Source organism: Schistocerca cancellata, chromosome 2 (genome assembly GCF_023864275.1).
Source record: "Schistocerca cancellata isolate TAMUIC-IGC-003103 chromosome 2, iqSchCanc2.1, whole genome shotgun sequence".
In the NCBI taxonomy this organism is placed as follows: Eukaryota; Metazoa; Arthropoda; class Insecta; order Orthoptera; family Acrididae; genus Schistocerca; species Schistocerca cancellata.
Genome location: NC_064627.1, coordinates 677678085 through 677822263, shown reverse-complemented (window position 1 = coordinate 677822263; position 144179 = coordinate 677678085). Strand labels below are relative to the sequence as shown.

Below are 144179 nucleotides of genomic sequence, written 5' to 3'. Positions count from 1 at the left end.
TCAAAGTCCGTCAACTGCACATACGGTTCACGTCCACGCTGTCACGGCATGCTACCAGTGTTAAAGACTGTGATGGAGCTCCGTATGCCACGGCAAACTGGCTGACACTGACGCCGGCGGTGCACAAATGCTGCACAGCTAGCGCCATTCGACGGCCAACACCGCGGTTCCTGGTGTGTCCGCTGTGCCGTGCGTGTGATCATTGCTTGTACAGCCCTCTCACAGTGTCCGGAGCAAGTATGGTGGGTCTGACACACCGGTGTCAATGTGTTCTTTTTTCCATTTCCAGGAGTGTATATTTGCATTAATTTCAATTGTTTTTGTCACCCTTTAACTTTTGTATTCTTGGAGTGAGAGATTCTGTTCTCAATTTTGCAAGTTCAGTGGGCTTTTTCTGTATCACATTTAATGAGCAGCTGACATGGTTACCACATCTGAAGAATATTAAGGCCAAGGTTTAAAGGCATTGAGTACTTTAAAATATACACAGTTTGCAAAATGCTGGTTCAATCTCTAAGGAAAAAGTCACTGACTGGATGTAAGCTGAGTGACAAAAGCTACATGTTTTCTCTGTGTGTAACACAATGTTCCAGGATATCTGATGATGGCAATGTCTGAAGCATGTAATACTGTGGTAATAAGTGCAGCTTGCATCCAGTCAATGACTTTTTCCTCTGTGACCTGTTTGCTATTTTGCGCACTGCATATATTTTTTAATATAGTCACATATCTCCTTCATGACTTTATGTTACAGCTATAATACTTTAAAATGCCTCAGCCACAGGTCATGGGGGAGCAGATCAAACATGTCTGTTCCAGTTTCACAAGGCATCTGTGTGATCCTGCCTTGACTATGGATGCATGGTTTATAGCTCAGCTAGATCTTAAGATCATCAATGCTGTTTACCATGAGACGGATTCAGTTGGCAGCAGGAGCACATATGGTAAGTCCGATTCCCAACATCTGTGTTGATGCTGGTGCACTCTTGCTTGTCATCCAGTGACATACCTGCATCATGTAGCGTGTATCCAGCCTATTCTCCATCCCACAGTCCTCAGCATTCTATACCATTTGTTGCCCTCCAGTGAAGCCATTCAGGATTTGATTGTGGCAGGACTTAGTAGCTCTTAATGCAGACCATAATTCTGTGTTTCATAATGGTTGGAGCAATTCACTGTCCTGGTTAATGAGGAGACCAAGAATTATTTTATATTTATCCATGTACAAAAAGAATTTTACTACAGCCTGTTTTCAAATTGATGTCCCCAGAATTTTATCTGAGCAATGTGACTATATGATTGTTTCCTGATGGGGCAATGCAAGGTAAATCTATCAATTGCCCTGTGTTATGAATATGATCTCAAGATTTGCTTACCTGGTACATTTTCAATAAATGATGCTGAATTATATGTGATCTTGGGCGTGCTGGAGTGGATGTGGTGTCTTGCTGTTGCCAAATCCCTCATCTGCATCAATTCCCTTCAAGCCATCCATAATATGTATACAGCAGAAAAGTATCTTCAGCTGATCCACAACACTCTGTTCCATTTACAGGAGTAGGGCAAGGAGGTGTCATTCTGCTGGGGCATTCAGGGTAATGAAGCAGCAGATGAAGGAGCTATGAATGCCTGCTTAAAAAATGTATTTTCTGAGTGTGCAGCCCCAGTACATGCATTTACCATGCTGTTAAGGCACAGGGTCAAGCATCTACGGGAGGAGGAGTGGTTAGGCTTGAGAAACAATAAACTGCGGTAGATGAAGCCAATTACATAGCTGTGGCGTCCCTCCTCTTGGCTGCTACATTGAGAGGAAGTACTTTTAATGTACCTTTATGCCTTTAGATAGGACACTGCCCTCTGGTGCACAGATTCCTTCTCCCATAGGAGGAACCACAAATATGCAGTACTTGTGGTGTACAGGTATCTGTGCACCACATTTTAGTAGAATATGTTTTGTACCATGCCATTTGGGCTGCTTCCATCTCACCAGCTGACATGCCTTCTGTTTTAGGAGGCGATGAACTGAATGTGGTCCATGCTGATCTTCTCAGCAGTATCTTAGGCAAAAGATTTTAATGTATTTCCAGGGTGATTGCTTCCTCTATTATTTTCCCATTTATCAATAATTCAGAGTTCCCTGGTCCACAATTTTAGATGTGTGTGTGTGTGTGTGTGTGTGTGTGTGAGAGAGAGAGAGAGAGAGAGAGAGAGAGAGAGAGAGAGAGAGAGACCCAGGTTGACTGAGGATTACATTTTATACAGGGTGACACAGAATAACAGGAATATTTTAAATGAGTAGAGCAGCCATAGGCAGGTGGCAGCACTGTGGGTTTGTGACAGTTAGCGAGTAAACAGTTCGCCACTTCAGTAATCATGGATCAGTGGAACGGAAAACAGCGTGCATTAGCCATACAAATGTTTTATAAAAACAATGATAGTTTGGTAGTGGCGCAGAGGGAGTTTTGAAGTTTTTATAATTTAGGACGTCATGATGCCATTCTGTTGAAACACGCAATAATATGTTGGATTAATAACTTTGAAGAGATTGGATGTGCCCTCAAGAAGAAACCAACAGGATGACCAGGAAGTGTGCATTCTCCAGCAAACATTGATGTTGTGCTCATACCTGAGTACAACATTGAACAATTCATGGACATAGTTGACTCCATGGATCTGTTAATTGAGGATATGAAAAGTGAAAATAAGTCAAATCATGCAGGTTTTAACCAGCAGAAATCTGCTTATAGATGCAGTAATAATAACCCAATACCAAACAGTAATGGGAACAGACAAGAATATAGACAACCAAATCGGGGGCCAAACAATAAACACTAATCAAAACAGAAAAAAGGCATCATGACAGGTGCATGAGTAATGGTTACAATGGTAATGGTAATCTGCAGTGGCGGAATAACCGGAACCAGTGGCACGGATATAACAAACCACCAGCACAGTGGCAACAAAATGCAGCGCCATAGTGGAATTCAAATTCAGGTCCACAACAAAACAAGGCTGGAGGCTATAACTGCCCACCACATAATCAGAACAATGCGACAAATCAAACTGCACCATCAGGAGGAAGGACAGCCAATCCAAACATAGTACCAACAACCAAAATCATAGTGTGAGGATAGTGGAGGTGACAGATAACTGTCAACCCAGTGTCTGTCACCCGCCAGACTAAAGACAGCTGCAATCCGTTCTCCATTGTTGGCTGTGAGATGGTGTAGTGAGGGCACATTCTATAATGACAATAACAATCTCTATATGCTGAGGTATAATGACGGGGTGAAAATAGAGGAGGAATTAGTAAGTGTACCTCAATGTGAAATAATTTTGGTCAAGGTCACAGTTAAAGCAGGCTCAGACATGGTAATTGGATGTCTCTATAGGCCCCCTGGCTCAGCAGCTGTTGTGGCTGAGCACTTGAAGGATAATTTGGAAAATATTTCAAGTAGATTTCCCGACCATGTTATAGTTCTGGGTGGAGATTTTAATTTGCCAGATATAGACTGGGAGACTCAAACATTCATAACGGGTGGCAGGGACAAAGAATCCAGTGAAATTTTTTTTAAGTGCTTTATCTGAAAACTACCTTGAGCAGTTAAACAGAGAACCGACTCGTGGCGATAACATATTAGACCTTGTGGTGACAAACTGATCCAAACTATTTGAAACAGTTAACGCAGAACAGAGAATCAGTGATCATAAAGCAGTTACTGCATTGATGATTTCAGCCATAAGTAGAAATATTAAAAAAGGTAGGAAGATTTTTCTGTTTAGCAAAAGTGACAAAAAGCAGATTACAGTGTACCTGATGGCTCAACACAAAAGTTTTGTCTCAAGTACAGATAGTGTTGAGGATCAGTGGACAAAGTTCAAAACCATCATACAGTATGCGTTAAATGAGTATGTGCCAAGCAAGATCGTAAGAGATGGAAAAGAGCCAGCGTGGTACAACAACTGAGTTAGAAAACTGCTGCAGAAGCAAAGGGAACTTCACAGCAAACGTAAACATAGCCAAAGCCTTGCAGACAAACAAAAATTACGCGAAGTGAAATGTAGTGTGAGGAGGGTTATGCGAGAGGCGTTCAATGAATTCGAAAGTAAAGTTCTGTGTACTGACTTAACAGAAAATCCTAGGAAGTTCTGGTCTTACGTTAAATCAGTAAGTGGCTCGAAACAGCATATCCAGACACTCCGGGATGATGAAGGCATTGAAACAAAGGATGACACGTGTAAAGCTGAAATACTAAACACCTTTTTCCAAAGCTGTTTCACAGAGGAAGACCACACTGCAGTTCCTTCTCTAAATCCTCACACAAACGAAAAAATGGCTGACATCAAAATAAATGTCAAAGGAATAGAAAAGCAACTGGAATCACTCAACAGAGGAAAGTCCACCGGACCTGACGGGATACCAATTCGATTCTACACAGAGTACGCGAAAGAACTTGCCCCCCTTCTAACAGCCATGTACCGCAAGTCTCTAGAGGAACAGAAGGTTCCAAATGATTGGAAAAGAGCACAGGTAGTCCCGGTCTTCAAGAAGGGTCGTCGAGCAGATGCGCAAAACTATAGACCTATATCTCTGACGTCGATCTGTTGTAGAATTTTAGAACATGTTTTTTGCTCGAGTATCATGTCGTTTTTGGAAACCCAGAATCTACTATGTAGGAATCAACATGGATTCCGGAAACAGCGATCGTGTGAGACCCAGCTCGCTTTATTTGTTCATGAGACCCAGAAAATATTAGATACAGGCTCCCAGGTAGATGCTCTGTGACCAAAATGGTACTGAAACAGAGGATGACAGACTAAAGGCCGAAATACTAAATGTATTTTTCCAAAGCTGTTTCACAGAGGAAGACAACACTGTAGTTCCTTCTCTAGATTGTCGCACAGATGACAGAATGGTAGATATAGAAATAGACGACAGAGGGATAGAGAAACAATTAAAATCGCTCAAAAGAGGAAAGGCCGCTGGACCTGATGGGATACCAGTTCAATTTTACACAGAGTACACGAAGGAACTTGCCCCCCTTCTTGCAACAGTGTACCGTAGGTCTCCAGAAGAGTGTAGCATTCCAAAGGATTGGAAAAGCGCACAGGTCATCCCCATTTTCAAGAAGGGACGTCGAACAGATGTGCACAACTATAGATCTATCTCTCTAATGTCGATCAGTTGTAGAATTTTGGAACACGTATTATGTTAGAGTATAATGACTTTTCTGGAGACTAGAAATCTACTCTGTAGGAATCAGCATGGGTTTCGAAAAAGATGGTCATGTGAAACCCAGCTCACGCTATTCGTCTACGAGACTCAGAGGGCCATAGACACAGGTTCACAGGTAGATGTCGTGTTTCTTGACTTCCGCAAGGCGTTCGATACAGTTCCCCACAGTCGTTTAATGAACAAAGTAAGAGCATATGGACTATCAGACCAATTGTGTGATTGGACTGAAGAGTTCCTAGATAACAGAACGCAACATGTCATTCTCAATGGAGTGAAGTCTTCCGAAGTAAGAGTGATTTCAGGTGTGCAGCGGGGGAGTGTCAGAGGACCATTGCTATTCACAATATACATAAATGACCTTGTGGATGACATCGGAAGTTCACTGAGGCTTTTTGCAGATGATGCTGTGGTGTATCGAGAGGTTGTAACAATGGAAAATTGTACTGAAATGCAGGAGGATCTGCAGCGAATTGACGCATGGTGCAGGGAATGGCAATTGAATCTCAATGTAGACAAGTGTAATGTGCTGCAAATACATAGAAAGATAGATCCCTTATCATTTAGCTACAGGTCAGCAACTGGAAGCAGTTAATTCCACAAATTATCTGGGAGTACGCATTAGGAGTGATTTAAAATGGACTGATCATATAAAGTTGATCATCGGTAAAGCAGATGCCAGACTGAGATTCATTGGAAGAATCCTAAGGAAATGCAATCTGAAAACAAACGAAGTAGGTTACAGTACACTTGTTCGCCCACTGCTTGAATACTGCTCAGCGGTGTGGGATCCGTACTGGATAGGGTTGATAGAAGAGATAGAGAAGATCCAACGGAGAGCAGCGCGCTTCGTTACAGGATCATTTAGTAATCGCGAAAGCATTACGGAGATGATAGATAAACTCCAGTGGAAGACTCTGCAGGAGAGATGCTCAGTAGCTCGGTACAGGCTTGTGTTAAAGTTTTGAGAACATACCTTCACCGAAGAGTCAAGCAGTATATTGCTCTCTCCTACGTATATCTCGCGAAGAAACCATGAGGATAAAATCAGGGAGATTAGAGCCCACACAGAAGCATACCGACAATCCTTCTTTCCACGAACAATACGAGACTGGAATAGAAGGGAGAACCGATAGAGGTACTCAGGGTACACTCCGCCACACACCGTCAGGTGGCTTGCGGAGTATGGATGTAGATCTAGATGAAGATGTAAGGTGTGTATAACACCAAGGATACCTCATATGTTGCGGGCAAAGAATGACTTGTAATTAGTAAACGTGAGTAATGCTAGGCCCTGCTAAGGTGTAATTTTCCTGTGAAGGCAGAGATAGTTTCACGAGTTTATCGAGTAATTTCAATTCCGCAAAATAAATAAATAATAATTTAGGCACAGTTTTAGTAAAGTTGAGCCTGGCTCTGTAAGGCAAGTAGGCACTCTATAAGCAGACATGACATGGGACTTACCTCAGATCAGACGCAAGTACAATGTATGTAATTGATTTTCTAATTTATTTTGACTATTCCTAGTTATTACTTTCATTATAGGGGAAAATTAGTAATTGTTTCATAAATTTGGGAGCATTATTTAAGTATTTATTTGGCTCTATTCAAAAACATGTTAGCAAAGCTGGCTCTTAATTAAATCCAAAGTAATTGACAGTTTTGCCCAAAGTATTGGTTGTGTGCTTATATTTGTTAATATCATGGTTTAAACAAATGATTCGGCTTAACCATTGTAATGGAAGAAGCTGTGAAGAAGAACCAATTTTTCGATGTATTCAGTTAATTTAATGAGTTAAGTTTCAATTGTAATTTCTGTAAATTAAACTTCGAACAATGTGTAGTTTCAGCACCTATTATTGTGAAGATATGTAAGGACCCAATTTTTGGTCACAAGACAGTCAGTCCACAGCTGAATTTCAGGCAAGAAACCTGTGTTGGTTAGAACAGTAGCAATGCTTCAATTTAACTGTGAAATAAGAGTTACACAATTAGGCCGTGTGTTACAATAATGACAGTGTCTGCTCCATACATACCTTTCTATTCTTAAAGAACAATGAAATTTGTGATTAGGTTTTTACTGCCAGTAGATGTTCAACAGTAAACTATTGTAGCAATATGTGGAGGTTTGCCTGCAAACAATGAATGAGGCTTTTGGAAAGTTTAAACAATATTGAACTAGCCATATACATATAACTGTGTATTATTGGGGGGTTAAGGAGACTGAAAGTAAAAGACTGTGAAATGCAACTGTGCATTTGTCGACTAAATCAATTACAGTAGACTGTAGCTGCACTTCCACCCCCTATTTTTTCAGCTAGTACATTGACACCGAGGACAATCATCAAAGAAATAAAAGAAAGCAGGGAAAGCCATCACAATTTCCATCAGGATACAAAGTTTCAACAATGCATGTTTTATGTGTGATCTGAAGGGGTAAAATATGGTCAAGTAAAGCCTGCAGATCAATCTTCACACATATTAATTGCTTTTTTTCCAATTTTAAGTTGATGTTTTGTACTTTAAAAAGAACCTTAATTGTACCCACTATTTGTAGAGTTTGTGAGGTATTAAAAGAGGAGTACTCAACTAGCAGGCAAAAAAAAAAAAAAACTTTACCATGCCCTAGCACTTTTTCCTGACAATGTTCATGAGAAAACTAGAAGAGGAGTATTTTGAGGAAGCAGCATGCAGGACCCATTTGACAGATGTGAAGGATGCGCTGAAAGGCACTGAAAAATTGAAGCTTAAGGAAAGCTTAGCCAAAAAACACCATGCGGAACAAGCAGCAACAATCAAGAGATATGGTTTTGAAACAAAATATGCAGCTCTTGTGTTCACTGACACAGAACATTCCATTTCTGTTTGCAAATATTTACAGAATGATCACAGGTACAGCTCCATCTATATGGAAATGCTTAATGTTGTTTGTTTCAACAGTTTTATGACTGAGTGACTGTAGAACAGTGGACTTTGAATGGTGAATAAAAACTATTCTGACATTGATACACTTTTATATTTTTTGCAAAACTTAACTTTCATTAAAAATATAAGGTAAAAAAACTAAATATTCGAAGAAGCTGAAAATATGTAATCCAGATGTTACAGGCTCTCATTAAAAGTTAGTACCATAGTTAAATCTTGGGTAGTGTTCTTAAAAATTTTTGAAACGCTGTAAAAATAGGCAGCATTTAAAAAAATGGCAAGGTTTACATGGCCAGAAGCCAGAGTGTTTAAATGTCACACCATTTTTATCACATTTTACACCTAATAATCCTAGGTCTAATAATAACAAAGAATCATGGAGGAAATAAATAAAAAATCCTGAAATTGTTTTCAAGAAGGAAAATCGAACTCCATGAAAATTAAATGTAATGTTTACAATGTCTGAATAATCTGAACATTTCATCTGTGCCTGTCATAATGAAGATAATTAACATATTCTTCAACAATATTATGAAAGCTTGTATGTGTGCTTTCTACTTCGAAAGAAGGCCCTTTGGATGAGAGCTAAAATATATAGCAGTCTTTCTGTAGTGTCTGTCTGTGACTCAACATCTCCCCTATATGGTGAGTAGCAATCTAACCTTACAATAATATTGTTGTTATTTCATCCTGGGCTTTCTACTGTTTAACATATTCTTCAAATTAACAGCTGTGACATGGAGCTACTCATTTAAAACCAAAATCAGGTGTATCCTCATAACTACTCAGTGGTTAATTCTTGCAAGGTGCTGACTTTTGTTGTTGGTTATGACCAATTTATTTCTTCTTCTTAGTCATGACTAGAAATGATCCCAGAGGTGTATCTGTAGAAAAAGTAAATGACCAGACTTTAATAATTGGTAAGTTACTGGTAAACTGCAGTTTGCCAACAAGAGAGACTGCTTACATAACACCCATATTACCCACAGTGGAATATTGAACAAGTGGATAGGAACCATATGAGGTTGGATTAGATTACATGTTTAGCATATCTGAAGTAGGATTGACACAAATGGTTCAAGGCTTGTTTTTTTAATGTAATTTACTATACTGACATTTTATATGCACACAATACTGCTAGCGCCATATTGCATTAACAGTACATCTGATCATTACAGATTTTAACAACACATCATGGTAATGGGATACTGTTTTTTTAATTTGTTTAGTCTCTTTCGTAAAGTTAGTTGCTCACCAAAAAATGAACATGTGAGTTAAATCACCTGGTGTTGAATGACATATACAATTTGGGGAGTCTTTGCTGCACATCTTGTGGAGTTGATTGGTTCTTTCTGTAATGAAAATGCATCATTGTCATCATGTGAGATATCATCTGTGTCATATATGGTCTATAAACCGATATCTTCTGTGAAGGTGGAGGTTGCACATTATAGTTCTACCAGCCTTTCTGTTATAGCATTTGTTCTCACTCTGTGTTTCCCTGCATGTTATTCTCTTGCTTTAAGTTCAGGAGTGTGGCTGACTTAATTGAAATCAGTGATAAGTAAATGCTCATTATGTATTTGCTGCTCTGTGAGTGCATCCAAGCACTTGTTTTAGTGGAACCTATGTATGATGGAATTCCGAGAAATTTACTAACATTCCATACTGCTGCAGCTCATCCACCTTCCCAAAGTGTTGAGATTTTTATAAGTAAACTTAATGAATTTGTAGTTAATTTCTCAAAGTTAATGATTTGTTTCCACATATTACACTAATACTTTCATGTATAGGTATTTCAGATGCCATAATAGAAAAGCATTGAATAATAAACTAAGTTGAAAATCAAAGAATATCACAACACATATAATTGTACATGTTACAGAATATTTATGCACATTGTTACTGTGCTTGTCGACATGGTGTGATGCTCTACATGACACCTCCTCCCTCCTCCCTCCTCCACCCCTCCCCCAGTGTCAGTGGTATCAGTGGTACCCGCTTTTCATGGGGGAAATTACACTCGATGTCACTTTGTTCGTTAGAGCACCCGCTGGTTGTATCTTGTCAGCACCGTGTTGGACATGTGTCATTCCAGGTACCGCATCTTTATCTTTGATGGTCACAGGGCCGGCCATCTGTGTTGCATGTTGCATGTTGTAGAAGTTAGGTTTGAATTTTTCAAATGCATACCTGTGATGTCTGTCTTAAAAGTGTTGTTGCTTCTATGAAGCACTTTATATTACCCTTCATATGGCAGCTGCAATGGCTTGCACACCATGTCATTCCGTATGAACACATGGTTGCATGGTGAAAATTACGAACTATCAGTTTAATAAGTCACAGACGCAAAATACTAATGCAAATTCTTTACAGACGAATGGAAAAACTGGTAGAAGCTGACCTCGGGGAAGATCAGTTTGGATTCCGTAGAAATATTGGAACATGTGAGGCAATATTGACACTAAGACTTATCTTAGAAGATAGATTAAGGAAAGGCAAACCTACATTTCTAGCATTTGTAGAATTAGATAAAGCATTTGACAATGTTGACTCGAATACGCTCTTTCAAATTCTGAAGGTGTCAGGGGTAAAATACAGGGAGCGAAAGGCTATTTACAATTTGCACAGAAACCAGATGGCAGTTATAAGGGTCGAGGGGCGTGAAAGGGAAGCAGTGGATGCGAAGGGAGTGAGACAGGGTTGTAGCCTATCCCCGATGTTATTCAATTTGTATATTGAGCAAGCACTAAAGGAAACAGAAGAAAAATTTGGAGTAGGTATTAAAATCCACGGAGGAAAAATAAAAACTTTAAGGTTCGCCGATGACATTGTAATTCTGTCAGAGACAGCAAAGGACCTGGAAGAGCAGTTGAATGGAATGGACAGTGTCTTGAAAGGAGGATATAAGATGAACATCAACAAAAGCAAAATGAGGATAATGGAATGTAGTCGAATTAAGTCAGGTGATGCTGAGGGAATTAGATTAGGAAATCAGACACTGTTGTTGTTGTTGTTTTGCTATTTGGGAAGCAAAATAACTGATAATGGTTGAAGTAGAGAGGATATAAAATGTAGACTGGCAATGGCAAGGAAAGCAATTCTGAAGAAGAGAAATTTGTTAACATCGACTATAGATTTAAGTGTCAGGAAATCATTTCTGACAGTATTTGTATGGAGTGTAGCCATGTATGGAAGTGAAACATGGACGATAAATAGTTTGGACAAGAAGAGAATAGAAGCTTTCGAAATGTGGTGCTACAGAAGAATGCTGAAGATTAGATCACATAACTAATGAGGAGGTATTGAATAGAATTGGGGAGAAGAGAAATTTGTGGCACAACTTGACTAGAAGATGGGATCGGTTGGTAGGACATGTTCTGAGGCATCAAGGGATCACCAATTTAGTATTGGAGGGCAGTGTGGAGGGTAAAAATTGTAGAGGGAGACCAAGAGATAAATACACTAAGCAGATTCAGAAGGATGTAAGGTGCAGTAGGTATTGGGAGATGAAGAAGCTTGCACAGGATAGAGTAGCATGGAGAGCTCCATAAAACTGGTCTCAGGACTGAAGACCACAACAACAACAACAACAACAACATGGTTGCAGCTGGAGAGGTCTTTGGATATGAGTAGGTGTCATCCACTTTGCTCTCTAGGTGTCAATGGCCAAAGTTGTTGGATGTGTGATTGCAATTTGCTGACAAACTCTGATGTGTCAACCGCATCATTCTTCACATTATACATTATGCATGAACTCCCCTGGTAGGTGCAGTATTTGTCTGTACACTAATTCAGCTGCTGTAGTCTTCAGGGTGCTCTTAAATGATGAATGGAGACCAAGAAGCACAGTGGGTAGTGTCTTCATCCAATTTTGTGTTGCATGACAATGAAGAGCTGATTTGGGTTGGTGATGCAGATGTTCTACTATTCCCTTCACTTCCAGATGATAACAGTAGTATGACTACTCTCATTGTCCAACTAACTGGCCAATGTTTTGAATAGGTAAGCCTCAAATTTGTGTCCTTGAGCTGTTGTAATGCATAGTTGTATGCCAAACCAGGCAATCCATCCACGGAAAAACATTTGTGCTACCGTCTTGACTGTAATGTCTTTCATAAAGAAAGCTTCAGGTCCTGTTGAAAGTTGATCCATGATCATGAGACAGTAGCTGTAGCCTTCTGATACTGGAAGGGGGCCCGCAATGTCTGTATGAATATGTTAAAAGCATTGACTTGGCGGAAGAAATGTGCCTAATGGTGCCTTGACATGGCGAATGATCTTATTTTTCTGGCACTCCATCTCTTACAATTTACATCCATTTCTGGCCAGACAAAACTCTGACTACTTCACAGTGTCCCACGCACTGGGATGAGGCAGGGTGTGCATTGATGCAGCTGCTTGTGATCAAAACTGGTGTGTTAAGAATGGTTGTATTTCTATGCCAGACACATCACAGTACAACATGACATTTGTTTCTGCTACAGTCATGCGTTGTAACATTAACCCCACTGGGTTATCCAATAACTTTTATAGCTCATCATCATGCTGCTGCGGTTGAGCTAGGACCTTGTAATCAACTGCAATGATTATAGCTTCAACACCTGAGAGAACATATGCTGGCATTTTGACTTTCCTTGCACATAGAATAAGCGAGTCATAAACTGGCTAATACAGTCCAAATGTTGAAGTCGTTTTAATGATGCTTTCTCTAGGTTCATACTGAAAGCGTATGTCAGTGGCTTATGATCCATGTATAGGGTAAAGTGTCAGCCTTCTAACAAGTGCTGGAACTTCCTAACTGTGGCATATAGTTCTTGATCATAAGTTGCTCAGCACTGCTATGTCAGTGACAATTTGCAACTGAAGAATACAAGTGGCTGCCAATTATATTCCACTTGTTGCTGAAGTATGATGCCAATAGCGGTAGCTGATTGCATCAACCCTGAGTGCAAGTGGGGCTTGTGATTACTGGGTGAGCTAATTGTGTAGCCTCTGCTATTGCTGTTTTTACAGCTCAGAAAGTAGTATGTGTTTTGTTTGTCCATTGCACTCTATGATTTGGCTTCGGTGCACACTTCAGAAGCTCATTCAAGGGGCTGTTATTAGTGCATAATTTCACATATATATGTATGTCTATGATAGAAATTACTGATGCCAAAAAAATGATGTAACTGCTTAACTGTAACAGGACAGAAGTACTTGAGTGTGGCGTCCAGCTTATTTTTAGGAGGTTGGATGCCGTGGATGTTGATTGTATATCCCAGAAACTGAACCTCTGTTGCCCTAAGGGTACATTTTGTAGGGTCAATAACGAGACCTTGCATGCATAAATGATCAAATATCTTCTTTAAATGTACTAGATGTTCCATTTTTGACACATCCATCAATAAAGTGTCATCTATGTAGACATAACAGAAATCCTGATGTCTTTTGATTTTGTCCACAAAGCCTTGAAATGTCTGCACCACATTACCGAATCCAAAAAGCATTCTCAAAAACTCAAAAAAGACCAAAGGACATTGCTACAGCCATCTTGTGTATGTCTTCTGGTACAACAGGAATTTGATAGTACACTCACACTAAGTCAGTAGTCAAGAATATTGTCTTACCATGTATGTTGAAAATGAAATATTGTATGTGCAGCACTGGATACCAGTCAGGAGTGGTCCTTGCATTGAGTTGGCAGTAATCGACATGCGGACACACTCCATAATTCTTCCTTGAGACCACGTGTAATGGGGCTGCCCAACTGCTACTGGAAGCTCGACAGATGCCTTGTGTCAGGATGCTACAGAATTCCTGCTTCATGGCTTTCAAGTTTTCTGATATTAGACACCAAGGATGTGCATTGCCAGGCGGTTCTGATGTGATTAGGATATGATGTTCTGTGGTGCCAGGGTGTGCAATCATTTTGTGATCTTGGGGAACTTCCATAACAGGTTTATGTATGGGGCATCCCCTGAAATCGTGAGTACTGTTGTCTGAGTGACACAGCATACCTTTTCTCAGCTATCCCATTTAGAAGTAGACTCTATCAGTCGCTGCTGATGTCATGGGTTAGCAACAAGGCCATAAAATGAGAAGAAAGCAGCTCCTAGAATAGTCTGTGACACCTCCGCATCTTTAAACTGCCATTCGAATCTGTGATATAATCCAAGATTGAGTACCAGTATCATGCACCCATATGTCCTGATCTTGGAGTTGTTGGCAGCGAATAGGCAGTAATCATTGCAGTTGCAGCATGGTGGTCAGGATACTAGATGGTAGTTTTGTGACTCACTTCTACCTTGTAGCAGCTTTTTCCCACAACTGATCCTTGACATATCTGAACAAACTTTGCTTTTCATATTTCTGTTTGTTTTCCACCTCTTTCTCTAACATATGACTAGCGTGTCTTAAAACGACCACATGGGGCCAAATCAGTAATACATTCTGATCACTTTCATATCAGTCTCCTAGTTCCTCTCCAGATGGTTAGGGCAAGCAAATACAACTGTAATAAAACTGATTGGGAACATTATTCTACAAGGGTTAAAGAGGAGCTGATTAACTTCTGTTCTCACCTTCCTGGCATATGGCTCATTAATGGACAGTTTGGAGAGAGCAAATTTCATAACCTTTCCATGGAAAACTGTTCCCAACTCCTGCATAAAGCAGCCCACAATACAGTGGAAATCATCTGAGTCAAAAAGCTAATCCTCCTGCATATCAACACTGATTGGCAGGAAATATCAAAATGTTAATCATGAACTTTCGAGAATTGAGTCAGGCATGGGTTTCCAGGAGTTACTGAACAGGACGCTAATGCCAAGCAATGAGTACTGAATGGTTTTTCAAGAGTCTTGTGGTTACGAAGGGCTGCTAGCTGTTTCCAGAGGGTTGGTGGACTTGATAGTCAAGCGAATAGAGGTATTGTGGGATCAGGCAAATGGAAAAAAGTGGCCAAGGAATTGAGAAAATACTATTTTTTGTATGACAGAAGTGGTATTGAGAACAAGACTGTCTGCATGTATACATCATAGATATTTGAAACTTAAAAATGTCTTGGGAACCATATAGTTTCATTTGATTCTTAAAAAGACTGAAGAACGTTAGGGGATATATCCACTGAACAGAACTGTGATGATGCCTTAACACCTACAATATGTTCCATAATGTATAGCACTGAATTAATGTTTCCTACAATTAAAATTATCCAGAAATATATGCCAAATTATGACATAATACCTACTTTAGTTACAGTCAGTGGTATTCTCTTCTCTCTTCGTATTAATGTCATGCACCCAAAACCACCTTTCTTCATGCTGTTTTACAGTGCTAGTCTGAGAAAGAGTTCTTTCCCACCTCATTTCTCTGAAAAATGTGCATCATCTGCCACAGTGATATTCACCCAACACTCGCAGATTAAATATGTGTTTGGTGTTCAGCAACTTTGACCATCTAGTGGCTCAGATGGCAATCACTAAGGCCAAATAAATAGGAAGTGCAGGGAAGCTAATACGAATGGCTGCAGGAAAAATGTGAAGACATCGAAAAAGATATGATTGTCGGAAGGACAGACTCAGCATACAGGAAAGTCAAAACAACCTTTGGTGACATTAAAAGCAACGGTGGTAACATTAAGAGTGCAACGGGAATTCCACTCTTAAATGCAGAGGAGAGAGCATATAGGTGGAAAGAATACATTGAAAGCCTCTATGAGGGTGAAGATTTGTCTGATGTGATAGAAGAAGAAACAGGAGTCGATTTAGAAGAGATAGGGGATCCAGTATTAGAATCAGAATTTAAAAGAGCTTTGGAGGACTTACGGTCAAATAAGGCAGAAGGGATAGATAACATTCCATCAGGATTCCTAAAATCATTGGGGGAAGTGGCAACAAAACGACTATTCATGTTGGTGTGTAGAATATATGAGTCTGGCGACATACCATCTGACTTTCAGAATAGCATCATCCACACAATTCTGAAGATGGCAAGAGCTGACAAGTGCGAGAATTATTGCCCAATCAGCTTAACAGCTCATGCATCGAATCTGCTTACAAGAATAATATACAGAAGAATGGAAAAGAAAATTGAGAATGCGCTAGGTGATGATCAGTTTGGCTTTAGGAAAAGTAAAGGGATGAGAGAGGCAATTCTGACATTACGGCTAATAATGGAAGCAAGGCTAAAGAAAAATCAAGACACGTTCATAGGGTTTGTCGACCTGGAAAAAGCATTCAACAATATAACATGGAGCAAGCTGTTCGAGATTCTGAAAAAAGTAGGGGTAAGCTATAGGGAGAGATGCGTCATATACAATATGTACAACAACCAAGAGGGAATAATAAGAGTGGACGATCAAGAACGAAGTGCTCGTATTAAGAAGGGTGTAAGACAAGGCTGTAGCCTTTTGCCCCTACTCTTCAGTCTGTACATCGAGGAAGCAATGATGGAAATAAAAGAAAGGTTCAGGACTGGAATTAAAATACATGGTGAAAGGATACCAATGATACGATTCGCTGATGATATTGCTATTCTGAGTGAAAGTGAAGAAGAATTAAATGATCTGCTGAACGGAATGAACAGTCTAATGAGTACACAGTATGGTTTGAGAGTAAATCGGAGAAAGACGAAGGTAATGGGAAGTAGTAGAAATGAGAACAGTGAGAAACTTAACATCAGGATTGATGGTCATGAAGTCAATGAAGTTAAGGAATTGTGCTACCTAGGCAGTAAAATAACCAATGATGGACGGAGCAAGGAGGACATCAAAAGCAGACTCGCTATGGCAAAAAAGGCATTTCTGGCCAAGAGAAGTCTACTAATATTAAATACCGGCCTTAATTTGAGGAAGAAATTTCTGAGGATGTACGTCTGGAGTACAACATTGTATGGTAGTGAAACATGGACTGTGGGAAAACCAGAACAGAAGAGAATAGAAGCATTTGAGATGTGGTGCTATAGACAAATGTTGAAAATTAGGTGGACTGATAAGGTAAGGAATGAGGAGGTTCTACGCAGAATCGGAGAGGAAAGGAATATGTGGAAAACACTGATAAGGAGAAGGGACAGGATGATAGGACATCTGCTAAGACATGAGGGAATGACTTCCATGGTACTAGAGGGAGCTGTAGAGGGTAAAAACTGTAGAGAAGACAGAGATTGGAATACGTCAAGCAAATAATTGAGGACGCAGGTTGCAAGTGCTACTCTGAGATGAAGAGGTTAGCACAGGAAACAGGAAAGGAATTCGTGGCGGGGGCCGCATCAAACCAGTCAGTAGACAGTAGACTGATGTGAAAAAAAAAAAAAAAGGCCAACCACTTTCAGTGTCATTGTCCACATTGTCCACATGACCGAACATTGCAACTACCCACCATGAACTGTGCTGCAGTGACAGGTCATGTTTTGTCTGGCCAAGCCTTTAGAAAGCAAACGTGTCAACAACAGAGTGAAAGTATTTTTGGAAGTTTTTTTGTGTATCAATGCTCCCTGCCGCCGTTGGATAAGCAGCTGCAGCAGCAAGTCGTATACTCCTAGCTCACTCATTTGTTACATAGTTTAATTCTTAATTTCTTTGCGTGTTTTTGGTACTTGCATTGTTTAATTCATAAATTTCGGGCGTATTATAGTATTTGAGAGTTGTAGCATCGCGTTTTAGTACCTGAATAGTGTAAATTCGCGTAGTCGTCTGTCATCTGTTTTTGTTTTGAACGGCCAGTGTCGGTTGGTCACAGTCAGTGTGCTCCCTGCCGCCGTTGGATAAGCAGCTGCAGCAGCAAGTCGTATACTCCTAGCTCACTCATTTGTTACATAGTTTAATTCTTAATTTCTTTGCGTGTTTTTGGTACTTGCATTGTTTAATTCATAAATTTCGGGCGTATTATAGTATTTGAGAGTTGTAGCATCACGTTTTAGTACTCGAATAGTGTTAAATCGCGTAGTCTTCTTCCGCCGCTGAGCAGTGTGTCAGCAGTGCACAAGTGGCAGCATTACTGCATTTACTAGGCAATCTTGTATTTTAATAACCGCTTCAATTTTGTGTCGTTTTGTTTGCGCTCTCTGTAGATTAGTTCAGACGTTCTTTGCACAAGTTTTTAGCATGGATAGGGACTGCAACTGCTGTGTTCGGATGCAGGCTGAGTTGGCATCCCTTCGCTCCCAGCTTCAGGCAGTGTTGGCTTCGGTCACACAGCTTGAGGCTGTTGCCAATGGGCATCACTGTGGGGGTCCGGATGGGGGTTTGTCGGGGACAGCCAGCTCGTCCCACGCATCCTCCGATCGGACTACGACTGTGGTTGCCCGGGATACTGCCCGCATTGAGGCTGCTCCCTCACCTGTGGTAGAGTGGGAGGTCGTCTCAAGGTGTGGCAGGGGGCGAAAGACATTCCGGAGGGCTAAACGGAAGGCCTCTCCAGTTTGTCTGACGAACCGGTTTCGGGCTCTGTCTCAGGCTGATACTGATCTTCAGCCTGACATGGCTGCTTGTCCTGTTCCAGAGGTTGCCCCTCAGTCTGCAAGATCCGGGCAGTCGCAGAGGGTGGGCTTACTGGTAGTTGGGAGCTCCAATGTCAGGCGCGTAATGGGGCCCCTTAGGGATATGGCAGCAAGGGAGGGGAAGAAAACCAAAGTGCACTCCGTGTGCATACCGGGGGGGTCATTCCAGATGTGGAAAGGGTCCTTCCGGATGCCATGAAGGGTACAGGGTGCACCCATCTGCAGGTGGTCGCTCATGTCGGCACCAATGATGTGTGTCGCTATGGATCGGAGGAAATCCTCTCTGGCTTCCGGCGGCTATCTGATTTGGTGAAGACAGCCAGTCTCGCTAGCGGGATGAAAGCAGAGCTCACCATCTGCAGCATCGTCGACAGGACTGACTGCGGACCTTTGGTACAGAGCCGAGTGGAGGGTCTGAATCAAAGGTTGAGACGGTTCTGCGACCATGTGGGCTGCAGATTCCTCGACTTGCGCCATAGGGTGGTGGGGTTTCGGGTTCCGCTGGATAGGTCAGGAGTCCACTACACGCAACAAGCGGCTACACGGGTAGCAGGGGTTGTGTGGCATGGGCTGGGCGGTTTTTTAGGTTAGATGGCCTCGGGCAAGTGCAGAAAGGGCAACAGCCTCAACGGGTGCGGGGCAAAGTCAGGACATGCCGGGACCAAGCAGCAATCGGTATTGTAATTGTAAACTGTCGAAGCTGCGTTGGTAAAGTACCGGAACTACAAGCGCTGATAGAAAGCACCGAAGGTGTAATCGTTATAGGTACAAAAAGCTGGCTGAAGCCAGAGATAAATTCTGCCGAAATTTTTACAAAGGCACAGACGGTGTTTAGAAAGGATAGATTGCATGCAACCGGTGGTGGAGTGTTCGTCGCTGTTAGTAGTAGTTTATCCTGTAGTGAAGTAGAAGTGGATAGTTCCTGTGAATTATTATGGGTGGAGGTTACACTCAACAACCGAGCTAGGTTAATAATTGGCTCCTTTTACCGACCCCCCGACTCAGCAGCATTAGTGGCAGAACAACTGAGAGAAAATTTGGAATACATTTCACATAAATTTTCTCAGCATGTTATGGTCTTAGGTGGAGATTTCAATTTACCAGATATAGACTGGGACACTCAGATGTTTAGGACGGGTGGTAGGGACAGAGCATCGAGTGACATTATACTGAGTGCACTATCCGAAAATTACCTCGAGGAATTAAACAGAGAACCGACTCGTGGAGATAACATCTTGGACCTACTGATAACAAACAGACCCGAACTTTTCGACTCTGTAAGTGCAGAACAGGGAATCAGTGATCATAAGGCCGTTGCAGCATCCCTGAATATGGAAGTTAATAGGAATATAAAAAAAGGGAGGAAGGTTTATCTGTTTAGCAAGAGTAATAGAAGGCAGATTTCAGACTACCTAACAGATCAAAACGAAAATTTCTGTTCTGACACTGACAATGTTGAGTGTTTATGGAAAAAGTTCAAGGCAATCGTAAAATGCGTTTTAGACAGGTACGTGCCGAGCAAAACTGTGAGGGACGGGAAAAACCCACCGTGGTACAACAACAAAGTTAGGAAACTACTGCGAAAGCAAAGAGAGCTTCACTCCAAGTTTAAACGCAGCCAAAACCTCTCAGACAAACAGAAGCTAAACGATGTCAAAGTTAGCGTAAGGAGGGCTATGCGTGAAGCGTTCAGTGAATTCGAAAGTAAAATACTAGGTACCGACTTGACAGAAAATCCTAGGAAGTTCTGGTCTTACGTTAAATCAGTAAGTGGCTCGAAACATCATGTCCAGACACTCCGGGATGATGATGGCATTGAAACAGAGGATGACAAGCGTAAAACTGAAATACTAAACACCTTTTTCCAAAGCTGTTTCACAGAGGAAGACCGCACTGCAGTTCCTTCTCTAAATCCTCGCACCAACGAAAAAATGGCTGACATTGAAATAAGTGTCCAAGGAATAGAAAAGCAACTGGAATCACTCAACAGAGGAAAGTCCACTGGACCTGACGGGATACCAATTCGATTCTACACAGAGTACGCGAAAGAACTTGCCCCCCTTCTAACAGCCGTGTACCGTAAGTCTCTAGAGGAACAGAAGGTTCCAAATGATTGGAAAAGAGCACAGGTAGTCCCAGTCTTCAAGAAGGGTCGTCGAGCAGATGCGCAAAACTATAGACCTATATCTCTGACGTCGATCTGTTGTAGAATTTTAGAACATGTCTTTTGCCCGAGTATCATGTCGTTTTTGGAAACTCAGAATCTACTATGTAGGAATCAACATGGATTCCGGAAACAGCGATCGTGTGAAACCCAACTCGCTTTATTTGTTCATGAGACCCAGAAAATATTAGATACAGGCTCCCAGGTAGATGCCATTTTCCTTGACTTCTGGAAGGCGTTCGATACAGTTCCGCACTGTCGCCTGATAAACAAAGTAAGAGCCTACGGAATATCAGACCAGCTGTGTGGCTGGATTGAAGAGTTTTTAGCAAACAGAACACAGCATGTTGTTCTCAATGGAGAGACATCTACAGACGTTAAAGTAACCTCTGGCGTGCCACAGGGGAGTGTTATGGGACCATTGCTTTTCACAATTTATATAAATGACCTAGTAGATAGTGTTGGAAGTTCCATGCGGCTTTTCGCGGATGATGCTGTAGTATACAGAGAAGTTGCAGCATTAGAAAATTGTAGCGAAATGCAGGAAGATCTGCAGCGGATAGGCACTTGGTGCAGGGAGTGGCAACTGACCCTTAACATAGACAAATGTAATGTATTGCAAATACATAGAAAGAAGGATCCTTTATTGTATGATTATATGATAGCGGAACAAACACTGGTAGCAGTTACTTCTGTAAAATATCTGGGAGTATGCGTGCGGAACGATTTGAAGTGGAATGATCATATAAAATTAATTGTTGGTAAGGCGGGTACCAGGTTGAGATTCATTGGCAGAGTCCTTAGAAAATGTAGTCCATCAACAAAGCAGGTGGCTTACAAAACTCTCGTTCGACCTATACTTGAGTATTGCTCATCAGTGTGGGATCCGTACCAGATCGGGTTGACGGAGGAGATAGAGAAGATCCAAAGAAGAGCGGCGCGTTTCGTCACAGGGTTATTTGGTAACCGTGATAGCGTTACGGAGATGTTTAACAAACTCAAGTGGCAGACCCTGCAAGAGAGGCGCTCTGCATCGCGGTGTAGCTTGCTCGCCAGGTCTCGAGAGGGTGCGTTTCTGGATGAGGTATCGAATATATTGCTTCCCCCTACTTATACCTCCCGAGGAGATCACGAATGTAAAATTAGAGAGATTAGAGCGCGCACAGAGGCTTTCAGACAGTCGTTCTTCCCGCGAACCATACGCGACTGGAACAGGAAAGGGAGATAATGACAGTGGCACGTAAAGTGCCCTCCGCCACACACCGTTGGGTGGCTTGCGGAGTATAAATGTAGATGTAGATGTAGATGGTGCTAATGTTACTAACATTTGGTGAAAAGTCAAGAGGTTTAAGACAGAAAATATGCTCACAACATCAGACATTTAGTCACAGGATGGACAGAAGATTTTGTTGACTCAGCCACATGCTGTCTGCTAATCCTCAAGCAGTTTCATTTGAACTCACACTTTTGGATCATGTCCTATCCATCAACATTACTTTGAAGGAACAGCTGCTAATCAAGCCAACTTTTAAAATAAGTGACAATATTTGTTATCTGATTCTTACACATTTATCACCAGTGACATTACAATTTCTGTTTTGTATCGTCCGTGAAATATCATCTAACAGATCTCTCTCACTGGTGAGGGTCACACAAATCATTGAGCACATACTGAAGAAGGGAAAATAAACTGCTCACAACGCCCTTACAGGCCAGTTTTCACCATCAAAACTCTGGAATTGGTTGTTAAAACACAACTAGAATGGTGTCTGGAGCATGATTACTTACTGCCTAACACTAAAAATTACTTAATAAAGAAAAAGAGGCTTATGATTATTATGTAATAGAAACAACTAGCATCTGGATTGCATTTGTCCAGCACAGCTTCCTCATCACAATCCTCTTTGATATCTCATCTATGTATGTTAATCCACAGATTCCTGTACTGATACATGAAATTCATGCTCCTAAGATTTCAGATACCTTCATCATAGGCATCAATGGCTGCTTTATCCTTGATGCATATTCCATACAGAACACTAAAAGCTCTTTGTCAAGGAATGGTCTTCAGTCCAGTATTGTGTACTATATACAGGGTGGCCAGAAACAGTCTGAAAAGCTTGTAAGGGTGTTGCAGGATAATTTGTGATGAGACATAATTGTCAAGAAAAAAATTGCGGATTGCCCCATTTCAAAGTTCACTAGCATTGAAGTTAATCAACCAAGCCTTTGTGCATGTGCAAATTGAAGCAGCCCGACAGATACAATAAGTGTTAGTTGTTCTCATAGTGTAGATGATAGTGCACAAGACTGCTCAACCTTTGGCTCAGGTTTGATCTTACTACTGTCCCATGTCTAATTTTTGTACTGCTCTAATCAAACAATGGAAAATCCAGAATGGTAACAATATTATGAAAAGGAAAGTTGCTAAAAGTTGCTACTCAATATATAGCAGAGGTGCTCAGTTGCAGATAGGCGCAACAAAAAGTCTGAGCTTTCAGGCATTAAGGCGTTTTTCAACAATAGACGACAGAGACAGACAGACAGACTCTCTCTCTCTCTCTCTCTCTCTCTCTCTCTCTCTCTCTCTCTCTCTCTCTCTCTCACACACACACACACACACACACACACACACACACACCCTTTCACGCGAAAGCAACTCACACACATGATTGCAGTCTCAGACAAGACAACTGAAACCACACATCACTGTGAGGTTTCAGTTGCCTGAGACTGCAGTCAAGTATGTGAGTTGCGTTTGTATGAGTGTGTGTGAGTTTTTTGTTGTGCCTATCCGTGACTTTTGTATTGCTCTCTTTTTCAGTTCCAGGAAAAAATGAAGAACACATTTGGTGACACTGTCTCTGGCAGGCAGCTTGAATTTGCATGTGCAACAGCCAGATTGGCTAATTTCAATAATAATTACCTCAGAAATGCCACATGTATCAATTTTTTCTTAACAATTATTTCTCAGTCCAACCTACTCCACAACACCATTACAAGCTTTTCAGACTATTTTTGATCACCCCATATATGGTAGATATTGAAACTTCCATACCATCACCTGTTAAACTACAGGATGCTTCAGAAAGAATGACCTGACTTTAAAACTCCATGTTTATTGATAAAAACATACTACTGACATGGGATGAATTACGAAATACAAAATCTTAAAGTTTTAGCTATGCTATTACAAATGCTCTTTGTGTCCATCAGCAGCAGCACAAACAATGTCTACATGATACCTAAATTCCTCATAAACTTTACACATAAAGGGCAGATGAACACATTATCCTTCACATATCCCAACAAGAAAAAAATCACATGCGATCATGTTTGGTGATCAAGAAGGCCAAGAATGCAGGGCAATGTTTTGGGGTCCTGTGCACCCTATCCAGCATTGTAGCATTGTGTCTTTGAGAAAATCATGTATATTGTTGTGCCAGTGTGGTGGAGCTCCATCCTGTTGGAAAGTGAAGTCATCAGAGTCCTCCTGAAGTCGTAGAAAAAGCCAATTCTGGAGAATTTGAAGGTAGCTCATACCAGTCACTGTGTTTTCTCAAAAAGAATTGCAACTGAACTGAAACCACTGACTTACTCTTTGCAAACTGCAACACGCAAGACACCTTCTCTTGAGTGGATGGTATCATACTTTTGACCACCTGCAAACTGAAAAGACGTGTTGACTGACATGAAATGGTGATTTTATGAAACTCTAGGCCATGCCCATTCGAATAACACACATTTCCTTGCCAGCACGTCCCATGTTTCCTAATTATTACTGTCCATAACAGGTTATTCCTTTTGAAACACCTTGCACCATGTTATGTATGCAATATACACCTCTTCTCAGTAGCCATTTGTCTCCAAAACACATGACAAACTAAATGTTTATATCTACGGCACCTTGCTCTGTGGACTGAGTTGGGAGACAATACAATGTTATCTGGGGGGTGAGTGCACAACCTATTGGCTCATCTCCACAGGGATTTTCTTGTACACCATTGCTTTGAGCCCTTTACTAATTCAATAAATAATATGCCAGCCTATGAACAGTCAATTAATAATATAAATCATGTTTGACTACAAAAACATCAAGTAATCTGGGAATGGTCCATTTGGAAAGCAATGTATCTGGACTCAGATTCAGATTCAAGTTCCGTTATATTTCAGTCAAAACAGGTTCCTTTCTTTCAGTTGGTGGGCATAAAAAGATTAATGTTCACATTTAATGAATGATATTTTTGGAAAACAGTGCAAGCAAACAATTTCTACACATGTAGTGTTTCACTTTTACAAAGGCATGCTAATGTCAATTAATTCTCACAATTATAATCTCCACAGTTATCGGTTTCAACAGTCTAATGTGAAAGTCAGTAACATTTGTTCAGGCTAACTCAATGAGTAAACACATCTTTACAATTGCAAACTGTAGCACAAAGATTGCGAAGAACCTGCACTGCTTTCTCCATCCACAGCTTGGTCACACGACCACTACTTGAGTCATATTAGCATTCAGCTCCTAGACCATCAATTGAAATTATTTACAATTTTCAGAAGTATTTTACATTAAACACAAATGGTAGATTTCTATGCTATGGCACTTCTGTATTTCTTTATTAAACAGATTACTTCTACATCCAGTTAAACTGTCTTTTGCATGCAGTTCTACCTTTCACACTATGAACTGAAAGAGCGAGTAACTAGTCAAATTCGCATTTTAATTGTTTATTCTCATAACTTACTCCTTTCGTTAAATAACTATTGCACAACATAATTTTACTATAATCTCTTTCTAATAATAAAAACAATAAAGAGAAGTTAGCAACATAACTAATATCTGTATTACATGGTTGGTGGAAACTTTATTGGACTTTTTATTCATTTTTTTTTTTACTTACTACATAATTTAACTGCAGACACACTCAGAATCTTACCATGTTAGCATGCCAACTGCTAATGCTTAGCCATCAGTGTATTTAATGATGTGGGATTTCCTGCCAGCAGTTCACAGTCAGCAGTGGCTCAGTCATAATCAATATGATCACCAGCTACACATCACCCAACCTAGCCTTCACATTTCATGATTGATGTATGCATATGAACCCACAGCCTGTAGCATTACACACATAATGTCAATAACATCAACTGCACTATTCCTGGGACTAATATACAACTCATGAGTGCTGTGGTTCCCGTATCAGACACCTTCTTATGAGGCTAAAATAAAATGGTCTCCTTGCACTGACCCATACTTGGTAAGTTGCACAGCTTGCCACAATGCTCACCCAGTAGCTTTAGCTGGTGCAACCTCAGTTACATTAGAAAGTGACCTTTTACCACAATTGCTGCATGTCAAATTAGGCAAAATACAGTACTGCTACATTAAAATCTGGATCAGAATGATGTCTTCAACAATGGACATTGCAACCACTCTTGGGACCAGTGGAAGTGCTGCTCCATATCTGAATGCCTGTACATGGCAGATAAATTTATGTTGCCGAGAAACCTACCTCTAGAGCTCCAAATTGTTCAGAAGCTAGCTAATACACATGAAGTTTGCTGGAAAAGCTATTGTTTCTCTATGAGAACACAGAGCTACTAACTGAATAGAAATTACTACCCATTAGGAACACGTCCTGGACAAACCAGCATTTCAAAATATTTTTTCTAAGTTACTTTTGTTTTACAAAATTCATCTGCTCACCAAACATGCAACAACAAATATCAACAAGTAATGCATGACAGCTCCATAAATGCAGTGGGTAAGTATGATTAAAATATTTGTCAACTGTTCAACCATATGAGAGTACCGTTTTCTCTTGTTCTGGTCTCCAAGCAGAATGATCATACTCCTTCCCTCAAAACACATCAGTGTTTATAACAGAGGGTGTGGCTGCGAACCTCCAATCTTGTAGGCCATTTGTATTAGCAAACACCACCCCCGGTAGCTGAGTGCTCAGAACGACAGAATGTCAATCCTAAGGGCCTGGTTTGATTCCTGGCTGGGTCGGAGATTTTCTCCGCTCAGGGACTTGGTGTTGTGCTGTGCTAATCATCATCATTTCATCCCCAATGATGCACAAGTCACCAAAGTGACGTCAAATCGAAGACTTGCACCTGCCAAATGGTTTACCCAACGGGAGTTCCTAGTCACATTAGCAAACAGCTGTTGACACCTGGTCCCAGTTGCAGGGGGTCTAGTTAACGACTTAAAAAAAAATTGGTTTCACTATTTCATATAATGACTGAACAAATTTAAAAATTTCATATGCTGTCATAATCTACTCATGAAGAGGCATAATCTTACGTTAAAAGTTTAACACAATAAGTCAAGTATTAGAGTTATAACTGTGTATATGTCTTGAGGCAGTATAGCTTGTGGCATTTGAATTACCCAGATAAATCAAGGTATTTCAAAGATGGGAGTCCGATTCTTTAAAGAATCAGAGGGGGGGGGGGGGGGGGGGGGGGGCTGTTACTGGTAGATCACAAACACAGTATGTGATCCTAATCATATTGAACTCATTAAGTGCACTGTGGGGTTTCAAAATTCCAGCAATATAGAGTGACAACAATATTTATTTTATTAACATAGTGCAGTTGGTAGTTGAACTACAGTGGTAAGCAACTGTAATGAACTTTCTCTGGATACCAGCACACAAAGGCACCCAACAAAATAAGTTCATGGATCTTCTTGTAAAAATGCAAAGCACCATGCGCACTTGCTTAACCTGAATTTAAATGCATATGACCATATCTTTGAATATAAACTAAAAGTTTATGATATCTAGAAAGAAGATTGAAAAAAAATTCTATAGCCTGCAAGCTATACCTTCAGAAGATCATTAGTTATGAATTGGATGTGCAGCAGACAACATCTAATATTCATCATAAGTGTGGATTTCAATCACTGCAAATGCTGTGGTCATCTCCACAAGTGGGCACTGGAGATTCCTCAATTTGTTCATTTTAGTCAACTTCAAAAGATTATTTACCTCACTTATTATTTTTGTGTGTCCACTACTGTGACCAGAAAGTCACTTCTGTGCAGGAAACTAAGTGAGTCGAAACAAAAGTTTCTCACAAGTATCACTACTATGCTCGCATCAGAAAATATATCTTCTTACAGTATCATCATGGAATTTTTAAGGGACATACACTGAAGCACCAAAGAAACTGGTATAGGCATGTGTATTCAAATACAGAGATATGTAAACAGGCAGAATATGGTGCTACATTTGGCAACGCCTATATAAGACAACAAGTGACTGGCACAGTTGTTAGACTGGTTACTGCTGCTACAATGGCAGGTTATCAAAATTTAAGTGATTTTGGAGATGGTGTTACAGTCGGTGCATGAATGATGGGACACAGCATCTACAAGGTAGCAATGAAGTGAGAATTTCCCGTACAACCATTTCACGAGTGTACTGTGAATATCAGGAATCCGGCAAACATCAAATCTCTGACACTGCTGTGACCATAAAAAGATCCCGCAAGAATGGGAGCAATGATGACTGAAGAGAGCCATTCAACATGACAGAAGTGCAATCCTAGTGCTATTTTTTTACCTTTTTTGCCCCTCAATAATCTAAAAGAATTGTATTTACAATTTTCATGGCATATTACTATGATCTGTTATCATCTATCATATGCTGTGGAAGTACTTAAAAATATGTCTGATGTATTACCTGTGTAGTTAGATGTTGACTGTACATATTTTTAATAAAACTAGGAGTACTAGCACCTGTGAGTGATTTTTGTATCTTACGATATACTCTTAAGAGTCATAAAAATGCAGACAATATACCATATGGCTTCTGACCAATCCTGTAATTCCTAGTTTTTTTCCAAAAAATTATCTCTACTTTTGACAACAAGTTTCCATTACCATTATTTGATATTCATTAGCTTTTCTCACCATCAGATAACTGATTTTTAATTGACAAGATAATAAATTCTGTGTTAGCAAATACTTGCAATCAGATGTGAAGATCAGTGAAAGCAACAAAAAGCGACTTTTACAGAAATTAGGAATTTGTTACATTTACATATAAAAAACATGTACAGGAAAGTTGGTTAACTAATGAGAAATCAGAAAACAATTGTAGGAATGAGAAACCTATATGCTCTAATATGATTCTTCTCTGATATGAGACAATAACAGGTTCTCAATTATTAACTGGTGCATTAACGTTTGGCAACAGAAGGTCTCCGAATCAGCTTCCTGAGAACACTGATTTGTTGATAATTGGAATGTTTCCTGTTGTTTTACTAGACACCAATTCCAATATTCAGCACCCAATGACACTGAAGTTTCATAATATAATTAATAATTTTTCATAAGGAACTGTCAGAGAACTACAGTTACCTACCAAAATGGGTAATTTTCAATTTTTACCACTGCTTTCAAGTAAATAGTTGCTGATTAAACCTGCCTGGCTGATGCAGGCCAAGTCTTACTGATTAAATCTGATGATGAAAGTAGTTGTATGGGTTATTTTATGAAACATATAACCAAATAAATAACACCACTCTTGGTTGTTGTAAATGTCAAGAAATCAGTTTATTTTTTTACTGAGAGGGTTAGTCATTTTACCCAAAATCAGTGTTACATGAGTCTCCTTATCAAGTACAAAATATAAAAATGGATGTGTTGCATAAAATCTCTCGATTGGTCCATAAGCAGTTAGCTCACCTGTGAAAACAAGCAAATCATTTTTATATTTTCATGCTTAGACTGTATTGCAAAATAAACATTCCTATAGTATGAAATTTTTGTAAAGAGAGAAATGTTCAATTTATTTAAAAAAGGCCTCCAGAGAACAGTTATTATGTTACTGTATTTACTTTAATGAAGTTTCAAAATTGAGAAAGAAGTGTTCCTTTCTTTTTGATATTTTGAAACATGCAGAAATCAAGGTTTATTGTAAATTTTATTGTCAGATTATTATTAACAGAGGAATTGTAATGTACATCTTCCAAAATCTCATAATACACGAAATTCTTACTGCACAAGAGTAACTACAATGAAAACCCTCTGAATTGTCCAGATGGGCAATACAATAATATTATTTTTTCGAAAGTGTTTAAATTATGTATGACTTACATAGTCTGTGGTTGCTGGGAATTGTTAAATGACTGTGTAAGTGTGACAGGCAGCCACAAAAACTGGTTGATGACAGTGCAGTGGAAATGACCATAGTAAACATGTAAGGATGAAAAACCAATAGCTCTGGGAAACATGAGTTGAGTAATTTGATTTAAACAAACAGTGAAAAAGTGTGTTAGACTTGAGCAAGTAAATGATTTGCATTGATTGTTAACAGATGCATGATTAATGATTATATTTTGAAGCTGAAAAATTATAGAAAAATTGTAAGATAAAATTTACATAGGTTCATATAATCTGGGCATTAGGACATTGATTTAGCATTTATTGTGTTTTGAACAACATTCATCGGTATTCCAATCATAAAAAGAAAAAAAGATTCATGGAATATTTCTTGTAGCAAATTATTTTAAAGTCATCTCTTCCATTGTGTGTCCAATTAGCAATTACTGTACCAACATCACCACTACTGTTGTTCACAAGCATGGAGTAGTAACAATTAAGAGAAAATTACTTCCTCATGGTGAGAGATCCACCAATTTATTGGTAGAAATATTTAATAACTATGAGATATCAGTAATGAAACATGGACAGAACTGCAAAAGTCACTCAGAAAAAATATAACTTGTCAAACTGGGCTGAATAATCCAGCTAATTATTGAATTGCCAACAGTTAAGATGGGTGTTGATCTTTCAACTTTAGTATTATATCTGTTGATGTTGTTTGCAACTAAGTACATGTCAAGTAAAGGTCAATCATAAAAAGTAATATTTATTTATGAATCAAAAACTAATATTATTACATTCTCTTCCAAGTCCAGATAAATAATTTGGGCCTACATGGTTTTGAGTTGAGCTGTTGTCCATAGAGCTGTTAGTAGGTTTTTGAGATGAAGTATTATTAAGAATTCCTAACGTTTTTGTGACAACATCAGCTAGCTTTTGCAAAGAACAATGACCTTTTCCAGTCTTCAGGTTACTTAGAAGTAACAATTATTTTCAGTTGAGTGTTAGTTATATAACAATACAGACAGAGTATTCTCTTGTGGCGTCGATAGGTCACATTGACCACATAAAGCATGATCTTTGAACTCTAACTGCTCTGACGAGCTGCCATGTTAATAGTCCAGTAAGCCATTGTACCTTGTACAGTGTACACATGTATTTTTCTTTGTGCTGAAATAAACGTATGTATAGACATTTATGGGAACAGTTTGTTGCATATACAGTTATCCGTATTCCCGTTTCCCATATTGGTGACCCCGAAGTTTCTACGTCTTCCGCGACTTCCACACTGGTTGTGTGGAATCAACAGGTTTTACGTTTGACGCCATGGCTGCCTCACCCAACATTTTATACGAGGATTTGGAGGCTCAGCTACTACTACCAGGCCACATCAATCCCCTGCCAACGGTTGTTCCACCACTAACAGACAGGGATTCATGATCTCCAACAAAGTTAACTTCAGACTTTGCAGCTCTACAATGGCCGAGTTTTATGCCATTACCTCAAACTATGGACTCAGGTTTCATGTCACCGGACTGTGCACGCCAACATGTGAAAGGTGAAGTGGACGATTTCCTGAATCGTGTAACGATCAATCGCTTGTGTAGTGTTCAAAAGGACACAAATTCGCACATGCGCTTTGATCCTCTATGTGCTGCAACATCAGTTACAGTAGTTCCATGTGCAATGCCGTCATTCATGCAAAACACACATGTGGTCAACTGCTACCAAACAATGCCAATTTTGCCTTACTCACAATTTAATAACGGACATTTTTATACATCAAGTTCGCCAGCCTCAACCACCAAATCTGTTGCCCAGTTTCTTGACCACATGAGTTCGATGGTGTTCTGTCATCCAGAAATGTTGTTCCATGACAATGTGACTGCCAGCAGGTTTCACCAGTGATTTATGGTCCTACCACACCGGGTGCATTTCTGATGTGTACAGAAAACTCTCGCTGTTGCCACTCCAAGAAGCAAAACACCCCCTCACCAGCTCCCCCTCACTCGCAGGGAGCCCCAATTCTGATCAGACCATACAGCCACTTGCTCCTTCTGCAGTACCATCTGCGCCTACTGTGCCTGCCTTCCACATCATTTCTGAGGTGGACAATTTAAGTACTGTGCCTTTAACCTCCAGTCCAGTTTATGGGCCTACCTCACGCACCTCTCATCCTTTCGTTCCCATGGTACCGACCGTGCCTGCTGCGTCATGCTTCTATGACTCACCAGGGACATTGCAACCAGCCGTTGTTCAGGACGTGTTTGCCAGTAGCACACCCACGCCAGTAATGCCGGGTTACAGGGCAGCCTATCCTACCACAGGACAGCAGGCCTTCCAAGATATGCCGAAGCCACCCTCACGGTCCCCCCCCTCGGCCGACTGCCAAAGCTATCACCTTTATACGAGGACAACCCCATTTCATGGTTCGTGCTTGTGGAGCACCTTCTTGAGTCACATCACGTGACTGACAACAGCTCTAAATTTCTATGTCTCATCACGCACCTCCATGACCACTCAGATTTAATTTGTGACCTCCTCCTTTTGCCACTGCCGCCGCCAAAATACGAGTTTGCCAAGAAAACAATGTTGGACAGACTCGCCTGCTTGCCACAGGAATTAATAATCAAGATCCTATACGAGGTTAATTCAAAAACATTCATTGCGTGTGACGATTCGCGTTCAGTGATCTCGACACCTGCCACACGCCAGCTACGTGCAGTGCCATGTGTTTCAAACAGTGCTTCTAATGACAGTCACGCGTACGATGCGAACACCCCCACCCTGTGGGCAGCCACCCCGCGTATTGGTAAACATTCCCCCTCTCTCATGCACCAACCACGTGATTCGGCGGCATCACCATTCCCCGTGGGACGCCACCGCCTCTCTCGTCCACACGGGTTACTCGAGGCAAAGCTAACAACAGACAGTTGCTGTGTGCCCCGATCCACTCCATGCTGTGCGCACAGTCAACCTCTCCAAACAAGTGCATGCCGCTCTCACATAATAGGCATGTGACTTTTGTGCTGCCTTTTCCCACTCGTGCTAATGGCGACACCTCACCGCGCCCCACTCATCTCAAAACTTCATGTCAGGATGTTATTCAGCCTCGTGTGCAGTTCTCAGTCTCTTCCATCACTGACGAAATGACACACAAGATAATTACCACTGCCGGCCCTCCTATTAGGCACAAGGTTACACGCCTCAACCACAATACCTTGCACGTGGCCCAGCAGCAAATTAACGAACTTCTGGAGGCAGGTATTCTACAGCCATCCGACAGCAATAGGTCTTCACCTATTCACCTCGTCACCAAACACGATGGTTCTTTCCAAATGTGTGGTGATTACAGACACTTAAATGCTCGTACCTTCATGGACAATTACTCAGTGCCAAACATAAATGATTTCATCCATATGTTGTCGGGCACCACAATGTTCACTGTGATTGACTGTAAACGTGCCTATCACCAGATTCCAGTAGTGCCGGAAGACATTCCAAAGACTTATTATCATGCTGCTAGGTTTGTTCCAATACAACTTCATGCCATTTGGATTAAAGAATGCAGCACAAACGTGGCAATGTTTCATTGACTCAATCTTATGACAGTTCGAGTTCTGCTTTGCATACATGGATGACATCCTCATTTTCAGAAAGTTGACTGAGGACCACTAAGATCATTTATCCCAGGTCTTCCAGACCTGGAACTCCAACAGTGTCGAGGTCAACAAAGATAAATTCCAAATGCGCCAGTCTTCTGTAACATTTTTGGGTTACACCGTCTCCACAGATGGAATACAGCCTCCCAAATCCCGCATGCAGGCTATCACGTCATTGCCATCCCCAGCTATGTACAAAGAACTCCGACGTTTCCTGGGTACTATAAATTGCTACTGCCAACATCTACCTTCTGCCGCCGCCATGCAGGCCCCACTGATGGACTCACTGCCCGGCAAACAGATTTCGGGCCTAAAGTCAGTCCGTTGGACTGAACCCATGCTAGAGGCCCTCAGGGCTCTAAAGACAGCATTAGCTCTTGCCATCATACTTGCCCACCCTGATCCATCTGCTGAGTTGTTCATCACTACGGACGCCAGTGACATCGTGGTCCGGGCAGTATTACAGCAATGCAAAGGCGACACTGTTTTGCCCCTTCATTTCTTCTCTGAAACTCTGTCTACAGCACAGAAGAAATATTCTGCTTTTAATAGAGAACTTCTGTCAGTCTATGAAGCTGTCGAACATTTTTGCCCTGACATTGAAGGCTGTTCTTTCTTCATCCTTAGTAACCACAAACCACTGGCGGACGCCTTCTGCAACCCTCCTGAGGACCCAACACCTCAGCATTTCCGCCACTTCAACCTGGTCCTTACTATGGACATACACTACATCAAAGGCATGGAAAACATCCCTGCTGATTCTTTCCATGGATAAATACTGTCTCATGCATCATCAATTTATCTGATCTCGCCGCTCTCCAGGCCTCGGACGAGGAATCTCAAGCTCGCCTCATGGATCCTCAGACATCGCTTGTGTTTACCAAAGCCAAGTTCCTTGGTGTTTTGGAAGAAATGTGGTGCGACTCTGTTACTGGCACTCTGCGGCTGTTGGTCCCTCCCATGTTGTACCGACAAGCCTTCGACGCCTTGCATAACCTCGCCCACCCTGGTGTCCGTGCCACCACATGCCTCGTCACCGAGCGTTTTGTTTGGAAAAATGTTAAGCAGGACTGTGAAACCTGGGCACGCAGCTGCATTTCCTGCCAATGCAACAAAATCGGATGCCACGTCTGACATTCCACAAGGACGTTTTCGTCATGTACTTATCGACCTTATCAGCCCTCTGCCACTGTCAGAGGGCCACAGATATATCCTTTCCCCAATCGACTGCGTGTCTCCTGTTCCTTTATCCAGCATAACAGCAGAAAACGTGGCCAAGGGATTCATCTTATCATGGATCGCTAGGTTCGGTTGTCCATCCACGATCACAACTGACCAGGGTCGACAGTTCGAGCCTGCACTTTTCACAATTTTATGTAACCTTTGCGGTATCAAAAAAATTCATAAAACAGCCTACCACCCACAAAGCTGCGGTTTAGTGGAACTACGGCACCGCACCCTTAAAACAGCACTCAGGTGCCATGACTGCCTCTGTTCTGTGGCATTTTCTTGGGTGTTACTCAGTCTCCATTTGACCTTTAAACCTAACTTACAGGTAACCATCTCCGAATTCGTTTTTGGTGAGAACCTGGTTCTACCTGGGAACTTATTCTGCCTCAAGCACCCGAGGATCTCCCCACCTCCCCAGACTTTATTAGTAGAATGTGCACCCACTTTAGACACGTATGGCTACACCTGCCTGTCAGTCATTCTCCGCCGGACACTTATGTGCCAACCACACTCAACACATGCACCCACATTATGCTCAGGGATGATGCTGTTAGACAACCCCTGCAACTCCCATACCTCGGCCTCTTTGAAGTACTCCGGAGGGGCGAGACGACGTTTGACATTATTGTTAAAAATTGCCCACAGAACGTTTCGCTACACAGGCTCAAGCCCGCTTTCATGGACTCCGATGCCCCTCTGCCATCCAAGTCAGACCATCCAGATGAATTTTCCATTGCTGAGCCTGATAATGAGTTAGCTCATCCCATGGTATGGTCTTCTCCTTCCGATGATTCATCACCGCAGTTGGCGGGTTTCCCAAGCATGTTGTCATCAACACCATGGGAAGATTTTGATGACGTTTCATCTACTTGAGAGATTTGCTCCCCGACTTTCAACTTGCGCTGCAATGTTCCACCTAACCACGTCGATGATGTGTCAATTGTCACTTTTGATGACCATGTGCTCATGCTCCTTACAGACACTGCGGACTTGACACTCAACGAGGAACTAGATGTCAAGTTAGTGCATAGCCTGCCCCTCCCCCAAGAGTGCAATCCATCAGAGTTCATGCGTTCATCTCCTCGGATGGCTCAATCTGCAATAGGGGCAGGCACGTTCGCACGCTGCACTGCTCCCCACACCTGTACTCCCAGGTCAGCCGATGCATTGCCCATCCCCGCTGGCTGTTGATTACGATGTGGACCGGCAGCCCGTCACCGCACTTTCGCACGCTGCCCTGACTGAGATGGAGCTTCCAGTCATGAGCCTGCTGTCTCACACTACTCACTTTGATGCCAACGCCTACACCACCTCCCCTAAGGCCTCACAGCAGGGAGGGGGGGGGGGGGGGAGGGGATATGGCGTCGATCGTCGATAGATCACTTTGACCACATAAAGCATGATCTTTGAACTCTAACTACTCTGATGAGCCGCCATGTTAATAGTCCAGTCCGCCTTTGTACCTTGTACAGTGTACGCGTGTATCTTTCTTTGTGCTGAAATATATGTACGTATAGACATTTATGGGAACAGTTTGTTGCATATACAGTTATCCATATTCCCTTTTCCCATACTATAAAAAAAGGAAAAGAACCTTAGGGTCAAACTAAATATAAGTCTACATGAGAAGTTGTCCTCAGTTGTGGGCATATTTTATGTACTCCTTGACACATTCTTATTTTACAAAAGGAGGTCTACTGGAATGAGATGGAAGTCTAGAAGAACTAGAGGATGGAGAGTGGTTAAAATAATAATGGTTTCTTGATGTCTCACATTTACAGGAACATAAGACTGCACTGCAAAAGTTACTAGAAGTAATGCTAAGAGCAGAAATAATGGCAGATGTGATACCAGAATCAACAGCAAAGTGGACAGTTTACAAAATAAATAAATAAATAAATAAAGTGTTTCTCAAAAATCATCTACACAAAGACAAGATAACTATAAACAGTTGAGATGCTAAACAGAAGAAGAAGACTTTCAAAGTTCAGGCAAAAGAGATGTCAAGGTACAGTAAGCCTAAAAGTTGGTCATGCAAATAAGAAAGCCTATTGAAATTCATATTCTGACTCCTAGAAAACCAATTACGTATGAAATTGCTGGAACAGTCAGAGTACATATATAAATTAAACTGTAAACACAAGAACTGCTCAGAATAGTAAAACATAATACTTACCATTTTGTGGATCCATATAATTTCTGATGTTGACTTTGATGGTTTGTTCGATGTTTCGTACATAAAGTTCTGGATCATCACTCATACCAGTTAGATTTGCTCTTTTGGGATCAAAAATGTCCCAGATGCCTAACTGAAATAGTTAATTGAAACAATGTTTATATATTGTGATGTATCATGCACAATAAACATTTTTATAACCCAACCAAATGAAAAGGCAATTGGTGCATTTCGTTACTGTCAGAAGAACAGACACCACATATATATAATTGGCAATGATGGCCAATGATAGCTTCAGCGCAGATGCACTCCAAGCCCAAACTCTTATAGGGATTGGCAAAACGCCATGAGTAATGAGGGTAATGGACAAAGGGCACTATATTAGTAGTGTGTGGATAGATTGGGAATTTGAGTCTGACAGGGGGTGTGCTAGTATAGTCCATGCAGGTGGGATGCCCCCTGTGTCCTGATGGATCAGTGGATCAGTGGTCAGCACATCTGCCTAGTAAGCACAAGACCTGGGTTCGAATCCCTGTCTGGCACAAATTTTCAACCTCCTAATTGATTTAAATCAATACCCACTCACACAATGTCTGTAACTCCTTTGTGGCTTAATTCATAGTGGCCACAGGATCAAGATGACGTTTGTTCTTTCAGACATGTCCAAAAGAACAGACACAACACAACACACACACACACACACACACACACACACACACACACACACACACACACACACACACACACAGATGTAGCTTACCAAACGAAAGCGTTGGTATGTTGATAGAGACACTAACAAACACAAACACACACCCAAATTTCAAGCTTTTGCAACCCAAGGTTGCTTCATCAGGAAAGAGGGAGGGAGAGGGAAAGATGAAAGGATGTGGGTTTTATGGGAGAGGGTAAGGAGTCATTCCAATCCCAGCTAGGGATTAAACAACCATTTCGGCTAGTTCTAACAACTTTCGCTTTATTTTCATTTCTGTTTTTCCCACAACACTGATCATTTTTAGCCGCTTCCCACAGGTTTTAACGTCATTATTTCTTTGTCAGACAATTGTTAGCCTCATTTTCATAATCTGCCACCACAAATCCGCTCCTTTTAATACATTTACATGCAGTTTTTTCGAAATTTTCCCAAATTTCTCCCCCCTTTAACGTGTTTTGGTGGCAACACAACTACCTAACATTTGTGCACATCGTTGTTTACCAACCCAAGTTCACCACAGGATCAACATAGCTCAGCTTCAACCAACACTTTTTCGATTTTTTTCACACCAAATCTCCAGTTGCTTTCTAGTTCACCTTTATCCCTTCCCCTATTTTTTTTTTTTTAATATTTTCATTTTCATTTCAGCCTCATGTTACACTTTCCACCTTCTAATACCATGTCACCCTCACAACATCCCCACAACGACCCCATTAAGTTTTATTTACATTCCCTCTGCAAACATGCCTTCACCCTAGCCAGATTGTATCAAAGGCAGAGCCACGTGTGAAAGCACCCACGTGATTTACCAACTGACCTGCCTACACTGAGAAGCTTTCTATGTGGGAATGACCAGCAACAAACAGTCCATTCGCATGAATGGACACAGGCAGACAGGGGTTGTTGGTAATGAGGATCACCCGGTGGCTAAACATGCCTTGGTGCATGGCCAGCACATCTTGGCACAGTGTTACACCGTCTGGGTTATCTGGATACTTCCCACTAACACCAACCTGTCAGAACTCTGGAGATGGGAACTTGCCCTTCAGTATATCCTCTCTTCCTGTTACCCACTAGGCCTCAAACTCCGCTAATTTCTAGTTGCCGCCACTCATACCTCACCTGTCACTCAACAACATCTTTGCCTCTGTACTTCCGCCTCGACTGACATCTCTGCTCAAACTCTTTGCCTTTACAAATGTCTGCTTGTGTCTGTATATGTGCGGATGGATATGTGTGTGCGTGCGAGTGTATACCTGTCCTCCCCCCCCCCCCCCCTTCCCCACACACACACACCTCGCCCTAAGGTAAGTCTTTCTGCTCCCGGGATCGGAATGACTCCTTACCCCCTGCCTTAAAACCCACATCCTTTCGTCTTTCCCTCTCCTTCCCTCTTTCCTGATGAAGCAACCGTTGATTGTGAAAGCTTGAATTTTGTGTGTGTGTTTGTTTGTGTGTCTATCAACATGCCAATGCTTTCGTTTGGTAAGTTACATCTGCTTTCTCATGCAGAAGAGAGGTAGGTTGGGGGCAGGTCACTTAGACCACAGGATGAGACAACCCACCTTTTATGAGAACAAAGGGGAAATACAGATGACACTGTCATCTTTAAAAACTACATATGTTGATATACTACTTTAAACAACATGTGCAATGTCATATGCAACAGTGACAGGAAAAGTTTTAAACATGACAATCTGTAGGGAATGTTACATTTAACCCTTGGACACAAAAAAGGTTGCACATCTAAAATGTACACTGCCAGAGTATATCACATCCAGATATCCAATCAAATCAAATCAATATAATGTAGAGTGCACAAAAAGTATAATTTTGTAACTAAACAGTGTAAAGTCACGTACAATTCATCTAACAATTAAGATCACCAATAATCTATGTTTTGAGCATTTTTCTAATTGGGAATCAGGATAAGGAACAGTGCCTTAAAATTGAGATACCTACCAGGAGGGGATGAATGATTGGATACACAAACACAAGAATTTTTTATGGAGGCATTCACACATTTTAACAAGGGATACTGTATTGAATAAAACATACACTGTGCACAATAAACCCTATTTAAATAAAACAAAGATCATTTAAATTTATTCATAATGGGGGAACTTAATTATTGTCAGCTATTTGTTCTTAATGCTGATACATTAATATACCTTTTTTAGGGATGTTGACAGAGAAATATCACCATCTGCCATAAATGTTGGTATGACAGCATTCACTCTTGTGAGAACCAAAGCTTCATACACCAGCCGCAACGGATATAAACTTAGAGAGTATATGAGACCTTTTAATCCACATTTGTCCACTGGCAAAATTAAGAGAAGCTTATACTTATCATTCTGAAATACAGAGTACAAGACAAATTTTCATTAAAATAAAGTGTAATTTTTGTAAACTCATTCAATCCTAAAAGTAAAATTCAGAAGTAACATTACACACTATTACACAAAAGATGGAAACACCTGCACACTACTGAACAATACAAGAACAGGGTCCTCAAAACCATAAAATAATTGAGGAAACTTTTGAATTTTGCATGTCATTACAAAAACTGATATGTTTAACTTCCTGTTGGATCTGTTACAACTGCTACTGTGTTTGTTATAAAAGGAGTTATACAATATAGAAACTTCATTGTAGCCAATGCACAGCTCTCTGTCTGCACACAATACAAACAAACTGTTTTCTTTTATGTACAACCAATGATATACTGTGATAATGGATAAGTTTGATCAGTTATCTGCTGAGCAAAATGCACTCAACTTCAAATAGTGCTTCACATTCCATGCCTCCTGTTAATTTCCTGTCTCACAAACCTTCCTGAGTTTTTCTCTCATTTCACATTATTTTCTTAACTGTCACCCTGTGTCTTACCCTCTTGCTTGCTTGCCTCTAAAGAACCCACTCAGTCTTTGTATTCTTATCCTCCTCCATTGCCATCTTTTCATCATCCTAAGTCTATCTCCAACCATGCAATGTTTGGAAAGTATGCTCTTAAGTTTTCCCAGTGAATCAATTGTCTGTTTTGATGTCAGTTTTCCAAAGGGGTGCAGTCATTTATGTAACATGACATTTAAACAGCATAACTTGCCATCATCTTCAGATGGCACCTGTAGAATAAGTACCTTTGTTATATCACATTATCACATCTCCTTTACTATCACCCTCCTCATATTCCATCACTACCTGGTCACATGCCTCTCAGTTGGGTTGGTGTGGATGGGAGTGGGAGAGTGGGAGGGGGGGGGGGGGGGGGAGGGAGCCACAGTCACCAAATTCTGGGTGCAAACTCTGATCTCTCAGTGCTTCTACTGCCCCTGTCAACCACAGAAGTCTCTCTTTGGTGATGCTGTGACTTTAGCTGGCTGAGGATTGGGTCCCACACCTTCCTGAGAGTGAAGCCACTGGGTTTATTGGCCAGGCTGTTGGCCTCTCATACTTCAATGGCCTCTTTAGAACAAAGTCACAAAATAATGAAATCTATTGTAGCACTTCCATTTGTTCATATTTCATTGAGTTCACTATAGCTATGTAATGTTCCAAAAACACAGATTTTGTTGGTTGCTTGAGTTTGGTATGTGTCCTGTGCTTCTGGCAACTTTCCTTGACTGTCAACATAGTCTGCCCAATGTAGGCCTTACCAAATTGAAGTTGAGAAGGAAGAAAAAGAATGTTAAAAAACAAATGACAAAAGGTGGAATGTAACTGTGAAAGATGGACAATAGGAGAATTGATAATTATAACATGAAATAGTTGATTTGAGGCAAAACAAATTGAAGTTAGTAATGAAGCAGTTGCTGTCTAGCATCCTTGACTTACATTGGGTGTAGAATCTTAGAATATATTCTGATCTCAAACATAATGAGGTAGGTTGAACAGAGCAACCTCCTCCTTGACAACCAGCATGGACTTTGAAAAGACAGATCACGTGGAACTCATCTCACACTTTCCTCTTAAGATACCATAGATCAAAGCAGTCATGTATATGCAGAATTTCTCAATTCCCAAAGAGCATTTGATTCTGCATCACACCTATACTTATTATCCAAAGTACAATCATTTTGGGTAACAGGCAAAATATGTTACCAGATTGAGGATTTCTTAGCAGGGAGTACACAGCATGTTATTTTTGATGAAGAGTCATTGGTAGCGTAGAAGTAACTTCAGGTGTACCCCAGGAAAGTTTATTACGACCCCTGCTGTTCATACTGTATATTAATTATCTCGCAGACACATCCTGGAATATTGCTCAGGTGTATGGAACCTGTACTAGATAGAACAAGCAGTGGATACTGGCAGATTCTTGAAGGTAGACAAAAATTATTCCAAGAAAGTCTACTGACGTAGTTCCAAGTACTGCCTTTAAATGATGACTCTAGGAATACACTACAACTCCATACACATCACTTCCTTAAGGACTGTGAGGATAAGGTTAGATTAATTACAGCACACACAAAGGCAGGTAAATAATCATATTTCCTGCACTCCATGTATGAATGGAATGTAGAAACACCCTAATAACTGGTACACTGTGATTTATACTCCCGCATAACCTTCACAATGGTTTGCAGAGTATAGCTCTAGATTTAGATAAAGCAATGGTGAATTAAAAGCTATATGCTGCAAGTGAGGTGTTGAATATAAATAAAGAGGAGCATGCATATATTATGAGGCAAGAAAGATACCCAGAGATGAGACTGTGTCATGAATAGAACTGAAACAAAATAGCAGCAACAGTTAGTGGGATTTCACATCTTTGCCATTGAATCTATAACAAAACTGATAACATATGTGATTGCAGGCTTTCTCTGTATATTCCATGATGAAGTCTTCTCAGGTGACCAGCAGAGTAATGACACCATCTTGTTGCAATGTTTCAATGAGTTTTGTTCCCCATCATCTTCAAGCAAAATATTGCGACAAGATAATATCATAATTTGGTTGCTCACCCAAAAAAATTTCATAAAAACTGATAATGTTTCTACTTTTGTTTTGTCTGTTTAGAGGCCTATATTTCAAGGATACCATACTTTGTACATACAGCATAATGATATGAGATTAGGATGTACTTGGCATCCAGACTCGTGGCACATACCTAGTTTAAGCTCAGATTACAATTAACTGCCTAATTACCATTTCAGTTTTACATGCCATTTTTTATCAACTTGCCAGTTCTCATTACATCAGTATTTGCAATGAGGGCTATATTCTGTAAATTTTCTTGTGGAACACCTACCTTTTTAGCACACGTCTATTTGTTCTTTCTCTCTGTATCTTTAATTATCTCAGTTTTCCAGTTTTTCAACAGGATCAGTTCAATGAGTGTGACATAATGAGTAATAAACCATCTACAGATCACAGCCATCTTCCTGCTGGAAGGAATTTCTTTAATAGGCTGCCTAACTATGAACAGCAACCCCATGGAAACTTTTTAAGGACAATGTAAACAGTTACATTAAATTAAAGATTTCTGAGCTCCAGTATATATGTGTATATACACTGGCTATTTGTTGAACATCCTCTCAGTCCAAGAGCTCCTGCAGCTGTGCTGTTTGATGTGGTGGCTCATTGTCATCCAGAAATAGGAAGTCAGGGCTGAATGGGATCCTGAAAAGACACACACGGGGAAGGAGTACAGTTTCATAATAATGTTGACTGGTGAGTGTACTGTGTTCATCGGTACCCCATGCAACATTATGCCAACCTACACCATAACACCTGGACAATCAAAACAATCCATCCAAACAATGTTTATGGGTATGTTAAGTCCCTCATATGAACCAAGGAACATTGCCAGGTACAAGTATGATCATTTTGGTGGTCCAGGTGTTACTGTGTGGGGAGCCATCATGTTGCACGGGAGTACTGACCTCCAAATCTTTGAACATGGTATACTCACCAGTCAACATTATTGTGATACTATACTCCTTCCTCACTTGAATCTTTTATGGGGTGCATTCAGGACTGACTTCATTTTTGTGGAAGACAGTGAGTGATGGCACCGAAATGCTCAGGTGGAGGAGGTCTTAGAACGAGAGAATATTCAGTGAATGCACTGGACTGTCATTCCTCTGACTCAAAATTCCACCATGTACATGTGGAATGTATTGGGAAAATGTATTGCTGCACATCCAAATACACCAATGGCCAGCAATTGTCAACTGTGCTGGTGAAGGAATTGAATGCCGCACCACAAGACCTCCTTACCAACCTCGTGGCCAGCTTGTGAGTATGTTGCAAAGGCATGTATTGCCATCCATGGTAATCACACACCCTATTAAGAAGCATGTCCTGCCTGTTGTAATGTCTAGAGAACCATCATAAATTTCAGTGACTTCAGTGTCATTATTGTCTTTCTGTATGTCTCACTGTGCATTTCTTTCATTTACCTTTGGTACTATACTGTAGCAGTTTTTTTTTATGTATGGTCCAAGTTTCATCAAGCTATCTTACTTAAACCCAGGATGGAATGTAACAATATTATGAAAAGGAAAGTTGTCTGTCATCTATTTTTGATGAAGGCCTTACTGGCCAAAAGCTTTATTTGTTACAGTCTTTTTGTTGTGCCTACCTGCAACTCAGCATCTCTGCAATATGGTGGGTTGTGGTTAATATTCATTTAAAAATACTGATAGTAATCTATAGTATCTAATGTGTTAGTTTCTAAGTTTCTATATATCCATTTTATTTTATGTAAGGTTGTTAAAGTAAATGTATAAAAATTACAAATCAAGGTGTTATGGGCAAAAAAGATAATAATAATAATTATTATTATTAATAATAATATTATGTAGTATTATTCACAGGAATCAGCATTCAGCACTATCTGGTCAAAAGTATCCAGACACTTTATGTAATGCCAAAGTGACCACTAAAGATCAAGATAGGTGGACCTGGCAGTATAAAAGTCAAGCATTGCAGAGGTTGGTTGCAAAAAAATATGTGAAATCAACAGAAGGGATTACTCATGAGTTCCAAAATGCTACCAGAAGTCCTGCTAGCACAATGATTGTGCACAGGGAATTAAAAATAATGGGGTACAGTGGTTGAGCAGCTCCTCTTAAGCCACACATTTCTTTAGTCAGTGATAAGTGATACTTGAGGTCGTGAAAAGACAATGGACAATGGATGGCTGAAAATGAGTGATTTGGAATGATAAATCATGCTGGACCCTGTGGCAATCTGGTGGAAGGGTTAGTGTTTTTGCAAATGCCTGGCGAACATAACCTGCCATCACCTGCAGTGCCTACAGTGAAGTACAGAGGAGGTGGAGCTAGGGTACAAGGGTGTTTTAGTGGTTAGGATGTGGTCTCCTAATTGTTCTTAACAAAGTGCAACATGTTGATGGGTATGAAAGCATTTTACAGCACCATGTGCTGTGTGTAGCAGAAGAACAATTTGGAGACAATAATTATTTTATCAATAATTATGGAAAGAATAGACAGCTACCCACCATAAAGATGATATGTTGAGTTGCAGACAGGCACAAGGAAAAGACTGTACACAGAACTTTTGGCCAAAGCCTTCATCAGAAAAAAATACACACAAGCAAGCACACCTTACATACACCTGAACACTATCTCTGGCTGCTCAGTCATGTGCATGTGTGGTGTGCTTGGTAGTGTGAAAGCATGTGTGTTTTTCTTTTCTGATGAAGGCTTTGGCCAAAAGCTTAATGTGTAACAGTCTTTTCACTGTAGTCATCTGCAACTCTTTGTGTCATCTTTACAGTGAGTAGCAGTCTATTCTTTCCATGATTACTTTGTTTATCTGCATCAATAAGACAATGCACCCTGTCAAAATGCAGCATCTGTGAGACCATGGTCTATGATGAATAAAATCTCTGAAATGGCCTGATCTGTCCATAGTCACAACCTGAACCTCATGGTACACCTTTGTAGTGAATTAGAATGTCAGTTTGGCTCTAGACTCCAAGGTCCTGTGCCTTTCTGGTTTTGGCTTTTGATGAAAAATGGGCTGCCAATCTTCCACAGGCATTCACGCATCTCATTGAAAGGATTCCCAGCAGAATTCAAGCTATCATAAAGGCAGATGGTGGACTCATCCTATATTAATATCCACTAATAGGTGTCCACATCCAGATACTTTTGATCAGATAGTGTATATACTATGCTCCTGTATGAATATCTCAGAGAACAAACAGTGGATGTCTCACCTTGGAGAATTACAGGAGCTCATTTTGTTTACATTCAATGATAACATTTTTATTTGTAATTTATAACAAATAAGAACTCTTTAATTTCTTTATCCACTACCTATAAAAATTATAATTTCCTTGGCCCCCTACAAAATTCTGCAGCTAGATCTATAAGAGAAACAGTATTTTTGTGTAAAGAGAGCTGTTCCATTTTCCTTATAGCACTTTTCAAACAAATAACTGTTAGATCTCAATTTAAGTGGAGATGACATTTTTTGCTGTAGTAAAATTAATATACATTGACTTAACAGTACAGAATTTGTAAATTAGGAGCACTGTATTCCTGCTATTGACACAAATCTGTGCTGATATTCATTATGTTCCCTTCCACTTATTGCTGAAGTAGTATTTTGACCTTTTATGAACTGAATGAACTGCTTCCATTCCATTTCCCAAAACTATCTATGTTGCTGATTTTTATTTCACTAAGTTCAAATAACATAGCCATGTACATAATGAAGTTATTAATGAACAATATTGAACTCCATGTCAAATGTCACTCACTGTAGTCAGACTTTTCATGACAGGGAGATCTGTTGTGATACAAATTTTAATGAAGTGCAGTATCATCTCAACAGGGACTTCATATTTGATTTTCTTAAATGCCACAACAGTCACTGATCACAAATATTTGTTTATTCAACTTAATAAACAAATATTTGCAATCAGTGAAAGATGCCATATTTACAAAAATTTCATACTGTGTCATCCCACATTTTATACCTTTGTTACACCAAGACAGATGTCACAGAAAAAAAAGGAAGCTAAACAGTGATTCTGGTAAAAAATCTTGTTACTGACTACTGGTAACTGCATGCAGTTTACATATTACTTGAACAAGTTAGCATTACTCACATCAAGTGGGAATTCCAAAGCAGTAGCATGGAGTTTTCTGAGATAAGCAAATCGAAATGTAGCAGTAAGAGACATGACAGGAACATATTCCTCTTGTATCCCATCAATCAAAAATGGATAACAAGGATTCATGTGACATGTCTGTCTTCTTGCAATATTTCCTATTTTCACCAAAGTGCTCTGCCAAGCTGATCTATACCCTGTAAAAAGTGATTAATTTTTATGTGTTAAAAATTGTTTAATTGACTAAGAATGAATATATTAAGGTATTTGATAATTATTTACTATTAAATCTGACTGAACCAAGTTTTATGTTTCTATTCTGTATATGCGACTGTAGGAAAATGATATCATTATATCATCACAATACATAAAATTACTTGTAGGGATAGCCGCATGGGTTAACATGGCACTTTCAGGATTTGGGCAGGTGCGTTGGTCCTAGTGGATTAACAATGAGGGTTGGTCCACTTGCCAGTTTGGATATGGTTTTTAGATAGCTTCTCACATTCGACTAGGTGAATATTGGGCTGGTAGCCAAGTCCCGCCTCAATTACATAATTAACACACATTTAGAAAATGTCTGTGCTCTCTCACATGGGTAACACTACATGCAGACAGTTGGAAAACTCTTACCTTCTGAGAGGTAATGGGGTGGTGGCAGGAAGGGCATCCAGATACTCCTTAAAATTAACCATGCCAAATCCAATAGTAATCATGCCGACTATGCATAGGTATGGGGCAAAGGCATAAGAAAAATAAGAAGCCCACAATATGTAACATAATACGCCTACACAAATCAAGAATTTGTTACTACTTTAATGAGTATACTGTCTCCATATTGTTGATTTCCTGCATGATAATGAAGAAGGAGAAAGCAAGTACAATTAGAGTAAGGACAGAGATTTATGGCATCCATGACACACACCGGCATATATTTGTTTGTCCAGTGGACCACTCCATCTTCTGACATTTGAGTGTTGCCTCAACCCTTTCTAAGATTTTTGTCATATCAATGAAAAAATCGATTTTTGAAAAAATAATGTAATTGGATAGATAAAAAAATCTACTCACCAAGCGGCAGCAGGGGAATACACATACATTGACATTTGTAAGCTTTCAAAGCCTGTGGCTCCTTCTTCTGGCAGAAGGGTTGAAGGGGGAAGGAAGAGGACTAAAGGAAAAGGACTGGTGAGGTGTAGGAAATGGGGAGAGTTCAAAAAAGTTGCCCATAACACTGGGTCAGGAGAGACTTACTGGATGGGCTGACAAGAAAAGACTGATTGTTGGAGAATGCACCAGACAAGATTTGAAAACCTGAAAGCTTAAAGGTGGAAAATTGGGTAGTATGCAAGACAGAGATTACTGACAAAATACTGTTGTTGTGGTCTTCAGTCCAAAGACTGGTTTGATGCAGCTCTCCATGCTACTCTATCCTATGCAAGCTTCTTCATCTCCCAATACCTACTGCAACCTACATCCTTCTGAATCTGTTTAGTGTATTCATCTCTTGGTATCCCTCTATGATTTTTACCCTCCAAACTGCCCTCCAATATTAAATTGGTGATCCCTTGATGCCTCAGAACATGTCCTACCAACCGATCCCTTCTTCTAGTCAAGTTGTGCCACAAATTTCTCTTCTCTCCAATTCTATTCAATGCCTCCTCATTAGTTATGTGATCTACCCATCTAATCTTCAGCATTCTTCTGTACCACCACATTTCGAAAGCATCTATTCTCTTCTTGTCCAGACTATTTACTGTCCACGCTTCACTTCCATACATGGCTACACTCCATACAAATACTTTCAGAAACGACTTCCTAACACATAAATCTATACTCGATGTTAACAAATTCCTCTTCTTCAGAAAGGCTTTCCTTGCCATTGCCAGTCTACATTTTATATCTTCTCTACTTCAACCATTATCAGTTATTTTGCTCCCCAAATAGCAGAACTCATTTACTACTTTAAGCCTTTCATTTCCTAATCTAATTCCCTCAGCATCACCCGATTTAATTCGACCACATTCCATTATCATCATTTTGCTTCTGTTGATGTTCATCTTATATCATCCTTTCAAGACACTTTCCATTTCGTTCAGCTGCTCTTCCAGGTCCTTTGCTGTCTCTGACAGAATTACAATGTCATCAGTGAACCTCAAAGTTTTTATTTCTTCTCCATGGATTTTAATTCCTACTCCAAATCTTTCTTTTGTTTCCTTTATTGCTTTCTCAATATACAGATTGAATAACTTTGGGGAGATGCTACAAACTGACAAAATATCATGCATGAATCAATAAGAGCAGAAAGCTAAGTACATTATATGTGATAGAGGTGGGGGGGATTAAGGGTGAGGTTGGGAGGAAATAGATGGATCAGGAAATAAAAGAAAAAGCAACTTCACTCCTTCGCTTTCTTCATTCCTTTTTAGCTTTCTATATCTTTTATTTTCTGACCTGACTATTTTTCCCCAGCCCCCACCTCTGCTATATATAGTGCATTTAGCTTTCTGCTCTTATTAACTCATGCACAATGTTTTGTTAGTCATCTCTGCCTTGCGTGTTACGCTATCTTCCATCTTTAAGCTCTCCTATTTTCAAATCTTCTCCAGTGTAGTCATCAACAATCAGTCTTTTCTTATCCCATCCAGTAAGTCTCCCCTGACCCAGGGTTCTTGGTGACTTTTGTGAACTCTCCCCATTTCTCATGCCCCACCAGTCCTTTTCCTTCACCTCTTGGATTCACATTCGGGAGGATGACGGTTCAATCCCGCATCCGGCCATCCTGATTTAGGTTTTCCGTGATTTCCCTAAATCGCTCCAGGCAAATGTCGGGATGGTTCCTTTGAAAGGGCATGGCCAACTTCATTCCCCGTCCTTCCCTAATCCAATGAGATCGATGACCTCACAGTTTGGTCTCTTCCCCCAAAGAACCCCTTCACCTCTCTTCCTTCCCGTTCAACCCTTCTGCCAGAAGAAGGAGCCACTGGCTCCAAAAGCTTGGAAATTTCAATATCCTTAGATGTGTTCTCCTGCCACCACTTGGTGAGTAGATTTTATATCTATTCACTTACATTATAAGATTTTTGTTAGCATGATGATTTCTGAAAGGTGGTACAGCAAGTGAACACTGCCATGCATTCTGGAATACCTGGTTCTAATCCTTATGTGGAGATTCTGATTTAGCTTGTACAATTAAGAGTTTCATGTCCTTCCATCATTGAGGCTACTAGAGATGAAGCACAAGCTAGGTTTGAACCACAGTGTGAATAGAACTTAGTGGTATCTGCATTTAAAAAATCATCTCAGCAATCGCCCAGAGTGATTGTAGGAAATCACAGAAAGCCCAAATCTGCATTACAGCCAGGGACTTTAACCATGGTCATCTGAAATATGAGCTCAATGTCTTATCTATCTTGCTCATTTTCTTCTGGTCTACATTTCCATAAGTTAGGTATGGGATGTTTTCTTCAAAAAGATTTTGTTCAATGTTTCCTCAGCCTTGTTTTCAAACTATATTGAATTCAGCCCTTAATGACATTGCAAAAAGCAGACAATAAAGCATAGTAATCAGAAAAGGACAGTTCTTGAACCATAATACTAGAAGTAAAAATAATTTCCATAGAGACTATGCTCAACAACAACAACAACAACTCTAATGTTCAACAAATAAATGTTGAAATTTCCAGTATACAGAGTTTTTCAGGAGGAATGGTCAATATTCAGAGATGTGACAACAATGTTCATTTGAAGCCAAAACGTCTAGTAAACATTGGCTCTAAAATTGGAACCTAAAGAGCTATTAGCAATTTTTCATCTTTGACACTGTGGAATAAATCTCTTCTACTGTAAGCTCTTTGTTTTCCATTTTGAGATGTGATAGCATGGATCAAAACAAGAAAAAAAGTCCAGTAAATATGGGTTCTAAAGTGCATATGCTAAGAGCTACAAGCACTTATTTATCCTTGCCACTGTGAAACACAGCTCTTCTACTAAACCCGTGCTCACAGCTTTAAATGTATGCATTTCAAAACCCATGTTTATTACACAATTTTTCTTGTTTTGTTCAATACTACTTCTTCCCAGAATACAGTACAAGAGATTTTTTTCACAGTATCAAACATGAAGAAGTGCTCATAGCTCTTATGGTATCCATTTAAAGGCCATGCTAACATGACTTTTTTTGCTTTGAACGATCATTATTATCACATTCCTTAGCATTGACCATTCCTTCTATGACATACTATACAGTCATCTCCAAGAGCATGGTTGTTACATGTGGTTTTATATCTGAGCAAATTAATATATACAGCTTTTTATTTTACATGTTTTCTTTAATTATTCCCCTTTCTGGGAATCTGGCCCTACTAATGATTTAATTGTGGTAGATTGAAATCAAAACTGGATCTCCTGCTTATTGTGAGCAACCATCATACAATGGTTTAGATAACTGTGGTGATGAAGTAATAAGAAGTCAACATCAATGTTACTGAAAATTTTAGTTGAGCCTGGAGGTATCCTCAGATGGCCTATAAGATTAACACAACCATTTGTGAAAAGCATAACATCCAAGTTCAAATCTAAATCATTGATCATGAAATATTCTTCTATAAGCTACATTTGCATTTGTTTTATAGTATGCTTTCTTATTGCATCAGCTCTCTCACTCTTTACATAGTCTATGTCATTATGTGTCTGCCTTTATTTTTCTCCCTATTGATACACTTCCTCTCTTTCTTTTTTTCACAGATTTTACTTTTTCGCTGCTGAGTACATATATACAACCAGTTCTACCACCTTAATGAACATTTGACTCTCCATTCTTAAAAAAATGTCGTCACTGATTCACGTTCACCACATTTGATCCTTACATTATACAGCATGCATTTCATGTTGAATATCAACGACTTTGAGACTTTTTGCCACTTAAAATTATATTACAGAACAGATTTCACATTAGATGGTAGTTTCAGTTGTAATGCACATTTTGAATTGCTACCACAGGTAGTAAACTCACCCACTGTGTGAGTCAGATTAGTAATTGTTAGCTCTCTCCACTATTTTCCATGCTACACAAAAATAGAGATTTTATTTGGTTTACTTAATGGAAGATACCAGACAAGTTTCTACAGAGAAACCAAAGCATTACAATTTCACTGTTGTTCCTTTGACAGGAATCTCACAGCATATAGAAACACTCACTTTAAAATTTACAATGGAAGGTGCAGTAATTCTTAAATCATAGTATGAATATTACCGACATTAATAGGATCTATTAGTTTAAACACAAATAACAAAAAGTGTAAATTATATGAAATACAAACAAAAAACAAAATTACCTTCAACTTCCCTTCTTTCTCTGTCAGTATTCTCAGCTTTGGTGGTTGTTTCTGTAGCTGTTTCTCCAGTAAAATGCAAATCATCATTCATTTCTAAACTTGTAAATATTGTGGAAGTTATCTCAGTATTACCAATAGAATCATCGTTGTTCATTTTTGCTTCTGTTACTTCATTAGTTGCATAAGCAGTAACTGTTGTGCTTGGTATTTCAGATAGCATTTCTGTAGTAGCTAGTCCAAGTTCAGTTGTGATTGCCTCAGTAGTGGTTGTATCTCCTTCAGAAGTTAATGGTTCTTTGAATGTATAGTCAGTTGACTCAGTATTTGCAAGTGTCATAGTGGAAACACTGCTATAGGTGCTCTGAATTTCAGGGGAAACTGATTCTTCTCTTGGAGGTACCATTTCTGTACTACTTCCTGGTTTTGGATTTGATGTTGTCAGTGTTTCTGTCACCTGTGGGAAACGTGTGGACCCAACCTCATTTGTTGTTGTTGCTTCTACTGAGATACCATTACCCTGTGTAACTGAGGTTTGTGTGGTTATAGGTGTGGGATTAGTGACCATTTCAGTTTCTTCCTTGTTCACAAATATTGTTGGTGTCTCTGTTACCACACCAGACTGTTGTGTTATAGTTGTCTGAAATTCTTCAGGGGCTATTGTAGTAATATTGTTTGCAATTTTGTCAGAACTGACATCAGTAGATTCATAAAATTTTGTCGGTGTTATAGTTTGCAAATTTGGGCTGGTGGTCACTGAAGGAGGCACAACATTTACAGAAGTAGTCAAATCAGACAGGTCTGTTGTTCCTTTAGTATCTATAGTTTGTTCTTCTGTTGTGATAGTAACTGTTGCAGGAGATGATGTATTTAATGTAACTTCTGCACTTGTTTGTGACTGAGTGGTCATTTCTGATTCAAGGCTATAACCATAAAACCTAAGTACATCTTGAAATTCTGGCAGCAGATGAACATTCTCCTTGCTCATTGACACTCCACTCAAATAGCCTTCATGTAAAAAGTAGCTCTGTAACAGATAAATAATCTTTCATAATTTCAGGTTTTGAGGATAAAATGATTATAAAACTGACTCAAGTATTTATATTTGTATATAGAATGACTTCTTAACCATTGCTGGCAATCATTATGAGTTGAAAAAGCAGTTAATATAACATTTAATAATCTGAATGTGCCACCAATTAACCCTCTGAAATTAAGAACTGTATAACCTCTCTTACAAGTAAAAGCACCCAGTTTATGCATGACAACTTTAGAAATGCACAGCTGTTTCTGGGATAATCAATGAAGAGGAAAATTGCAATTGGACATGCTGTTTAGAGTGAATAGTTTATTTACTTGAAACTGGGTTTGGGATTAGACTGATCATCAAATGGCAGCATGGCTTTCATGAAAAAATTTTAAATTTTTACCTTAAGGACAAATTTCTCTTTCGTTATTACAGCGTAAGGTATTGTTTCATTGATGTGTGAGGTGCTGAACTACATTCTGGCTCATGGTTTAGCATGATATGGATCAATGACACAGATCTTTATTTTGTAATACATAAATCAGAACTGTTCCTAATTTTTTAAAAAAGATTAAATTTGTATGAAGAAACCTTCCTGTCATCTGATGATTGGGGAAGACCTAAAACTAGTTCCAGAGAAATAAATTATTCATTCAAAAATGGTGTGGCTAGTTGCAATTTACTTCCTCACTGATCTTTTCTATGAAATTTATGGTATCAGTGATATAAACACTGAACTGTATCATTCATATAATGTGCTGTTATTTCTGAAATCAAGATATATTCACAGAGATACCATAGTTAAACAACGTATATGAGAGCCAGTAGGAAATATTCCAATAGTTACTGTCCACTTTCATTGCTGATATCAATTAGTAATATTTTTGAGATGACTGTAGAGTAGTGTCCAACTTCTTTGATTATAATATTCTTAATAAATCACAGTTTACTTTTTAGAATGGTTCCTTGAACAAAACCTGTGGTTTATATATGAGGTGCATCACAAAAGTAAGTTACCCGATGTTGTTTCCTTTAAAGTAGGCATACTTAGATGGGAAAACCATGCATGCACAATAGATCTATGATGTGACAATCAAACGCCAGCCAGACAGCTCCTGCTTGGTGGCAGTACCATGGCAGCAGTGCCCTAAAATGGTGTCTCTTATCTCTTCTCCTGCTGCCTATGAGGTTCGGTCAGTGATAAAGTTCCTTCATGCACAAAACATAGCACCCACCAAAATATCGTGAGCTCTTTCAGGTCTATGGGCACAAGATCGAGAGCAAACAGATGATATGTCGCTGGTGTAGGTCTTTTTCCGAAGGTCATCAAAGTGTCCATGATGAAGAGCACAGTGGGCGACCATCCCTCATCAATGATCACCTGGGTGAGCTGGTGAGCAGCACATCTTGAAGAATTGCTGCTTCACAATTACAGTGCTCAGCAGCCATTTTCCAAAGATATTGCAATCCTTGTTACATGAAATGGTCACTAAGCACCTGCTATTAAAGAAATTGCATGCCAGGTGGGTTCCAAAAAGCCTGACACCCAAGCACAAAATGGAATGCTGCAGAGATGTCATGATAACAGTGATGAGTTCCTTAACAAAATTGACATGGGTGACAAGACTTGGATTTCTCACTTGACCCCAGTAAACAAGCAGTAGTCAATGCATTGGCACCACAGTGGATCTCTGGTCAAGACATAACTCAAACATACTGTGTCAGTGCAGAATGTGATGTGCAAAGTACTCTGGGACAGGATGGGGGGTATTCTGTTCATTGATTTTCTGCCCGGATGTGAAACAGTGAATGCTGACCAATACTGTAAAACAGTGTGGACACTGTGACATACTATTCAGAACAAGAGGCATGGAATGCTTAATGCACATGTTGTGCTGCTGCATGACAATGCTCGTTCCCAGACAGCTTGGTGCACAGTAAATGTTTTGCAGATGTTCAGCTTGGAGCTGTTTGATCATTCAGCATGCAATATTGGTCTTTCTCCCAGCAATTTCCATCTGTTCTTGCACCTCAAGAAATTCCTGTTCTCCAGCCAGCATTTGACAACGATGAAGAATTGAAGTGACTGTCACACACTGATTCCATTCACAGATGGCAGGCTTCTACGACACAGAAACACAAAAGTTGATCCCACGATATGACAAGTGTCTCAATTCTTTTGATCACTGCATTGAAAAATAGCTCAATGTTGCTGTACCTGTTGCCTATAAAGTTTTTCATGCAACTATGTTGTCTCTGTTTAAAAAAATAGGGAAACTTACTTTCTGGATATGCCTCTTATTTATTCATCGAGTTAAATAAGCAGTAAATAATAAAACTGTAAACTGCAACAACGGAAAATCTGGGATGGAATAATATGTGGTCACAGCATCTGGAGATGATAGCAGCCATGGACTTTCTCTGATACCTAGATAATATCCAACAGCTGACTTTTAAATGTGCTGATCTGCCACTCAACAGCTCCTCTATTGCTGTTAGTAAATATGTTACGTGTTCAAGCCATTCAAGCCACATGATTGTGTCTATTGCAACATTTAGATTAGAAAAAGTAGGGTTTTGTGCAGTTAATAATGTAGCTGAAAGAAGTCTCATGTCACACCAAACAAAAATGATGTAGATTATTGTACATAAATTCAAACATACAGACAAGGATATTTTTATGATTGGAGGGAAATAATTGATGGAGTTCCACATGGTTCTACTTTAGGCTAATTATGGTTTTCCTTACATGTAACTAATGCTCTACTGAACTGAGAAGCAGATTTACTTCTTTCAGCATATTATTATCAACCTTAGCTGATTTAAATCAACCAAAGAAACTGTAAATTGTCTTACAAACAATCATTCACAAAATTTGTACAAATGTACATTCTCTCTCTTAACTGAAAATAAGTTATAAATTAAGTCAAAATAAAACACCATATTCAGTTCTGCAAATCAAATGGTACAACACTGATTACAGTTTCATATTATGGACTAAAAATAATAACAGAGAATTGGAATTTAAGTTGAACATCCTGCAGTATGTTAGACAATAGGATTCTGTTTCTTTTGCTGTTTATCTCATTGAAAAACTCTGAGAGAACTATTTAACTGTTTCAGTAGCTAATGTATTTGTTATTAGTATCACATATATTCTCTCATAGTATTTACTGTTAATAATCCATTATAGTTCAGAAGATGTGATGCTCCCCTTGTACTTTGATAAAATAATCTTGTTAGATTAGATTAGATTAGATTAGATTAATACTAGTTCCATGGATCATGAATACGATATGTCGTAATGATGTGGAACGAGTCAAATTTTCCAATACATGACATAATTAAGTTAATTTAACAACATACTTAAGTTAATACAACAACTTTTTCATTTTTTTGTGTTTCTTATTTTTATTTTTTTAATATATTTTTTAAATTATATCTAAAAATTCCTCTATGGAGTAGAAGGAGTTGTCATTCAGAAATTCTTTTAATTTCTTCTTAAATACTTGTTGGTTATCTGTCAGACTATTTGGTAAGTGACCAAAGACTTTAGTGCCAGTATAATTCACCCCTTTCTGTGCCAAAGTTAGATTTAATCTTGAATAGTGAAGATCATCCTTTCTCCTAGTATTGTAGTTATGCACACTGCTATTACTTTTGAATTGGGTTTGGTTGTTAATAACAAATTTCATAAGAGAGTATATATACTGAGAAGCTACTGTGAATATCCCTAGATCCTTAAATAAATGACTGCAGGATGATCTTGGATGGACTCCAGCTATTATTCTGATTACACGCTTTTGTGCAATAAATACTTTATTCCTCAGTGATGAATTACCCCAAAATATGATGCCATATGAAAGCAACGAGTGAAAATAGGCATAGTAAGCTAATTTACTAAGATGTTTATCACCAAAATTTGCAATGACCCTTATTGCATAAGTAGCTGAACTCAAACGTTTCAGCAGATCATCAATGTGTTTCTTCCAATTTAATCTCTCATCAATGGACACACCTAAAAATTTGGAATATTCTACCTTAGCTATATGCTCCTGATTAAGGTCTATATTTATTAATGGCATCATACCATTCACTGTACGGAACTGTATGTACTGTGTCTTATCAAAATTCAGTGAGAGTCCGTTTACAAGGAACCACTTAGTAATTTTCTGAAAGACAGTATTGACAATTTCATCAGTTAATTCTTGTTTGTCAGGTGTGATTACTATACTTGTATCATCAGCAAAGAGAACTAACTTTGCCTCTTCATGAATATAGAATGGCAAGTCATTAATATATATTAAGAACAACAAAGGACCCAAGACTGACCCTTGTGGAACCACATTCTTGATAGTTCTTCAGTTTGAGGAATGTGCTCATCTTTGCATATTATGAGAACTACTTATTTCAACTTTCTGCACTCTTCCAGTTGGGTACGAATTAAACCATGTGTGCACTGTCCCACTCATGCCACAATACTTGAGCTTGTCTAGCAGAATTTCATGATTTACACAATCAAAAGCCTTTGGGAGATCACAAAAAATCCCAATGGGTGGTGTTCGGTTATTCAGATCATTCAAAATTTGATTGGTGAAAGCATATATGGCCTTTTTCTGTTGAAAAACCTTTTTGGAAACCAAACTGACATTTTGTTAGTACTTCACTGTTACAGATATGTGAAGCTACTCTTGAATACATTACTTTCTCAAAAATTTTGGATAAAGCTGTTAGAAGGGAGATTGGACGATAATTGTTGACATCAGATCTATCCCCCTTTTTATGCAAAGGTATAACAATAGCATATTTCAGACTATCAGGGAAAATGCCCTGTTCCAGAGAGCTATTACACAGGTGGCTGAGAATCTTACTTATCTGTTGAGAACAAGCTTTTAGTATTTTGCTGGAAATGCCATCAATTCCATGTGAGTTTTTGCTTTTAAGCAAGTTTATTATTTTCCTAATTTCAGAGGGAGAAGTGGGTGAGATTTCAATTGTATCAAATTGCATAGGTATGGCCTCTTCCATTAACAGCCTAGCATCTTCTAATGAACACCTGGATCCTACTATATCCACAACATTTAGAAAATGATTATTAAAAATATTTTCAACTTCTGACTTTTTGTTCGTAAAGTTTTCATTCAATTTCAGTGACTTGAATGTTAGGTCTTATGACAACCAAGTCATATTTCTTTCTTTGTCAGCCTATACTTACTGTAGTACCCATTTTGCACTTACATGCAAAGCCTTGCTGAGTGTGGCTGACAACACTTATGTCTATGAAAGCAATCTTTCAGCACAGCAATGGTGCCACCTGACATCATTATGGAAAGCGAATAGCTGGCGCAATGTAACTGTTGACCACGGTGGCACCATTACCCAGATGGCACTTGTCACCAGAATGGCTCCTGTATACAAGCTGGCTCAGAACTAGTCTGAATCATATGCAATTTGAACAGTGGAAATGTGTGCTGATCGATCTATTAGTTTGGTTCTCACTATGGACTTTTTTACAGGTGTTTACCATACAAATTCTGTTAGTTACTAGCAGAACTCTGAACTGTGGACTGGACTTTGATTGGAATGCCTACTTAAAATAGCTTGCCATGCTCCAATAATTGTACTGTAACATATCTCAGTGTGATGAAAAAATTAGGGCAAGTCTCAGTTAGCTTTGAATGTAAATCATCTTTACAAAAATGGTGACAGGGGGACCTGTGACGTGCACAAATCAGACTTTGAATATTTTTTTATTAGGCAAGAGTGTGGGTTTTCAGTCATGGAGCAACTACAACAACAACTAATGCAAATTATGCAGGGTTATCAAGAGCTAATGGCAGCAATGTTACAGACAGTGCAAGCATTAGTAAATGCAACAGGTGCACCTTCTACAGCACCCATGCTTACAGCTTTCCCACCCTTTAACAAACAAGGTGATGAGTGGGATGCTTACTCCCATAGATTTGTAGTTACATTTTATGACTTGCCAAATTTCTGACATGAAAAGACCAAAGGTCATGTTCTTGTTACGAAAACCTGAACTGTATCACCTACGACAGAAACTAGAGCTACTAAAACATCTAGTGCAACTTGAATTGTGCAGAATATTTTTTTACGAGAACATTTTTTGACAACGAAACATATTATTGTATCCAGGTTAGAATTCTGGCAATGAAAAAAAGGGCTACAGTCAATCTTATGCAGACTGGACCATCAACCTAGAGGGATACAATTAATTGAGGATGACATTTATATTGAAAATTTTGTGGTAAAATTTTTTTCTGTTTGTTTCACATGAAGATAAAGACCAATGTTTGTTAAATTTAGTTGCGTAATGTGGAAAGATGGAATAAACAACAGTGATCAGCAGTAGTGAAATTTTGTTTTGATAGCAATTACACAGTTATTGTTGCTTAAAGAAAGTTTTGTGCTACATTTGGTGGTAGTGTATGTCCTTCTCAAAACAGTTCAGTGACATGTTGAATCCCACAAAACTGGTGGCAGTACAGTTGATGCTAAATGTATGACTAAGCATAGATCTGTATACAGTCAAGAAACCATTTAAAGGGTGAGAGCTACAATCAGAAACAGCCCAGAGAATTCTGTAAGAAGGCTATCAAAAGAAATTGGTGTCAACATACAAAAGTGTGCAAAGATCCAGATAAGCTACTCTAGTTTGAAACAGGGAAATTATTGCAACAGACATTTACCAATTATACAGTATTACATCTTCTGTTATTATAAGTGCTTTGTCAGACCACCATGCAGTAGAACTAAGTGTGCACATAAAGAAGGTCCCTACACATAGTTGCTATAGATATATTAGGATGAATACAGATCAAAATATAACTCATTTGAATAATATGTGGATTGGAACAGTATTCTAATGACACATTATAGTTATGGCAAATTCTCAAGTGAACTATATTACATTCTCAACCAAGCCTGCCCATTAAATAGAATTCAGTCACATGATGTAACCCATAACTGGATATCAAGTTCAGTCACTGAGGCTAGAGAAAAACTAAGATGGTATGGGTATGCTATGTTAAATGACTTGAGCAATAAAAAATTAAAAGAAGAGTTCAAAAAGTATCAGAAATACTATGTAGATCTCCTAATTTCCTAAAAACAGAAACATTTTGAAAGTGTCATTCAAAACTCAAATAATATTTCCAAAACATCATGGTCACTAGTAAATAGAGAAATAGGTAAATTTGGGAAGCATACAACTGAAAATCACTTGCTAATAAACGGCACAATAGAAACTGATCAGAATAAGATAGCAGATCTATTTAACAATTACTTTGCTTCTGTTGGCTCCAGCATAAACAATCAGCTTAAAAATTGTAAATACAAATTCAAAGGAACACCAGTGTCAGGAAGTATACTTTTGATGCCAACAAGTAAAGAAGAAATAACTGAAATAGTGACTAGCTTAAAGAATTCCCATGTAAGAGGATATGATGGTCTTAGTCTGTATACATAAAACTGCATCACCTCTATCAACAGTTATCAACTTTGATATGGAAGATGGTTTATTCCAGATGAGTTGAAAATTGCTCAAGTTGTGTCTAGTTTTAAAAAATGAAACAGAAATCTAGAAGAAAACTTTTGACCCATTTCTGTTCTTCCAATACTATCCAAAATCTTTGAGAAAGTAATATACATAAGAATCTGGAACTTCCTGCAATGCAAAAAAATGATTTCTAAGGGGCAGTGTGAGTTCGTCAAGGGGTCATCCACCATTACAACAGCATCCAACTTAATAGAAGGTGTCACTCAAGCAATAGATAATAAAGAACATGTATGTGGCATCTTTCTAGATTTACAAAAAGCATTTGACTGTGTGGCTATGACCATATTGCTGGACAAACTGAGGAACTATGGCATTCAAGGCAAAGCCCATAACCTGATGAGGTCCTACTTGACAAATAGGAAGCAGTTTGTGTCTATTAGCACTACAGAGGTAGCATACAAATCAAACACTAGTGACATAATTTTTGGTATTCCACAGGGATCACTATTAGGACCACTTCTTTTTATTATTTATGTTAATGATATTTATTCCATAACAAACCATGCAGATGATACCATGTTAATATGCCGCAATCCAAGCTATTTGCAGCACGAAGTGGAATTAAATACTATAGCAGGCTTAATTCTGCAGTATTTTAATGAAAACAAATTGAAATAAACACAAATAAATCTGTCTATATTTAATCTGATCTTGGGAGGCAAAAAACGCATGAAAACCAAATTTTAATGGGTAACAAATACATTAAAAAAGAATACTTGACCAAATTTCTTGGCCTGACACTTGATGCAGAGTTAAACTGGTCTGATCATGTAAATGATATTTGCAAAAAGCTATGTACTACCATATATGTCCTAAGAAAACTGACAACTTTTTGTAACATCACCACTCTGAGACACATATATTTTGCGCTATTTGCATCTCATCTAAGCTATGGGATAGAGGTATGGGGATCCAGCAGTAAAGGTAATATGAAAAGTGTACTGGTCTTACAAAAGAAGGCACTTAGAATTATGGGAAAGAAATATGCCAGGGAGTCCTGCAGAAATTTGTTTAATGAATTTAAAATACTAACTATTAATAACCTGTATGTACTGAAGATAATCATTATGGCAGTAAACAGTAACAAAACACTTAATAAAGAAATACACGACACAACACTAGAGGTATAGATAAAGTATCAAACTACTTACTGCTTCAGTTTTATAACTGTAAGTTTAACATAACAAAAACAACACTAAATATACATATGGTCATTAATTGTCACCCTGTACATGGATTAAGTAGGAATTGCAATTATGAATATCTGTGGGGACAGAACTACACTGACATTCTAATCATGGATATTACAGTGAATCATCACCCAATTCAAAAGTGAGGAACCATGAATTGAGAAAATCAGATCTTACTCTGGTGGAAGTAATTCAAACGGGTGAAGCTTCCTCCAGCCTATGAAGCTGCCTGCATAGTCTAGAGTTTCTTTGCAATGGAAGGAGATGTGGCAGACAGTTCTCCAGCAGTGGACATGAGTGATGTCTGACAGGTCTCTGCCGGCCAGTGTGGCCGTGCGGTTAAAGGCGCTTCAGTCTGGAACCGCGTGACCGCTACGGTCGCAGGTTCGAATCCTGCCGCGGGCATGGATGTGTGTGATGTCCTTAGGTTAGTTAGGTTTAAGTAGTTCTAAGTTCTAGGGGTCTGTTGACCACAGATGTTAAGTCCCATAGTGCTCAGAGCCATTTGAACCATTTGACAGGTCTCTCACTGTGCCCACGTCCTAGATGACCCCGTCAGCTCAAGGCTCAGCAGCGCTGTTGCCCAACTGTAAATATTACTTCCTTCACCAAACATGTAGCATGTACCCCCAGCGGCATACAACATGCTGCTAAGTCTATGACAAAAAAGGATGCTTGCAAAAAGTATGTACCAGCAGCTCTGCCACAAATGTGCCCCAACCTGTAGAAGTAAACCAAGTGAATGATAAATCTATGAATGCACCAACTTCTCAGTGTGCAGCCCAGAAAATGTAGATGTGTTCCTAAGCAAACACTCAGTAAAGATACTCCTTGAGACAGATTCTTTGGTGTCCTTGCTAAACCAACCCACTTACTTAAGTTTCGTGTCACAGCCCTTGCAGGTAGCTGATAGAAACATCTGGGCCTATGGACACCACCATGTGCCTTTGCTAGGAACACTTTCAGTTTTTCTCACATGCTACCAAGTCACTCATCCAGTAAATTATCTTGTGGTAGTTGACACCAAAATGGACAATGTTTTCAGGATAGACATCTTGTTTACAGGTGCAACTCATGAGAACCACCTTCACAACTCAAACTCTTGTTCCAGAGGCTAGGTGCAGAAGTACTCAGATGCAACCATCCTTGAAATATGTGGGGTTCAAACTCTTGGTCAATGTACTAAAACCAAAGAAAAATTATATCGTGGGCATCAGTAAAATGCAGTCACCCATGCATGAAAAAGACCTATGAGTGTTTCTGTGTAAGATCAATCATCATGATTATTTAATTACAAACCTAACTGAACTCTCTTACACATCAAACCAGATACATCACCAGGGCACACATTTCAAACTGTCGCCTTGCTGTCTAGAATTTGGAAGATTGCCTTAAGTGGGAGCTGTATTCACAATATATACCCCTTGTCTGTTGCTGGTAGTAGTGATTAATGAATCCCCCCATGGCATAGGTGTAATACTGTCCCCAGAGCACCCTACTGCATATGCTCCTTAGACCTTATCCATATCCCAGCAATGCTTCTCTCAAACAGAATGGGAGGCCCTCAGTATCATCTACCCAGCCCTGAAATTTAAATTGTTATTTTATTGACAGAAATCTACATCAAGATGAACTTTCATGGTCCATCAACCATTGCTCACTATCTTTGGACCTAAGCATTGCTTTCCAGACTGGGTCACCCATCGCCTCCAGCACTAGGCACTGTTATTGTTGAATTTTCACTATTCTAGCCACTATCAGGAAGAGACATTGCATGATAACATGGATGTGCTGTTGCAATTCGCCATGAGACTCTATCCAGCTTTTGACCAACATGAATAATTATTGTATTTTCAACTTGATTCAGATCTTGATTTGGCTATTTTGGCTTTTTCCTTAACAGCACACAATGCCACAATTGCTACATGCAAGGAACCAACGTTACGCTGCCTTTTTCACTTTGTGCCACATGAAGGGTTGGACTTACCTCATTGGCTCCGAATGTTGTCCCTATTGGCCATGGTGAAATTAACTACAACTGGGTCTTATATAAGGACTACTGCCACATCTGGATTCTTCACTTTCAGTTGTGGGTGCTGTGCATGCTGCACAATGCCCATCTGGACATGTCCCGGATGAAAAGTTTGGTGTGGTAATGCATTCTAGCACAATATAGACTCTGACATTATAATTTTGTCTGATAGTGTTCTGAGTGTCAGGCCCATCAAGTTGCACATCTCCAACAGTTCTCCCTCCAGTGTGACACAGTGGAACCATCGGAGAATATCCACCTATATTTTACTGGCCAGTTTTGTGGCTGCAGTTTAGTTGGTTGTGATTTATTCTTTTTCTCACTTCCCTTTAGTGATCCATTTGTCCCAGATCACTTATACTGCTACAGTCATGTCTTTGGAAAAATCTTTGCCATTGAAGGCATCTAATGCTCTTTGGGTTTAGATAATAGGATGGTGTTCACCTCTCATGACTTTGAACTGTTTAGTGCTTATAATAGAATTCAGCACCTTCGTACCATGCCCTTTCATTCAGCTTCCAACAATCACATGGAACACTTCATCCACATATTCAAGACCCACCTCCACAAGAAATGTCCAGCACTGCAGCTTACACCATTTGCAATATTCTGGCAACTTATAGGGCCACCCTGATTGAAAGCTGCAATCTGGCAGAGCTGATTTATGGTTGCCCTCACCACACTCTTGGTCTTGCTGTGGCTGGCCCTGGCACATGTCATCAATGAGGCCTTCCCCTTCAGGGTGTACACTTCAGTGTGGCCCATGAACCTGGATGCCACCCAAACTGGATCTGTGGACAGCTTCCCTCCAATGTAGGTCCATGATGTGTATTGTTGTCTCTGCTCACAAGCTGCTGTGGTGCCATCAAATTTAATTTCATCTCCACCATCTCGTTCAGCAGCTCCTGGCTTCACCAGCCCCAGTGAATCCTCCAGTCCAAAGGTGGCTCATGCACCTTCCATTGAGCCTCATCCTACCACAGACTTCTGCAGTGGTGCTCCTGAGGGAGGGCTTGTAGTAGTCCCGTTGGAGCATTCTCTGATGGATTCTGCATATAAGACAGCACATGGCCAATTGTAATTTGATCAGTGAAACTGCACACCATTCAGTCTGTTGGTTTGGTTCTTTCTATGGACTTTGTTTACATGTGTCTATTCTTCAGATTCTGTTAGTTACTGATGGAGCTCTGACACTGCACAAACTGGACTTTCATTAGGTTCTACATGACTGTGATCCCCCATGAAGGAAAGGTCATTTCATTATATTGTTTACTTAAAACAGCTTGCACTGCACCAAGGAGGATTCTGCAATGTGGCTCAATTTGTTAAATAAACTGGGGCAAGTCACTGTTACTTTTTAGTGTAAATAATATTTACAAAAATCACAAAGTTGTTATATTCAAGCTATAATTACAACAAACAAGAAGAATGATATTCATCATACTTTGTTAAATTGATTTTAGGATAGAAAAAGATGAACAATGCTGCTTCCAAAATATTTTTTTACTTACCTAATGATATAAAACATCTGACAGTCAACTACACTAAATTTGAAAGCAAACTATGAAGTTATTTCTCAGCAATTACATAATTTACACAGAAGAGTGTGTATTTAGAAAAATGTTTACTTAGATGCTTGTAGTACACACTTATTTTCATCAAAACTTACCAGTACACAGTTTTAATCTGTCAGGAAGTTTTACTGTCTTGACACTGCAGCACAACTGAGAGGGGGGCCTGTGTTGTTTGGCATTGAAAGGAATGTGACTCAGGATAGGAGGGATAAGGAGATAGAGAATAGGGTAAGAATGTGGCACTGGAGTGCTTGCCCTGGTGCAGGCATAGCAAGTTGTGTGTGCCACACAAGGTATTTGTATGCTATATGCAACTCCCTGTACCTGTACTAATGTGAGCTCACCAGCGGCACATACCTACCCTGTTCTCATGTAACCTCTCCCTCTCAGTCCTGAGCCACCCTCCTCTCCACCCTTCTCTTTCCCTCCAGTCTTCCTTCCTCCTTCTCACCCACTCCACCCAATACAGCCCCTGACCCTAGTACAGCTGCACTGACTGGATGGACAGATGGGACATTGTAGCTGAACAACACTCGCAGTATTGTCTATATTCTTACTGACTGCACAGTACCTCAGTTACATACTGAGTATTTATTTTTACTTCGTGCTTTATCTGTATCCCTTTCAAGACTTTCCATTATCATATTTATTATATGTCTTATTGTTTTATTTCTGTGCTGCTGAGTGCCATATGTTTTGTATTACTTGTAGAACACTATACAATTATGCTTCTACACAACTATGCTGCAACACCACATCAGTCCTGATTCTTTCACTCACACTTTTTATATTACTATGAAAGTTTGTTTCAAAAGTGAAAAATTTCGAATGTGCAGCACTGATGACAACAATTTCTTCTATAAAGCTGGTGAAAGTGAAATGACTTGTTCATACACTATGTTCTTTGTAACAGGAATCATAAATATTTTGATATCTGATATTAGGTAACTACCTCCAATGGCTATGTTTTCATCTAGTACCTGTCAATCTCACAGGAATCCATCTTTTTGGCTTACCAGTCTTCAAGAAATATCTGATTTTCCTGTATCTCTCACTGTCTGAAAACTCTCTTTCATTAAATCTTCACTGTTGTACCGTTCTTGGGCCAATTTTTACATGCTGTCTCCTCTAAACTTCTCCACAAATTGTCAATTTTGGCTTTATGCTTACAGATATATTCAATTTATTTCCTAATTTTGTACACCTGTCTTCCATTAGGTCATTTATTGTTATGAAGAATGCAAAGATGTATTTTATTAATTTATCTTCTGACAGTGTATCTGAACATTTCATCATTTCATCTGTATTTCAATTTGATAATGGCCAGACTCACATTCTCAACCTCTTCTCTAATTTATTCATTCATTTGCAACCCATTATTATGCCATCTGTGCCTTCTCACTGCATCTGAAATGCTGTTTTCTGTTCGGCATACCAGATACCTATTTTCGGATGTGACCTACAGTTTTGAAATCAATTCAAATCCAGTGGCACTCTACTGTTTATTACTTTCACTGTCTATTTGAATTTCATTTTCAATTGTTCTAAACATACAAATTTTCATTACCTTATCCAATAAAATCACTGATAACCTAAACTGTCTTCCTTTCAGTGGACTGGTTATACAACATTTTCATCTTGCTGTAAATAATATTTACCTCTACTCTCATGCTTCCTTTATTGAGCTCATCAAATTTTTGCTAACACATTTCATTTCTCCCAATCTTTTCATGTAGTCAAAGTGCAGTTGTAGCCTCATTACAGATATTAACTGAGAAACTGATAATGTAGACTTGATTTCTCAAGGCAGTCAGCACAGTTTTTATTACAATGAAGTAAAATTTTCATATAAATTAATAAATCCTAGACAAAGTGGTAACCCATAGTCATTGCTTTTCTTGTTTAGTTGTATTTGAAACTTGAAAATTTTCATCATACAGCACTCAGTTCTAAAATCAGGATTTTCCTTCCTAACTAAATTCTAATGTTTCTTTTTATCTTCTAAACAATTAATGAGAATTTTGGTAAAAGTCTTGCATACCACTAACTAAAGACAATCAAACTATGGCCTTCTTCTCTGTTCCCTTTCTTGTGAGTTGAAACTACTGTTCCTAATATTGATTACTGCATTTTTATCAAGATACTTGCTGAACAATTCAAGAACTAGCAGACAGGCACAATTAAAAGACACTCACATAAGGCTTTTGGCCATAGACTTCATCAGTAAAACACACATATATATATATATATATATATATATAATAGAGGGAAACGTTCCACGTGGGAAAAATATATTTAAAAAGAAAGATGATGAGACTTACCAAACAAAAGCGCTGGCAGGTCGATAGACACACAGACAAACACAAACATACACACAAAATCTAGCTTTCGCAACCAATGGTTGCCTCGTCAGGAAAGAGGGAAGGAGAGGGAAAGACAAAAGGATTTGGGTTTTAAGGGAGAGGGTAAGGAGTCATTCCAATCCCGGGAGCGGAAAGACTTACCTTAGGGGGAAAAAAGGACAGGTATACACTCGCACACACACATATATCCATCCTCATATACACAGACACAAGCAGACATTTGTAAAGGCAAAGAGTTTGGGCAGAGATGTCAGTCGGGGCGGATGTACAAAGGCAAAGATGATGTTGAAAGACAGGTGAGGTACGAGCGGCGGCAAATTGAAATTAGAAATTAGCGGAGATTGAGGCCTGGCGGATAGCGGGAAGAGAGGATATGCTGAAGGGCAAGTTCCCATCTCCGGAGTTCTGACAGGTTGGTGTTAGTGGGAAGTATCCAGATAACCCGGACGGTGTAACACTGTGCCAAGATGTGCTGGCCGTGCACCAAGGCATGTTTAGCCACAGGGTGATCCTCATTACCAACAAACACTGTCTGCCTGTGTCCATTCATGCGAATGGACAGTTTGTTGCTGGTCATTCCCACATAGAACGCTTCACAGTGTAGGCAGGTCAGTTGGTAAATCACGTGGGTGCTTTCACACGTGGCTCTGCCTTTGATCGTGTACACCTTCCGGGTTACAGGACTGGAGTAGGTGGTGGTGGGAGGGTGCATGGGACAGGTTTTACACCGGGGGCGGTTACAGGGGTAGGAGCCAGAGGGTAGGGAAGGTGGTCTGGGGATTTCATAGGGATGAACTAAAAGGTTGCGAAGGTTAGGTGGACGGCGGAAAGACACTCTTGGTGGAGTGGGGAGGATTTCATGAAGGATGGATCTCATTTCAGGGCAGGATTTGAGGAAGTCGTATCCCTGCTGGAGAGCCACATTCAGAATCTGATCCAGTCCCGGAAAGTATCCTGTCACAAGTGGGGCACTTTTGGGGTTCTTCTGTGGAAGGTTCCGGGTTTGAGGAGATGAGGAAGTGGCTCTGGTTATTTGCTTGTGTACCAGGTCGGGAGGGTAGTTACGGGATGCAAAAGCTGTTTTCAGGTTGTTGGTGTAGTGGTTCAAGGATTCCGGACTGGAGCAGATTCGTTTGCCACGAAGACCTAGGCTGTAGGGAAGGGACCGTTTGATGTGGAACGGGTGGCAGCTGTCATAATGGAGGTACTGTTGCTTGTTGGTGGGTTTGATGTGGACGGACGTGTGAAGCTGGCCATTGGACAGGTGGAGGTCAACGTCAAGGAAAGTGGCATGGGATTTGGAGTGGGACCAGGTGAATCTGATGGAACCAAAGGAGTTGAGGTTGGAGAGGAAATTCTGGAGTTCTTCTTCACTGTGAGCTAGATTTTGTGTGTATGTTTGTGTTTGTCTGTGTGTCTATCGACCTGCCAGCGCTTTTGTTTGGTAAGTCTCATCATCTTTCTTTTTAAATATATATATATATATATATACAATAGAGGGAAACATTCCACGTGGGAAAAATATATCTAAAAACAAAGATGATGTAACTTACCAAACGAAAGTGTTGGCATGTTGATAGACACACAAACAAACACAAACACACACACACAAAATTCCAGCTTTTGCAACCAGCAGTTGCTTCATCAGGAAAGAGGGCAGGAGAGGGAAAGACGAAAGGATGTGGGTTTTAAGGGAGAGGGTAAGGAGTCATTCCAGTCCCAGGAGCGGAAAGACTTACCTTAGGGGGAAAAAGGGACAGGTATACACTCACACACACACACACACATATCCATCCGCACATATACAGACACAAGCAGACATATGCAAAGGCAAAGAGTTTGGGCGGAGAGTTCTGATAGGTTGACACCGTCTGGATTATCTGGATACTTCCCACTGACAACAACCTATCAGAACTCCGGAGGTGGGAACTTGCCCTTCAATATATCCTCTCTTCCCATTATCCACCAGGCCTCAACCTCCGCTAATTTCAAATTGCCGCTGCTCATACCTCACCTGTCATTCAACAACATCTTTGCCTCTGTACTTCCGCCTCGACTGGCATCTCTGCCCAAACTTTTTGCCTTTACATATGTCTGCTTGTGTCTGTATATGTGCGGATGGATATGTGTGTGTGTGCGAGTGTATACCTGTCCCTTTTTCTCCCTAAGGTAAGTCTTTCCGCTCCCGGGACTGGAATGACTCCTTACCCTCTCCCTTAAAACCCACATCCTTTTGTCTTTCCCTCTCCTTCCCTCTTTCCTGATGAAGCAACCATGGGTTGCAAAAGCTTGAAATTTGTGTGTATGTTTGTGTTTGTTATTGTCTCTATCAACATACCAACACTTTCATTTGGTAATCAGTAAAACACACACACAAACACACACACACACACACACACACACACACACACACACACACACAAGCACACCTCACACATACACAACCACCAGCTCCAGAATCTTGGGCCAGAATGCAACATCACGTGAGATGCAAGCAGTAATCCGGAGGGGCTGGGGATTGCAAGCAGCAATGGGAAGCAAGCAGCAATCTGGAGATTGTGTGTGGATGAGATTTGCTTGCTTGCTTGTGTGTGTGTGTGTGTGTGTGTGTGTGTGTGTGTGTGTGTGTGTGTGTGTGTGCGTGTGTGCGTGTGTGTGTCTTTTACTGATGAAGCCTATGGCCAAAAACTATATATGAGTGTCTTTTAATTGTGCCTGCCTGTAACTTGTCATGCCTTCTTTTACTGTAAGTGTCAATCTGTCTTTTCCTACATTGCTGTATTGAAGAGGTAGTGCAACAGCCACTGACAATTTTTTTAGACCCAATGACCTGCTGTTATTTAGTTGTGAAACTAACAGGCAATGGTTTATCTGACTATAGAGATAAAATGTTAACATATTATGATAAAATATATTGATAAGTTAAGTACAAGGAAAAGTACTGCACAACAGAATCATAAACTATGACTCTATTATGATGTTCAGTGAGGTATTACTGGTTCACCTTTATAACCTCAACAATTTGTGATTTTCAGTGATATAATGAATTCTGTTAATTCTTTAATAGTTGAGCCACTAAAAGGTCTCCATTGTGGATCATATAGTGCCTACTTAAAAAAACACACCTGTTTCTGAGAGTTTATTTTAGTTACTGTGCTTTCTGTTGCTGTTAAGAATAATTTAGTAAATATCATGACAAAAGAGTTGAATCAATAGTCAAGTGCTACAGCTAGTCCTAAGGAGTCACAGAAATAATAAATCTGTTTGTGTCATGTGCTACTCTTTTCCTGTTAGCTTAACTACCGGTATTGTGGATTTTAGTACATAACGTATATGATGATTGACATAGCCTCTGATTTGTTTGCAGGGCAGTTCTTGTCTATGACTAATCTATGAAATTAAATTAAATTTTCACTGTTTTCAATAAAGACATTTTCAGCAGAAGTAAAAATCTAAATAAAGAAGAGTCAATAAAATATATATTAGTTTATACAGTAGCTCACCCTTAAGTGGCGATGGATGTCTCTGAAACCAATCCTTGTAATTACACAGTCCCATGGCAGCTGTAAAGCGTGTTGTATTTGGCTGGCTGTTTTGCCCCTGGAACCTTCATAGAGTACGACCAGCACAGATGCAGCTCCATAAGGGGAGAATGCAAAATTCCCCCTTGTGTATGCATAGTCCTGTAGCCATTACCACAGGTTTCTTAAACCGAAGACTTAGAGGAAATTCACGATCCATATTTGATACTGAAATATTATAACATCACATTTGCTAAGCATATGTGACATTAACCATATATCTATATTAAAATTTAATACACAAAGCAGAAAGTGGTTATGCTTATAGCACATAATGAAATTAAATATTGCATAATTACCTGCACATAGAGTCATGATGTTAACACACAGAAGACATACAAGAAACAGTAGAATTAATACTGGGAGTTTTTATGATGAAATAACAGATATGCTTGCGCATTTTGTGCTTTGACACAGTGATGACATAATATTCACACTAAAGTCTGGCATTCTGGATACCTTTTGTTGTCTACTTCAGCATAATTATAAGTTGGTCCTGGTTCTGAAAGCTTGAGATTCAATGGTGTTTTTGTGTATAGCAGTTAGTCTGGTGCCAGTGTCACATCAGTTTTTGGAAACGTTACTTTGGACAAACCTGTCCTCTGACAAATTCATGTCAGAGAGGTGGTAGAGTTTGATGTTTTGTTGACGTCAAAGTTAATTAGAGCTGGGGAATATTCATATAAATGCAAGAAACCCTAATCAGAGGACAGAATCCTAAGAAATCACCACTTGGCAATTATGAAAAACAACTAATTGTTCATAAAATTTGTATAATTTTTTTAAAAATATCGGATGCAATGAGATGCAAGGTCACTTAATCAAGTGGGCCAATGATGAATAGTTGCCTTTATTGATGTGTGTTGCTAAGACATAACATTGTGGCTGAACCACACCTGGGATACAACAATAACAGTATACATTCTAAGAGGTATTGATGTGCTGTAATTAGATCAACAGAAGACAGTACAGGAGCTTTTCTACATTTATTGAAGGTGAGTGATGCCATTAACCATTTAGTTAAAACTGGAGTTTATTGTCCTCTGAGGGGATGCAGCAGATTAATGATCATTCCTTTCAGCAGTGATAAAACTTATATACTGATAAACATCACATGCACCAGAACCAGAAATAACTGTTGATAGAATGAAATTTCCCAGCACTGCTTGTAATGGATTCCCATTCGTACTAAAGCGATTGCTGCTAGAGTGCAGCAGTAGTCTATGACTGACCAGGACACGACTCTAGATTGTTGTCAGAATTCTTTTGTTTCAATATAGATGCTGATTGTCTTAATAAGAATACAAAGTGTGGTTCTCTAAGAGATCTGTAGTGTGAGTATATTTTATTAAAATTGCTTGTAAATGAAGGAAGGATGGCAGAAGTGGTCATGCTAAAACTCTTTTCAATGTTAAGGTCATTGGATGTGGAGTGCAAGCTATGACTGGACAGGTACAGGTTCAGAAAGTGAGTCATGACCTCGACTGAGGAACCACTGTGGCATTTTCCTAAAGTGATTTACAGAAGGAGTGGGAATCCTAAATCTCAACAGTCAGATGGTATCATGAACCCTGCTGATCCTGAGTACTAGTCCACTCTCTTGATCTCTGTGCTACAAGTTCAGATTGAATCAATGATATAAAGTTTAATGACACAGTAACAATGTTCAGATACAGTAGTATTCACCAACTTGGAGCTCTCTCTTTCTCTCTCTCTCATTCACCCACTCTCTCTGCAGATTAGTCTATCTGTTTTCTTGAATATTTTACTAGTCCTCTGTTGTAGAGTACATCATCAGTGTATGTTCATGTTCTAGTGAACAGGTTAAAATACTTGAATCACAAATATTGAAAAGGTTTCTTACATGCAGAACTTTCTTTTAGTCTGAGATCGTAGTTATAGATTTATCTGAAACAGCTGTGCTCTTTGAAACACACTGCACAATTTTTATTGAAGACAGTTTCAGTGAGATCTTTACCCAGTAATATGACAACAAGCAGGTAGCCTTTAAGGACCTCACTGTTGACGGAGTGATAAACCCTAAGCTTCCTTCCTTAAGTGGGTAGTTGTGTAGTTTCTGTTTCACAAGTATATGTCAGAAATACTGCATGTTCACACATGAAAAACAAAGGCTTATGTTCACTAACTGGTTTCTTAAAAGATAATTCTCCCACTTGTTATAATAACCCTTTTTACATCATGAAAAATAAATTTATATTTTTTACACACAGTCAAAGTAGACTACAGAATCAGTATCATATTTCTTAATTAAGATAAAAAACATTATAGCTAATAAATCCTATCTTACAAGACAGAATAAGATAGCTCAGAACTTCCAAAAAGTAAATAAATTTGCTAGAACAATGTTAAATTATGTGTGGATGTCCTTGATGGGCATTCAGTAGCACTGTGCTACATGATTTTTAACTCTAAATGATTGAAACAAGTGGCAAATGACAGTGTTTGTGCATAATACATACCTGAATATACCTCTCAATCTAATTAGTATCTACCAAATAGATAATAGGTGCACATTTAAGATATAATAGGTAAGTGATACCTAAATATTACAATTATTTTTCTTTGCTTTTTTTCCATCCTGTATGTTTAAAGATCTCTCTTACACCACTAGGAATTTTGTTTTATAGTTGTAATGATTTTACAGGGTGTTTAGATCACCTATCATTGTGTATGGCATATTGATTTGTTAGAGCCTTACATGCATATGATGTGACCAGCACAATCTGTAATTTACCTAGTTCTAGAACCAGTTAATATTTCATAATTCTATTTTCACTCAGATTACTTATAAGAAAGTCCTCATTAAATAGCATACAGTCTCATGTCATAGCTATGTTAATTACAGATAAATTCATATCACTATAGCTTGTCCAAATGGAGCTATAGTAACTTCTGCTGCTAGTACCATAGATACTAGATAGAGAGGTTGACTGCAGAATGAATCTACTTCCACCAATGTACATTTCACATAAGAACCATGGGGGATAAGACAAATTAGAGCTCTTATGGAGGCATATAAACAGTTATTCTTTCCTCACTCTATTTGTGAGTCAAACAGGAAAGGAAATGACTAGTAGTGGTAAAATGTTACTTCTGCCTTGCACCATAAATGGCATGTGGAGTATGTATATAGATGTAGATGAGATCTCAAAGAAATTAATTCAACCAAATTTCATTCTTCAAAATCATGAAAACAGTTTGGGAGAGCACTTGCCCATGAAAGGCAAAGGTCCCAAGTTCAAGTCTCGGTCCAACACACAGTTTTAATCTGCCAGGAAGTTTCGGTTCGGGAGAAATTTAAAACAAAATTAGAATTTAAGATTTATCTGTTTCGAAAGCCAAACTAATTGCTGTCTTATTGGAACATTTGTGATTACATACCTAAATACAGGGATTAAGTTAAAATTGCAATTTTAAATGTTTTTTGGGCATAACTATGTGGACACTCTAATGGAAGACATTACTGTGTGGCTTATGCCTGATTCAGAAGTGAGAAACCTCATGTTAAACAAACTGGATCCTCCTGTGATAGAAGTAATGCGAATAGCTGAAGTATGTTTTTAGTGGAAGAAGACAGCACTCTTTGGCACTGGTCATGCAGGATGTCATGCCTCCTCTGGTGGGACCTTCACCTTCCCTGTGACCAGGGCAGCACCATAAACAACTATACCACCAGCAATGAGCCATACCAGTGTTGGCACCATTGCCTGGCTGTGAATATCGTTTACTTCACCATCCAACTCTGTGTATGCCCCCGATGGTACGAAAGTTGCCACGGGTGCAACAAAAAGGGACACTTGTAAGAAGTATGTATTAGCAGTAATGTTGCTAAACTGTCCCAGCCTACAGCAGTGAATCAGGTGAGTTAGCAATCTAGAGGAGTACCAAAATCAATACACCCCAAAAACTGTAATTTTATGTGCCATTGGTGAAGACCCTGTGAGATTACTTTTGGGAGTCAGTGCTTCTGTGTTTTTGTCAAAACAAATCTTTGAGCCTATGGACATCAACACATGCCTTTGTTAAAAAAAAAATTCCATTTTACTTATTTATAACCAACTCATATATAAAGTAAATTTTTTCATGGTAGCTGAACCCAGGGTGGGCATTGTTTTTAGAATTGACTCTTTGCATGCTTTTGGATTTCCAAATTTTTGCACCTGGTCATGGGAAGATAAACAGCTTTGAAGATCACACTACTCTTCAAATGACAGCAATCCCACATTTCTTCAAATGCCATCTGGTGCCCTTTGCTCTTAAGAATGACCTCAAAACAGAGCTGGATAGGTTCACTCATGGTGATGTGTTAACACCTACTCCTCATAGTCAGTGAGCCACTGCTCTGATAACAGTATCCAAATCCAATGGTACGTAGGGACTTCATGGTGATTTAAAAGTAATGGTTAATACACAAGCTGAAGTGGAAATTTATTCTCTAATGACTCACAGAATCTTATTTTCAAATCCCCTTGGGTGCTGAATCAAAAACTTACAAGGGCTAAACATGTCATATAGCCTTGCTATGAAAATCAGTTACCTTTCAGGATCTGTTCAGACATTGCCATATTTCAGCATTTTATGAACCAACTACTGCAGGGCATCCCAACTGTGCTGCATATGATGATAATAATTTGGTCACATGTGCAACTCCTCAAGATCACCTTCACCACCTTGAGCTTTTGTTCCAGAGGCTAACAGTGAGATGACTTTAATGCAACATGTACAAGTGTTCTTTCTTGCAATCTCCCTTGTCATATTTAAGGTTTAAACTCACAGCAAACAGATTGGAACCACTGAGAGATTATGTATCAATAAAATGTAGACCCCACCTCTTCCGAGAACATCAAAGAATTTCAAGTCTTTCTGGGAAACGTCAAATATTATGGCTGAAACTGCAAACCTGGCAGAACTCTATCACCTACTGAAATAGCTACAATGCAAAGACACACATGTTCAGTGGTCACATACTTGTCAACAGGCTTAAAAGATTGCCTTAAGTGAACACTGTGGTTAACAATGTATACTCCTGGTCTGCCTCTGGTAGTAGCAACTGATGCATCCCTGATGCGTCAGTGCAGTCTTATTCCATAAATACCCTGACAGCACCGAGTGCCAAGTAGTTTATGCTTCAAAAACCTTTTCAAATTCTCAGCAATGCTGCTCTCAAACAGAGTGAGAGGCTCTCGCCATTACTTATGCTGTTCAAAAATTTAAATTATTCCTTTATTTAAAGAAACTTCAGTGCTCACCACCTTTGATCCCAAGCATCTCTTACCAAACTGGACTGCCCATTGCTTGTAATTCTGAGCACTATGCTTGTCTAATTTTCATTGTTCTATCCACTACTGACCAGTGGCATTACACACCAACTTGATGTGCTCCTCTGATTCCTAATGGGAACTGACCTAGCCTTTGACTTAAATGAAATGGTGTGTTTCCAACTCAATTCAAATTTGGATTTGCCAGTTTCATCCTTTCCCTTAACATCACAAGATGTCACAGCCACCATCCACAAGAAGCCTATGTTACATCATCTCACTCAGTTTGTGCAACATCAGTGGCCAGACATACTTGCCATATTTCATCCCTATCACCCTTAGTGGCATCAACTACACCTTAACCAAACAGTTCAATAGTGGGTTTCAGACAAGGACCACTGCCTTGTCTTGATTCCAACTCCTCTGCCACAAGTGTTGTGCCTCCTCCACACTACCCACTGGAGCATGACCTGGATGAAAAGTTCGATGGGATAACATGTATTCTGGCCACATATTGATTCCACCATCATGGACCTGATCTACCAACATTCTGCCTGTCAGTCACATCAAGCTGCACCTTCCAAGTGTTACTCTTCCTCGGCAGTGCAGCTTAATCATGCAGGTGTAGCCATTTACATTTTGCTATCCCATTTTCGGCTCATGATTGTTCTTCTCATTCCCCTTTTTCATTATGTATGTCTCAGATCACTACTGCCACTACAACTGCATCCTTGGAAAGATGCAGAATACTTTATCTGCTCCTTTAAAATCAATCCCACAAGGCAGTTATGTCAAACACAATATCTAATGCTCTCAGTAGCTTTGTATCAGCTTACAGGGCCACCTTAACTGAGGGCTGCAGCTGCCCTATCTCTGCCTTCTGCAGCAATGTCCACTCTGGAACACACAACAGCAGCATGTCATCTCCTCTGGTGGTTACTGCTTGGAGGGTGGGGAATGGTGGGTGTAATGGCACCATCTGATGTTACCATGGACAATGAGTAGTTAGGGAAACTTCACTATTGACCCTAATCAGATGTGCTGATCCTCAGGTGTGCCCTATGAAAAGATCACACCAGACTCTAGCATACAAGCCAGCGCAAGGCTGGCCTAAGCCAGTGTTGGTGCAAGCAGTGGACTGTGGATGATGAGTGTCAGTGTACTGGCTGTGGAATTATTCTGGTGGACTCCAATTGTAATAGATGGAACTTTGATAGGGCCTGGGCTGTTCTTTATGTAGGCACACAGTGTACACTGAGAAGATAGCATATCCACATTGAAAGACTACCAATTAAGACTACATTGCCCAAAGTATATTGGACATTTAACAATTTTTATTGCCAAATATGCACTTGTTTATGGTTCACTGAGGGACCAAGAACTTAAGCAGAAGTTGAATCTTAAGAATTATTTTTTGTGCGTGTATTTTACTTATGGATTAAATTACAACATTATCCTAATTTTGATTATAGAGGCTTAGTCTGCTTAATACTGACCTGAATAATTGCTATTCCAAATCCATTAGTTACATCTACCATAGCATCTCGTGGTCTCCAGTGTCTGATAAGGGTTTCCCATTGTCTCTGACAGTTAGTTATTTGAGCCAGCAAAACACATAATATTATATCTGAAAAGTATGACAAGATATTTTGTTATGAAAAACCATAAACGCATTATGTTTACTGCAAACAGCAAATATAAAACTGCAACACACAAAGGCAATGAAGAACCTGAACTTTAAAAAAAGAAAAATATTGATTGAACATAAGGAATGTATCTTGGGAAGATAACACGCACAATAAACACTGGGAGTAGTGAAAACTATGAGGTGTAGTCATAAAGGTCTAATTATCATTTCAAAAAAATAAAGTTATATGATTAATTTTTTGTGTGTCTGTAGGTACTCATCTGCAGTCTTGCTACAAATTGAAATCCCACTGCCACAGTACCTCAAAATGACGCTATGGGCACAAAAACACAGTGGCAGCTGACTGACAAAGTGGAGTGTCATACGGCTGTTCATTTTGTGCATTTGAAGTGGAAAAATGCTCTAAAATCTATGCTGAGTTGATGGGCGTGTATGGAAACAATGCCACATCCTATGATGCAGTGGTTGAGTGGCACAGACACTTCCATTGTGGTCAGACATGGTGAATGATGAAGAACAAAGTGGCAGACCATCTCCCTGAGAAGAATTGGGAAGCATAACAGAGGTCACTGCCCACTGTGTTCACGACCACTCACACCCATTCCAAAAGCTCATTGATCTGAAGCAGCAGCAAAAAAGTTGACACTATATCAGACCAATCTAGATGACTTTCTTAGCCACCTAATCATCATGGACAAGTGCTGGGTGTATCATTATGACCCCAACACAGAAGAGTAAAGTGAACAGTGGAAGCACATTGCTTCATTGAAAAAGGCAAAGACCCAGTCATCATCAGGCTAGGTGATGCTGAGTGGTTAAAGGACTGACATGGTATGGTGCTGACAGATTATGCCCATAAGGGGCAGCAGTTACAGAAACTTACTACCAAAATCTCTTGATCAGATTACAGGAGGATGTCAAGATGACTTGTTGCAGGAAGCGGTACAAGGGGCTGTTTCTGCTCCTAAACAATGCCCCTGCTCATTCTGAACAGGACACAGTTACACAGGCTGCTTCTTTGGGCAGTCAAATTTTGTCTTGCCCCTGTAATCTCCTGACATGGTATGCAATGATTTCTTTCCGCTTCCTAGGGTGACAAAACAATTTTGTGATGCATTTTCAAAATGGCAATGAGCTGATATCTGCAGTGTATTGTTTCCTGAACACCTGAAATGCAGACCTCCACAACCAAGTTTTCCACCAAGTCATTGTCAAAAATGTGTCACACTGAAATAGAAATGTGGAGAGGAGTAACACCATCACCAAGTTTCGTGGTCAAAGCTTGATTTTTCTTGACCACTAAACCAATATTATTCACCAAAATAATGTCCGCCCCCAGTAGCTGAGTGGTAAGCACGACAGAATGTCAATCCTAAGGGACTGGGTGTTGTGTTGTCCTAATCATCATCATTTCATCCCCATCGACGCGCAAGTCGCTGAAGTGGTGTCAACTCAAAAGACTTGCACCTGGCGAACGATCTACCCGACGAGAGGCCCTAATCACACAATATTTTTTTTTACACTAAAATAAACAACAGTATGCAACAGACTGTAAATGTGTTACAAATAACTGTAAAAGGAGCCCAACAGTCAACACTTTCTTTGCAGTGACCTGTGTTGTGGATAATCTGTGTACTAATGCTAGAATGGTGAATTATCATTCCATTTGAGGAAGAAACACTGACGAGTGATTTCTTCTATAGACATTTAATAACTGCAGCCAACTCTAATCCTATGCACTAGACCAGATGGTGCAATATGAATGTTGCCACACGATGCTGTTGTAGACTAAATAACAATATAAGGAAAAGACAGACTGCTACTCAACATAAAGGTGACACATTTAGTTGTAGACAGTCACAGTGAAAAGACATATACACATTAGCTCTCAGCCAAAGCCCTTGTCAGGAAAGGAAACACACACACACACATATTCATTCACACAAACAAGCAAGCACACATCACACACACATAACTGCCATTTCTGGTAGCTCGGATCGGAATGCCAATCTCTTTTCATTGTGCCTATCTGCAACTCAGAGTATCATCTTTATGATGAGTAGCAGTCTATCTTTTCCTTGCATTGTTGATATTCAAACCTGGAATTTCCATCATTTGCTATAGGCTAAAATACTTGTGTTCTTAAGAAACTTTCCATGGTACAATGAGTTATTTTTTCATAATTTACATCTAGAGCTTACGTAAGACAGGAGTATGAACTAAGCACTCACACAGTAACCATCACACCTACATTGACTCTCCATGAAGGCTTCACAGGTCTTTATTATGGTAGATGTCATTACGCAGTAATCTTCAGACAAGGGGATCCGTGTAAAACTTTTGAGCTTTTATATCTCTAAATAATGACAGTATTTGGAATGAGCGATGCCAATGGAAAAAGCATAATTGTAGAAATGATGATAAAACATCTTTAATAATAAACTGAACAACTTGAAATGATAATTCTTAATTTATGATAAGTCCTTGTATAAACATTTCCATGATCATAATTCTGAACAAAATTCTTTATAGAGCATTACAGTGCTTCATAGTAAATGATATCTGATGTTAGAACGTAATCCTCATGTACTTTTTGTTTTTCATTTTCTTTAAGGAATACAAAAATGTTAGTTGATTTAGTTACCCTTGAAAAGGCTACATACAACTGTCCATGTGTAAAGATGGGATTTGGTAAACACAATCATATTCTATAAAGTTTTTGTTCCTGTGATTTGTAGACAGTGATCAAAAATATACTTTTAATATGCAACTGTCTTCTTGTCAATTGAAACAGCACGCTTGGATCATATGATGTTAATTTTATCCGTTGTATTACAACAGTTTTCCTGGTGTCAGTCAGCTGAGCATTACTTGTAAGCAGAGGACGCTTGTGTAACTTTCACACTTTTAAGGTTATAAATAAATGTAGTAATTGGGAAAGGGTTGTTGTGAGAACGACCTATGAAACATCCCTTGTATATAATAATTTTGAACAAAATTCAGTTACAGTAAGCATGTTAGGCTATAGTGGCAATAGGTAAATCATAATTCAAGGTGACAATCACAAATATGTTAGTCATTTTGGAAAGTATATTCGTTTAGAAAAGCCAATTTGTATGATGAGCAGAGATAATCAGTGGTCACTGTTATCATGTATGACAATGCTGTCTATAAATTATAACCTTAATAATTACTTTAAAATAAATAAAATGGTTTTTGTAATAAGACTATATGAAATGGGAATCCCTTATTCATGATTAATAAAGCAGCTTCATAAAATATGAGTATGAAGCTGGGCATCCATGATGCCCTTTTGCCTATGATAATTAAAAGTCTCTTTCATGTTAAAATTTTCCACAATTAATAAAGTCTAATGCAAAATTGGTATGCTGTGTCAAAAGCCAGTTAAGAAACCTTTCTAACAGTACCTCATTCTTCCCTGTAAATGGAAGAAAAATGATTGTTGACTCATGGAATAATATATATGTTGGACCACATAAGACACATTTGAAGTCATGTTTTCTTTTCCAGCATACTAAGTAGCATGATACAGAATACATACAAGTACATCTTTTTGTGAGATACCTGCTGTTTTTCTGGGTTATGCAGATTTGTAGTGGTACCTACAGTTGTTGGAAAGTAAACTTAGATAACTTATTTGTTTATTTCTTTCAATATTCTTCATAGTTTCAGTGGACATGTCTCTTTTCTACATTTCTAATTTTATTTAAGCAGCAACCTCAAAGGCTGCCTGCTGATTAGTGCAATTTTTCTGTTATATCCTGTATAGTGAATACATGTCATAATTTAAAAAAATTTAGCTTTCAAACTCAGTCTTCTCCTAACTTAATACACTATATTATATAAAATAACAACTAAAACAATTCTCAAGATACCTTGTTGCTATAATTATATGAAAGTAATCTGCTGTGTTGAGGCCTTGAACCTACTCATCTAGCAGTCATTAACACAGGGAGCCTATACAGGCAATGGACCTCTTTGGAGATGTCAGACATGACAGGGCCATGCTCCATCCTGTCACCACGCAGTTATCCAAGTGCTGCCAGAGGTCACTGGCCCTGTGAACCTTTTCTCTTCCGCAGGCTGTGTGACTGAAAATAATACCAGCTGCATCCTAGTGTACAGGCAATACTTAGACCAACACTTGAGCCAAAATGTGTGAGTTCACTAACAGCCAGTTTCCTGGGCCAGGTATCAATTGCAAAAGCATTCCCACAATCAGAATGTCACTCTGGAGCTACTACCATGGTGCTGTTGCCATCCACATGAACCTTGCCATCCAGAAGCTGCCACCTTGGCCTCTACACCAAAGAGACTTGGCCACCTGCAGCATAATAGTTCTCTAATCATTAATTAGCACTACTCCGGACTTCAACTTTTGTGTGCTCCTTCAGGACATAAACATTTGTTCATCACCTCAAGACTTTAACTTGTGCATGTCTAATACACTCTGATAATCATGCACTTAGTGATGCAAAAGTTCCACCATCCAATTTACTGTGACAGTTTCAGCCTGCAGCTATTATTTTTGTTTTCTCTATTCTTCAGAAGTGATTTGTGTTCAATTATTGTGTGACTTCAACTTAGGCTAGAGCCATTTACTCACCTTCAGCCTTCTGTTATTTATCTTGTTCATTAAATATTCTACAAACAACTTGTTTTAAATTAATATGTTCAATTTTAACTCCCCTCAGAGAAGATCATTTAGTTGTGTGTAATAGAGTTTGCAATATTTACCGTCTGGGTGGTTTTCCTTGGGTCCACATCAGCGGACATATCAGAATCCAATAAAATTAATTCCTACACAAATGATGATTCCCAACATCTCTCTTCTCTGCTTCTTACTCGAAAGATACAGGGTCTCCCTCTTTACTATTTCACTCTTTCAGTGTACTGAAGATATGGGAGACTCTATTTCGACCTTGAAAAAGAGCTGCAAAAGACATAGGCCAATGAAATACTGACAAGTTTTCAGAACGAGATTTTCACTCAGGAGCGTAGTGTGCACTGATGTGAAACTTCCTGGCAGATTAAAACTGTGTACCGGACTGAGACTCGAACTCGGGACCTTTGCCTTTCATGGGCAAGTGCTCTACCATCTGAGCTACCCAAGCATGACTCATGCCCCATCCTCACAACTTTACTTCTGCCAGTGTCTCGTCTCCTACCTTCCAAACTTCACAGAAGCTGTCCTGTGAACCTTACAGAACTAGCACTCCTGGAAGAAAGGATATTGTGGAGACATGGCTTAGCCACAGCCTGGGGGATGTTTCCAGAATGAGACTTTCACTCTGCAGTGTAGTGTGTGCTGATATGAAACTTCCGGGCAGATTAAAACTGTGTACCGGACTGAGACATGTCTCCACAATATCCTTTCTTCCAGGAGTGCTAGTTCTGTAAGGTTCGCAGGAGAGCTTCTGTGAAGTTTGGAAGGTAGGAGACGAGATACTGGCAGAAGTAAAGCTGTGAGGACAGGACGTGAGTCATGCTTGGATAGCTCAGATGGTAGAGCACTTGCCCGCGAAAGGCAAAGGTCCCAAGTTTGAGTCTCGGTAAGGTACACAGTTTTAATCTGCTAGGAAGTTTCTTAGTGACAAGTTGTTTTTGTAACTTTGTTAATCAACAGAATAGACATCAACTTTTTCTCAGATGGATATATCATTTTTCTGTTTACATTATATTAATTATTGATGGGTGAAATGCAGTAATTGCTATTTTGTAGGTCTGAGAAAAAATCACATTGTAAAAATATGTTTATGATTGAGGTAATTAAATGACTTTCTACCCAGAGGCTTAAAAGAGCGAGGTAAGAAGTTCCTGGTTTGATAATGAAGGATTCTTTGCTAACGTTGTTTCTGTGAGAATATTTCACCAGTTTTGTGGCACAAATTTCTTTAGATGCAGGACTAGGAACACACTAGAGGGCATAAATCTGGTGAATAGTGTGAATATTCCAACAATATATAAGTACTTTAAGTTTCCCAGTGTTCCTATTACCAAAGAACATTTACTAGCAGGTGTATTGCCCTGACAAAAAATTATTTCGTTCTTTGACAATCTTGGCAAGTCCCCTTGCATTTTCATACCTAGACTGCTTAAAAAAGTTTTGAGCTACTTGCAGATCTACAAACATATGCGGGCTTAGATCAAAGAGAACAGGGAATGGAAGAATAAGCCTCAGGAGAAAAAAATATAACTTTACCGTAAAATAAAGAGAAACCAAAAATTAAAAATGAGACAGTCTGTTTGAAAGTGCACATCTTTGCACATCACTGGAAGCAAAATCTGCTGGGATCATCCTTGGCATGCTGTAATCAAGATGCAAAAAAAAAAAAAAAAAAAAATGTTACTGTCTTCCATGGCAGCCCTCCAAAGTTAAAGAGTGAGTGAGGAGTGTTCCAGCAATGACTCACTTCAAGTTTCAACTAGGCCTAAGGATGCTCAGTTGGAGTCATGTCAGCAGGTACCACAGGCCATTTCAATCGGCTGGTCCCTGTGTGCTACAAGAAGGTACTCATGAGATGGGTGCACTGTGTTCTTGCAATATTGTCTTGCAAGATGAGTGTAGTGCCAAAATGTTGATTTTAGAGGTGGACAATAGGTTGCAGGAGCCTGCTGTAATACTGCAAAGCCATCAAATTACCTTTAAATGTGACAAAAAATGTCTGACATTAGTACACAATATGGGCCCAAAACATCACTGACCTACTATCCTACTGAGCCCATGAGACTGTATGCCTGAGATGTGCACTATTATGTGGTTGCCTCCACACTCTTCCTTGATGGTGACTGTGCGTCAGACAAATCCTGTACTAGTTGATGAAGAAAATTTCATACCACTGATGCTGGTTCCATTCCAGTTGTTCCCCTTCCCCACTATGATGCTGGGGCTTGACTGTTGTTTGCAATAGAGGCCCAGATGCCACATTGATTGGGTAGAGATAGATGTATAATATGTTGGTGGACATAAGTCTTCCCAGATGTTATGAGAAAGGCAGTATGTACACTGAGATATGGATGTCGTGTGACAGTGATATGCATACATACATGTGGTGGCAGGATCATGTACACAAGGCATAAACAGGCAGTGCATTGATGGATCTGTCATTTGTACTCAGGTCACTCACGTGAAAAGGTTTCCGTCATGATTATGGCTGCATGGCAGGAATTAGCGGACTCTGAATGTGGAATGGCAGTTGGAGATAGATGCTTGGGACATCCCATTTCGGAAATCATTAGGTAATTCAATATTATGAGATCCACAGTGTCAAGAGTGTGTCAAGAATACCAAAGTTCAGGCATTACCTTTCATCACAGAAAACACATTGGCCAATGGCCTTCACTTAAAAGACTGAGAGCAGCAGCATTTACATAGAGTTGTCAGTGTTAATACACAAGCAACACTGCATGAAATAACTGCAGAAATCAGAGTGAGACATACAATGAAGGTATCCATTAGGACAGTGTGATGAAGTTTGGAATTAATGGGCTATGGTAGCAGACAACTGATGTGAATGCCTTTGATGTCATCATGAAAATGCCTGCAGTGCCTCTCCTGGGCTCTTGACCATATCATTTGGACCGTAGGTGACTGGAAAACTGTGGCCTGTTCAGAAGAGTCCCAATTTCAGTTGGTAAGAACTGATGGTAGGATTCAAATGATGAAGCCAGGGATGCAAGTTGTCAAGAAGGCACTGTGCAAGCTGGAAGTGGCTCAATAATGGTGTGGGCCATGGAATAGACTGTGTTTATATAGCATGGGCTGGGTCCTCTGACTGGAAATGGTTATGTTCAGCTTCTCGGAGACCATTTGTAGTCATTGATGGACTTCATATTCCCAAAGAATGATGTCATGTCACCGGGCCACAATAATTCATGGTTTGTTGAAGAACATTCTGGACCATTTGAATGACTGATTTGGCCACCCAGATCCCCTGACGTGAATCCCGTTGAACATCAATGGAACATAATCGAGAGGTCAGTTCATGCACAACATTCTGCATTGGCAATACTTTGGCAAATATTGATGGCTAAATAGGCAGCAAAAGCATGTAGTTCACTGGCCGGATTGGCTGAGCAGTTCTACGCGCTTCAGTCTGGAACCACGGGACCGCTACGGTCACAGGCCCTGCCTTGGGCAAGGATGTGTGTGATGTCCTTAGGTTAGTTAGGTTTAAGTACTTCTAAGTTCTAGGGGACTGATGACCTCAGATGTTAAGTCCCATAGCGCTCAGAACCCATAGTTCTCCATGGGAATTCAAACAGCTTATTGAGTCTATGCCACATCGAGCTGCTGCACAATGCCAGGCAAAAGGAACTCTGACACAATATTAAGAGGTATCCCATGACTTTTGCCACCTTAGAGCAGTTTTGTTGCTTTCTCCTAGGAGCAACAATCAATACTTTGTAGATAGTTGTGATTAACTGGTGTTGTTGACTGCAGGAGATCATTAGGAGGTAGAACTTCACTCTTTTGTTCCCCTTGATAGTGAGTGAATGTTCAAATGGACTTCACTGTGGAGTATGTCAGTTCAGACAACAATTTCCTGTACTGACAAATCGTCTTGACTAAGGTTGAAATGCCTCAGCTAGAAATACTGCTAGGCTCAAGAGTGTATGCAAGCATACTGTCCCATACATTCACTGTGGAAGCAGGTCACACATATAGATGTATATAGCCATTTCCCATGCTCAAAAGTGTTTGGATAAAGAGCAGACCAACAAAAACCAAGCAAGTCAGTTTTTTAGTAGTTTAATTGGCATAGAAGACTAATGTGGTACTTTTCAGGTATTTACCATTAGCAAAGCAATTAATAAGAAGAAAGCTGTAACCTTTCCAGTAGTTGAAATAGCCTTGGTTTTTTTGGTGCTGGTGCACTGGCTCCCACTAACTATTGTAACTCACAGGGTGATCACAATGTTCTCCAAAGAAACATATCGCTGAACAAAATCAGTTGGATTCTATTTAAAACAATCCTCACACAGCTGACACAATGGTTTTCGCATTTCTTTTTGGTCAGCATACAACAGATGTGCCACATATTTCATACTGGCTACGGATACATTGTGATAAAGTTATTAAATACAAGTAATTGAACCCAACGTAAGTGTTGAACACCTGGTAACACAACAATGACACAATCTCTTTGTGCATCACCAGCTGGTGGGTGCATTTTAATTTCTGATGTAAAAAAGTGTAATGACATAAACTTCTATAGTAATCATGTTAACAAATTTTTTAGATGTTGGGAAGAGCATACACTGGAAGTGTGCAATTCCAACAAAACTACAAATGTAAATAAAAAATGTGCCCAATTCCACAGAATAATGTAAACAACTAAGAACACTACAACATGGCTTCTGGCCAAATTTTACGAGCACATAATGTTTTGTATTGTTATAATTGTTGTGGTAGTGAAAAGTGCTTCTAATTTGTCCCAGTTACCTATAAGAGTCGCAGGAAACAGACAAATTATTATTTGAAATTTTCAAAGGCTGTATGTGTGTCATTTCTTTAAAAATTTATGGTTAGGGAGACCAGAAGTACTTTTCTACTGCCGATGTATTGCCGGTACATGATTTTTGCTGAGATGAGTATTAGGGCCTGTGGTACTGATAAACATTAACAGAGACCAGTGGCAAAACAGCTGATGAAACTTTATTTCATTTTTGTTTTAAACTTTCACTGCTGCTAAACATACAGTGCGAGTCCGTAATCATTTTCCATGAATAAGATACCATAAATGCTCAATAGAAAGGTTTGGTGCCACTCATGTACAAATTCTCAAGGGACTGTGGCGAGCAGAGAAAACAAGCTCTGTCCACTGACTCCTAGCACATTGTCAGATGAGGGGGGGGGGGGGGGGGGTGGCAGGGGGGGAGGGAGGCTGGGTCGGGAGAATAAGACACGCTTTCGTCTCACAGTGCTGGCGCCATAAATATGCTTACTGGTTTGGCATAGCACTGCATGACAATGAGTTCATAACAGCCACAGTACACATGAGTACTGTATAATTAAATCATCAATGTTTGCAGTGGCTGGGAACAAAACATGAGCATGGCAGACTTCTGCCGATCCAGAAATATGGCGCCCTGATTCAACACATTCTGAACAAATAACGTGGCAATAAATATTCAATTAATTTCCTAAGAGAGAAATAAGTGTTTTGCATAGCCCATAATAATGAAGTTATTCTCTTACAGGCACTAAACAATAAGCCTAAATACTTTGTCTCTCTGTATTTGTGCCTCTTGCTTAAATATCAAAATTAATGAATATTTTATAGTTTGCTTAAATATCCTGCCTTCAAGAAATCTACAGATATTAACTAAAAGTTTGCTTCAAAACAATACAATACCGTACATTAAATATACCACTACTTGATTTAACAGTGACCCATCTTACTTTTGTACCATACAGTGAAATTGTGAAATTAATTTTTTCCAGCTTGAATAATTTTGTTACCAGAATCAGCGAAGTCACAAAAACTGAGAACAGGTTTGGTTCTGTAAGCAGTTTCTTGGTTAAATGGTAAAAGCGTTTGGTATTCGACCACCAGAGGGTAAGGTAAAAGCTGCCATTGTTCATGAATCAGAGTATTACGTTTTGGGGCATCTCGTGGTGGCACCTGCTTAAAAAGCAATGTACAGCATTGTTAGAGTCATAGGGCAAGTGTACTCAATGGTTAGAGCCTGTATAAATGTGTAGCACCATCTCCCTTTATTGTACCTCCATGAAAAAATAAGAACAATTCAGACCATTTAAAAATAAAGATAAAATAATATTCGTACCCTGACCTTGTTCCTTTGTTACCTTACCTACAAAAACAAATAAATTAAATTTTCGTTGCAAGGTTGGTACCTATCACTTGTAACAAAATCTTCTATGTACCTTACAGCAGTCTTTAACATCTTACTGCCCAATGTGCTGTGTTTGGCACGTAACCAGTGTATATAGGTATTTAATGTTAAATTTTAAATCAACAATTTACTGGCACATTGTGCCATATCTGGAACCATTTTCAACCATCTACCGTATTGTGCTGTTGCCTGGTGGCAGTTTAGTGAACTACAGTCAGTGAGCATTATCTGAGATAAACATGTGCTGCTCATAACCTCAGTTTTTATGGCTGTACAAACAAAAATTAAGGTAAGTACCTTTTTGTAAAATATGGTCTTGTTTATGCAGTCTAAATTTAAAGTTTCAATTTGCAAAACATGCTTAGTTTTTGGGTTTGTGCCAAATTTGTCACAGTGGACATATACTGTAAAACTTTGTGTTGTTATGGTCTTCAGTCCTGAGACTGGTTTGATGCAGCTCTCCATGCTACTCTATCCTGTGCAAGCTTCTTCATCTCCCAGTACCTACTGCAACCTACATCCTTCTGAATCTGCTTAGTGTATTCATCTCTTGGTCTCCCCCTACGATTTTTACCCTCCACGCTGCCCTCCAATACTAAATTGGTGATCCCTTGATGCCTCAGAACATGTCCTACCAACCGATCCCTTCTTCTGGTCAAGTTGTGCCACAAACTCCTCTTCTCCCCAATCCTATTCAATACTTCCTCATTAGTTATGTGATCTACCCATCTAATCTTCAGCATTCTTCTGTAGCACCACATTTCGAAAGCTTCTATTCTCTTCTTGTCCAAACTAGTTATCGTCCATGTCTCACTTCGATACATGGCTACACTCCATACAAATACTTTCAGAAATGACTTCCTGACACTTAAATCTATACTCGATGTTAACAAATTTCTCTTCTTCAGAAACGCTTTCCTTGCCATTGCCAGTCTACATTTTATATCCTCTCTACTTTGACCATCATCAGTTATTTTGCTCCCCAAATAGCAAAACTCCTTTACTACTTTAAGTGTCTCATTTCCTAATCTAATACCCTCAACATCACCTGACTTAATTCGACTACATTCCATTATCCTCGTTTTGCTTTTGTTGATGTTCATCTTATATCCTCCCTTCAAGACACCATCCATTCCATTCAACTGCTCTTCCAAGTCCTTTGCTGTCTCTGACAGAATTACAATGTCATCGGCGAACCTCAACGTTTTTATTTCTTCTCCATGGATTTTAATACCTACTCCGAATTTTTCTTTTGTTTCCTTTACTGCTTGCTCAATATATAGATTGAATAACATCGGGGAGAGGCTACAACCCTGTCTTACTCCCTTCTTAACCACTGCTTCCCTTTCATGTCCCTCAACTCTTATAACTGCCATCTGGTTTCTGTACAAATTGTAAATAGCCTTTCGCTCCCTGTATTTTACCCCTGCCACCTTTAGAATTTGAAAGAGAGTATTCCAGTCAACATTGTCAAAAGCTTTCTCTAAGTCTACAAATGCTAGAAACGTAGGTTTGCCTTTCCTTAATCTTTCTTCTAAGATAAGTCGTAAGGTCAGTATTGCCTCATGTGTTCCAACATTTCTACGGAATCCAAACTGATCTTCCCCGAGGTCGGCTTCTACCAGTTTTTCCATTCGTCTGTAAAGAATTCATGTTAGTATTTTGCAGCTGTGGCTTATTAAACTGATTGTTCGGTAATTTTCACATCTGTCAACACCTGCTTTCTTTGGGATTTGAATTATTATATTCTTCTTGAAGTCTGAGGGTATTTCGCCTGTTATATACATCTTGCTCACCAGATGGTAGAGTTTTGTCAGGACTGGCTCTCCCAAGGCCGTCATTAGTTCCAATGGAATGTTGTCTACTCCGGGGGCCTTGTTTCGACTCAGGTCTTTCAGTGCTCTGTCAAACTCTTCACGCAGTATCGTATCTCCCATTTTGTCATCTACATCCTCTTCCATTTCCATAATATTGTCCTCAACTTCATCGCCCTTGTATAGACCCTCTATATACTCCTTCCACCTTTCTGCTTTCCCTTCTTTGCTTAGAACCGGGTTTCCATCTGAGCTCTTGATGTTCATACAAGTGGTTCTCTTATCTCCAAAGGTCTCTTTAATTTTCCTGTAGGCAGTATCTATCTTACCCCTAGTGAGATACGCCTCTACATCCTTACATTTGTCCTCTAGCCATCCCTGCTTAGCCATTTTGCACTTCCTGTCGATCTCATTTTTGAGACGTTTGTATTCCTTTTTGCCTGCTTCACTTACTGCATTTTTATATTTTCTCCTTTCATCAATTAAATTCAATATTTCTTCTGTTACCCAAGGATTTCTACTAGCCCTCGTCTTTTTACCTACTTGATCCTCTGCTGCCTTCACTACTTCATCCCTCAAAGCTACCCATTCTTCTTCTACTGTATTTCTTTCCCCCATTCCTGTCAATTGTTCCCTTATGCTCTCCCTGAAACTCTGTACAACCTCTGGTTCTTTCAGTTTATCCAGGTCCCATCTCCTTAAATTCCCACCTTTTTGCAGTTTCTTCAGTTTTAATCTACAGGTCATAACCAATAGATTGTGGTCAGAGTCCACATCTGCCCCTGGAAATGTCTTACAATTTAAAATCTGGTTCCTAAATCTCTGTCTTACCATTATATAATCTATCTGATACCTTTTAGTATCTCCAGGGTTCTTCCATGTATACAACCTTCTATCATGATTCTTAAACCAAGTGTTAGCTATGATTAAGTTGTGCTCTGTGCAAAATTCTACCAGGCGGCTCCCTCTTTCATTTCTTAGCCCCAATCCATATTCACCTACTACGTTTCCTTCTCTCCCTTTTCCTACACTCGAATTCCAGTCACCCATGACTATTAAATTTTCGTCTCCCTTCACTATCTGAATAATTTCTTTTATTTCATCATACATTTCTTCAATTTCTTCGTCATCTGCAGAGCTAGTTGGCATATAAACTTGTACTACTGTAGTAGGTGTGGGCTTCGTATCTATCTTGGCCACAATAATGCGTTCACTATGCTGTTTGTAGTAGCTTACCCGCACTCCTATTTTCCTATTTATTATTAAACCTACTGTAAAACTACTGCTTTTTAATCTGTGCCAAAACTGGCACATTTGGCATTGAAGAATTAGTTCATGGAATTTGGACAATGAAGTTTACTCTTTTCAGATCTCACTTTGTTGACTAAGAAGACATCACAATGCAACACCATTTGTACCTCCTGATGAGAGTGGAGGTAGTTTGGTGGATAACTTGGATGGGGACCCAGGTTACACCACTTACCATGACAGAAGGAACAAGATATCCTCATTTGGTCATAACTGAATTCTGCTTTTTATTTCTACAATGTAACTTAACTAAATTAAACTATAATAGTTGGACATTTACAATAAAGTTACAATAATTTGTTATGTAATATCATCAAAGATGAAATGACTAGGGCTATATCTTATATAACAGTCATTATAAATCTGTGATGTTTGAATAAAACAAGGCAGCAGTGAGTTTATTTTGTTTTGGGAAACAATGAAGCATGCTCCAATGATGGCACAGATGATGGTGAAGAGAGTGGCCCTACAGCTTCTACAGCTCTAGCCACATAAAAAATCACTGAAGTAAAACATCTGTTTGGCTTGAAGGGGGTCCAGTAACAGTGAGAAACCGGCCTCATAACTTTAATTGTCACTCAGTCATACTTGTACAGTGACTAATAAAATCTGAAGAAGTCTCTGAATATCTCAGAGAAGGAAACAGAGCAGTTTATTGGCATATGTATCTATATGAGCAATTATGGTCTACCTGGCAGTAGGAAGTACTAGAGTGGAAACATCCAAGTTGAAAAGGGAGCAAAGGTTATGGCATATAACAGATGGGAGGAATTGAAGTCGAATTTACACTTCTGTAACAACGATCACATGCCTCCACAGAATGACCCCAAAAGAGGTAGGCTTTATAAGATCCACACAATACTTATTGCTCGTCAAAGTGAGTTTAAATAAATTCCCGTTGAGGAATCAATGCTCTGTGTTGATGAACATATTGTGCTTTTCAAAGTTCGTCTTCTCTAAACCAGAACAATCCAATGAAACCCCATCATTGGGGATATAAATTATTTTCCTTTGTGACACCATGGGCCTACTTCACAATTTTGAGATCTATACAGGTTGCGTACTACCTGCACCAATCCTTCCTAACACTAGAGCTACCTCTTATTTTGTTTTATCTCACAATGAAAACAAAATCTAAATTTACTTTGACAATTGGTACATATCACCAGCTTTGTTAATGACTCTGTCAAATACTGATTTTCAATCCCTAGGAACCATTCAACTACAATGATTCCCAAGCTTACAGTCTTCATCTGATGAAGAGATGAAAAATTAAGGGTGTGGTTCTTAAGAGGAAGAAGAAACAGCAGGCATAGTCCATATCAATTCAGGCAGGCTAGGAAAAAATTTTACCTTCATAGCCTCAGACATTATTGAATTTAGCATATGTTAAAATAAAGGACTAAATAAGTAACACGTATTTTTTTTGTTTTCTCCAAAAAATTTCTGCTCCAAGATGCAGCCCTCTAAAGATACATACCATTTTGGAGATACGAATTTTGGAAAAAATTTTAAAATAGAAATAACAGTTCTAGATATTTTGCTGTTTTTTATTTTTTTATTTTTTTGAAAGATAATTTCTTTATGACTTCAAAGAAATCCCCCATTTGGACTTACCTGTCTAAGTTCTTTACTAGAGTGTTCTGAACTTTTTTTTAATCTATGGAAAAAATTTTTTTTCAAAAATACCATTCGATAAAATTTTGATTTTTTTTTCTGTTGATTAGTACCATATAGTTCTACATTCCCTGAAAAGGAGAGCTTCCACTTTTAGGTTGAACAACTGAAATTTTTGCCATAGGCCTACATAAAACCTGTTTTATTACCACATTATCACATAACAGGCTAATAAAAATGAAAACCTAGCCTTATTTAACATAATTTTAGTTTTGAAAGATAAGTAAGAGACTCATTTTTCACGCATTTTAAATGGTTCCAAAGTGTATGTGAAAGATCCAAATACTTACATGTTTCAATTTATATAACTTCTATGCACTCTGTTTTGTACTGAAATTAGCCAGTCAATGAACTAAAAATGTGTTCCACTACTTCAGTGTCTTCCTTTGAAGAGTGATGCTTTCCCATTGAACCAATAGGAACTGGAGCACTTACAATCTTCCAAACATTGTGAACAGTAAGTGAACACTGATGGCATTGTTGCAGTCCTTCAGCTGGAAACCTGTATCCAGCAGCTGGTCCATGTGGTAGCATAAAGTTCACTACAATTTTGTTTAACTCATAAATGGTGTCTATAATCTCTGCAGTCCACCAGTCACAGTCATACACAGATGCCACAAACATCCCCCTTCTCAGGTTGTGAATCTGAATATTATCCTGCTGTCTCTGAAGTGTTGACTGAATGAACAACTTTTCTTCTTTCTTGCTCTTTAAAGTTTGTGCAGTATGAGTTTGCCCATCACTTTGAGTCCAAAAATATCTTCTAAATTCCTTTCATAGTAGTAGTTTGTTTGGACAATTCTTCTTTTATCTGTTCATGGAATTCTTCGATTTCCTCTTTGGGCAAAAGAATGAGGGCTGTGGATGTGTAAGATTTCAAAACTCTCATAAAATCCTCAGCATTCTGAATCACAGCTGTATTTGGTCTGGAAAGATTAAGTGTTGTAGCATGGGGCTTCAGCAGGCCTCCTACACCATCACAAGGCCCCTTCCCGTGACCAATAGTGCTGTATACCCAGTCAGTTGGCACAACCAACTTACTCAATTCAAACAGCTGGTAATGATTTTTAAAATTACTAGGAGCACCATCAGAAATAATTATGATCTTCTCTGCCCCTGTTTGTAGTTGAAGAATTTTGTGCATTGCTAGCAAAGCATGTGCTGAGTCATGTCCTGTGTCATCACTTACAACTGCAACACTTGTGGTCTTGTTTTGAAAATATGTCACTCCTGTAAAAAATTGAAACCTGGTCATTACTCTAATGATACCCTTGTACTTCTTGTGGGGGAATTGCAGACCAGGTCTCAGCAAAATCAGAGTGAAGCACTAAACATAGTTCTTCAGCCTGTACAAACCCTTTCACTCCTGCGAAGTGTTGTTGTTGCAGGCAACAATTTTCTTAATTAGTTTACTTTCCTCCCATGTTGCACATGTAATTTCTGCAGGGTTACCTACCTAATATGTCTTCCAGGCCAAGTGTCTGTAAAGACAGTGAGCAAACTTTACTCTCCTGTGGCCTCAGTCAGAAGACATTTCAAACAGTCATTTCACAAAACACACTGCAGCCTAGTTAACTGGCAAATTCCTCACGAAAACACAGAACTCACTGGATGGTCTCAGATTTCTGAGAAGCCTCTTCAGTAAGCAAATTAGCACTGAACAACTATAATACAGAAATCTGCAATGAAAAACCACAACAAAGAAATTGACAAGAAACTACAACAAAGTGTAAGAAATATCTGCAACAATGAAAGTGAAAAGAAATAACTGCAACAAAGAAATTAATAAGAAATAACAGCAACAAAGACAATAGAAATAAACATTGTATCAAGGAAATTAGTAAGAAACAACTTCAGTGAAGACATACATTACCCTTGAAAGTTAAAAAAAAATTATTTTTTAAAATGAAACCTGTCTGACTTAAAAGTGGGAGCTCTCCTTTTGAGGGAATATAGTACTACATTGCATTAATCAACAGAAAAGAAATCTAACTTTCCTGGATTGGCATTTTTGAAAAAAAAAGATCTGTAAATTATAAAAAGAATCCAAAAGGCGACAGTACAAGAACTTTGACGGATATGTCCAAACAAAGGATACCATTGTAATCATAAAGCAATTATCTTTCAAATAAAAACCTTTAACAAAATATCTAGAACTGTTACAGAGATATAGCATTTTTTTAAAAAATTCTGAAATTTGCATCTACAAAATGGTGTTAGCAGTGTCATCTTTGGACGCCTGTGTCCTGGGGCTAGAATTTTTTTGGAGAAAACAAAAAATACAATTTCTCGCTTACTACTGAATTTTAACATATGCTAAATTCAATAACATCCGTGACTATGAAGGTAACCCCCCTGCCTGAAGTGATACGGATTATGCCAGCAGTTGATGGGGTAAATATTAGGGCTGTAAAATGGTTGGATAACAGAGGAGTATTTCTTGCGTGAACTTTTTAATCTGCTCTCCTTCTCACCATTGTACGATGTTTTGACCAAAAAGATCAGCAGGAGACTGATGTCACTTGCCCTAGAACTCATTAAAAAAATCATGGAGTGAGTAGACCTTCTAGATGGTCTCATCAGCTAAGGCCTAGGAAATTTTATTTGAGATTTTTCTTTCACTTCATCGATATAACTATTGTCAATGGTTGGCTTCTCTTCCAACAAGACTGCAAAAGTAATGACATTCCTATGCATTCCTATCGGAATCTAGTACTCAAAGGAATAGATAGGCCTATACGGCGCTTAATTTATACTGGTGGCTTGCTCATACGTTAGTGTTCACACATGGTAAAAATAACTCCACTAAACTGCAGATTTAGCGTTGTTGATCACGAAGGGAAATGCTGCATCTTTAGAAACTACGAGTTATCTCGGTTTTTCTTAGTTGTCTCACTGTCCGCAGGACATTATGCCAGTTCCTTGGCGCGGCTGCGTTTTCAGCGCTGATCTGCAGTTAAGATGGATACGAGCTTTTATACATCCTGTGCCGAAACAATATCTTCTGTCTTTCTCTGCCTCTGCCTTTATCACGTTGCAGAAAAGCCGATAAAAAGCCCCTGGGGCACAGATTCCATAGCCGATTCCTAACACAACAAACATAACTACACATGGTGCCAGTCATTCGTTTCTAATTAGCGTTAGGACGCCCTCGCCCTTTTACGCATGGAATCACAACAGGTCACCATCAGTTTACCATTTCTCTGTGGAAAAAGAGAATCCATGGCTTGCTGATTCTGCATTAGGTTTTACACTCCGAAGAACACAGCCATGCTATATTGTAGGTGAGTAGGCCTACATCTACTTAAACCCAAACACATCAATCGAAAAAGAAAATTCGACTTTTCCGCTAGACGAGAGGGAAAAAATATCCAGAACTGAGATTGCTCTATGTCTATGGGTGCAAATCAACACTACATGTAGACACAGAGCTGCGAATTTGCATTCCAGTTGGTATGCCTGTACAATAATATGACAAACTGGAGAGAGAAGGTTTAGCTTGGCGCAGTCGTAGCCTACTAAAAGTTGATTTTGCCGGCCAATCAGAGAATGATTTTTTGAGCTTTCTCACTTTCATATAGGCATATATTGGCCCTGAGCCACACTAACTAACTACAAAAAATGTAGATTTCAAAATACATTTTATTCAATTTCAATTGTACCAGCCGACACTAAAGACATATAGATCTTGAAATTAATGCAAAAAAATCCATTAATGTGAACAGGTGTGAAGTTTTATAAGTAAACACTTGGCATCAGAGTTGAATAAACCTTTTTAAAGTTTGTGTACTATTTCTCCACTTCTAGAAATAATAATGCAGTATTCTATTTGACTTCCAGCAGGATATCATTCTGACTTTTTTCCTATTTCAGTTCGCGCGGGGTAGCAGGGCGGTCAGGAGCGCCTTGTCATGGCCAGCGCAGCGCGGCGCCGCCCCCCCCCCCCCCCCCCCCAACCCCTCGGAGGTTCGAGTCCTCCCTCGGGGCCGGCCTGGGTGGCCGAGCGGTTCTAGGCGCTACAGTCTGGAGCCGCGCGACCGCTGCGGTCGCAGGTTCGAATCCTGCAACGGGCATGGATGTATGTGATGTCCTTAGGTTAGTTAGGTTTAAGTAGTTCTAAGTTCTAGAGGACTGATGACCTCAGAAGTTAAGTCCAATAGTTCTCAGAGCCATTTGAACCTCCCTCGGGTACGGGTGTGTGTGTTGTCTTCAGCGTTAAGTTAGATTAAGTATTGCGTAAGCTTAGGGACCGATGACCTCATCAGTTTGGTCCCATAAGACCTTACCACAAATTTCCAGAAAATTTTTTTACTGTTTCAGTTTTTAATTTTCAGTTTCAACCTAAAATTATGGGAACATCCATAAATAATATTTTGTGAATCTTTTTCTAGTTTTATTTCATAGCTCGCTGGATATCCTGAATTTAATCATATGAGGATATAAGTTCAGATAGGCGAATCAAACAAGCGACATCCAAATTCATGTTAATAATAGAAAAAGATGAACTTTGCATATGCCATTGAAAAATGCTTAACATTTAGGTACCAAAGTAACCTACTTTAATAATTATAAACAGATAACCATCTCTCTTTTGACATACCGTATGTTTTCTGTACTTCCTGTAAAATTTAGTTCTTGGTGCACGAGGCGTACCGGTATTCAGATTCATTGAATCAGTTACATCAAGACTAGCAAGTTTTGAATCTTGCCCCTCCTGGAAACATTTCTGCGGAGACCCGTGTCTATGATATGAGTGATTTCCCACTATTTTACTGGCCGCTCATCCAATACAATATTACAGAGTATGTTAATTAGCCCTTTGTGAGTGCCAACGTTGCGGAAATCTCCTGTGCACAGAATTACGGACGAATCTTTTTAGCGCCTATCTCGAAATAATAACTGACAAAATTTCCGTCCGTAAATGGCCGGCAACTTTTTTATATAGCGGGAGATATTTCGAAACTTATTTGTGTTGCAGCTACTGAATCTTCAACAGATTTAGTGAATATAGATTGGTGACAGGTTACTACTCGTTTCAACGTCGGAATTTTATGTGTATGTAGTGATGGCAATTCTGAAAATGGAGACTTTCGTAGTGTCTCTTTGTGGGACGGCTGCAACAGTTTTGCAAATAAGGCGAACGATATTATTCAGCGACTGTGCAAAAAAAGAAAGATTTTCCTTCCAGCTATCCTGAAACTGCCGCGCTTGCAGTGCTTATAATGCACCTCTGACTCCACGACGCATTCTACTTGGAAGTATTTTGTGTTCTGCCACGAGCGTAGCCCTACAACTGCCTATGAACACGCCCTGTATTTTAAATTATGATTGGACGAGTGTAGTAGTGATTTTAAAATCCTGTGAGGTTACACGACCATTCCTTCAGATATTAGAGGATACATTTTAACTTTCATAAGGGTGACTGATTCTTTCCCAAGCATTTTCACCAAAAGGTTTCATTTCATCACTTCATTTTTTAATATCTTATGTTTTGGGTGACACAAAATCTTTAAACATTGAGGTTGCGTGTTTGAGTGAGTACTGTTTGTAAGCGTAACTCTTTATGTGCATGTGTAATGAGCCATACATGCATCCACAGATTTTAAAATTTGTCAGAGGAGCTGGTTCCTTCTCTTTTTCAGTAACTAGTTAGCACAATTTTTTAGGTTTTATCTAATAACTGCGTCTTTCGTTCAAAATTATTTCATAGTGAGTGTCATAGTTTTGTTGCAGTGAATGTGTAAGAAAGATATTCTTAGGATTTTTTTTAAGCTCACGCGTCCAAATAAAATACTTGATGGTGTTTATGACCTAGATGTTGATCGCTCCAAACCACACCAACAATTAGAACAACGTTGTGTTTCCTACTTTGTGTGCCTTTATCCATTCTAGAATTAATTTTAGTTCTTCTTCAAGTACGGAGAATGAATCTTAGCACAACAATGTCTAAGAAGAGGATAACATGATCGACGAAAAAATTGACTATAAAATTTTCTTACGTTAATTTGATCAATAATTGTAAGGTTCACAGAAATACATGAAGAAATTTTCACTTATCTTGGTCACAAAAAGCTGAACGAACTATTTAGGAAGTCGATGGAAATTCCACTGACGATTAAATTATGTCGTTTACCTGCAGACCGGTGTGCCGCTCTTGTCGCTGCGACTGCGTTGTTGCACGACTATACAAGTTTAAAAGCATCGTACAGTGAGACTTGTTACAAGAATCAACGCCGAGGCAGCCAGCTGATAATTGTTGGGCTGCATGTGGCCTGAAACAACCGGCTTTGGGTTACATTGGTGTTCTTCCTTGCCAGTTTAACCCGAAACCGCTGAAAATAGCCAGTTTCTAAAATAACCGATTTTCGCTTTTTTATTCCTATTATTTCCTGTGATGAACCTCGAAATCGAACAAAAAACGAAAAATTTTGACTCTCTCAGTTTCATGATACATAGAATAAAAATATTAAATAGACAAATAAAAGAAACCATAGTCCGTCCCCCGTTCGCTGCGCATTTCGAAAAGCGATAAGTAGTTGAATACTACAAAAACCACCAATATTCTCCTACTGATTCTAAATTTTTGAAACACTGCTCAAAAATCAGTTAGTAACTGGGGATCATACCATTGTTTGGACATTATGAATAGTCAGTGTTAAAGTGTGAAAACTAAGGCTGAAGAACTCTTTTCTTCGTGTTAATCTGCCCGTTTTCAAGGACTACAAGCCCATAAAGGCGTATTACGTAGACACGGCAGCAGTTCAGCCACTTTCTATTCTTATTGTGTACTATGAATGAAATTCTGGGTTTTTAATTTATTACTGTTGTCACAATTTTGCAATACTACAGATGTCGGCGCGACGAAAGCGAGAAACTGCTGTATAGACCAGGTGCACTGCATGTACACGTGTGCCTAAAACCACGATACGCGGCAACAGGGACATTGTTTCAACAATGCACTACCAATTTTTATTATATGTGTTTGTTTGTCGTAATATTTCCGGTGTTTTATCGGTTATCAGTAAAGAAATGAATAAAACACCTGTTAGAGTCGAGACGAAATGTGTACCGAAAAATACCCGTTACTGAGAGCTAAAATACCAGTGTCGGCTTTAACCGATTGGTCATTACCATTCGTAATCTGCGTGCCCTTGCTCCAATGTAAGTGTGACATCAGAGAAGCAGCGGCTAGTAGATACCATCGAGTCTAGATCTCGTATTATCTTCTTCTATAATTTCAGTTTTTATGCAAGACATCTGAAGTATACTAAATGATAGGAAGGCAAAACCCTTTGAATTTCGTTCCCCCATCCAGTATTACAAGATGGATTGTGTGAGTGATTTTGCGTAATTCCATTTTTTCATTCGATGCTGGGGGGGGGGGGGGGGGTTGTTTTAAGGGTTTTCCTGAACTTTTCTCCGATCTTTTAATCAGTGTCTCGACGAGCATTTGTTCAGTGGTTGGCAGAGAGTTCATCGACAGAATGTTCTAAAACGTCCACCTTAGTTAACTGCCGCCTAATTTCTCTTTTTATATCTTTAACCCATTACTTTATATGAAACAGTATACTATGTAATTTCCGAATGCTTCGTGATGATGGTTTCCTAATGTCTTGTAATGAATCTTCCGCGGTAGGAATGCCGTTCCTCGTCCACTCTTGAATGTAAATTTATTGACTATCTGCACGGTACTGTTGTATTGATTAAACAAACCGCTTACAGATAGGGCTGTTATCGTCGATATTACTGGATGAACCACAACAAAGCAGTAGTCAGAAAGCGATGTGAATAGTTCTCTGAATTCAGTGTGTTCCGTTAAGTTATAGTTTTCTAAAGCTCTAATGTGCGTTTCTCGTTAGACGTATTAACTTCTAAGTCATGTTGCCTTTCGGAGTTCACAGTTTTGTGGAGAGATCTTGTTTTTTTTCGCCGTTTAGTTAGTCACAACGGCATTTTCTTAATGACAGCGTTTAATCAGTCCTTCTGCTGTAACTAGTATATTAAGTGTATCATGCCATCTGCATTTCTGTTTGTAGGGAATACAACTGGAATAATTTGCTGCAATTCTGCCTGTCGCGAAGCTCTCAGTCCAGTCGCAAGCCTGATTAACCATCCTACACAAAAGTATTTTCTTCAACAGGTGTGGAGTTGATAGTAAATCAAAAGCTTGTCCGAAGTCTACAGACGCCAATTGTTTCAGACTAAAAATCCACGGTACCTAGAATATCATGTATGACGAGCGCGAGTTATGTTCGCAAGGTCGATGTTTCGGAATCATGTTCGTTGCTTCACAGAATGTCACTGTTTTAGTTAGGCCTTATGTTTGAATTCAGAACTTGTTCTAGAACTCTACTACAAATAGAGGTGAGTGATTTAGGACGGTAACTTTGTGTAAATTTATGCTGCGTTTTTCCGCTAATGGGGGTAATCTGTGTTTTCTTTTTCAGTCAATGGAGCATTTCCCCGTTGCAGGGATCTGCGGGAAATTGTGATAAAGTGTGCACATAACTCACTTGCAAACACTGTATATAACTTGAGTAATATTCCGTTGAAGCCTGGGACATAGTTGTTTAACGGCTACTTTATTTTCTTTTGAACATTCCTAACTACATTCTATTAACCACCAATGTTTGCTGTGGTGCGGCAATTGAATACTGGCAACATTTCTTAATTTTTATTTGTGAAGGAACATTTCAAAACAGAATTCAGCACTTCGGGTTTCAATTTGTTATTGTCTGTTTCAGTCTCTGTCTTGTCAGCAAGTGTCTGACCTTCTTTTGCCACGCTGTGCCTTAACATACGACCAGTACTTCTTAGAGAGTTTTGAGAGAGATCATGTGACACTGTTTTGTCACAGCAGGCTTCATGCACTGTCCTGATAGCCAAGCGTACTTTGATTGACATCTGCCTATCTGCACATTTATGTTTTGCTTCGAGAATGCACGTCGGAGTGGAATCTCTTTTCTCAAGAGTATCAGAGCCACCGGCAAACACGAGGATGAGGCTGAAGGTGTTTAGAGCGCTTTGACTCTTTGTTTACATTCGACAGCTACTTCTTAATGTTTTGCGAGTTGATTGCCTTGTAGTTTTTTCGAGATATTCTAATAGTATGATAATGATCATTATTTAAAGATCTTTATGTGCACCGAAAAACATCTTCAGGTTATCGTTTTTTACTGTTCTAAATCGTCATTAACGCCAAGCAATGTCAAGGTTGACTTGGAAATGCATTTTGTGAAGAAGCTCCTTCTCAAGCAACAATTTATATTTGATACCGCGAATTCAAAAGAGCATGGGTTTATCTTAATGATGAATTTTGTGAAGGGCACACAGGAACTGAAGTTGCTGATCAAATATTGCCGCTGTTCAGGCAATGCCCAAAAGAGATCGACAGATATCAAAGGAATTTATTCGGTAGAAACTTGACTTTGATAAGAGTCAAATTCAAAATATTTTACATCAACACGACAGCTAGATATGAGGAAATTTTGTTGTCGATGGATTCCACATAAACTGGTCCCGTTGAGAAACAACAACGCACTGACTGGTGCAGAGGAACTGGAAACTTCTGATGTAGCTTAAAACCGACGACGAATCTTGTATTCATTGTTATAATCCTGATAAGAAAAGTCAATCGGCTCAGTGGGTCAGAATCTAAGCAGAAGTTCGACTAATTCGGAGTGACGGTAAGGAGACTGCTGTTAATTTCTTTAAGCGGGCCATGTTGTCGGGAAAAAAATGATAGTCAAACGTCTGTTTATCGCAAATTTTTGAAAAAGTTAATGGAAAACAAATTTCATGACACCGTATCATTGCACACAGCAAAACCTAACAACTGGTTATCTGGATGCCCTAAAGTTCAGCACCATGGTCTCTCCACCATACAGCACTGACCAAGCACTTTTTTGTTTTCAAAAATTAAAGCTAAAATGCATAGTATAACTTTTATGAGACGAAATAGTGGAACATTACAAAAATGTGGTTTCTGAAGTAGCCTACTTCAGGAAGAGAGCCATCATTGCTTTCGGGATTGGTTTCACCGAATGCAAAAACGTTCTGATGTTAAAGGGAAATATTTTTTAAAAACAATAAAATCTTTCGAATTTTTTAAAAACTAATCCTTGTTAGATTTTGTAAAAATCTTCAGTGTTGCCCTCATATTCGGTTCTCATAGATGTCTGTCCATTCGCTTTACCGTATTCTAGTGGTCTGTGAGTCCTACATCTATACTGTTCAAACTGCTGTGGAATGTGTAGCGGAGGGTACATCCTACAACTCTAGCTGTATGACCCGAGCCTCGAGGAGGACCGTCGCATATAATTATCTTTGTCACTGGAGACAATGTCGCTCCAATTTATAAACTGATGTCGAAGACCGGTGTGTATGCTATTACTGGACACATAAATCCATATGGCAGTCTCTACCTAAAGTTTACACGATTCCGGGAACTACATTACACAGAAGGACTGGTATTCTTTGTGAGAAGAAGCAGTCAGTGGGAAGTAATAGAAAGAAGTTTTTGATTCTGCAATCCAGAGTCGAAACCGAACAGTTCGCCCTTTCATCATAAGAATCAAGGACATCAATAAAAAAAAATTGTTTTCACAGAGTTCGTGAGCACTCTTACTCTAGGCATCATCTTGCTGTGTCAAACACAGCTGCACTTCTGTACGTGAAATCTTGACTCAAACGGAAGCGATTTTGTATATAACTGTGTGGAACCAAGAATATGCACATGTGCTGATTTACCCATATTTGTTGTCTACATATACCTGAGGGGCTCTTACAATTGACGTCTTTCTGCCATGCCCATTTCCTTCACCAGACGTCAAGGTAAGAAATACCTACTGAAAAGAAAGTGATTCCATGTTCTAGTAACTTGGAAGAGAGCATGGTGTTGAAACTTGGATAACATTAAAAGCATCAGTCGACGGAATTAAATGTTTCTCGACTCTCAGAAAGTGATAGATTCGCCACACACTGCCTTAAAGGGAAAATGACATAAAAAGGAATCCAAAGTTTTGTACCTCATTAAATAGAACCCTAATGCAAGCATTTTATTCCATCACTCAACACAAATCAGATTCAGTGCAAATAATGCATTGGAAGGTACGAGCCTGTCTGAGCTACTGGGAGTCTTTAAAGTACAAGAATGTTTACAAAACGATTGTGAGAATCTACTTATAGTATTATTTAAGCTTTTGGCATTTACAGTTAAGTTTAAATGCAATCAACCTAACAGAGATGATAACACTAGATTGTTCTGGCGAAGTAATGTTGATCTTATAATCTGAAAATCTGTGAAAATTTACTAACAAAAAGTCATGGACAAGCAACCAAAACGCTACTCAGAACATTTCTCGCTTCGTATGAGGTATTGTTTACAGGTTTACAAGTTTTGGTTTAAATTTCCTCGACTGTATGTAACGTCAAACTGATTTTCAAATGGGGGATAGAAAATGTCATGCGGAGCCAAGACCGTTGAACATCGTCGTTGGAGCGCAAGTGTCATCCTATTTTCAGCCAAGCTAATCGGCACATTGGCAACCGCATTCGAGTATGGTTTGTCGTAGGAAAGTTTTGAGACACTTTCTCCACATATTCTCGCTCAGACACGTTGGCATATCGTGACAGAACTTTTTATTAACTTTTTGACCAGGAGGGACTGGCTCCTTACGATAAAAGCCGTCAAGGCTAAAGAAGCAGGTAAACATTAACTTAATATGGATCTTCAATGGACGAGATAGTTTTTCTGTCGGTTGAAGACAGAGTAAGATGGTATAAGTTTTTGGGTATGGTGCCGCTTCATTTTGTAAAATAAATGTCAGTAAAGTCGATGTTTCAGCCATGGCTGCAGTGGCCTTCCTCTGGATCTTCTGTTATACTGTGCTGTCGAGGGTTCAGACACTACATTACAATTAAAAAATAAAGCTGTGGAGACGTTTGATATCCCATGCTGGAAGGAAGGATAACGTTAGTGACCGAATTGGCAAACATCTTCGCCAGGTTAGTGTCCATTCCATCTTCGAGGGCGTCAGTCAGGTGTAGGATCTGTTGGGCTTCAGCAAGGACAAGACAGACGCTGTACACATTGCAGGTGTGTACAGGATGGAGTGCGACTGTGGAGAAGACTGCATCGGAAGAGGAAGGTAGGGAGATTCGGGTTTAGCGTCCCACGGGCATCAAGGTCATTAGAGACGGAGCTCCAACTCATTTTTTTCAAGGACGGGAAGGAACTTGTCCGTGCCCTTTCAAAGGAACCATCCCGGCATTTGCCGGGAGCGAATTAGGAAAATCATGGAAAATCTACATGTGGATGTCCGGACGCGGGTTGGAGCCGTAATACTCTCTAATGTGAGTCCGGTGTGGTAGCGACTGCACCTCCTCCCTCGGTTACCTCGCCACTACAACAAATCGGCAATGGCCGAATACCACATAGATTACGCCAAGACAATAAAATTCAGCGAGAACTGCATGCAGCCAGGGGTCGTGAAGCACAGGGCCAGCGAGGCCACTGAAATACAGGGCTATTACAAATGATTGAAGCGATTTCATAAATTCACTGTAGCTCCATTCATTGACATATGGTCACGACACACTACAGATACGTAGAAAAACTCATAAAGTTTTGTTCGGCTGAAGCCGCACTTCACGTTTCTGCCGTCAGACCGCTCGAGAGCGCAGTGAGACAAAATGGCGACAGGAGCCGAGAAAGCGTTTGCATGCTTGAAATGCACTCACATCAGTCAGTCATAACAGTGCAACGACACTTCAGGACGAAGTTCAACAAAGATCCACCAACTGCTAACTCCATTCGGCGATGGTATGCGCAGTTTAAAGCTTCTGGATGCCTCTGTAAGGGGAAATCAACGGGTCGGCCTGCAGTGAGCGAAGAAACGGTTGAACGCGTGCGGGCAAGTTTCACGCGTAGCCCGAGGAAAATTGGCTCATGCCACAACTGGAGACCGACAGCGCCGACTTCATCTTTCAACAGGATGGTGCTCCACCGCACTTCCATCATGATGTTCGGCATTTCTTAAACAGGAGATTGGAAAACCGATGGATCGGTCGTGGTGGAGATCGTGATCAGCAATTCATGTCATGGCCTCCACGCTCTCCCGACTTAACCACATACGATTTCTTTCTGTGGGGTTATGTGAAAGATTCAGTGTTTAAACCTCCTCTACCAAGAAACGTGCCAGAACTGCGAGCTCGCATCAACGATGCTTTCGAACTCATTGATGGGGACATGCTGCGCCGAGTGTGGGAGGAACTTGATTATCGGCTTAATGTCTGCCGAATCACTAAAGGGGCACATATCGAACATTTGTGAATGCCTAAAAAAACTTTTTGAGTTTTGTATGTGTGTGCAAAGCATTTTGAAAATATCTCAAATTAGAAAGTTATTGTAGAGCTGTGAAATCGCTTCAATCATTTGTAATAACCCTGTACATTGCTGGCCACTAAAACTGCAATACCAATAAGGACAGAAAATAATGAAATTTTACTTGTACAATAAGTATACAGTACAGTGAGATAGATTACTTGATTGCCGGCAGGTGTGGCCTAGCGGTTCTAGGCGCTTCAGTGTGGAACCGCGCGACCACTACGGTCGCAGGTTCGAATCCTGCTTCGGGCATGGATGTGTGTGATGTCATTAGGTTCGTTAGGTTTAAGTAGATCTAAGTTCTAGGGGACTGATGACGTCAGATGTTAAGTCCCATAGTGCTCAGAGCCATTTGAACCATTTTTTAGATTACTTGATTAAGTTTGTATACGTCATTTCATACCGCTCCAATACTGTATCAGAGTTCGTCGGTCGTATTATCTGGTGACCAGTGGCGTGCCCGTCTCTCGACAACCAACGGCTAGACATTTTCAATGGGTGACAGATCTGGAGAATGTCTTGGACAGGACACCAATTGAACGCTCTCTATATGGAGGTATGTCAGGGAGCGCAGAAAACATGTGATCTCGCATTATCTCGTTGAAAGATACGGCCACCGAGATTTCTAAGCTTAGGCGCCAGCCACTGGCCTAAATACGTCAGAAAAGTAGCCATTGCTGTTCAAATTACCCGCCGTGTGGTCGGTTTGTACACCAAATGACAGGCTATGCCATCACTCCAGGTGATGGGCCCGTATGACGATGACGAATGCCATATGGCAACGTTCGTTCCTCATGGAGCCTCTACGTACTATTATTTTCATCGTGTTGCTGTACAGAGAACGGGAAGTCGTCCGAGAAGACGACTTTTGCCATTCCTGTATCCGGTGGTGGGCACACCACTAACGGCGTGCTTTTCTCACCAGCTGTGTAAAGGGAAACCATAGCAGTGGTCTCCGTGCTGACAGTCCGTGGTACCTGAGCTGTCAGACGTCGTCGGTCTGTCCGTGTGGATATCTGACGTGACGGTACGAGCTTGCACAGGTGAGCGAACAATATGCCCGTCGTGAAACTTCCTGGCAGATTAAAACTGTGTGCCGGACCGAGACTCGAACTCGGGACCTTTGCTTTTCGCGGGCAAGTACTCTACCCACTGAGCTACCCAAGCACGACTCACGCCCCGTCCTCATAGCTTTACTTCTGCCAGTGCCTCGTCTCCTACCTTCCAAACTTAACAGAAGCTCTCCTGCGAACCTTTCAGAACTAGCACTCCTGTTTCATAACGGTGCACACTCCGCTGCAGAGTGAAAATCTCATTCTGGAAACATCCCCCAGGCTGTGGCTAAGCCATGTCTCCGCAATATCCTTTCTCTCAGGAGTGTTAGTTCTGCAAGGTTCGCAGGAGAGCTTCTGTTAAGTTTGGAAGGTAGGAGACGAGGTATTGGCAGAAGTAAAGCTGTGAGGAGGGGTCGTGAGTCGTGCTTGGGTAGCTCAGTGGGTATAGCACTTTCCCGCGAAAGGCAAAGGTCCCAAGTTCGAGTCTCGGTCCGGCACACAGTTTTAATCTCAGGAAGTTTCATATCAGCGCACACTCCGCTGCAGAGTGAAAATCTCATTCTGGAATATGCCCGTCATCTCAGGCGCTAGTCGTATCGTTGAGATCCCTCTTCAGCCTATCGATGTCATATTCGCTTGACAGCAGCGGGGTCGCAACCGAAGCAAAAAGAAATTGGCGAAAAGATAAACCGCTGGCTCGATACGCTAAAGTCCTGCTGCTCACGAATTCCGACGACTGCTGATAGACGTGTTTCGTTCTTACACAGAACGTAACACGATATTCTCACAAACAAACAACATTCAAATGCAATTTCGAAAGAGAAACCCGCGGCGTAATTTTTCTTCATTTAAAAAATGTACGATGACTTGCTGAAAAGTAATGCCTCCGAATTTTTTGCTCTATTCTCAATATCAGGTGGGGTACTACGTGTCATGCATAGTACTCGGTCGACTTTTCCGCTTCGCTGACAGCGAAGTTGCAACCCTCTGACGCTTGAGGGCTCCCAGTCATAGCGTGTAACGTCGTCGTGTCTAACGTGGCTATATCGGTGCGTAAGAAACAGTGCGCTGTAACCGAGTTTCTGATATCAGAAGACGTGCCACCAACTGAAACGCATAGAAGAATGAAAGCTATGTATGGTGATGACTGTATCCATGTCAGTGATGTGCGATGTCGGGTTGTTCGAACTCATAATGCTGGAACAGACACAGCTCTCAGGTAAGTGTGGGATATCACGAGAGCGTCATTGCAGAACTACGGTACAAGAGACTGTGTACGGCGGGTGTCTCGAATGTTAACTTCTGACATGAAACAGAGGAAGTTGGACGTTTTTCAACGATTTCTGCCGGCCGAAGTGGCCGTGCGGTTAGAGGCGCTGCAGTCTGGAACCGCAAGACCGCTACGGTCGCAGGTTCGAATCCTGCCTCGGGCATGGATGTTTGTGATGTCCTTAGGTTAGTTAGGTTTATCTAGTTCTAAGTTCTAGGGGACTAATGACCTCAGCAGTTGAGTCCCATAGTGCTCAGAGCCATTTGAACCATTCAACGATTTCTTCTGCGTTTTGAGCGTGAGTGTGATTGGTTCCTTAACAACATTGAGACAGGTGATAAAAGCTAGGTTCACAATTTTGACCCTGAAAACAAGAGAGCATCAGTAGAGTTCCGCCACAATGGATCATCGACGCAAAAAACGTTCAAGACCATGGCATTAGCAAGCAAAGTCATGCTCACAGTATTCTGGGATATTCCAGGTGTTGATCATTTGGAATTCGTGCCTAAAAGCCTCACTATAAATTCTGCAAGGTACTGCGAGACCCTGAGAAAACTGAAGTCGTGAATTCGAAGGGTATGTCCACACGTGGGGCACCCTCTCCTTCAGTATGACCATGCCAGGGCACACACGAGCGTTGCATCTGTAACAATGTGACGCCTTGGGATCACTGTCATCGACTATACAGCCCCCATTTGGCCCCATCGGATTTTCATCTGTTTCAGAAACTTAAAACACATCTTCGGGGGCTTCACTTTGATAATGATGAAGCAGTGCAAGCATGCGTGAGATTGTGACTCCCTCAACAAATCTGATACGCTATAGAGATGGTATCAACAAACTGATCTCTCCTTGGGAGAAATGTGTGCGTCGCCAGGGTGACTATGTTGTGAAACAAATGTGCAGATATGAAGAAAAAAGATGTAGAATGTTAACAGAGTTTTCTTTATTTACACTAAAACTTACACTTTATTTACATTAAATTGCTACACCACGAAGACGTGCTACAGACGCGAAATTTAACCGACAGGAAGGAGATGCTATGATATGCAATTGATTAGCTTTTCAGAGCATTTACACATGATTGGCGCAGGTGGCGACACCTACAACGTGATGACATGAGGAAAGTTTCCAACCGATTTCTCATACACAAACAGCAGTTGACCGGCGTTGCCTGGTGAAACATTGTTGTGATGCCTCGTGTAAGGAGGAGAAATGCGTACCATCACGTTTCCGACTTTGATAAAGGTCGGATTGTAGCCTATCGCGATTGCGGTTATCGTATCGCGGCATTGCTGCTCGCGTTGGTCGACATCCAATGACTGTTAGCAGAATATGGAATCGGTGGGTTCAGGAGGGAATACGGAACGCCGTGCTGGATTCCAACGGCCTCATATCACTAGCAGTCGAGATGACAGGCATCTTATTCGCATGGCTGTAACGGATCGTGTAGCCACGTCTCGATCCCTGAGTCAATAGATGGGGACGTTTGCAAGACAACAACCATCTGCACGAACAGTTCGACGACGTTTGCAGAAGCATGGACTATCAGCTCGGAGACCATGGCTGCGGTTACCCTTGACGCTGCATCACAGACAGTAGCGCCTGCGATGGTGTACTCAACGACGAACATGGATGCACGAATGGCAAAACGTCATTTTTTCGGATGAATCCAGGTTCTGTTTACAGCATCATGATGGTCGCATCCGTGTTTGGCGACATCGCGGTGAACGCACATTGGAAGCTTGTATTCGCCATCGTCGTACTGGTGTATGACCTGGCGTGATGGTATGGGGTGCCATTGGTAACACGTCTCGGTCACCTCTTGTTCGCATTGACGGTACTTTGAACAGTGCACGTTAAATTTCAGATGTGTTATGACCCGTGGCTCTACCCTTCATTAGACCCCTACGAAACCCTACATTTCAGCAGGATAATGCACGACCGCATGTTGCAGGTCCTGTACGGGCCTTTCTGGATACAGAGAATGTTCGACTGCTGCCCTGGGCAGCACATTCTCCAGATCTCTCACCAACTGAAAACGTCTGGTCAATGGTGGCCGAGCAACTGGCTCGTCACAATACGCCAGTCTTTACTCTTGGTGAACTGTGGTATCGTGTTGAAGCTGCATGGGCAGCTGTACCTGTACACGCCATCCGAGCTCTGTTTGACTCAATGCCCAGGCGTATCAAGGCCGTTATTACTGTCAGAGGTGGTTGTCCTAGGTACTGATTTCTCAGGATCTATGCACCCAAATTGCGTGAAAATGTAATCACATGTCAGTTCTAGTATAACATATTTGTCCAATGAATACCCGTTTATCATCTGCATTTCTTCTTGGTGTAGCAATTTTAATGGCCAGTAGTGTAATAAGCTTTAACAGTTTAACAGAAAAATTCGAACGCATTACTTTTAAGCACGCCCTCGTAGATAACATTACCCCAAGTTACCTTGTTCGGTTGCGCAAAAATGCTTATCATTTGCTTATCGAAATATGTAGTACACTTCATGTCAGTCTGACTTTGTAACATGCCATTTCATGGTGTTGTAATTTTAAAGGCCACCTGTGAGCTAAAACAAGCTAATAATAGGAACAGAGAAGACTGCTATAGAATTGTGCAGTGTTAGATACCAGCCAGCAGAGATTAACCGGTCTCAGCTTCAAATGTTTTCGTTACCAATAAGAAACTATCGCAGAGCTTCCTGTGTTCCGCACGAGGCAAACAAGAATCTGGACGTCATTCGACGATGACTGCCAGGCATGGCTCATACTATACAGGACAAGATACAAAAACAGATCCCACACTCCTTGCACCATAGGAAGCGAATCTAATAAAACTTCTTGGCAGATTAAAACTGTGTGCCAGGACGACTCGAACTCGAGACCTTTGCCTTTCGCGGGCAAGTGCTCTACCATCTGAGCTACCCAAGCACGACTCACGACCCCTCCTCACAGCTTTACTTCTGCAGTACCTCGTCTCCTACCTTCCAAACTTTACAGAAGCTCTCCTGCGAGCCTGCAGAACTAGCACTCCTGAGAGAAAGGATATTGCGGAGACATGGCTTAGCTACAGCCTGGGGGATGTTTCCAGAATGAGATTTTCACTCTGCAGCGGAGTGTACACCGATATGAAACAGGAGTGCTAGTTCTGCAGGGTTCGCAGGAGAGCTTCTGCAAAGTTTGGAAGGTAGGAGACGAGGTACTGGCAGAAGTAAAGCAGTGAGGACGGGTCGTGAGTCGTGCTTGGGTAACTCAGATGGTAGAGCACTTGCCCGCGAAAGGCAAAGGTCCCGATTTCGAGTGTCGGTCCGGCAAACAGTTTTAATCTGCCAGGAAGTTTCATATCAGCGCACATTCCGCTGCAGAGTAAAATCTCATTCTGGAATCTAATAAAGTTTCACACTGCTTCCACCGTAGGAGATCAACCGTATCAATAGTATATTTTTTAATTGTGATACTGTACAATACTGTAAGTGGACTCTCTATGAAACAGTGAACCTGTAAACCCTGACGAGAGTCATTACAACCGTGGTCGAAACTTTGGTTTTATTCAGTGACAGTTACACTCCTGGAAATTGAAATAAGAACACCGTGAATTCATTGTCCCAGGAAGGGGAAACTTTATTGACACATTCCTGGGGTCAGATACATCACATGATCACGCTGACAGAACCACAGGCAGATAGACACAGGCAACAGAGCATGCACAATGTCGGCACTAGAACAGTGTATATCCACCTTTCGCAGCAATGCAGGCTGCTATTCTCCCATGGAGACGATCGTAGAGATGCTGGATGTAGTCCTGTGGAACGGCTTGCCATGCCATTTCCACCTGGCGCCTCAGTTGGACCAGCGTTCGTGCTGGACGTGCAGACCGCGTGAGACGACGCTTCATCCAGTCCCAAACATGCTCAATGGGGGACAGATCCGGAGATCTTGCTGGCCAGGGTAGTTGACTTACACCTTCTAGAGCACGTTGGGTGGCACGGGATACATGCGGACGTGCATTGTCCTGTTGGAACAGCAAGTTCCCTTGCCGGTCTAGGAATGGTAGAACGATGGGTTCAATGACGGTTTGGATGTACCGTGCACTATTCAGTGTCCCCTCGACGATCACCAGTGGTGTACGGCCAGTGTAGGAGATCGCTCCCCACACCATGATGCCGGGTGTTGGCCCTGTGTGCCTCGGTCGTATGCAGTCCTGATTGTGGCGCTCACCTGCACGACGCCAAACACGCATACGACCATCATTGGCACCAAGGCAGAAGCGACTCTCATCGCTGAAGACGACACGTCTCCATTCGTCCCTCCATTTACGCCTGTCGCGACACCACTGGAGGCGGGCTGCACGATGTTGGGGCGTGAGCGGAAGACGGCCTAACGGTGTGCGGGACCGTAGCCCAGCTTCATGGAGACGGTTGCGAATGGTCCTCGCCGATACCCCAGGAGCAACAGTGTCCCTAATTTGCTGGGAAGTGGCGGTGCGGTCCCCTACGGCACTGCGTAGGATCCTACGGTCTTGGCGTGCATTCGTGCGTCGCTGCGGTCCGGTCCCAGGTCGACGGGCACGTGCACCTTCCGCCGACCACTGGCGACAACATCGATGTACTGTGGAGACCTCACGCCCCACGTGTTGAGCAATTCGGCGGTACGTCCACCCGGCCTCCCGCATGCCCACTGTACGCCCTCGCTTAAAGTCCGTCAACTGCACATACGGTTCACGTCCACGCTGTCGCGGCATGCTATCAGTGTTAAAGACTGCGATGGAGCTCCGTATGCCACGGCAAACTGGCTGACACTGACGGCGGCGGTGCACAAATTCTGCGCAGCTAGCGCCATTCGACGGCCACCACCGCGGTTCCTGGTGTGTCCGCTGTGCCGTGCGTGTGATCATTGCTTGTACAGCCCTCTCGCAGTGTCCGGAGCAAGTATGGTGGGTCTGACACACCGGTGTCAATGTGTTCTTTTTTCCATTTCCAGGAGTGTATTTTAAAATATAGGCGGCACCATACCCAGAAAATTTGTCATTGCAGTTGAGTAAGAGTGAAATATAGACCGAGTTGCAGGACGAAGAATACCTGTTATTTCCCCTTACTCTTGAAAAACAGCGTGAAGACTATCATGCCCATTAATCTTGCGCCCTCCACATCTAGGGGAGAGAACCCAAAACGCAGCAGCGATGCCAGATTACAATTCTTGCCTTTCTGTGTTACTGTTTTATGAGTTTCATATATACACATGATATTTCTAGTGTTAGTGATCAGCAGAGCAATCCAAAGATGTAGTATTCGATAACCAGCGGATCTTGATTTTTAATTAAGGTAGTGTGATTTTCGCCTATGCTAGAACTTTCTGTACAGGCAGAATCATAAGTTGCACCGATGTTAGATATCCAGTTGAGTCCAAGGAAAGTTCAAGTATCTAAACATTATTGTCTACATTTACAGTTAGACTCTACAGAACAGCGTACATAAAATGAACATTAAAATCTCCAAAAAATTATGAATAAGAAAGTGTCGATGGGAATATATGCTTCTTTGCTACAAGTGAAACAAAGTAACATCAAATACTTAAGTCTTTCGTATCTATTGGGTTAATTTCTTGGTGAATCAAAGTTTAGCACTAGTGACAGAAATATTCAGTAGGTCAAAATATTATGATGTGGCTGGAGAACTGTGGCGTAAGATTACCCACTATGAAGCAGAAAGTACGCCATCTGACAAAGTACAGTAATATGAGCCGAGTCCGGACGGCTGCATTGGAGCCAAACGTGACTTCACACACACCCAAGGCTCTGAGCACTATGGGACTTAACTCCTACTTAAACCTAACTAACCTAAGAACATCACACACATCCATGCCCGAGGCAGGATTCGAACCTGCGACCGTAGCGGTCGCGCGGTTCCCAACTGTAGTACCTAGAACCGCTCGGTCACTGCGGCCGAGACGCTACAGTCTGGAACCAAGCGACCGCTACGGTCGCAGGTTCGAATCCTGCCTCGGGCATGGATGTGTGTGATGTCATTAGGTTAGTTAGGTTTAAGTAGTTCTAAGTTCTAGGGGACTGATGACCTCAGATGTTAAGTACCATAGTGCTCAGAGCCGTAAGTCACCCGCTACGCTGACGGATATGTAAACTGTTACTCCATAAACTCACTGGCTTAACGCCACCAAACAGTTGCTCCAGTATTCCCTTGCCTGTGGAATATGTTCAGTAAAATTTGATCCTTTTGCGAGCTTATATTCAATACCGAAAGATGTCATTTCTGCAGACGAAAAATTATGTGAACGCATCATGGCTATTTGATGTACCTAACGTTGCCGGAACGTAGTAGGTAGAGTTGCAACACAGCATGGCGAGAGGAGGTGCACGTTCAGCTTATCACCATATTTCGGACTCTGAGAAAAGTCTTGTGACTGGATTGTGTGGCAATGGAGCATAATTTCGACAGATCGCACGGAAAGTCAGCTAATGCAGCGGCTGTAGAACGAGCGATGACGAGATGGGCTCAGAATGAATTACACCAGGAGAAGATTGTGTGGATTTTTCGACTGACTCTGAGGAATTCATGGATCACAACAGCAGAGCCCGGGTACAGTTTACAGGCAGAGTGTCATCACGAACTTTCGGAAAGAGCTTACTGGAAGCTGCGTTGAGGTCTTGAGTTGCCATGCGTGGTTCTCCGCTGACATCATACCACTGACAACAGAGGCTTGCGCGGCGTAGAGCCAGAGTCAACTGGGACATTGAGTGGCATTCTGAAAGTTCATCGATGAGTCTGGCTTCTGATTGTGGTGGTCAGATCGACGCCATGGCGTCCGTGGACGACCTGCTGAAAGGCCCACAGCAAACAGAGATTCGTGAGACCCGTACCTGATTTCAAGATTACTAGAAGGAGGCTGAATACTTGCCAGTATGTGGCAATAATGCTAAATCCTGTTTTTATGACCCTTATGACTTCGGCTAATGCCGAAGAGCGACTACATCGCTGTACCTGTTTATGAACTACACCCAAGTGGTCATAGAGCCCGCTGCATTTGGGACGTGGTATCTGAGACTTTCGAGAGGAAGACGCTGGTCTGAGAGGGGTTGCATGTTGTAGCAAACTTAGGACACGTCAGTGCAGTCAGAGGAGATCTACTAGCGATTTTTTTCCGGACGTCGTCTGTTTGATCAGTTTCTAATACATGAAGGGACGAAAACAACGTACGAAATATTAACTACATCCTAATTAAGTCTAACTTCTACTTGTACATACGGGAACACATCACTCATATGTAAAGGAATATTTGAATGTTCATTACATAGGGACAGTACTCCAAGCAATGCCCATTTTATGAAAAATTGGATATATGTTTATGTACCGCCGCTTAATTTCCTTCTGGGTGTTCACATTATTAGATATACATTAACGGAATTTACAAATATCTCCCCATGAAGTGCCAGTCCGATATTTATCAAACTCTGTAGACATCTTCACAACATAAATGATTGAACTTTCATTCCATCCGGAACTAATGTCCATCATCAACATCAGTACGAGGTGTGACGCGTCTCCCTGCCCCTCCCCCCCCCCTCCCTTCCCGAACACGAATAAACTCTTGTATTTGTTGTGGCATGGAACCCAACAATCTTCAGATGTTATGTCGAGGAATGTCTTGCCATTCAGGAAGCAGATGCTGCGTCAGTTCATAAATGCTACACGCCGGAGGCTGGCAGGAAGTGCAGTATACATCTTCCCATTGTACCACAGACACGCTCTATGGGTGACAGATTAGGACACTGAGCAGACCAGTCAAGGAACCGTAAATTTCTCACTAGTAAAGTCGTATTGCATGGTTGGCTGGGTGGGAGACCCCAGAGGACAGGTTTAGCCGCCTAATTGGAAAGGTTTTTCTGTTCTTCGCGCACACTGGCACCTTTCCTTTGCGAAGTGTGAGAATTGTGTTCAAAAATGTTGAAATGTGTGTGAACTCCTGTCGGACCAAACTGCTGAGGTCATCGGTCCCTAGACTTACACACTACTTAAACTAACTTATGCTAAAAACAACACACACACACCCGCCCGAGGGAGGACTCGAAGCCGGCCAGAGTGGCCGAGCGGTTACAGGCGCTACAGTCTGGAACCGTACGACCGCTACGGTCGCAGGTTCGAATCCTGCCTCGGGCATGGATGTGTGTGATGTCCTTAGGTTAGTTAGGTTTAAGTAGTTCTAAGTTCTAGGGGACTTATGACCACAGCAGTTGAGTCCCATAGTGCTCAGAGCCATTTGAACCATTTGAGGACTCGAACCTCCAGCGGCAGAGACCGCGTCATCAGTGACATGGCGCCTCTAACCGCGCGGCGAGAGTTGTGTATTTGAATGAATCAAGTAAGTGTAGGTGACTGTAACGGTTGTGTGTAGTGGAGTGTCTTGTTTGCTTTACTGGTGGTGAGAAAATGAAGATGGTGCAAAACCCGGTTTCGATATGTAGCGTACTCCTCTCGAACGACACTAAAAGAGTCGCCGAGCTTAACGCCCCCATCCGTAGGACCCATCACCATCAACAGTGTCACATGCACTCACTCCGTGAGGCACTGAGGAGAGATTTGAAATGTAATGCAGGACACTGGAACGAAGGACAGCGATCAGGAACCTTACGCAACCACTCCTTCTCTCCTATGCCGTAAAGGTAAAGCGAAAGCAGCCAGTAGCACGTGGCATACCCAGGCGGTTACCCGTCGAAGTGCTGACGTTGCTTATCTTCGATGATCCGACGAGAGCCTGTGTAATCAACGAGGCAAGGCCGTTGGCACATTGCTCAATGCCTTTGTGGTGTGAACAGTTATGTGGGGTCTTGCATTATCATGCTGGAATACGGATTTTTTTTCGATCCTTCACGTCTTAGAAACCGGTTAAATAGACGACGTCCGGAAAAAAAACGTTGCCTTTCCCGCTAATAGACCTCCTCTGACTGCATTATGGTATTTTAAATGTGATATCTCAGATACCACGTACCAAATGCAGCGAACTGTACAGTTACTTGGTACATCATAAACAAGTACAGCGATGAAGTATCCCTTCGGCACAAGCCGAAGCCATGAATTAGATGTATGATATCGTTTCAGCCTAATCGAAACAGGAATCCGTATTACATACGGTATCTACACCGTACCTATCCCTACTGAAAGCTCTCTAAGGTTTTCAAAACAATATCGAATCATACGTATATTAAAATATTTCCTCTTCCGTTCACGCACAGAGTGCAGGAAGAAACTCCGATTACATTAGTATGTAGTAGATATAATAAACTTGACGTTATTTACCGTTAGAGACGGATGAGACAGGTGATGACAGAGGAATATGGCTGCATCCATAAAGCGTTGCCTGCACTGGATAATGATTATCTTTACCATCGCGCCGGCCGGTGTGGCCGTGCGGTTCTAGGCGCTTCAGTCTGGATCCGCGTGACCTCTACGGTCGCAGGTTCGAATCCTGCCTGGGGCATGGATGTGTGTGATGTCCTTAGGTTAGTTAGGTTTAACTAGTTCTAAGTTCTAGGCGACTGATGACCTCAGAAGTTAAGTCGTATAGTGCTCAGAGCCATTTGAACGATTTTCTTACCATCGCAATAGAAGCGTTTCCTAAGCAGTAGATTTGCAGGATATTTTTAGATTTCTCAACGTAAGTCGCTTCTTGTAAGGACACTTTCTTCAGGAGCCTCCCACTTCAAGTTTTTAGAAGAGCTCAGATATTCTCGCACCACTCAGACAAACAAATAAATAGTCGCGCTGCAGTTTTTCGTGTTTGCTGGAAATTCTGAGTCAGTGCACCCTGATACGGGTTCTTGATCGACGTTCTAGTACCGATTGTTCCAGCGCTTTATAATAAAAGTTCTAAGTTATGATTTCCCTTTGTACTCCACTGACAACTGAGCCTTTGTCAATGTACCAGTTCATATCTTACTGCAATGTGACACACAGTTATTGTAAGATATGAATGGTTACATTGCGATTTATTAATCCTATTGGCGATGGCTATTATACAGTACTAAAAAAAAATCGCATATTGCCGAAACTTTAATATTAAACTTTGTGGTTCAGAAATACATAACGATATCTATACAGTGATTTGTTTGTAATGTAATTATAACGGGAATAGTCCATGTTTACATCATGAGAGGGCGGTATGTGCAATATATGGCAGCCGTGTCATCTGCAAGGACCGCAGTACTTGGGCCGCGTGTCATTACGAGAGCCGTGTTGCTTCAAGATGGTTCGGACAACAATAACATAGGAGCAGAGGTTCCGTACAGTCATTCACTCTAATGGAACCAGACAGGAGGACGCCGCAGAGAATCTCACTGTGAGCCAAAGTGAGGTCTCTAGGATCAGGAACAAATTTCTAGTGATAGGATCAGTTGACGATCGTCACAGAAGTGGCCGCAGGAGGAAAGCAACAGGCGTGTAGAACGAAATCTGCGTAGCACCAAGCAGAAACCCTGAACACAATGGCGGCAGTTCCAAACAGCTATAGGAGGGCGGGGATTACGTGCCAGAAGACTTTTCAAGGCTCTCCTCTAAATCGGGCTCAGAGAGGGGCTCGTGTCGCCTTGGCACGAAACCACTCTTTGTGGACTGCTCTTTTCTAGTGAGATCCGTATCAGTCTCCTTCCTGAAAATACTGATATTCGAGTACGGAGGCAACGAGGACAACGTTTACACCTTAGCTGTATCGTAGACAGCCATCTTCATCAAAGCTGTTGGGTCACGTTTTGGAGTGGAATCAGGTATGGCCGCAGGACACCGCTTGTGCCAATACATGGCACGATGAGTGGGGTGAAGTACCGGGACCTTGCACGTCGTGTGACTCCATTTGGTGAACGTAATGGAGCGGGATTCACGCTGATAGACGACAATGCACAGCTCCATCATCACAATTTTATGAACACGGTCCTAGTGGAGGAGATAATCAGTCGGATGGAATGGCCTCCACATTTTCCAGATCTCAAATGCATTGAGAATGTATGAGCCGTGCTAAAACTACAGGGCATCATAAAGGCTGCTGTGGAGGAGTGGGACAATATCGCACATGCTTATGTGGACAATTTCGTAAACAACATGCCTAACAAAATTCAAAACTGTCTCCAATTATGGGAAGGGCCAATTGGTTCATAGACAATATGTTATGCAAGATGACAGGAGAAGAAACTGTAATTCTTGCAGTGGAATCTTTTGTAGGCTTTTTTGTTTGTGTTTATCAAGTGGAAATGTGTTTACTTTCTTCATTTTTGTTTCCTTATGGTTGCACTTGATATAACAAAAACAGTGTTGTTACTTATTAGCCGGCCGCAGTGGCCGAGCGGTTCTAGGCGCTTCAGTGCGGAACCGCGCGACTGATACGGTCGCAGGTTCGAATCCTGCCTCGGGCATTGATATGTGTGGTGTCCTTAGGTTAGTTAGGTTTAAGTATTTCTAAGTTCTAGGGGACTGATGACCTTAGATGTTAAGTCCCATAGTGCTCAGAGCCATTTGAACCATTTTTTTTGTTACCTATTATGTCCAGTACTGACAATAAAGCAAAATGCGACTTTTATTTTGATCGATGTAGCTACACTCTTCGTGAAATTCGTAACCTTTTATCCATCTACATGTAGAAGCAAATGCCAAAATTTCACTAAAAAAAATATTATTAACGTTTGGATAACATCACAGACAATCAGTCTCTTGCAAAATCTGTAAGAGTGGCGCTAACACTTTCTGTAAATTTATTAATAAACAGTACAAACAATACTGGTCTCCTCACAGCTCCTTAACGTATCCGCAGTTGCTTGTGTTCTGTTTCATCTATAACAGTGGGTTATCTCTGTTGGATGTCGCGTAATCTGTGAATAGTACCTTTTCGCCGGCAAAGCACGATGGTAACACAGATTGGTGCTGAAAGAGGCAAATGTTGTTTCCCTACACCACCAGCGATCAGTCACTGCAGTCAGTTACAAACATCGAATACACATGGTGTCCCAGAATGGATAGTCAGTATTCAGGGATATGACAGGCACGATCATTTGAGACAAAAAGTCTAGTAAACGCGGACTCCGGCAGGCATACCTTAAGAGCAATGAGCACTTTTTTTCAGTAGAAGAGATGTGTTTTACCTTAGCGAGATGAACAAGTGCTCACAGCTCCTGAAATATGCGCATTAGAACCCATGTTTACTGACCTTTTATTTCTTGTTTTGTTCCATACTATCACCTCTCAAAATATGGCAAGGCCACGACCTCGCAGTAGAACGGATTTGCTTCACAGTGTTGCAGATAAAGAAGTGATCGTAGCTCTTAAGGTATGAATTTTAGAGCCCATGTTTATTAGACTTTTTTGCTTCGATTGATTTTCTGTCGTATCCCTGAATATTGTTCATTCCTTCTGGGACACGTTGTATAGCGGCGTCCATGCGGCACGATTTAAGATGGACGTGCTGAAGATGTGTAACTCGTCTACGAAATAGAACGCGTAGAAAGTCCAGTAGTGTTCATTTGCCTGGACCGTTACTAACCCTGATGAAAGGAACCTGTAGAGAAGTTTCAAAGAAGAGTTGCTCCACAGGTCTATTTAGTGAAGCCGCGAGCGTCATAGAAATACTCAGTGATCTCCAGTGGGAGACGTAAACAAGACGTTCTGCATTACGCAGAGGCGCATTTTTACTACTCCGAGAACGTTCATTTCAAGGCGTTTTAATAAACACTGTACATCATCCATCATAAATTTGACGGTGAAGTAGGTATTCGGATATACTGACGCGTTAGATGTTACATTCAGAACGCTGCGGAATTATAGGGAAAAGGTAAAAGTTCGGATGCACAGAATTACAGACCATTACCGCCGCAGTCCGTCTGCTGGCTAATGCTAAGCCATATTGTGAGCTCAAACATTATGGAGTTCGTAGAGACAACATGCTTCTCTCAAAGAACTAACAGAATGACCAGTAGTGCGAATCACAGCTTGCTTTATTCATACATGACATCTTGTAGATAATAGGAGTAGGTGAGCAGGTGGATTCTGTATTCCGAGATTTCCGAAAGGCGTTCGATATACTGCACCACATCTTTTTCTACTGATAAGGGTACGACGATGCGGAGTGTCTTTGGAAATATGTGATTACTGATAGAACACATTACGGTATTTTTCACAGCGAATGTTTCACAGTAACAAAAGCAACATCCGATGTATCCATGGAACGTTAATAGTATTTCTAATCTTCTTGGTATTATTCCTTGCCTTATCTCGTGTCTTCACGGCGTCGGCATGTTAATCAGAAACTGACAATGTCAACAGCAGAGGGTGGCTGGAAGCCCTTCTAGCAGCCACCCCTTTCCCTAGGAAAGAATTTGTGTATCCCATCTGTCTGCGTCTAGCGTTAACGCGCGTGAAACTGTGTGATCGTATACGAAATGTTTGCGAATGGTGTAACGGAGGCGGGACGTGGGTGCCAGCCCGTATACACCTAGAGGTATGAGGAAAACCACCTAAAAACCACATCCAGGCTAGTAGGCACACCTGACCTCGTCGATAATCCGCAGGGCGGATTCGATTCGGGTCCGGCGCTGCTCCCTGGGTCCCGGAAGCGGCGTTGTAACACGCGCGTCTATCCGGTTGGGTCAGTACCTCTAATGTTCTCAATGCACGCAGACAATTTATCACATATGATCAGTAGCAGTATTAGATGCTCTTGTGTACAGGAAAGATTAGCTGTTGAGCGATAGTAAGAGACTGCACCAAATTTTTCATTCGGGTTAATGAATGCAGGTCTCCTTAAATGCAGATAATTATATGATCTACATCTACATTTATACTCCGCAAGCCACCCAACGATGTGTGGCGGAGGGCAGTTTACGTGCCACTGTCATTACCTCCCTTTCCTGTTCCAGCCGCGTATGGTTCGCGGGAAGAACGACTGCCGGAAAGCCTCCGTGCGCGCTCAAATCTCTCTAATTTTACATTCGTGATCTCCTCGGGAGATATAAGCAAGGGTAAGCAATATATTCGATACCTCATCCAGAAAGGGACCCTCTCGAAACCTGGACAGCAAGCTACACCGCGATGCAGAGCGCCTCTCTTGCAGAGTCAGTCACTTGAGTTTGCTAAACATCTCCGTAACGCTATCACGCTTACCAAATAACCCTGTGACGAAACGCGCCGCTCTTCTTTGGATCTTCTCTATCTCCTCAGTCAACCCGATCTGGTACCGATCCCACACTGATGAGCAATACTCAAGTATAGGTCGAACGAGTGTTTTGTAAGCCACCTCCTTTGTTGATGGACTACATTTTCTAAGGACTCTCCCAATGAATCTCAACCTGGTACCCGCCTTACCAGCAATTAATTTTATATGATCATTCCACTTCAAATCGTTCCGCACGCATACTTCCAGATATTTTACAGAAGTAATAATGTGTATAACAAAGAGAAAGAACCCAGAAGTGTCTGATTGCAAGAGTAGAGGTGCACTCCTGAGCACGTCATAGCGTATAAGTATTTAAGGTTGTAAAATCAGACGATCAAGTGAAACCAGTATTAGGGAAGGCGAATGGAAGACTTAGATTTGTCGGAAGCGTTTTCGGAAAATGCAGTGCGTCTGTATTGGAAATCTACATCTACATCAACACTCTCCAAACCTCTGTGAAGTGCATGACAGGGGGTACGTCTCATAGTACCATTACTAGAGCTTTCTGCCGTTCCATTCACGTATGGATTGCGGGAAGAACGATTTCTCACAGGTAACGAGCTAGAGCGACCATTGCTATGGTATTGTTGCAGTTTTTTGAGTCCTTATCAAAAAGGCATAAAAAAGATAAAAATGAGTTCAGATATGCGTTGTTAGGAAAGTAAGAGATCGCTGTAACCCATACGAAAGTGTGGAAGTTCTCGGGGAACTGAAAGGCAAATCCTCGCAGGAAAGACGACATAGTTCTCTCGAAGCCCTGTTGCTTAAATTTAGAGAGCCGGTTTTCGAAAAAGTATCTGCGACCTTACACAGCCACTGTCGCATATTTCGCGTAAGAATCACGAGAATACGATAAGGGTACACAAACATGTAGACAATCATTTTTCTGTCGCTCATTACGCGAATGGAACCGTAAATGATAATATTGGTACGATGTACCCTCCTCCATGCGCTCTAAAGCGCCTTGCAGAGAATGTTATGTGGATGTATATGTACCGGACCCGACAGTCGTTTTTCCAACGTATTACCCAGCATAGAACACATGTAAAATGCTGGTAGGCAGTACATATCCTCTTGGCATACGATACGCTTGATTGCGGTGTAGAAGTGCGGCCACTCACCTATGCGGTAAGCCGCCATGGCGCCGTGTCACGGTCAGCCGTCCGCCTCCCGCAGCGTCAGCGCCGGGACTGAGCGAGCAGACGCCGGCTCCGCGAGTAACTAAGCCCCCAGCCCGGTGCCGGCTCCGCCCCCACGACACCTCCCTCTTCCCGCCTCCCCACCCACAACTTCCAACGCTGCACGTTATCATAAAACACCCCTGCCTAAATGTCAGGCACTCCACATTTCCGCCTACATTTTCATCGTTAAGCAGCAGAATACGGAAAGGTTTGACAGCGGCAGCAAGCGACTCCCTTATCTAGATTAGGGGGGCGCTCGCAATACACGAGTGAATCGCGCAGCTCGTGTAACTCCAGACTGTACTATAATATCTTAGGCGCTATTTCTGTTTCATCTATGACAATTATCCGTATTAGTAGCGCTATTTATAGCCTTACAAGATATAATTAACATTTAACGAAATTTAAACGTCACTACCAACTACAAAGAAAAAGTAAACATTCGATTTCATCAAACAAAGGAACATTCTACGTTTAGGAGTTGATATACTACAACTGACGTTTTGCAAATCGTGAATGAAAATGCAGTAATGAATGGGAATTACCTTTTCGTCTAGGATTCATACATTTTGCCTCAGCTTTGGACTTAATTTCAATAAAATCTGTATTAGATATCTTTGAGAAACAGGGATTTGATTCAGTCAACGTAAATACGCGGTAGGAGGAGGAGGAGATTAGTGCTTAACGTCTCGTCGACAACGAGGTCATTAGAGACGGTGCGCAAGCTCGTATTACAGAAGGAAATCAGCCGTGCCCTCTCGAAGGAACCATCCCGGAATTGGCCTCAATTGATTTAGGGAAAACACGGAAAATCTAAATCTGGAAGACCGGACGTGGGTTGGAACCGTTGCCCTCCCTAATGTGAATCTAGTGTGCTAACCACTATGCCACCTCGCTCGGTACACTGTTAAGAGTTCATGAGAAGAGTGAGAAATTCAGAATTTAAAGAGGAGTTAGGCAGAAACGTTCCACATCACCAAAATGATTCTCATCAACCCTAGAGTTGAGAACAAGAAGAAATAATATGGATTAATGCGGTGTATATGAACCACCTACCTTTTATTGGCTACATTGTACTATTTGTCTCTAGAGCAAATAAACTTGAACTCTTAAGTGGGATGTAACGGAAAATGTAAACATTTATTTAAAATATCATTAAAGCCATATTTGTTATTGTAAAAATCTAAAATTTTGTATGTGTAAAGCAAAAGAGCTTTGTTTTAACGGAAAAACATAATCAAATAAGCAAGATTAATATTTTGCCCGAAATTTGAGTTTTCAATTTTTTTAAATTGTCTTTTTCATAAAAAGCCATAACTAAAATTCTAATCATGCAATTAATCTGAAAATTTTATTGCAGTGTCCTGAGAAGGTTATAAAACCACAGAACTACAGTTATTAATTTATGGTACAAAGTGTATCATTAACAGACTTTTTAAGTTTGCGCAGCCAAAATAAACTTTTTTCCCACATACAATCATCTAAAAATCAGAATGTAATTGCAGGATCTCGTATTTTTTAGTTTCAGGGAGACATCAACATGTTGCGAACAGTACCTGAAAATTCCATAGCATTAGCGTGTATACTTTTTGAAAAAAGGCTTCTAATAACGTAAAAAAATGGGAAACAGAGAAAATGAGGTTCAAAGATTTTCTTCTCATACTTCTACATGTAATAATCTTACCTCAATTTTAAAATCCTCCATACTGATACTCCTCGTCCTCCAGGTTTCTCTTCTCTCCTCTTCGAATCTGTCTGCAAGTATTTGCAGGTAAGACACTGATCTGTCAGCTTTCTTGACCCTGCTCTCGTCGATGGTGTAAAATGCTTTCGTCGTAAACACACCGGGATCTATACCAACTCTCTTCAGCACTTCAGTTCTCCCATTATTTCCGTTATTGTAACATAAAACTGCATCATAGACACCTATTTTGAGTACTTCAAGACCACAGAATATCAATTTTGAACATCTAAACCAAGTTAAATTATTGAGGCTTTCATTTGCATTTTGTGTCTTTCCGTGAAGACACTTCCTCAATAAATCGGAGTTTGCAAGAAACCAGAATGTGGGCTTAATTGCATTCAGAACAGGTTCTGGTAACGAGTGTTTATGTGAATACATCTCATTTCTGTTGTTGAACTTAACACCAGTTGTCTTTCGTACACAGATTGTGCACTGGCGTTTGGTCAGTGGATAGCTTGTGGAGAAAAATTGCCCACACAGCACGCCTCATTGCCTCTAAATTACGTGTGTTTTTCCTGATAGCTCTTCCATAAAATAACTGAAGAGAATCAGTTTCTTTCAGAGTAGGCCTGCCTTTTTCTCTTAGTGGTTTCGTCCTCAAGTGCTTCACCTTTCTTCTCTTTCAGCAAGTGACGAAGCCTACCGCCAAGGCTCTTTTAGATGTGGCCAATACATCCAACTTTTCTATTGTTGTATTGTACGTATTTTTATCTTTTACAGCTTTGAACGAAGAGGAGTCCCCATCACTAGTATATCTAACACCATACTGGTCCTCAGATCTGGAGAACATCCTCACAACTGCAGCAGCCTCCATGCCCCCACTTGAGCCACTATAATTTTTAGAGCATGCTACTGCATGCTTCTCTTGTCACAGTTTCTCACTGTCTTTTTCCCCACCCATTATGCACAAATCTTGACTTCCGCGTAAAGGTTTGCAAATTCAACCTTCCACATACTAATATGTGGGGTCTAGTGTAGCAGGGGATACAACCACCACCTAAAGAGAAGGCCGCGGCGCGCTCTTGTGACGTTACGCAAAGCGGGCCGGGGTTGGCTTGGCGCTGCGCTTAAAGAATCGAGACGCACGGCCTGCAAGTCTTTGTCAAACGGTTTTACAGAACCTATTCCGTAAAAAATAATTAATTTCTGAAATACTTTTAGCCTTATATGGCAGCTTCATGATGTGCCAATCATTTCGATAATGGTCATAACTATTGTGGTATTTCACAGATGAGTATCAAATTTGAGAACGTTGCCATCAAAAATAGAGGTCGCTATGAATTTGTGTTTGATGCATATTACACATTCTATTGCTGAGTATGAAATACAGATGAGGTTTTGAAATTTTCGTAAAACTTTGGATCAATATCTGCTTCCAATCTCGAAAAAAATGAGCATCTGCAGCAACTTCCGATCGCAACGCGCGGGAATGAAACATTCATAACGCCTGTCATATCTCGTAAACCGCTGGAGATAACGAAACGAGATCTTGGCAAATGATACCACGCAAAGAGGAGAGTACTTTGCCGAATGGTTAAAATAAGTAACTTTATCAATCGCGATATAGCAGAAACTATAGTTTATAATTCTTTTTTACCGGTAATGTAATTGCATAAGACTTATCAATAGCCAGTGAAAACGTACGAGTGCGGGATGTAAATAATATTGCGATATACATGATAAAACAAGGTACATTTGTGAAAAATGCACTGTGATAAAGTACATTCTTTCTGGACCAGACAACTATTATTTACACTCACTTGAAAAATTCTGCACTAATACAGTGTATAATATTAAATTCCTCTGCCTTCAGTATCCTAAATAAATATTGTGTAGCTGTTTATAGAGCTCCCTCAGGAAAGCTGAGTACATTCCCCAAGCAAACAATCACTTTTAACTCACCTCACAAAAACAATTATGCGTTGTTATTGTAATGTAAATTTTCTTTCCTGTAAAAATATGGCAGATTTTGAGCATAAGTCAACAGTGAAAATCTACAAACCTTCAGCAGACATTTGTAGCAGTTGGAATGAGACAATGTGTCAAGCTAAAAACGTCAATAATAAATTTAACCTATTTCTAGATTAATTTGTACCATTGTTTGACACATCGAAAAATAACACAGATATGCTTCATACAGAGAGAACGCTTTTTAAACATGAAAACAGCAGTTTCAACATTCGTTAGCACTCATGCTAACTAATGCGAGAGTGAAAAACAACACCCACTCACAAATAGAGAATAAAACGTATCGGTAATGCGTAACAAAATACGAACTGCAGAGAAATTTAAACACGAATAAAAAGTAACACGAGCCACAAATTTATATTTCGTTTTCAAAATCAAAATAAAGCCACTTGATAACGAATACTAGGCCTACTTACTGCGAACTTTTGCTCACAATTTTAGTCAAATGTATCCAAAATGCAAGATATTCCACCAGAAAAAATAACAATTGTACTAGGTGTATAGTTTTTACATACCTTCGTGTGCTCAGTGGGTTGGAAATTGTCCCGATGAATCGCTGAAAGACATTTCCAACGCAGATTCGCATCTTTCGGAAAGGAAAACAACATTACTTTCGGTCGAGTTCCGTAATTCACACGACACCTTGGCAAACACCACTTTTAAACCATGTTCACAGTAGGTTCACTGGGACTAGTGCAGCAGGGGATACAACCCGTCGGCTTTGAACAATGACGTCACAAGTCGCCAGAGAGCATGTATTACAGAGATGAAAGAGCTGAGGAGAATGTTGAGAAACAAAGGAATGCGAGAGAGATAAACATTGATCTTGTCAAAAGCGTAAGTGTTTTTTGACTTTTTTTAAAAAAAAAACATCTCACGAGATAGAATAAACTGATCCTACTTTATTAAGCAGCTCCCTTCAGTACCTAATAAGTGTTTTCTGGCTTTTTTAAAAAAAAATCTCACGAGATAGAATAAACTGATCCTACTTTATTAAGCAGCTCCCTTCAGTACCTAATAAGTGTTTTTTGGCTTTTTAAAAAAAAAATCTCACGAGATAGAATAAACTGATCCTACTTTATTAAGCAATATCTTGTCAAAAGCCGAGAAGCGATTCTTCTTAGTGTTCTAGCTCCCTTCAGTACGTAATAAGAGTTTTTTGGCTTTTTTAAAAAAAATCTCACAAGATAGAATAAACTGATCCTACTTCATTAAGCAATCAGTAAAGAAACGATTTTTTGACTTAAAAAAAAAAATCTCACGAGATAGAATAAACTGATCCTACTTTATTAAGCAGCTCCCTTCTGTACCTAATAAGTGTTTTTTGACTTTAAAAAAAAAATCTCACGAGATAGAATAAACTGATCCTACTTTATTAAGCAATATGTTGTCAAAAGCCGAGAAGCGATTCTTCTTAGTGTTCTAGCTCCCTTCAGTACGTAATAAATAAGAGTTTTTTGGCTTTTAAAAAAAAAATCTCACGAGATAGAATAAACTGATCCTACTTCATTAAGCAATCAGTAAAATGATGCACCCAATATCAAGCGATCGCTTTTAGATTTACATTCAATTACTTTAATGGTAGTGCTTCTTAGAACACAGAACTGCTTTATTATCTATGCCTCGAAGTGAAGACATTACGATCTATGACTAAGGAATGACGTCATTGTTCAAAGCCGACGGGTTGTATCCCCTGCTGCACTAGACCCGCTTCACTACACGCAAACACTGTAATCGCTAGTTTTAAGCACGACTATACCACTCGATCCAACAAACGTGTAAATAAACAAACTCTTCGAAACACAACATGGTGGCCCGCTTGGAGTGACGTCACGACCTGCTATGAATTTCGCGCCGCGGCCTTGTCTCTAGGTGGTGGTGGTTGTATCACCACCAACCCGTCGGCATTGAACAATGACGTCACAAGTCGCCAGAGAGCATGTATTACAAAGATGAAAGAGCTGAGGAGAATGTTGAGAAACAAAGGAATGCGAGAGAGATAAACTTTATTTCACATATGTAAGGGCCAGTAGTATTTTCACGTTAATGATATCGCGTGTTTGTATCTTAGTATTTCTCCGCAAAATACAATGGAAAGAAATGAATGAAATTAATAGCAAAGAATACATCACGTTACATGTATGTCAGTTGTATCTCGAAAGTCTTTCGAACTGTATTGCGTAAGTGCAGTACGGGATACAAGTTCAGCGTAGTCGATTTCTTAGTTTCAACTAGCATTGCTGTCCTGTTGTTCGCTTGAACTATGTATCCCCTGCTTCACTAAACCGCAAATGAAACCCGACACAAATTAAAAGCTCATTCGAAGTGTGTTGCTTAAGTACAGTCCGGAATACGAGTTTGTCGTAATGCGATTTCTTCGTTTTCACTAGCATTACTGTCCTGTTCTTCACCTGAACGATGTATCCTCCGCTTCAGTAAACCCTAAGTGGAACACGGGATACAAATTGTAGATGTGCTGTTTATTTCGTCTCCGCTATTACTAACATAAAGTAGGATCAGTTTATTCTATCTTGTGAGATTTTTTTTTAAAAAGCCAAAAAACACTTATCAGCTATTGAAGCATCTGTATCTTCTAGTGGGTGCGGGAGTTCCGACTCCTGGGGAGGTGGGTGGGTATTCTATCTCACAAGATAAACTGATCCTAAGATACAGATGCTTCAGTAGCTGATAAGTGTTTTTTGGCTTAAAAAAAATCTCACGAGATAGAATAAACTGATCCTACTTACGAATAGGTGGAAATACACGTACGTTACATTTGCAACCTGTTTCATTTTATATGTTTTGATTGTTTATTTAAACTTTGTGTTTCACTTGTCTTTTGCTGTTATGTTTTAGTTTAGTTTTTTTATTGATTGCTTAATAAAGTAGGATCAGTTTATTCTATCTCGTGAGATTTTTTTTTAAATCCAAAAAACACTTATCAGCTACTGAAGCATCTGTATCTTAGGATCAGTTTATTCTATCTGAAGCATCTGTATCTTAGGATCAGTTTATTCTATCTCGTGAGTTTTTTTTTTAAAGCCAAAAAACACTTATCAGCTACTGAAGCATCTGTATCTAATATCAAGCGATCGCTTTTAGATTCACATTCAATTATTTTAATGATAGCGCTTATTAGAACACAGAACTGCTTTATTATCTATGCTTCGAAGTGAAGACATTACTATCTATGACTAAGGAATGACGTCATTGTTCAAAGCCGACGGGTTGTATCCCCTGCTTCACTAGACCCAATATGTGTTAGTATTGTCAAAACGTAAATAAACCACATGCAAGAAAGTTTTCAGGCAAAGATACTGATGTCAGCCAGAGATATAGATGTCAGCCAAAGATATCGAAAGAAAATAGCCTTCACTCTGACAAAAATTCCACTGAAGCAAGCAGTTTCCCAAATGTCGGAAAAGGTGGGAGTGGCCGACAGTGCGGAGTTGGTCAGTTTAACAATTTAAAGGCATTTTTAAAGCTGCTATCACGATAAAATTCACACACAACTTAGATTAAAGTGTGTGGATCAAGAAAATAATATTTTTGAAAAATCGATTTTTTGGACCAAAATCCATTAATGGACGAACTTAATAGTGCAAGATTGTCTAAAAATCAACCATCATAAGATGCTTAAAAAAAACAAATGCTAGTGTGCAAAACTTAAAGACGAAAGTAACTTTCACACGAAGTGTTAATGTAACTCAGTGAAACTTAGACCATATGTAGAAAGAAGGCGCGCGGGATTAGCCGAGCGGTCTCAGGTGCTGCAGTCATGGACTGTGCGGCTGATCCCGGCGGAGGTTCGAGTCCTCCCTCGGGCATGGGTGTGTGTGTTTGTCCTTAGGATAACTTAGATTAAGTAGTGTGTAAGCTTAGGGACTGATGACCTTATCAGTTAAGTCCCATAAGATTTCACACACATTTGAACATCTTATTGTAGAAAGAACTGCTGTAGTGTAGTACAGTATAACGCAGAAAATGACTGAAAGAAATACGATGAAGACGAATAGATAACTCTTTTATTCAAATTAATTTCACTGAAGTCAGCGCGATTCGTGATGATTCCCTGGATATTGTAAATGACGGGACATGGTTCTTAATAGAGCCTGCGATCACCACGCAAGGCAGAGCATGCTCTCCAACGTGCTCCTATTCTGGCCACAGGAGTTCTTGTGATAGAGCGTCCATTCCTTCACCAGTGCAGTTGACACCTGCTGAAGAATGGTGGTGGTGGTGAGTTCCTATGGGACCAAACTGCTGAGGTAAACGGTCCCTAGGCTTACACACTACGTAATCTAAGTCAAACTAACTTACGCTAAGGACAACACCCCCCGCCCATACCCGAGGGAGGTTCGAACCTCCGATGGGAGCCGGCTGGAGTGGCCGAACGGTTCTAGGTGCTTCAGTCCGGAACCTCGCGACTGCTACGGTCGCAGGTTCGAATCCTGCCTCGTGCATGGATGTGTGTGATATCCTTAGGTTAGTTAGGTTTAAGTAGTTGTAAGTTCTAGGGGACTGATGACCTCAGAATTAAGTCCCATAGTGCTCAGAGCCATAACCCCTCCTCCGATGGGGAGGGGGGGGGGGGAGCCGCCGCGCGAACCGTGGCAAGGCTCCCTAGACCACGCGGCGCTGAATTGTCATTGGCGCTATACGGATGAGCTGAAATACGTCTCCCCAATGCATCCCACATGTGCTAGATGGGGTTTAAGCCGGGAAGAACGACAGGCCAGCCCGTTCGCCGAATACCCTCTCGTTCCAAGAGCTCCTCCACCTATGCTGTTCGATTCCATCGCGCATTGTCTTCCATTCAAATGAAGTCAGGTCCGAGTGTACTCTCGAAAAGACACTAGGTGAAGGAGTACAATGTCACAATAATATTGACTGGTGACAGTACCGTGTTCAAAGACAACGTGTTGCCTCCCCACACCGTAACACCTGGACCAAAAAATACGATTATGTTCGACAATACTGGACGTACCATCATGTGACGAGAGGAGGGACCAGGAAATGCACTCAGGAACACTGTCAAACATGACAGGTTCAAAAATGTTCAAATGTGTGTGAAATCGTATGGGACTTAACTGTTAAGGTCATCAGTCCCTAAGCTTACACACTACTTAACCTAAATTTTCCTAAAGACAAACACACACACCCATTCCCGAGGGAGGACTCGAACCTCCGCCGGGATCAGCCGCACAGGATGGTCCAGGTGTTATGGTGTAGGGAGGCATAATGTTGCACGGCTGTACCGGTCAACGTTAAGGCGACACTGTACTCCTGCCCCATGTGCGTCTTTTCAGAGGTGCATTCGGCCCGGATTTCATTTTTATGGATGACAGTGCTCGACTACATCGCATCGAACAGACCAGTTAGAGGAACTCTCGGATCTGGAGGAAAATCGGCGAATGGGCTGGCTTGCCGGTTTGCCCGACTTAAATACCATTAGGCGTCCGTGGGGTCCATAGGGGAGACGTATTGAGGCACGTCGACGTTCACCAGCTACCATTCAGCAGTTGTGAAACACGCTAGTGGCGGAATGATAGAAACATACACTACTTACCATTAAAATTGCTACACCACGAAGATGACGTGCTACAGACGCGAAATTTAGCCGACAGGAAGAAGATGCTGTGATATGCAAATGATTACCTTTTCAGAGAATTCACACAAGGTTGGCGCCGGTGGCGCTACCTACAACATGCTGACATGAGGAAAGTTTCTAACCAATTCCTCATACACAAACAGCAGTTGACCGGCGTTGCCTGGTGAAACGTTGTTGTGATGTCTCGTGTAAGGAGGAGAAATGCGTACCATCATCTTTCCGACTTGGATAAAGGTCGGATTGTAGCCTATCGCAATTGCGGTTTATCGGATCGCGGCATTGCTGCTCGCGTTGGTCGAGATCCAATGACTGTTAGCAGAATATGGAATCGATGGGTTCAGGATGGTAATTCGGAACGCCGTGCTGGATCCCAACGGCCTCGTATCACTAGCAGTCGAGATGACAGGCATCTTACCCGCATGGCTGTAACGGATTGTGCAGCCACGTCTCAATGCCTGAGTCTGGCGCTGCAGTCCGGAACCGCGGGACTGCTACGGTCGCAGGTTCGAATCCTGCCTCGGGCATGGGTGTGTGTGATGTCCTTAGGTTAGTTAGGTTTAAGTAGTTCTAAGTTCTAGGGGACTGATGACCTCAGATGTTGAGTCCCATAGTGCTCAGAGCCATTTTCAATGCCTGAGTCAACAGATGGGGACGTTTGCAAGACAACAACCATCTGCATGAACAGTTCGACGATGTTCGCAGCAGCATGGACTATCAGCTCGGAGACCATGGCTGCGGTTACCCTTGACGCTGCATCACAGACAGGAGCGTCTGCGATGGCGTACTCAACGACTAACCTGGGTGCACGAATGGCAAAACGTCATTTTTTCGGATGAATCCAGGTTCTGTTTACAGCATCATGATGGTCGCATCCGTGTTTGGCGACATCGCGGTGAACGCACATTGGAAGCGTGTATTCGTCATCGCCATACTGGCGTATCACCCGGCGTGATGGTAGGGGGTGCCATTGGTTACACGTCTCGGTCACCTCTTGTTCGCATTGGCGGCACTTTGAACAGTGGACGTTACATTTCAGACGTGTTACGGCCCGTGGCTCTACCCTTCATCGACCCCTTCGAAATCCTACATTTCAGCAGGATAATGCACGGCCGCAAGTTGCAGGTCCTGTGCGGGCCTTTCTGAATACAGAAAATGTTCGACTGCTGCCCTGACCAGTACATTCTCCAAATCTCTCACCAACTGAAAACGTCTGGTCAATGGTGGCTTTACGCCAGTCACTACTCTTGATGAACTGTGGTATCGTGTTGAAGCTGCATGGGCAGCTGTACCTGTATACGCCATCCAAGCTCTGTTTGACTCAATGCCCAGGCATATCAAGGCCATTGTTACGGCCAGAGGTGGTTGTTCTGGGTACTGATTTCTCAGGATCTATGCACCCAAATTGCGTGAAAATGTAATGACATGTCAGTTCTAGTATAATATATTTGTCAAATGAATACCCGATTATCATCTGCATTTCTTCTTGGTGTAGCAATTTTAATGGCCAGTGGTGTATAATCATGATTGTATGGAATGGATGAGTACTAATTTACAGTCAAATGGCAGAAATTTCTTTCAAAGAGTTCTATATGACTGCGGTCACCTATGAATGAGAAGCCGTTAGTCAGAAGTTATTTCGGAAAACCAAGTCGAACGGATATCAGGATAGGCGAGTGGATTTTCAACTCCGCTACTACACAATACAAGTCGTACAAACGGCCTGCGGTTTTCCTCTAAGAGCACATCAAAAGATTTTAGCTATGTTTCGCACTGATTAACACAGCGGATGTGTATTCGTAATGAGCATTGTTCAAATTCCGCTTTGGCAATCCTCTACTTCACTATCACAGCATTTTAACTACATGAGAGATAATGCTACAATTTTGTTATGTTGGTGTAAGATGTATTAAGCGGAAATATCTCATTCAAAAAAATGAAACATAAACACCAGTTATTATTCAATAAACTGAAACTACTTATATATTTTTTTCAAATGAAACTGTTTGGTTCCATAGACCTTTTCAAGAACACCTCAGCATCAAACGAAACGGGGAACTGAGGTGGGAGGTGTGTTAGGGTAGTCCGTGCAGGTGTGCATAGCCATTTTATTTCAAAAAGGTTCTTATTAACGGTCTTATGACTGCAAACACTTTCTACAGCGGCGGCGCTATGCAGATAGGTAGCCGGTTCGAATTTTGACAAAGATCGGTGAGCCCCTAATTGCTATTAGGCCTTTGGTTTCACTCTATCCATTTCCTGTCGTCACCAGCACAAAACAATGCTTCATTCTATAAATGCATCTGTCGTAACCACCTACGCGAAACTGTTGTAAATAAGATGCACTATGTACTATGGTAAGGCATCATGTGAATGAACTTTCCTGACTTAAGCTACTAAGCCCACACAAAACATTTAATAGACAACAGTACTACAGGACATCTAAACATCTGCTACAAGTGAATACCGGAATGTTCCTTAATAGCCGTACACACAAGCGACGGAGCGCAGCCATTCGTCCCATGCAGTATCGGTGGAATCGACCCCGCCACACACGAGCGATTTGCCAAGCAATTTCAACCAGTTATACGAACACCATTGTGTGGAAAAGTTCTGCTATGGAAGATGAACTGCTATGTTTAGCAGCAGTCACAGCTGATCTTCGTATCCCCACGAATACTTGCAAAAATATATTATTAAACGGGAATTGTAATTTATTAAATTGGTTTTGTAACGCTTTTCTGAGGCACTGAGGGTTAATTTACAGAATATGTCAAGTTTTTCATTGTATGAGGGAGAGTTAGATTATATGAAGTTACAAGGGACTTGAGTATAGTAGTATAATATATTTGTCGCGAACATTTAAATAAAATTGTCCACTTAATATTATGGCGCGTCATTCTGTTTAGAAGCTAAAAGCTTTAATTATGGGTGTAATTGTTTCATAAATAACTCAAAATTATAAGACGTAACTATTACTATGAACTTAAGGTCACTTCCACACCTATAGCATAAGTTTCAAAATCCTAATCACTGCAAAATCGGAGGATGTATTTTGTATTATTTCTTGATATAAACATCAGCTCCGGCTTCCAGTTCAGTAATTCGTGGTCCCTGGATAACTATAACTTTTAATGTACTGTTCTCGCTCCACAGAGGCAAAGCGAAACGAAACAAAACTGCACAAGCACACTTAACAACTGGAGAAACGCGTCGCAGCCATTTTATCACACTTTGTCGCTAGTCAGTCAGGTAGCCACACTGCTACCGCGAATCGCATACGACAGGTGGTGGTGATACGACCCAGCAGACTGCCTGGGATTCCCACGCGATCAGCGGCCGATCGCTGCGATTCGCTCACACACGTGCCATCTACGAAGCGATCGGTCGCAAACGCGATGAATCGTTTGGATCTGTCGCTCGTGTGTAGGGCCCTTGAAACTGGCCACGATCACTTTATTTCCCATCTTTCTCCAACTTGACTGTACTCCATCTATGGTTACCTCAAAGAAATTACGAGATGCTTATCTTCTCTTGTCACTTTCTTCCTTCTTGTATGAGTAACATCACCAGGCATAGGTTTTTTTTATTTGTATTTATTGAACTTCAGCTTTCACCATACACCAGGTTCAAACTTACAACAAAATGTGTAGGTATTGATAAGAGTATATGTAAGTACAGACAGACCAATACCGTCTAATCAGTGTAAAATCAAAGGTTGTAGAACACTTTTGTGCACTCCATTGCCAGTGTAAATTGGTCTTAGATGTGGATACCAGTGGCGACAGTGAATCTGTACATCGTGAGGAAAAGTCTGTGATACTGTATTGCCAACAGACTACGAGAAGGCGGAAGTGTCATCTGGTACATAGAATCCAAATCTGTGACAAAGACACTGCGGAATGTACATAGAATCCAAATCTGTGACAAAGACACTGCGGAATTATCGACGCCAATGTGGTAGGGCACTATCGGAAAAAAACAAGGATCAGGCGGTGGTTATGTAGGAAAGGTAAGGAACTGTTGACGTTATCTGCATCGGGACACATGTCCAAAAGAACAGACACCACGAATTCATATAATGAGGCGGTTTTCTTCGCAGAGAAAACCATGAAGGTAAATGTTGATCTTGTCACGCTCGAATAGATGGAAGAGATGCAGGCGTCCATCGTCTTCTAGCGTGACAGCGTTCCTCCACATTCGAGTAAGAACGTGCGGGATGCACTGAATGACACATTTCCTGCGAAGTGAGTGGGTCGTGGGACTAGATTAGAAGTACTTTTCGTTCCAATAGATCCATAGAGAGGAGGTCCTCCAGGATGCAGAAAATGCCAGAGAAACAAGAACACACAATAATCTTTTACAAAGAAAAACAACTATTTTAAAGTACCTTCCGCAGGTACTAACTTGTAAGTGAAATAGTACCCATGGGTGTAAAAAAAAAATTTCTAGGATGTATTTAGCCATGCATCATCGAGTAGAAAAATTATTTTACAACACTTATATACAATGATCACATTATTGCACTGAATTTGTACAGAAGTCAGACTGTACTAATACTCACATTATTTGATATTATTAGTAAAATATACAAATCAGTTCGTTCTACTTAGAAATTCATTAATGGAGTAGAAGGAGTTGGCTGCCAATAAATCCTCTAGGCTCACGTTAAACTGAACTTTTTCTGGCTGCTGGCAAGCTACCGAAAATGCTCGTTCCCGTATAATGGACATCATTCTGGACCAAAGTAAGAGACCTTAAATCTTTGTGAAGATTACTCATATTTCTATGGTCCTATGGCATGGCACCGCACGCCCCCTATTCACGCCAGCAGACTTCTTTTTGTGGGGTTACCTTAAGGGTCGCGTGGACACCGCACCAATCAACGACTCTGCTATCCTTACAGCGCATATGAATGAAGCAGTCAGAAGTGTTGATGCTGCAGTGCTCACACGTACATGCACAGAACTCGAATATGTCCTAGATGTTCCACGATCGAAAATCAGGGTGCTTATTGGAATTCTGGTATAAGAGAAAAAACTTTGAGCGATGCTAAATGCTTTACAGCAACCCACGGTGCTCTATCTCTAATAGTTTCCAATTTATGATTTTTTGAAATGATAGTGGGACTTCGCAGGGTGGCTGTTGGTACACTTTCCGGGATGTGAGGTCGTGGTCCAAGAACTTTTCTGCTCCTTACGTTTCGTCCAGGACTGCGCTGGACTTCATCAGAGGCGCTGCTCCGCTGAGTCTTGCCGACTCAGTCGGCACCCTGATTTTCGATCGCGGAATATCTAGGACATATTCGAGTTCTGTGCATGTATGTGTGAGCACTGCAGCATCAACACTTCTGACTGCAGTCGGCAAGACTCAGCGGAGCAGCGCCTCTGAGGAAGTCCAGCGCAGTCCTGGACGAAACGTAAGGAGCAGAAAAGTTCTTGGACCACGACCTCACATCCAGGAAAGTATATCAACAGCCATGTCACCCGGTCGTGAAAGCCTTCATTCTACTTCGCAGGGTGTCTATAAATTAGTTATACAAAAGTAATCTTTAAATTTGTAAGGGTAAATAATTTACAGAAACGTTTGATACGGCACAGAATGCAGTATTTCTTCAAGTTTTATTGCAGCCTCACACTTTTCGTTTCCAGCTTTCCTCCTAGGTTGAATGCGCGAATGAGTTATTCTAACAATCGCCGTTGAGTCGTATAACAGTGCAGAATCTGCACAGTGTTCTTTATGGTTCCATCAATCCAAGCCACCGCCTCAAACAGACACTGTTGTTAACTGGTAGCCCTACAATCGTTTACCCGAAACGCTGCGAATCACATAGGACGCTAGGTCAGAGTCGGCCAGCATTCTCAGACGCAGCAATTAAATGGTTCAAATGGCTCTGAGCACTATGGGACTTAACATCTGTGGACATCAGTCCCCTAGAACTTAGAACTACTTAAACCTAACTAACCTAAGGACATCACACACATCCGTGCCCGAGACAGGATTCGAACCTGCGACCGTAGCAGTCGCGCGGTTCCGGACTGAGCGCCTAGAACCGCGAGACCACCGCGGCCGCGCAGCAATTAAACAAGGTCGGCAGTGTTACAGCTTGTCTTTGAGGTGGAGGCTCCTGAATTATCTCTGAACTGTAGCAGCGGATTTGGATTCACGAAACCATAAACAACACTGCGCTACACTGTTATACGATTCCATGATTGACTGTTGGAATAAATCATTCGCGCGTGCCACCTAGCGGGAATGTCGGAAACTAACAGTGTTAGGAGGGAATAAAACTTGACGATATACTACATTCAGCAGTGCATCAAACATTTCTGTAAGTTATTTACGCGTATCACAATTAAAGGTACCGCTTTTACAGCTATTTTATTAACACCTTGGGTATTATTTGCTCGGCACACCTTTGGCATACCAACCATTCGAAACGCCTTAGTTTCCTTATAAATTAGTGTGTGGTTATCACGGGATTAGTCGAGAGACAGCTCACTTCGATATGAAATACACATTTATTGAACACTTGCACATACGACAGTTATGGCTGTTCATATCGCGAGCAGAAAGTTCACACCAGACTCGCTAGTCCAAAGAAAAAGGTTCCCAAAAATAGGGCGCTCTGCGCCAGAGACGGCACAAGTGCAATAACCATGATTAATGCAGCAACACAGCAATGTTTCCACTACAAAACACAACTTACAAAATGTAATTATGATTGAAAACTTCTGATCCTTGGTTACCGTGCTTTTGATATTGTTGCGCGACAAACTCTGCCTTCGCCATGCCGGGCTATACACATGCCTCAAGTGACAACGGATAAAGAGGACGCAAGCAGCCGCCGTAGCTTGTCTCCCGGCGACCGCCGACCTTGGCCGACGGCGCGGGTTGAGTGGCCGCCGTTCAGCGCCTGGGGAGAGCCCGCTGTCCCACTCTGGGTTTTACTGAACCGGCCGACTTCCGCGGTGCCGCAGACGTGAGGTCCTCCCGCAGGTCAGCGAACTTCATTAGGCGAGGGAGGTAGAGGACCTCAGTGAGGCTGCCACACGTTCCGTCTTGACCCTCTTAATCTCTTTCGGTTTCTTTCCTTAGAGATGTCATTCTCGTACGCTTGATTGAGTTTAAGCTGCATTGAACTTTTGCGACAGGTTAAAACTGTGTGCCGTAGCGGGGTCACAAACTCCTAACTTTCGTAGATAGTACTCTTTCTAGGTGACGCGCGTGACTACGCGCTTCAAGGAGTAACTCAAAGCTATAAACTCCTACTGACAATTTTCCAGTCAATCTAATCTACAGAGGACATATCGCATAATGATGTGAAATAGGTACACGCAAGGACAATCCAGTCTCAGTGATAACCATCTGCCCGTTGCATCAAACAGCTGTCGCTGTTTTTCTAGGTTCGCCAGAGCACACCACCGTAAAGGCCGTTTTGCACGAGCGGCTATCTGTTCAGGTTCGACTTGTCGTCTTGGGTGCGCGTCACGCACCTGCATGTAAATCAGCCGCCAACCAAGTCGCGAATGGATCAGTGACGTCAATTATCAATTGACCGTGCCGAGTGTACAGTTCTAAAATCCTAAGTGTGCTGGACATTCCACATGCACAGAAATAATGGAATAGAATAGAAGAAGAACACAAGTTAGCCAGCTCTCACCGCGTCGCTCGTGTTACAGCAACATATTTAATGTTTTTGTAATCTTTACTTTACTGTTTACTTGTTTTCATGACACATTGGTCAGGTTGCGTGGAAAGATTTTTCATACTAGTATTGTATAACAAGAAATGCAAAATATCTGAGAACAAAACAGAAGCCGGCCGGGGTGGCCTAATGGTTCTAGGCGCTACAGTCTGGAACCGCGCGACCGATACGGTCGCAGGTTCGAATCCTGCCTCGGGCATGGATGTGTGTGATGTCCTTAGGTTAGTTAGGTTTAAGTAGTTCTAAGTTCTAGTGGACTGATGACCTCAGATGTTAAGTCCCATAGTGCTCAGAGCCATTTGAACCATTTGAACAAAACATATTTAGGTCCTAGAGCACCCGGTCATAGAAAAAGCCTGCTCTACATGAATTTGACAGTAAACAGATGAAAAATATTTTAATTAAAATTTTTTCAGTAGGGAATCAATCAGAAACATTGAACGAGAAAAATACAGACGGCAAAAATGTTTTGTATCACCCTAGTTCACAGGACTCCCGAAGATAGGCGTTGACTGTGGATATTGTATCACAGACACAGTCCCTTTGACTATTCAGAGGTGTTACTAAACCCGCCCAAAGATGTAAACAACCATGCATGATCAGCGCCTGTTAGACGGAGGGGCTCCGACAGCCGATTAGCTTCAGTCATTCAACCAGGAAAGAGGTACGCGGCTCGTGTTGTCTGTAGTTCAACCATGCATTGACGGTCAATACCGGTGTTCAATCGCTTCCGCATTGTTATTTTGTGCCAGGAGGGGCTCTCAACAAGGGAAATGCCCAGGCGTCTCGGAGTGAACCAAAGCAATGTTGTTCGGACATGGAGGAAATACAGAGAGACAGGAACTGTCAATGACATGCCTCGCTCAGGCCATCCAAGGGTACTGCAGTGGATGATCGCTACCTACGGATTATGGCTCAGAGGAGCCCTGACAGCAACGCCACCATGTTGAACAATGCTTTTCGTGCAGCCACAGGACGTCGTATTACGACTCAAACTATGAGCAAAAGGCTGCATGATGCGCAGCTTCATTTCCGACGTCCATAGCGAGGTCCATCTTTGCAACCACGACAACATGCAGCGCGGTACAGATGGGCCCTACAACATGTCGATTGGACCGCTTTGGATTGGCATCACGTTCTCTTCACCGATGAGTGTCGCATATGCCTTCAACCAGACAATCGTCGAAGACGTGTTTGGAGGTGACCCGGTCAGGCTGAACGCCTGTCCAGCGAGCGCAGCAAGGTGGCGGTTTCTTGATTTTTTGGGGTGGCATTACGTGGGGCCGACGTACGCCGCTGGTGGTCGCAACGGCTGTACGATTCGTGAATTCCATCCTCTGGCCGATGGTGCAACCATATCGGCAGCATATTGGTGAGACATTCATCTTCATGGACGACAATTTGCGCCCCCATCGTGCACATCTTGTGAATGACTTCCTTCAGGATAACGTCATCGCTCGAGCAGAGTGGCCAGCATGTGCTCCAGACATGAACCCTATCGAACATGCCTGGGATACATTGCAAAGGTCTGTTAATGGACGACGTGACCCACCAATCACTCTGGAGGATCTACGCTGAATCGCCGTTGAGGAGTGGGGCAATTTGGACCAATAGTGCCTTGATGAACTTGTGGATAGTATGCCACGACGAATACAGGCATGTATCAGTGCAAGAGTGCGTGCTACTCGGTATTAGAGGTACCGGTGTGTACAGTAATCTGGACCACCACCTCTGAAGGTCTTGCTGTATGGTTGTACAACATGCAATGGGTGGTTTTCATGAGCAATGAAAAGGGCAGAAATGATGTTTATGATGATCTCCATTCCAATTTTCTGTACAGGTTCCGGAACTCTAGGAACCGAGGTGATGGCAAACTTTTTTTTTCTATGTGTAGTTTCCGACATTACTTGGCCTTTAGAGACAAAACAAGACACTAAGTATATACTTTACACAGTATCTACAGGGTGTAA

At 40.7% G+C, this 144179-nt stretch overlaps 1 protein-coding gene across 4 annotated transcripts; it reads right to left on the bottom strand.

The window, feature by feature from the left end:
* Positions 1-29344: 29344 nt before the first annotated feature.
* LOC126162411 (location of vulva defective 1-like) lies at positions 29345-141229 on the bottom strand. 4 transcript variants are annotated; one of them, XM_049918909.1, is made up of 8 exons: positions 141211-141229; positions 78254-78384; positions 71401-71580; positions 52136-53159; positions 46797-46996; positions 39877-40062; positions 36994-37126; positions 29345-29505 (listed from the first exon to the last, which is right to left on the bottom strand). In XM_049918909.1, exons 2-8 carry the CDS (start codon positions 78293-78295, stop codon positions 29369-29371), a joined length of 1902 nt encoding a protein of 633 aa, XP_049774866.1. In that variant the 5' UTR covers positions 78296-78384; positions 141211-141229; the 3' UTR covers positions 29345-29368. The 4 variants fall into 4 exon arrangements, with proteins under 4 accessions (XP_049774866.1, XP_049774864.1, XP_049774865.1 ...); XM_049918907.1 differs by lacking the exon at positions 141211-141229 and adding an exon at positions 125122-125211; XM_049918908.1 differs by lacking the exon at positions 141211-141229 and adding an exon at positions 98686-98824.
* Positions 141230-144179: the final 2950 nt, after the last annotated feature.

Bases quoted from the DNA above. Each gene is read 5' to 3' on its own strand.
- LOC126162411 (XM_049918907.1), bottom strand. The intron at 37,127-39,876 runs GTATATTAATGT...TAACTATTTCAG, and splicing joins TGTCAACATCCCTAAAAAAG to TTAGGCATCTGGGACATTTT. The intron at 29,506-36,993 runs GTAAGTATTATG...TTGTTTTCACAG, and splicing joins TTATATGGATCCACAAAATG to GTGAGCTAACTGCTTATGGA.